At 33.4% G+C, this 144,179-nt stretch overlaps 6 protein-coding genes and 1 non-coding gene across 10 annotated transcripts; 2 read left to right on the forward strand and 5 right to left on the reverse strand.

The window, feature by feature from the left end:
• Window positions 1-4,946: 4,946 nt before the first annotated feature.
• On the reverse strand, window positions 4,947-7,522 carry LOC107915365 (glucan endo-1,3-beta-glucosidase 8-like). The gene is made up of 3 exons (XM_041078488.1): window positions 6,878-7,522; window positions 5,159-5,241; window positions 4,947-5,073 (listed from the first exon to the last, which is right to left on the reverse strand). Exons 1-3 carry the CDS (start codon window positions 7,520-7,522, stop codon window positions 4,947-4,949), a joined length of 855 nt encoding a protein of 284 aa, XP_040934422.1.
• Window positions 6,906-8,866, reverse strand: LOC121203244 (glucan endo-1,3-beta-glucosidase 5). Its single transcript, XM_041078773.1, has 2 exons — window positions 8,417-8,866; window positions 6,906-8,060 (listed from the first exon to the last, which is right to left on the reverse strand). The coding sequence occupies exons 1-2, from the start codon at window positions 8,752-8,754 to the stop codon at window positions 7,676-7,678; spliced, it is 723 nt and encodes a 240-aa protein (XP_040934707.1). The 5' UTR covers window positions 8,755-8,866; the 3' UTR covers window positions 6,906-7,675.
• Window positions 8,867-33,163: 24,297 nt separating this feature from the next.
• On the reverse strand, window positions 33,164-35,336 carry LOC107915364 (glucan endo-1,3-beta-glucosidase 8). The gene is made up of 2 exons (XM_016844527.2): window positions 34,864-35,336; window positions 33,164-34,425 (listed from the first exon to the last, which is right to left on the reverse strand). The coding sequence occupies exons 1-2, from the start codon at window positions 35,199-35,201 to the stop codon at window positions 33,213-33,215; spliced, it is 1,551 nt and encodes a 516-aa protein (XP_016700016.1). The 5' UTR covers window positions 35,202-35,336; the 3' UTR covers window positions 33,164-33,212.
• A 9,302-nt stretch (window positions 35,337-44,638) lies between these two features.
• LOC107914475 (crossover junction endonuclease EME1B-like) lies at window positions 44,639-53,350 on the reverse strand. The gene is given in 13 exon segments (XM_016843400.2): window positions 44,639-45,064; window positions 45,937-46,051; window positions 46,378-46,467; window positions 48,124-48,242; window positions 48,362-48,425; window positions 48,992-49,167; window positions 49,939-50,048; window positions 50,134-50,287; window positions 50,371-50,553; window positions 51,758-51,843; window positions 51,996-52,151; window positions 52,841-52,958; window positions 52,961-53,350. Coding segments are annotated over 13 exon segments (1,710 nt in total). The 5' UTR covers window positions 53,126-53,350; the 3' UTR covers window positions 44,639-44,890.
• A 9,423-nt stretch (window positions 53,351-62,773) lies between these two features.
• Window positions 62,774-71,668, forward strand: LOC107914474 (exosome complex component RRP4 homolog). 3 transcript variants are annotated; one of them, XM_016843398.2, is made up of 8 exons: window positions 62,774-63,108; window positions 63,206-63,307; window positions 63,390-63,435; window positions 63,575-63,664; window positions 64,654-64,719; window positions 64,845-64,913; window positions 65,564-66,035; window positions 71,393-71,668. In XM_016843398.2, exons 1-7 carry the CDS (start codon window positions 62,954-62,956, stop codon window positions 65,999-66,001), a joined length of 966 nt encoding a protein of 321 aa, XP_016698887.1. In that variant the 5' UTR covers window positions 62,774-62,953; the 3' UTR covers window positions 66,002-66,035; window positions 71,393-71,668. The 3 variants fall into 3 exon arrangements, with proteins under 3 accessions (XP_016698887.1, XP_016698886.1, XP_040934708.1); XM_016843397.2 differs by lacking the exon at window positions 71,393-71,668 and adding an exon at window positions 66,126-66,452; XM_041078774.1 differs by lacking the exon at window positions 71,393-71,668 and having other exon boundaries at window positions 65,564-66,452.
• Window positions 71,669-85,700: 14,032 nt separating this feature from the next.
• Window positions 85,701-89,091, reverse strand: LOC107914869 (ethylene-responsive transcription factor ABR1). 2 transcript variants are annotated; one of them, XR_005903189.1, is made up of 2 exons: window positions 86,674-87,686; window positions 85,701-86,320 (listed from the first exon to the last, which is right to left on the reverse strand). XR_005903189.1 is itself a non-coding variant. In XM_016843915.2 (2 exons), the coding sequence occupies exons 1-2, from the start codon at window positions 88,832-88,834 to the stop codon at window positions 85,944-85,946; spliced, it is 681 nt and encodes a 226-aa protein (XP_016699404.1). In that variant the 5' UTR covers window positions 88,835-89,091; the 3' UTR covers window positions 85,701-85,943. The 2 variants fall into 2 exon arrangements, 1 of the variants encoding a protein (XP_016699404.1); XM_016843915.2 differs by lacking the exon at window positions 86,674-87,686 and adding an exon at window positions 88,531-89,091.
• A 48,914-nt stretch (window positions 89,092-138,005) lies between these two features.
• Window positions 138,006-138,111, forward strand: LOC121209132 (small nucleolar RNA R71). Its single transcript, XR_005904249.1, has one exon. It is a non-coding gene; the product is annotated as a small nucleolar RNA R71 (small nucleolar RNA).
• Window positions 138,112-144,179: the final 6,068 nt, after the last annotated feature.

A 144,179-nucleotide genomic window follows, 5' to 3' on the forward strand; every position in this document is an offset into this window, starting at 1 on the left:
AAAAGCTTGCTAGGGTTCGGCTATGGTTTGGCTTGATTAAGGTATGTGTTTTGTTCGGTTTTTGATAATTTCTACGTTTTTGTGATTGTTGCTTAGTGTTCTATCAACCCCATGTCTAAATTTCTGAAATTTTTGATGATTTTGACTTGAGCCATTGATGAAACTATGAGTTTTATGAAGTTTTATGATAGTAAATGGAAGCTTGATGTTGGGATAACATGTTTTGTCTTTGAATTTTTTATAAATTTGAGTAATTTGGGCTAAATTGTAAAAATGAGAAATTGAGGGAGTAAAATGTGAAATAAATGAAATATGTAGGCTTATATGAACACTATGAAAACTCGGCTAAGCATGGGTATAGGAAATTTTGTATATTTTGTGATTTTTGTATTAGGGACTAAAGTGTTAAAATGTGAAAATGTGAAGACTAATTTGTAAAATTCCCTAAATGTGTATTTATGGATTGATTTGAATGAATTTGTGATTGAATAATTCAAATTTGAATGTGTTTATATCAAGAACCAAAGAAAACAGAATTAGACCGGGGAAAGTCAAAAGTTGTCGAGTAGTCGATTCTGTTCGTTCGAATCCATACGGGGTAAGTCAATATACAAATAAACGTGTTTGAGTTGATTTATTTATGTTTATATGACATTTAATTGTGATGAATAGGTATGTGAGAGCTCAATGTGTGATATCCGAGAAGGTTCTGATAATGTAACGACGTCCGAAAAGCCCCGTACAAACCATAGGAATAGTTAGGATACATATGTCATGACATAAGATCTGATATGTGTTTCCGTGTAAGACCATGTCTGGGACGTTGGCAACGACTTATGATTTATGTGTAAGACCATGTCTGGGACATCAGCATCGTATTTGATTTCGTGTAAGACCCTGTCTGGGATAATGGCATCGATATTTGATTGCATGTAAGACCATGTCTGGGACGTTGGCATTGTACGAGCTTTCCTAGCTATCCGAGTATCCTTATTGATTCTGAATGGTTCAATGGGCATTCTGAAAAATGAATGAATATGAGAATGTGTAACCAAATTCAAGTACATTTGAAATGTACATTATGATTAAGAATGAAAGGTAAGTATATGTTTTTGTGTAGACATATGAAATATGTTTGAATTATATGAGTATGAAATGTGTTATGTGTAAGTGACTTATGAACAATTGAGTTATATGAGAATTATGGATAGGTAGTTATGTTTTGCCATGAATTACATGAATAAAATGGTTTAGAAATGTGATATGTGATGAGTTTATTTTTATATGGCTTACTAAGCTTTTGAAAGCTTACTTTGTATGTGTTTGCATTGTTTTATAGATATCGAAGCTACTAGGAGCTTGAGGATCATCGAGGATCATCACCACACTATTGAACTTTATTTTGGCACCTTTTGAAAATGTATATATTGAAGTATGGCATGTATCGCTAGAAGTTTGTGAATATGTTTGGTAATGTGTATATCTAGTCATGTGATATGGTTTGGTTTTGGTTATAATTATGAATGTCTTTTGAGCATAAACTATGTGATGCAATAATGTTCATATGATGTGTTCATGAATGATCAATTTGGTAAGTTGGTAATGTAATTTAGTTGTGGAAATTTTATGATTTTGGCATTAGATTGGATGTGAAATATTGAGATAAGGATATGTTAGAATGAATGAGTTTGCTATGTGATTTTTAGTATGTTTTGAATTGGTTAAAAAAGATGAAATTTGTTGTTAACGAAATGGCATGAATGTTGTAAATTTGGTTATGAATTGGTTGAAAATTTAGTACAAAATATTTTGGTTTTGATGGTTGTAGGGAGGACCCTTAAAGGGTGGCATGTTGGCCTCGTAAATGGCCTATTTTTGCCCACACGGGCATGTGTCACTGCCATGTTGCTCAAAGGCCATCTTGAAATGAGCCTGGGCAGACCACACGGTCGCACACACGGGGGTTTGCCAAGCCGTGTGCCCAAGTCAGTTTCAAGCACGAGCTAGACACACGGGTGTGTGACTGGCAGTGTGACCCAAGTCAGTAGCCTCCCTAATTTTCACATGACCTGGCACACAGGAGTGTCTTATGACCGTGTGGACAAGTCAATATGTATGCCCTGTTTTGCCACGGCCAGACACACGGGTGTGTCTAATGTCTTGTAAGGCACACAGCCTATTCACACGGGCGTGTGACCTTTATAACTTTGAAAAATGTTTAAGTTTTGAAAAATTTTATATGAGCTCGGTTTAGTCCTGACCCCTTTCTAAAGCATGTTTAAGGTCTTGTTGACCTACGTAAGGGACTCTATAATGATGTGTGACTTTGATGCTATGTTGATTATGAAATGAATGCGAACTGTTTCGATATGTCCGGTAATACCTCTTAACCCTAGTCCGGCGACGGATACGGGTTAGGGGTGTTACAAATTCGAACCAAATAGTTGCGCCTAACACTATAAGTAAGTTGACACCCAGTGTCTTATCGGTTAAACCAAAGCAAATTGGGACCCACTGCCTCATTGACTCGTAGTCGAAGTAACCCTGAACTCTTCCTATCCTATGGCTTGCCAAGTATATCTAACTTTGCCCGAATAGTTAATAGCGTTTCCATTGCATGTTTCATTAACAACAAATATCTAATTTCACCTTTATTTTCATCATAAAAATCTACATTTCTATATGCCAACATTAAATCATCGCATTACATACTCAATTTCACATTTGAACAATATATATACACTTTTCATAAACATTCAATTTAGTCCTCAAATATATCAATCAATTCAATTCAACCCAATTTATTTCATTATCACAAATGACTCACCTCATATTCTTAACATACACAAAATGCTCAAAATGCAACAATTTACGAAGAGTTTGAATTATAGAAACACAAACCGTAAACTCCTAGCTATTCGTCGATGACTATGTCTTTTCCTTTCTTTATCGAGGAATCCGAGTCTATGTTAGCTATGAATTAGAAACAACACATAAAATTATCAATATACAACCATTTTCACACTCAATTTCTAATTTATGCAACTTTTTCATTTTATTCAATTTAGTCCCTAAAATCGGGACTAACATAAATTTTACAATTAACTTCGAATTTTAATACTAATTTCATTTTAGGCCTAATTTAACTCCCTATTTCTCTTTTGTATCCCAAAATTTTGAAATTGGTGCAATTTAGTCCTTATAGCACAAAATCATCAATTTACTTTACAATTTAGTCATTTTCAACTCTAAACTTAAAATCTATCAAACTAACCCCTAGAACTTTAACTATTCATCCATGGCAACTTTCTAAATCTTTAACAGTGTCGAAAAATACGACATGGGTCAGCTAGCCCAAGCTACCAGGATTCTAAAACCATAAAAATTACAAGAAAATGACTAAATTGAACTAACAAATTGAAGCTTGAAAAATTGAAGTCGTAGCCGTGAGTTCTTTTTCTTCCCCCTTAATATTTTGGCCAAATGAAAGAAAGATGAAAATGCATTTGGTTTTCCACTAACTTTAAGTTTTATAATATTTTATTGCATTTTCATTTTATAATTTCAATTACTTATATTTTATAATATAAAGACATACATATTAATATGCTCTAATCGGCCACCATGTTCATATTAAGGGTATATTTTCTTTATAAGTCCATTACTAAAATTCCAATTAAAATTACCCAAACAAGATTCAATTCACTTTTAATAAAACTCTATAAGTATTTAATAAAAATATTTACAAGTCCACTTTACAGAAATGGGGTTCCCAAATCACACTTTCCGACACCACTGAATTTTCGGTCATTATAAAAAATTTCATGCATTTTGTTATATTTTTAGTTAAGTCTTTATTTGTTCCTGGTTTGATTTAAGAGCTTTCATAAGCTCGATTGAGACTCATATTTATCTATAAATCATATTATATTTGGATTATGAAATGTTTTATTTTTTAATTGAATGTGCAAAGTCAAATTTGTATGTAAAATATTTAGTTAATTATTGTAGCATCCTATAGCTCGAGTTCGGAGACCAAATCGGGTGAGGGTGTTACATATTTTTTTCTCATAGTAATCATTACATCTTCTTTTATGAAAAGTCAATTATTATCAAATAGTAATCAAGTCATTCATCGAAAGGACGAACAACCCCTGGCCACGTTTACTTTTCATCAACCATGTAATGCCAATGAGAGGATATCATTTACTAATGTCTCAGGCTATGAATTCTACTATTACGCTACATACTGTAGAAGTCATACACCTAACACGCCAACTTTTAGTTCCATATCTATCCAACTCAAGCTTTTACTTACATCAAAGAGTATGAGCCACGCATACATCGTCTATCATCCACTCAGGACTTAGGTATGCTACACTATGAACATCATAAGTGATTAAATCCATACAAAATTCATGATTTATTTTTTTGGGTCTAGTCCGATGTATTGTCAGTCCAGTTATTCACATTTATGTCTTTATCTTCTAGGAGCCATCCGCTTCGATGCCTAAGACAAAACATATCCCTAGTTGGACTTGATTGATGACATATTAGTCTTTCAATTTGTTTGCACATTTTCAATTAAACTAAAGACATGTTTAGGTTCGTCTACTAATATAAGTTGTCTTTTCGTACTACTATCCAACACTGTAATACCGTTTAGTATTAGTTAAACATTAGACAACTAATAAGCCACATTTACTTCGATTTTGCTTTGTGTGCGAAACCCGTATCAAGATAATTATATAAAGTATATCAATGAATTTGTTTTATTAACCAATCTATTCAAAAATAATTACAAGTTTACAAATGAATGTACTACACTCAAGGCACCAAATCCAACATTATTGACATGACTCAGACTTGAACGGGTACACGGATTAATCAATCTGCATCTCAATCTGGAACCGTAGTGCATCATCAGATAAATCGAAGGATATATACTAGAACACATAGTGCATCTTCGAGAAATCAGAAGCAAATATACTGGCACCTAAGTGCATCATCGGATAAACCAAAGCAATCATACTGGCACAAAAGTGCATCATTGGATAAACCGAAGCAATCATACTAAAACATAAGTGCATTATCAGATAAACCAAAGCAATCATACTAGCACATAAGTGCCTTATCAGATAAACTGAAGCAATCATACTGGAACATAAGTGCATCATTGAATAAACCAAAGCAATTATACTGGCACATAAGTGCATCATCGGATAAACCGAAGCAATCATACTATAATGTAAGTGCATCATGGGATAAACCAAAGCAATCATACTGGCACATAACTGCATCATCGACTAAACCGAAGTATAAACTTGTACAGTTAATAAGGTAACCAATTTCCGATTCCATCATATAGTTCAATTCAATTTTCATAATTTTCAATTTATCATCAATTAACCATTAAAATACAACATATAACATGTTTTAACTCAATTTCATGCCAAGTACCACATATCAATTAAATCATGTTATTTTATATTTTATTCAATTTAGTCCTACATCTCGATATACCATATCAATCACCACAATTTAACTCATACAAGTATTATATACTCACCTCATTACTAAATCATGCAATTTAACATGAATATGCAATAATTAGATTGAACTTGGGTCATAGAAATACAAATCGAAAACTCTTGTCACTTGTAGTCAACTCTTTCCTTTCCTTTCCCTCTCGATAGTCCTGTGCCGTCTTTAGCTATGAATAAAAACTTAATAATAAAAAATATTAAATTTCATATTAAATCACATTGAAATTAAAAGTCATACATATTTTTCAATTTATTCAATTTAGTCCTTAAACCCGAGACAAGCATAATTTTATATTTATAGCTTCGGATTGAAATCCGATTCCTATCAAAATTTCATGAAAATTTTTCATTTCATTCAATTTTTCCCTAATGTATGAAATCAACAATTAATCTTTACAATTTAGTCCTTTACTCAAATTAAGCTTGATTTCTATCAATTTCACACATAATAAATCCAATTCTCAATAATGGAAGCTTATCAAACTTCAAAAGTTCAACAAATTGATACATGGCCTAGCTAAATCAAGATCCCATGATAAAAAATCTATAAAAATAAAAAAATAGCTTAGGGACTTACTTACAAATAATGGTCGAAAGCTAGCTATCAATGGCGATTCTTTATAAAAAATCTATAAAAATAAAATAAAAATAGCTTAGGGACTTACAAATAATAGTCGAAAGCTAGCTATCAATGGCGATTCTTTCTCTTTTTCTTCTTCAATGTACGGTATGTTTTTAGGGAAAATATGACATTTTTTCATCATCTACTAACTTTATAATTAGATTAAGTGATGTTTAGTTTAATCAATCACTGTTGTTCTTTAATTAATCTTATTTACTTATTTTAGTTATAGTTATTCTAACTTTAATGGGCAACATCACCACCATCCACTATCTACTATATAGAATTGGTTTATTAACCATTTTATTCCTTTGAATAGTTTCTATTTAAGTCCCTAAGCTTTATCCCAATTAAAAATTTATAGCAATGAAACTTTTACAACTTAGTCCCTAGTCCTTAATCAACCACGATTTTGACTAAATTACTTAGCAAGATTTCAGTTTATCTTTATCTTAACTCTATAAATATCCCTATTTAATATTTACAGACTCGGTTTACAGAAAAGAGGTCTCAAAACTGTAGTTTTTGACACCACTGACTTTTGGATTGTTACAACATTTGCTTGCATTCATTTGCATTATGTTTTTGCTACTTTCTGTTGTTAGTTACAATTGTATGAGTAACAACTCAACAACTTCAAAATTTTAAATTATTTTCATTATTTCAATAAAAGGTCAATCTACACAAACCAAATAGTGAAAATACCTACAAAAATTTGAAAGATAAGTAGGGGAGAATGAAAGGGAGAGGAAGAGGGAGAAGGAGAGTGAGTTTCAAAGGGAGAATGAGATGTTGAAGAGCTAAAGGTGGAAGACCTTGATGATTTAGGAGCAGACGCAGTAGAATTGGATGTAGTTTGTATAGTTTTAATCATAATTGGGAATCGACATGTCCCATTAGATGGATCTCGCTTGACAATTTTGGCTAAACCATCAAAATCACATGCACCTTTAGTTTGATTTGCCATTTGGTAGTACATGTTGAAGGCAACCGAGGCATTCATGTCAATACCCATACCGGAACATGAAGCTCCAGGTACCAAGGTTGTGCAATCAGTATTATTGCAAGCCCATGCAACCTTTACAAGCAAATCCTTTTGGTTAGACGCATCTTTGTTATACACACACCACTTCTTTTCCATGTATGTGACATTTTTTCCACCAACAAGTGGTTTGTTCTGTCCTTTCCCTGACAAGTCCATTGGAAACTTAGGTTGTCCGTCAAAGCTGAAAATTCCCCAATGCCTCTCAAACATTCCTGGATCAATACTCTTAAGATCTTCATCCAACAAAGAGAATATATACACATCGGGATATTGCTTCAGGCGAAGTGGAGTTCCTTCATTTTTTGCCATTCTCTTTAGCAACCCATTATAAATTTTTTTAGCATTTTTTGTTGTGGCGTAAATATTACCATCAGTTGGCCATCCAACTTCCCCCACGATGATTGGTATATTCGAGAAATTAGATGCTTTAAGTGCCGCGACAAGAGTGTCAATATTAGCATCTCAAACACTACAATATTTAACACCATGATCATCCATAGAGTTTGAGTCATCATTATCAAAGAAGGCATAAGGTTCTGGGAATCCAGGATTTTGGTAAAGATTTAGGAAAGGATAGATATTGACGATAAAAGCAGCATTATTTTTATGGAGAAATTCACATATTCCATTCATGATATCTGCCAAGTCATGTCGAAATATTCCATCCGATGGTTTGTAAGTAGGTGTGATGTAAACATCACCATTGAGCGGTGTTGATACTTTGATATCTTTTCCAACACCCGCTTCATTTAGAGCTTTCAATATGTTTTTCATAGCTGGGAGAGTAAGGTCATTGTACGTACCATTGTAAGCTGCCAAAAATGGTTCATTTCCTACGGCCACGTATCTGCAAAATAGTTGAAGACATTTTTATTGCTTTAACTAATTTCTCTTCGGTTCATTCATACTACTTTCACCATCCTAAAGGAATTAATATTTAATTCATAAACTTTCAATTAGGTTCTTCTTCATAATAATTTAGTTTATACTTTTAAAAAGTTCTACCCATTCATCTTATTTTATTCTATTAATTTAGTTCATACGAATATTTTAGTTAACTCTTCTACTTTAACTAAGTAAGAGGAAGATAAAATCATTTGAAAACTTGGAAACTATAAACATAATATTTTAATATCGTAAATGGACATAAAATATTGTAATAAGATCATGGTTTAAAATTTAGTTGTTACAACGAAAACTTACTTGAAGTTGACACCCTTTTTACCCATATATGCAGTGATATTTGCTTTCACCCAAGCTTGTGCTACACTATATTTCTCAGAAAGACTTTCCAAAGAATGATTGGGGATCCCCACCATGACCTCAATATCAGTTCCAGACAGGGCAGTTAGAATGTCATGCTCAGCATGGAAAAGCTTAACCTTTTTTATGCCATTATCTTTTAACATATTAACAACAATCTTAGGGTCTAAAGGATGCGATGCTATGACACCCCAGTTGACACCAAGGCCTTGCGCTACAATACTAGCAGGGAAAAATAACAATATATATGCCCATAAGAAGACCTGAGCTTGAAGCATTGTGGGAGTTGGTTCCAAGAAGGGTTCAACTAGTTAAGTTAGAAGAAGAAAAGCTATGGTTTTTCTTTGTTTATACAAGAAGTAAAACTATGGTTTTCTTTTCTCTTTTTCTTTTTTTTTTAATTTCTTTAAAATGTCTTTTAACTCATTGGGAAATGGAAAAAGTTGAGACTAATAAGGGTTATTACATAGGGGTAATTGGTGCAGAGTTCTTGGCTATACGAGAAATCAGAGAAGAGACTAGCATTTCTTGGTGATTTTTAGTTGGAAGTTGTCATACAAACAACTACGTTGAATGCTTTTCTATTTTTAGTTTTGTTTGATAATATGCACAAAAATAAAATGTTTTATATTAAAATGTTTCTCAATAAATCTATCAACTGTACAGTACAAAATTAATGATGGAAAACATATTTTATTTTTTTCCGTATACATTATTGAAAAAATATAGAAACCACATATAAAATATATAAGAGTAATTACATATTATTTACTATCATAAAATGTTAATCCAAATTACAAGTGATCTAATTTGGTTAAAGTTTATTGGGCTTTAGTTATTAAATAAAATATAGGCAAATATGTGTACATACTCTAATAACTAATTTCTAATTCATGATGAACTTATTAGAAATTAGGTTAATCTGCAAAAGTTATAGATTGAGGTTATGATCCCTAAATTACACATGTAACTTTTTTAATATACCATTTTTAAAAAAGAAAGAGTCACATTCTCTAAATTACTTGTTTGATAATTTGAAATATTAATAAAACCATAAAATTCAAAGATTTCAAGAAATCAATGAATTCGGGTATACTTTTGCCTTTAGTCTTGTTCTTGGTTTATTATTGATGATCTAACATGGCATATCTTCATTAATAAAGGTTTATATTAGATCTTGTGTTTACGGTTCTAATAAATTACATCTGAGCCTCGTCATATCGAATTATTGGGAATTAATTAAATTTCTATTCTTTTGGAATGATTGGTGCATGAAGTTTAATGGGTTTGATATTTTGATTTGATATTTCAATTATATATACTGATATTTGAAATTCATATTGAAATTTTTAGATTTGATTATTTATATTAAAATTTTGATTTTATGAATATCAATTGAAACTTATAAATTGATATCAAATATACGGCTTTAAATCTTGTTGAATAATAATAAACAGGTTAATTAAAGCACGTGTATAGTGCCATTATATATCAATTTAGTTTAATCTTTGGATCTTGAACTCCATGATCAATGGAAAAGCAATATTATGCGAATCTTATAATGTGGGATGTCGTAACCATTTTTTTGAAAAAACGGGAATCGATTTAGATTTTTGGAAATGAAAACGAATAGAGGAATCGCTACCAATCTTTTTTGATGAGGTGTGATCGGATCACCTTAAATTAATCATTTTAATAAAAGTTAAGATTTACTAAAATGATAATTTTTGGTCTACGAAAATCAGAAAATGAGTTCGGGAGTCGGTTACGCACGAGGAAAGATTAGCACCCTCGATACGCCCAAAATTGGTATCTAGTTGATTAGTTAGTGTCTTAGTGTCGAAAATTTGAAAACTTGAAAGAATTTAAAATACGATCCCTCTTTGTAAAGAAAATGCTTAAATGTTAAAGACCTTCTCGTCTCACAATATAAAATGTCACATCTAGTAAGTTAGGACACGACATCTTGAATTTTCGAGAGCGAGCTTGCCTTTTATATAAAAATTTGTGTATTTCAAAAGGTTATTCAGTTAGTTAAGGTGAACGAGGAAAATCGAAACCCAGTAAATTAGGGCACGTTTTCTCGAATTTCCGAACACCAAATATTGCCTTTACTTGCAAAAATCTTATTTTGAGGTAACAAAATGGCATACCCGGTAAGTTAGGGCACAACACCTTGTATCTCTGAGAATAAGCATTTTTCAAAACTCGTGTCGCGATTTAAAAAAGTATTCTGTTATTTAGGTTAAAGGAGAAAAATCGAAACCCAGTAAGTTAGGGCACGATTGTCTCGAATTACCAAATACGGAATATTACTTTTATGAAAGAATTATTATTGGGTTGGATATAATGATAATAATAATAATATTAAAGTAAAGTAAATAATAATACTATATATAAAAATATATATGTATATAATAGAAATACACACTACTATATAATAATAATAAATATAGAAATGCAGAAAGCAAATATAATAAAAATATTAAATTAAAGTAATAAAAAAACAATACTATATATAAATATATATACATAAAAATATACACTAATATATAATAATAATAGTAATAGCAAAAATAATGAAAATATGAGTAATATTAATAATATATTAGAATACAAAAGTAAAGTAATAATAATAGGGGTGATAATAATAATAATAATAATAATACAAACAATAATACATATATATATAATAATAGTAGTCAGAAATAAAAAATAATAGAAGTAACAATAATGATAGTAATAATATAAATAAATATGGAGAGGGTATATATAATATAATAATAATATAAATAATAATATATACATGAGAAATAATAATAATAATATAAATAATAGTAAAAATAATAAAAAAATAAATAAAACAAAGTTCTCAACTCTCTCCCTTTTTGCCCATTCCGGCCATGGTCCGGTCAGTACCCAGGTGCCGTCCGCCATCTTTGCCACCTTCGCACGGTGGCCGGAATTTAAAAAATGTATTATTTTTTGTTTTCTTTTTTATTTTTATATCTAAATATATGTATACTATTTTTGAAAGAAAAAATGTTTATATGTACAAAAAAAGTGAAAATAAAAAGGAAAAAAGAAATAAAAACCTTAACGCGTTTGAATCTTTTCTTCTTCAATACTCGCTTTTTTTTATTTCAAATTTGCTTGCAAACCTTTTGCTTTTACATTCTTCTCTTTTTTTTCGTATAAAAAAAAACCTTTCAAAAATACAATTCTTTCCTCCTCCCTCATTTACAATGATTTTAGTATGGCCTTTTTATAGCCATTTACAAACTTATTATCTATATATTTAGTATCTTTTTCTTCTTTTTGTATGGCAGGCAAACGGTGGTGGAGAAGTGCTATTTGCATTATCAATGCAACTAAGGTAGTGGGATTAGGTGATTTAGGGCTTCTTTTTCTTTTTTCTTTTTTTTTTGTTTTGGCTATTGGGCTAATTGGGCTAGGGTTAGGTATTAGGTTTGGGCTTAGTATTTATTTATTTAGTTTATTGGGTTTGGTTTTATTGGGCCCCGGGCAAAATTTGGGTCTTACAGCTGCCCCTCTTTGCTCATTGCTATGTTAATAGGAATAGAGCAAAGACTATAAAAAGACCAATTTTGCCCGGGCTCACCGAGTCTTGAGTTCTTGATCCTTGATCTTCTTTAAATGGCCTCTTGACGGCTTCAATCTGCTTCACTACAACTTCGGGGAGATAAGTCTTGCTATTTTAACCCGCTCTACTGCAACTTCCGGGAGATAAGGTTTGTTTTGATCTTTTTCCGCTGAAACTTCAAGGAGATCTGCTGTGGCTTTTAGCCGCTCCAACGCCATTTCAGGAAGGAGAAATCCACTGAAACTTCAAGGAGATCTGTCGTGGCTTTTAGCCGCTCTAACACCATTTCAGGAAGAAGAGGTTCGCTGAAACTTCAAGGAGATCTGCTGTGGCTTTTAACCGCTCCAATGCCATTTCAGGGAAAAGAGATCCGTTGAAACTTCAAGGAGATCTGTTGTGGCTTTTAGCCGCTCCAACGCCATTTCAGGGAAAAGAGATCTGCTGAAACTTCAAGGAGATCTGTTGTGGCTTCAAGAAGATAAGACATGTGACTCCAATCTACTCCGCTGAAACTTCGAGGAGATTTGCTGTGGCTTCGAATCGCTCCAACGCCATTTCAGAAATATAGAATCTATAATTTTCAGCCTATTACCCTATTGCTTAGGGGTTTAAGGCCCATCACCTTCAATCTATTTCCCTACTGCTTAGGGGGTTAAGATCTTGAAAATCCAGCCAGTTACCCTACTACTTAGGGGTTTAAGGTATATCGCCTTCGATCTGTTTCCCTACTACTTAGGGGGTTAAGATCTGTAAATTCCACCTGTTACCCTACTGTTTAGGGGTTTAAGGTCCATCACCTTTTATCTGTTTCCCTAGTACTTAGGGGGTTAAGATCTATAAATTTAACCTGTTACCCTATTGCTTAGGGGTTTAAGGTCCATCGCCTTCGATCTGTTTCCCTACTACTTAGGGGGTTAAGATCTGTAAATTCCACCTGTTACCCTACTGCTTAGGGGTTTAAGGTCCATCGCCTTCGATCTATTTCCCTACTACTTAGGGGGTTAAGATTTGTAAATTCCACCTGTTACCCTACTGCTTAGAGGTTTAAGGTCCATCGCCTTTGATCTGATTCCCTACTGCTTAGGGGGTTAAGATCTGTAAATTCCACATGTTACCCTACTGCTTAGGGGTTTAAGGTCCATCGTCTTTGATCTGTTTCCCTACTGCTTAGGGGGTTAAGATTTGTAAATCCAACCTGTTACCCTACTGCTTAGGGGTTTAAGGTTCATCGCCTTCGATATGTTTCCCTACTGCTTAAGGGTTTAAGATCTATAAATTTAGCCTGTTACCCTACTACTTAGGGAGTTAAGGCTTATCGCTTTCGATCTGTTTCCCTACTGCTTAGGGGGTTAAGATCTGTAAATTCAACCTATTACCCTACTGCTTAGAGGTTTAAGGTTCATCGCATTCGATCTGTTTACCTACTGCTTAGGGGGTTAAGATCTTTAAATTTAGCCTGTTACCCTACTACTTAGGGAGTTAAGGCCCGTCGCTTTCGATCTGTTTCCCTACTGCTTAGAGGGTCAAATCTGCTATCTTCAACTTGTTCCCTATAAACACAGGGATGCCATTCTGAAATCTTCAATCTGCTTCACTGTAAGCACAGTAATGTCAGATCTGCTATCTTCGATATGTTCCCTATAAACACAGGGATGCCAAATCTGTTATTTTCAACTTGTTCCCTATAAGCACAGGGATGCCATGCTGAAATCTTCGATCTGCTTTACTGTAAGCACAGGAATGTCAGATCTGTTATCTTCGATCTGTTCCCTATAAGCACAGGGATGCCAAATCTATTATTTTCAACTTGTTCCCTATAAGCACAGGGATGCCATGCTGAAATCTTTGATCTGCTTTACTGTAAGCACATGAATGTCAGATCTGTTATCTTCGATCTGTTCCCTATAAGCACAGGGATGCCAAATCTGCTATTTTCAACTTGTTCCCTATAAGCACAGGAATGCCATGCTGAAATCTTCGATCTGCTTCACTGTAAGTATAGGAATGTTAGATCTGCTATCTTCGATATGTTCCCTATAAACACAGGGATGCCAAATCTGTTATTTTCAACTTGTTCCCTATAAGCACAGGGATGCCATGCTGAAATCTTCGACCTGCTTCACTGTAAGCACAGGAATATCAAATCTGTTATCTTCGATCTATTCCCTATAAGCACAGGGATGCCAAATCTGCTATTTTCAACTTGTTCCCTATAAGCACAAGGATGCCATGCTGAAATCTTCGATCTACTTCACTGTAAGCACAGGAATGTCAGATCTGCTATCTTTGATCTGTTCCCTATAAGCACAGGGATGCCAAACCTGCTATTTTCAACTTGTTCCCTATAAGCACAAGAATGCCATGCTGAAATCTTCGATCTGCTTCACTGTAAGTACAGGAATGTTAGATCTGCTATCTTCGATATGTTCCCTATAAACACAGGGATGCCAAATTTGTTATTTTCAACTTGTTCCCTATAAGCACAGGGATGCCATGCTGAAATCTTCGATCTGCTTCGCTGTAAGCACAGGAATGTCAGATCTGTTATCTTCGATCTATTCCCTATAAGCACAGGGATGTCATGCTGAAATCTTCGATCTGCTTCACTGAAGCACGGGAATGTCAGATCTGCTATCTTTGATCTGTTCCCTATAAATATAGGGATGCCAAATCTGCAATCTTCGATCTGCTCTCCGCCGCTACAGAGACGCCAAATCATCTTGGATTTGCTTCAACGTAAACACGTGAAAGCCAAATCAGCTATGTCTTCGATCTGCTCCCCGCCTGATACAGAGATGCCAAATCATCTTGGATCTGCTTCAACGTAAACACGTGAAAGCCAAATTAGCTATGTTTTCGATCTGCTCCCCGCCTGATACAGAGATGCCAAATCATCTTGGATCTGCTTCAGCGAACGTCAGATCTGCTACGCTTTAGCCTGTTACCCTACTGCTTAGGAGATTAAGGCACATCAATCTTCATTGTCCCTTGAAGGACTTAACCTGTATAAAGTGTATGAGTTCATGCCTAATGATTAAGATGCCATGACTCGATTGAGCCAAATGCTCCTAGGTAGATGTGTCATGAATGATATATGAATGCAAAGAATGAAAATGGTCCATTTTTTTTAAAAGGCTTAAAGTGTCATTGCTCGTTGTTCATCAGAGCCTTATTATTGACATGCTATGCTGCTGTCTTGTTTAGCTGGCATTCTTGATAGAAAACTCAAAAAAAATAATCTGCTCGGCAAGCTTGCCCCACTTAAACTTTATGGAGTTTTTTACTTATCCAGCCCACTGCAACTCAGGGTGTAGGATTTGTTTCATCTTTAATCAATTTGTTCTATTACACCATTCCTTAGGTGTAATGAACAAATGTATATGCATGATATCTGTATGAATACAAAATACCATTTTCATTTTCTTGAGAATAATCCCATTACTTGTTCTTTGTCGGGATTATAACACTAATGTGATTTTTCTGCTCAACCAATATCTTTGACAGAAATCCCAATGAGATAATTTCAATTTAGGCTCAAATATTTCCAACCCTTAGGCTTGGTGAGTTCCGAACAATAATCCTGTTTCAGGTTTTTGTATTATTTAGAAACTTCCAAAGTAATATGCAGAACTTCTTTTGTGAAAGTATTATTGTTCATTAATCGTTATTTCAATGCAAAATGCTCGAAAAAGATCAAAACAATGGACAAGAAGGAAATTGATTGGGAGCACAGCTCGAAATGAATAAATTAATCAAAGATTGCAAATGTAATAAGAAGGAAATTAACTCAAAATGAATAAGTTAATCAAATATAGCAAATTTAAAATGGGTAAAATGAAAAACTAGGTGCCCTAGATATCACAGCTTGAGCTTCTCTGTACCAACTTCTTTAGGACTCTTCTGAGCTTAATATGTGTTTAGGGGATCCGGAGTACTTTGTCGATGCCCCAAGATGTAGCATGCCTTTTTATTATTAATTCAGGCATAGCAAGATTGCTGTATGCCCTACTTTAATCAAAATTTGAGCCGCCCTTTTCGGGTTTTCAACTCGAATCCCTTTGGTCTCAAGGTGCCCTTTGCAAGTTTTCACATTGGCCTCTCCCTTTTTTTTCGCTTTTTTTTTTATTTTTTTAAGGCTCCATTTGCGAGTTTTCACCTTGGCTTCTCCCTTTTTAGGTAAAATACTCATTGACTAGATTTGAATTCACTGATTTGGGCAAATCTTTGCCATCCATTTCGGTCAATATCAATGCCCCTCTAGAACAGGCCTTCTTTATTACATAAGGTCCTTCTTAGTTCGGCAATCACTTTTCTTTGAAGTCCTTTTGCATAGGAATGATCTTCTTCAATATCAAGTTCCCCTCGTGGAATTCTCTAGGATAAACCTCTTTATTGTAAGCTCACCTCAGTCATTTTCGGTACATTAGACCTCGACAGATAGCTTTCGACCCTCTCTCTTCAAATTCAATTGATCCTATCAGGATTGGATCCATTCTGTCTTATCCAACTTCAGCTCTGACAAGACTCAGAGAAAAGGAATCTCATCTTCAAAACCGATTCTATCCTTATAAACCAATGAGCAATGTGTTACCCCAGCTAAGGTCCTGGCCGACGTTCGATAAGGATAAAGGGTAAAAAGGTCACTTCCTTATGCCAATCTTTACAAGTCTCAGTTATCTTGCATGATTTTTTGCTACCTTTGCTGCACTGTGATATGGCATCTGATCTTCAAATAAACTATGAACTTTTGACATTGTGCAGTTAGATATAATCTTTTTGGCATTTTTTGTTTTTTTGTTTTTTTTGTTGTTTTGTTTTCTTCTTCTTCTTTTTTGTGTTTTTTTTTTATTTTTTTTATTTTTTAAATTTTGAATTTGATAACTATCGACCTTGTAATATCGACATATGAAGCTACCTTCACCCTCTTAGTGAAGTAACCGACAACTACAAGGATGAATTGGTGTTGACCTGAAACTTTTGATGAGATCAATCCGTTAACATCAATGCCCCACATATGTAAAAGCCTGTGAAAAAATGAGGCACATAAATCTTGTCTTCCTTAATCCAGTATTTATGGCATAACTGATGCAATCCCCTTCCATGGTGGACTAGCAGTACCCAATCCTCATGATTAGTCTGGCCATTGAAAAACCATTATTATGTGCCTTTCGAGCATCTTCACGTCTTAGTAGCTTAGGCATATCTTGATTCAATCATACTAAAACATCTTTGAATTAGGAATAACTCAATGATGTCTTGCTTTTATCTTTGTGGTTTAGCTTGGCTTTGATCTTCACTTCTTTCCAAGGCTTGCAATGCCAATGGCCCTTTGCATAGTTGGATCTATTTTTCATCTTGTTCTACCATCCTTAACACATTAAAAGATATGTTACAGTCTCTGTCATTTTCCAAGTCCTGAGATCCCTAAGACACATATCTCGCTCAAAAGGAGATTCTGGGTCAATAGCAACGTCGCTCATGTCGTTGATATCTGGGGACCTATTGAAGGTAGATGCCAAAGAGGAAATGATTCTAAGGATGATTATTTGTATGGTATGATCATGAATGGAGAATAAATGAATATTTGAAAGAAAGTCCAAAAACAAAAAGAATCTATGAACAATTATTTGTATAGTATAAGATAAAAGAATATTTACTCACAAAAAGATGCATTTTATTGAAATAAAGACTTAGGACACAAGCTTATTTCACAAAAGGATTTTTATTGCTTCTAGGCTTAAAGAAACAAGCGTGTTTTGAATATTACTTTAGATTAGCTCTAAAAATAAAGGGATCTCTTCCACAGTCCCATTGTTCAAAACACTCCCAAGTATGCAAAAGTTTGGAGACTTTTATTCCTTAGTTCCCTCTTCAGTTATAGTCATAGGGGCCTTTCCTTTATCTGTTGCCCTTTTCAGCACCTGAGCCATTTCAGCCATCATATTCCTTTGGGCCTCCAACATTTAATCTTTCATTTCTTGTTGGATTTTTGCCAATTTTTCCTGTAATTGCTCTTGCATTTCTTTCTGGATCTGCTCAAGTCTTTGATCCATATTTTTTGTCCTGGTGCGTGTACCGTAAGGATGTGTTGCTTCTAGATTTCCTCTTTTTCTCACTCTCTTTCTCCCTCTTTTTAACGTTAATTAGGGTCTTTTTGATAGATTTAAATGCATGTGATGTGATGCAATACAAATGCATGAATGCAAAAGAAAAGGAGATGTTGATCTTAAATTCAATTCCATTAGAATAACTTTTCTAGAAAACATATTTCTTTACATGAAAATAGATTACATATGCGGTCTTGCCCTTCATAGTCCAAGTAAACGCTGATCTTTTCTTCAAGGTCGAATCCTGTAAATTCTCTCCAAAAGATGCATTTGCTAGTTCCTTGCTGCTTAATCTGAGCCTCAATCTCTTGCTCGCTTATCTCCATAATACTCATCAAAAAGTGTCGGCTCTTGGATAATCTTCGTCGGCAATTAAATCAAGTCATGTATTCCTTCGTGGACTTCTGGCTTTCTCTCTTGATGCTCTTGGATAACCTTTGTTGGCTTGAATCTCCGGCAATTACATCATGTATTCCTCCGTGGACTATCAGCTTTCTCTCGTCGTGTTTATTTGGACTATATTCAGACGACCGCACTATAATCTACTTTATCAAGAAATTCGTTTCCTTATGACAAACTATTCTATTTAGGAATCGAATTTCGAATCAACACCTTCTTTTCTTTGATGTAATGTAATGCAAATGCATGAATGCAAAAGGTATCGATCTCGATTCAGTTTCATTTTAGAAAATGTTATTTAAGGAACAAAAATCTTTTCATAAAACGGATTACAAATACACTTTCGCTCGTAGGCCTAGAGTCTTAACCCTATCTAATAAAAAAGCTAACTCTCGACCTCTATCTGAACTGCCCCGCTTTATATTACTTTAGGACGAGTAACGGTGCATAGCCAACGACTCCCCAAATCTCAGGAAGTGGTACCCAATCAAAATTGTCGCAGCGATAAAGGACTTTATTAGGAGTCCTCCAAGGTGCTTTCCACAAAACCTCATCCTCTCGAAGATTCTAAAGAATATCCATCCACCTTTCTTCTGTAATATCGTCTCTCCTTGGTGTAGTTGCTGCTTCCTTTAAGGGGGAATAAACCACAAAAAACACTCGGCAAGGAACCTTCTCAAGCTTCCAAAAGTGACTATGGAACCATACTAACAACAACTGTGCGCATCCAATGAATCTACTTCACCGACTCTCCAACATGTACCTCAAGGATCTAAACGTCTTAGCTAGGATTGCTAGCACCGGTGTGTTCTGTTTACCAATACGATCAAACAAATCTGCGACTGCCTCATCTATGTACCCTATCGCCTTCGGGAAAATCACCAAGCCGTAAATACTTAAGGCCAAAACATTGAGCCTCTTCTTCACATCTGGGTGTGTTAATATTAGATCCCTCAAAATGGCCCACGGAATACACTTACTATCGCCCTTTTGTTGGACTCGAGCTGTGACCTACTATTCACTCATCCCTGTGATCATCATTAATTTCTTCACAAAAGTAGGGAGATTAGCAGCCCTAACATACACCTTGTTATCTTGAATTGTTGGACAGCGAAGCAAGGTCGTATACTCCTCTAAAGTAGGTACTAAGTCTACCTCTCCCAATGTAAAACAACTATAAACAGGGTTCCAAAACTATACCATAGCTCAAAACAGATACCTATCCACCTTGATGTCTAGCAAATAGAGAAGATCTCCATAATTCTGGTAGAACAGCTGCCCTATCTCGTCATCCCATTGGGCCTAAATGTCCTTCAACTCCTAAAACTCATTCTGTGTTGAATTGATATGAGTAAAGTCCCATGACTCTGACGTATACCCCTCAGTGACACTATCTCCCTTTTCTAACTGGGTTTTCTCTGACCAAGCACAAAAGAAAGAGTTGTCTTCCACTTTATTAAGATATTCGTTCCCCATTACAAAACTTTCTAACTCAGAAATCGAACCTCGAATCGACACCTTTTAATGATAAATGGCATGCAATGATAGCAAAATAAGAAAAATAAGTCAGTGTCACATATAAAAAATAATAATAAATGAGAACTTATAAAGGTAGGCATTAAAGGTCATCATCATACTACCTGGGGCGAGCACTTAAAGTTCACTATATGTAGTTCGGTTCTAAAGCAAGGGTACCTGAACCAACAGATTCCTTGATCCTCACCTATTATGGGCTCATACAGACCGAGTTCAGTTCAGGGGAATACATTTCCCTATGCCCATGCGGAGGTGAAAACCTCACGAAGACATAAGTACAGATGTATTCCGGAAGCGATCCCCTAGCCCATGCAGAGGTGAAAACCTCACGAAAGCATAGTTTCTCACTCCCACTTAAAAGGTGTGACCACAACGGTCATGCAATGCAATGTAAAACTATTTAAGGACTCAAACAACGCAGCAGGTATTATATCATAAACCACAAAAGCTGATGAAATGCAATGAAAGGATCGTATTTCAAAACCAAATTTTCAATTTTCGATAAAAAGACAAAAGTTAATCAACTTGTGGCTTGACTCTCTTATTTAATCCCCAATGGAGTCGCCAAGCTGTCGTAACTATTTTTTTGAAAAAATGGGAATCGACTTAGATTTTTGGAAATGAAAACGAATAGAGGAGTTGCCACCAATCTTTTTTGATGAGGTGTGATCGGATCACCTTAAATTAATCATTTTAATAAAAGTTAAAGATTTACTAAAATGATAATTTTTGGTCTACGAAAATCAGAAAATGAGTTCGGGAGTCGGTTACGCACGAGGAAGGATTAGCACCCTCGATACGCCTAAAATTGGTACCTAGTTGATTAATTAGTGTTTTAGTGTCGAAAATTTGAAAACTTGAAAGAATTTAAAATACGATCCCTCTTTGTAAAGAAAATGCTTAAATGTTAAAGACCTTCTCGTCTCACAATATAAAATGTCACATCCAGTAAGTTAGGACACGACATTTTGAATTTTCGAGAGCGAGCTTGCCTTTTATATAAAAATTCGTGTATTTCAAAAGGTTATTCAGTTAGTTAAGGTGAACGAGGAAAATCGAAACCCAGTAAGTTAGGGCACGTTTCCTCGAATTTCCGAACACCGAATATTGCCTTTACTTGCAAAAATCTTATTTCGAGGTAACAAAATGCCATACCCGGTAAGTTAGGGCACAACACCTCGTATCTCCGAGACTAAGCATTTTTCAAAACTCATGTCGCGATTTAAAAGAGTATTCCATTATTTAGGTTAAAGGAGAAAAATCGAAACCTAGTAAGTTAGGGCACGATTGTCTCGAATTACCAAATACGGAATATTACTTTTATGAAAGAATTATTATTAGGTTGGATATAATGATAATAATAATATTAAAGTAAAGTAAATAATAATACTATATATAAATATATATATATGTATATAATAGAAATACACACTACTATATAATAATAATCATAATAAATATAGAAATACAGAAAGCAAATATAATAAAAATATTAAATTAAAGTAATAAAAAAATAATACTATATATAAATATATATATATACATAAAAACATACACTAATATATAATAATAATAGTAATAGCAAAAATAATGAAAATATGAGTAATATTAATAATATATTAGAATACAAAAGTAAAGTAATAATAATAGGGGTGATAATAATAATAATAATAATAATAATAATAATAATACAAACAATAATACATATATATATATAATAATAGTAGTCAGAAATAAAAAATAATAGAAGTAACAATAATGATAGTAATAATATAAATAAATATGGAGAGGGTATATATAATATAATAATAATATAAATAATAATATATACATGAGAAATAATAATAATAATATAAATAATAGTAAAAATAATAAAATAAAAATAAAACAAGGATCTCAACTCTCTCTCTCTTTCCCCATTCCGGCCATGGTCTGGTCAGTACTCAAGCGTCGGACCGGCGCCGTCCGCCGTCTTTGCCGCCGTCACTGGCCACCGTACGCGGTGGCCGGAATTTAAAAAATATATTATTTTTTGTTTTCTTTTTTATTTTTATATCTAAATATATGTATACTATTTTTGAAAGAAAAAAAAAGAAAAAATGTTTATATGTACAAAAAAAGTGAAAATAAAAAGGAAAAAAGAAATAAAAACCTTAACGCGTTTGAATCTTTTCTTCTTCAATACTCGCTTTTTTTATTTCAGATTTGCTTGCAAACCTTTTGCTTTTACATTCTTCTCTTTTTTTTCGTATAAAAAAAACCTTTTAAAAATACAATTCTTTCCTCCTCCCTCATTTACAATGATTTTAGTATGGCCTTTTTATAGCTATTTACAAACTTATTATCTATATATTTAGTATCTTTTTCTTCTTTTTGTATGGCAGGCAAACGGTGGTGGAGAAGTGCTATTTGCACTATCAATGCAACTAAGATAGTGGGATTAGGTGATTTAGGACTTCTTTTTATTATTTTTTTTTGTTTTGGGTATTGGGCTAATTGGGCTAGGGTTAGGTATTAGGTTTGGGCTTAGTATTTATTTATTTGGTTTATTGGGTTTGATTATATTGGGCCCCGGGCAAAATTTGAGTCTTACATGGGATAAAGATAATAAAAGTAGTATTGCTGTAGCCTGCTAGGGTTTTGTTCTTTTATTTGCATTACTTGGATAACAGTTTTCTTTATATATTAATATTAGAATATATACATGTTTTCCTTTTTATTCTTTGCTTTAATATATTCTTATTATGAGAAAAGAGCATTTGTGAGATGCAAAGATATAAAGTTGCAATAGTTTTTGGCTTTAAGGTTTTAATTGTTTTTGGCTTTAGTTGTTTTAAGGTTTTAATTGGTTTCGGCTTGATCATGGAAACAACATTAATTCATTGATATTTATATAGGAGTTTGTATGCTTAAGAATAAAGGGTTTTTAAGTTAATCAGTTTAATCATTAATATTATATAGATTAATTGGTGAAATTAAATTTTGATTGATATTCATTAAAGTTGTTAATTTTTTTTGTTATAGTTATATATTCAATTTAATGGGTTTATATAATGGTCTAAAATAAATTTGGTTGCATATTTTTTTTATTAAGGATTTATCAATAAAAGATTAAGGTTTTTGGTTTTTTATTGAGCTTTAGACAATTTTATTTTGGTTCATTTCGGAAATTGTAATGTAATGACAAATTTTAATTCTGACTTTTGACTGTTTATATATATATATTAAAATAACTTAATTGAAATAATAAGTTGCCAAAGTGACATTCGTTATTGAAATTATTCTGTTTTAAAATATAAAATTTTGCGTGCATTTAACTTAAGCTATGTTAATATTGATTGGTCCAAAGGAAGGTTAATATTTAACACAATTACATGTACAACTGTGGTAATAAACATGTGACAATTATTTGCTTTTACATGTGAGTAATAAATCGGCCTAAAGGAAGATTTATTATTGGATATATTTTTATTGTCAATGTTTGACTACTGCAATAAGATATCACTTACAACTTAATATTTTTGTCAAAAAATAAAATATTAATGGAGTGTCTGATACCTTGAGATGAGATTTATCTTTATTCAAATTATTTTGGTTTAAATTTGAAATATTTTGAAACAAATAAATTCAGATTTTGAATTTGAGATTTAATTAAGGATGTCTAATATTTTAAATAGATTATTTGAAACAAAATATCACTAAAGTGACCTCTTTTGCATAGATTAGTTTATTTAATATATCAAGATAATTATATGTTTTTGTGATTCATGTGTTTAGTAATTGACCCAAAGGTAAGTTCATATTTAGCAGAACTCAACGACATTTGTGGTGATAAATGTGTGACAATTATAAGGTACTTTATGTGAGCAATAAGTTAGTTTAAAGATTGATTCATTGTTTGACATAATTTATTATCAATGTTTGATTGCTACAACAAGAGTATCATTTATTGTTAATATTACTATTGAATTATTTGATGTTCACAGCATTGATTTTCTAGGCTCGTTTCCTTCTTCTTATGGTAATATGTATATCTTAGTGCTTGTAGTCTATGTACCCAAGTGGGTGAAAGCCGAGGCATACCCAATAATTGATGCTAAGGTAGTCATGCGGTTCTTACATAAGCATGTGTTTACACGGTTTGGGACTCCGAGAGCTATAATTAGTGATGACGGATCTCACTTTGTAAATAAATGGCTAAAGTGGTTGATTTACAAGTATGATGTGAAACACAAAATTGTCACTGCCTATCATCCACAATCAAATGGGCAAGTTGAATGGGTAAATAGCGAGATCAAAGGAATCCTTGAGAAAGTGGTTCGACCTACTAGAAGAGATTGGTCCCGAAAGCTCGATGATGCTCTATAGGCCTATCGAATAGCTTTCAAGACACTGTTAGGAAAGACTCCTTATTGGACAGTCTTTGAAAAGGCATGTCATTTGCTGCTTGAGCTAGAAAATAAAGCTCACTGGGCCTTGAAACAATTAAATCTGGATCTAAAGCAAGCCAGTGAGAGAATAATGTTACAACTTGATGAGCTGGAGGAATTAAGGTTGTTTTCGTATGAGAGTGCCAAGATATATAAAGAAAAGATTAAGAGATGGCATGAAAAATTTATACAACCTCAGGAATTTAGAGATGGTCAAGAAGTCTTATTGTTCGATTGAAGGTTAAGATTATTTCCTAGAAAGCTCAAACCCCGAAGGAAAAGACCATACACCATTCACAAAGTCTATCCGTATGGAGTGGTGGAATTACAATATAAAAAGGGAAATACATTTAAAGTTAATGGTTACTGTCTAAGACACTTTTGGAATAATTATAACACCCTTAACCCATCTCCGTCGCTGAATTAGGGTTATAGAGTATTACTAAACAATCAGAAACATTTGAACATTATATCATTCGATATTATAATCACAACATATACTATTCATACGCATGCATATTGTCCATAAAACGAGCCCTCGAGGCCCTAAAAATAGCTTAGAAATAATTCGAGACCAATTTGAATCACTTTAGAAAATTTTGGTAAAAAGTAGCAAAATTTGAAAACATGGGACACACGGCCGTGTGGCTAGGCCTTGTGCCTCACAAAGCTGAGAAACACACCTTTGTCTCATGCCGTGTAACCTTCGAACTAGGGACACATGGTCATGTTACATGCCCATGTGCCAGGCCATGTAACTCTCGAAGTTGCCCCACACGCCCGTGTGTCAGGCCGTGTGTTGAAGCCATGTAACTCACTGGCTTGCATACAAAATTCCATCAGGTGACACACGTCCATTTTGCAAGGCCGTGTGAGCCCAAATTTACCTATTTCTTGCCCAATTCCACTCCCTTATGGCATAGGTACCTACACACTTTCAAACACACATGTGGGAGGTGCAATTCAACTTCAAACATAATCATATACCTATTCTCAGCTTGTAACCACAACACAATTATCTCTTTAAACATACATCCATTACATTACAAGCATTAAGGTAACCTATAGCATACCATTTCATACCATGATCCTTCAAACATATTTGAGTAACAAGTAGGAAATCACAAGTTGATGAAGTGCACAACATGTCACAACATTTTACTCAAAAGCTACGCATTTGACATAACAATACATAGGGTTCTAGTACATGCCATATATTAAAATCGAGAAATTAAGTCTACCTAGGTTCTCGAATAGTGTGATTCCTAGCGTTGACCCGATCTTCTTAGCCTTTAAAATGTGATTTACAAAACGAACAAATTTAAAGGTAAGCTTAAATGAATCTTAGTAAGTTCGTTTAGAAATTCACAACATTTTCATTCCAACATAGATTCAATCAACTTAAGCATAGAGATTTCCATTATACGCAGTTTATAATAGTAATCAAAACCAATTCAATAGTTCAATATAATCAGTGAGCATTGCTCGATTGAACTTTTCATCAGTATATCGTAGATTTCTACTCATTTGAGCTTCACTCAGTATAACAATATAATTTGATCAATTTAAACATTAGTCAGAAAATAGTAAGATTTACTCAGTTAAGCTCCATTCAATATAACGGTATGATTTGCTCGATTGAGCTTCATTCAGTATAACAATAAGATTTGACTCGATAGAGCGTACTTCTAGTATATAAAACAATGTTCATTAACAACATGTTAACAAGAATGTAAGCATTTAAGAGTATAATTAAGCATACGAACTTACCGAACTATTTTGCAAAAGATTCCAAAGTACAGGGACTACTTTACGATTTTCCCTTTTCGATGATTATCGGCACGTTCTCGATCTAAAAATAATAATTTCATTCCATTTACTAGAATAACACATAATTTGGTTCATTTCATGCAATTGAGTCCCTTTTGGTAAATTTACATATTTACCCCACAATCTTTCATTTTAATTCAATTAAATCCCTAAGCTCTAATTATGCAAATTATCCATTTTTTCCTTAACACCCATGTTAGCCGATTGTTCCCTACCTTCATATCAGCTCTTATTTTCAATAAGTTCACCTCAAGTACATGCAATTTATCATTTGAATCAATTTAGTCCCTAAACATCAAAATCACTAAAAATCACTTTACAAAATAGTCCACCCAAACAATAAGCTTTCATATTTCCATCATAAACTTCAAAGAATAGCTTAACTCATCAATGGAAATATTTATAAAATTTAACAGCTTCACAAATTGATCCTCGAGTTAGCTAGATCAAGCTAATACGAACTCAAAAACATAAAACTTACTAAAAACGAGCTAGAATTCACTTACAAATTGAAGCTTCAAAGCTTGGAAACTAAAAATCCTAAAGTTTTCACCCTTTCCATAAAGAAGATGAGATAATTCATCCAATTTCATCTTTTAATTTTCTAATTTTATTTTATATAGCTAGGTTTTTTTGTAATTATTACCACTTTCATAATGAATTTCCTAATTAACCATGCTTAAGCCTAATTAAACCAATTTTACTTAAGCCAATCATCATTCCAATCCATTAACTAATTTCCATGGTTTAATTATCCTTTTAACCCCTTTAATTTAACTTTTCGACCTTTTTAGTTTTTACATTTCAGTCATTTTTACTTATTAAACTATCCAAACAATTAAACTTTTCAACTAAAATTTAATATGACTCTAGAGACCTCATAATTATACTAATTAAAAATATATTCACGAAGTATTTTGTCGGAATTATGGTCTTGAAACCACTATTTCTGACACCACTGAAAATCGGGTTGTTACAATAATGATGTTAAGCGAGCTAAGACCGTGCTCGACTTAATGGACCTTTAATCTATTTTATTTTTAATAAACGACACAATTAGAAAAAATTTATTGTATTAGTACATTAAATTAATTAAGTCTAAGGAGATTGGGACTTAAGCGACCTTTCTTGGGAACTTAATTTAACATAATTTTCTTAGAAATTTTTTTTCTAAATAGCCTAAATGAATTTTTAATTCTTGTTTTCAATTTTATTTCTATTTTTATGTTCAATAAATGGGTCAAGTTGGCCCAAGTACTAATTAGTCTAGTTTTGGTTCAGTTTAAGAAATAATCGTAGTTTGGGCTCGAGGCCTAGAAGAGGAGGAAAACTACCCACTTTTGTCATCCATAAGACCCTCAAAACCGTAATGTACCGCCACATCTCCTTCCCTCCTTGCTTTGCCACCCAAGCATCCATTTTAGCTAAATTTTAGCTAAAAATTTGCCCTAGTTTACTATTATATAAACCCTTATCTTCCATTATATTTTTCACACCACTCAAGCAATTAGCCTTAACCTTAGCCACCAACTCCTTTTCTCCTTGTCTTCAACCTCAAGAAGTCTTCAAATTTCTTTTTCAAAATTTCCTAGTTGCCACCTCTTCCTTTCATCGGAGCATTCCCCTCCGCTGTGACATTCATTCGCCATAGCAATCATCTTCATCACCATTGCAAACTTCTTGTTGTCGCAACCTTTACCTTAGAAAGTAAAACTTCTTCTTGCTTTTCAAGAAAATTCATCATGTCTCGTAAAAGAACTAGACCTTCCAAATCTTCTACCGAAAATTCAATTGTGATTCAAGATGAAGGAGCAAGGGAAATATTTGATACCATCTTCAAAAATCAACCCATGATGCCAAAAAAATGTTTCAATTTGGATAGCAATGACAATATTATTGTGCCTTTTTCAATTCAAAATACAACTGATGCCTCAAACTAGAATCAATTAGGAATTAGTGCAACAGTTTTATGCCAATTTAACCATGCCAGATGCTACTGAGGTTCTTGTTCGTAAAAAGAAGGAACCCCTTACTTCTAAGTCCATTAATGATTTGTTTAACTTATGAGTACTCTGCCACGATGACAAATATCAATTAGGATTTTTCTTCAACAAGTACTTAATGTCATTACAAATCCGAGATCCCAATGGATTATAAGAAAATACAGTAGTCATTATTGGCGAAGGAAATACTTGTTTTTAATTTGGATTCAATTTGAGTCCAAGTTTTCGTTATTAAGTATTTTAGTATTCTTCTTTCACTTCTCTCTTGTCAACATCGATATTTCACTAGCTGTTAAAGGAATTTGCGAAACCGAGCACATCCAGCTCATCAAATGGATCAACTTCTATCTTCCTATAGCTTTAATTTAATTTGTGTGTTTTGCATGATTAAATTATTTCTAGGGAAAATGGTATTTAGATTCATGAGTATCTAATTACTTTAGGAAGATTAATGAGCGGATATGGGAGTAATTAATGGAAGAACAAGGGTTTATCTTACAATTAGTTAGCTTAAATTATGCATGTTTAAAACCTAGAATTGATGAAATTAGGAAGTAATCTAGGTAAATAGGCTGAAAGGATAAGTCTACTAAGCACCTCATAATTTATTCCGATTTTAAACTTTGAGGTTGAAAGATAAGTGGGTTTTTACCAATTAATTAATCAGTTAGGGGTCAAAAGTTAATAATTGGTTAGTTATTAGCTAATTCACTAGAACTCAAGTTTTGAAGTTAATTACAAACACTGAAGCGAGTTGAGGTTCTACCTATTGTTCGAGATTTCATGAATTATTAATTTCTTTTCAATCAATTTAATTTATTTTATGTTCTTAGATTTTACTGTTATTGTAGTGATATAAATTTCAATTATTATTGTTTAGACCTGTTATTGTAGAAGATAATATTAAGTTTAATCCATCCTCCCTTGGGTATGATCCTCGGTAGGGGTGAGCGTTCAATCGAACTGAATCAAATCGAATGAAAAAATTTCGAGTTAATCGAGTTGACGAATCATATTTTATCATTCTAATTTGATTTGAAATTTTCTTGAATTAGTCGAGTGAAATGGGATTCGAATTGAATCAAATCGAATATATTTGTCCGAGTTAAATTTTAAAAAAAAAATTGGGTCCTTGTAACCACTGTTACCCACCGTAATAAAATTTGCCCACCGTAATCAATTTTTTTGTTAACTTTCATTACCTCATAATTTATTTATTAATCTTTTATATACGAGTTAGCTTCTTTGCTTACTTAGTTGTTTCAATTATCTTCAAATTCTTGTCACTATGTATTTTAGAATTAAAAAATATATTAAATGTAAAAATGTGATTTTTTAATAAATGTTATTTTAGATATAAAATGAGAAATTGATACCAATATAAAATGTTAACACGAATATTTTATGGCATCATTAATAATTCAATTTTAATATAAATATTCAATATGTCTAAACAATTCAATAATATAAATAATATAAAATGTGAAATTTAATTTAATAATATAAATAGTAGAAATAAATAAAATTATTATTATTTATGTTTAGGGATTTTTTTTTGGATAATTTTGATTTTTTATTTGGGAGTAAAGGGTGAGAAGTAAATGTTTAGGGGGAAAATAAAAAGTTTTGGAGAGTAAAATTTTGAGGGAAAGTAAATAGGGGGAGTAAAATTTTGGAGGGAAAATATTAAAAAAAAATTGGGGGGATAGGTTTAGGATAGATGGGGGGTGGGATGGGAAGGGAGTAAAAGTTTTAGGGGAAAATAGAAGGGAGTAAAAATTTTGGGGGAAAATAAAAGGTTTTGAGGGTTTTTGAGAGTAAAATTTTGAGTAAAATTAAATGGGAGAGTAAAATTTTGGTAGGAAATAGATTTTGGGTAGATGGGGGGTTGGGATGGGAGGGGAGGGGAGTAAAAATTTTAGGGGGAAGTGGGAAGGAGTAAAAGTTTTGAGGGAAAAGTAAAAAGGTTTGGGAGTTTGGGGTAAAAATGAAAAATATTATAGTTTGATATTCGATTTATTCGAGTTAGTTGAATTATTTGAGTTATTCGAATTCAAAAACTCAACTCGATTCGAACTCGAAATTCAAAAACAAATCGAGTTGACTCGAATAACTCGATTTGTTTAACTCAAAATTCAAATTTTTTTTTATTTTTTTGAGTCAAATCGAGTTTTGCTCACCCCTAATCCTCGGAGTACTTCCTGTACCTCGTTGTACAATACTATATTACAATTTAACCCGTATACTTGTGAACACCGCTACTTTAATTTCATATCTTTTTGCTACAGCATTTCCAGTCCAAACGTTTGCACATTTGGTAACGATCACATACAATTTCAACTCAGTTATGCCATTCACAACACCACATTTCTAACATATATTACCATTCATGCATTTAGAATTCAAGGATACATGTTAAAATCTCACACTTATGATCATTTTTAGCCTTTCCCTCATTCACCTAGTCATTCTTATGTATAGATTATGAAATTAGCTACATTTGAGCAATTTCATTATGTCCCATTTCTTAATACAAGGATTCAACACATTTGATCATTTCAAGTTACCATTTAAACATCAAATATTCACAATATCACATTTTATACCAAAACTAACTCCACTTAGGTAAAAGTCGTATAACAAACAAAAAAGAGACTTTACATAAATTGATAAGTCGGGGATCTCAGGCTAGATGTTGGATGAGCAAACTAAACTTGCACACAGAAAACAAACGGTACGCTGAGTGATAAAGCTCACTGGTATTTCCATGATTCAAAACAATATAACTTAGGTTATAATCAAATGCATAAATTTATATGTTCTAATGTCAACCAATATGAGTACATCATGTATCAAATTTCATTCAACACATCTATATATGTTAATGCCATATTTATACCAATGCTTTAAATGAATCGCCTATACATTACTTGAATTAGTCAACTATATGAACATTTCATACCGACATTATATTGCCGATGATATTTACATATATACTTAATTTGCAACATTTGATTATACCTCATTTCATTACCAAATTAAACAATTTATATCTTATCATACCGTATCAGCCCTCAGGCTCATTAATGGATTCGCATGTCCTTTCACATGCTATCGAAAATCAAATATCGTATATAAGTACTTGTATTGAAACTTTGTAACATTTAATCATTTTCAAATACCAATCAACCAATTCACAAAATATATCCCCTATTAACATAACTCGAACTGAAATGGATACACAGATTAGTCAACCTGCATCTCAATCTGGCACAACAATTCATCATTGAGAAAGCTGAAGCAAATATACTAGCACCTAAGTGCATCATCGGTCAAATCGAAGCAATTATACTGGTACACATAGTGCATCATTAGATAAACCAAAGCAATCATACTGGCACATAAGTGCATCATCGGCTAAACCGAAGTATAAACTCGTACAGTTAATAAGGTAACCAATTTCCAATTTCATCAAATAGTGCAATTCACATTCCATCATTCTCAATACAGCATCAATTCACCATTAAAATACAACATATAACATGTTTTAACTCAATTTCATACCGGTATCACATATCAATTAAATCATGCTATTTTCTATTTTATTCAATTTAGTTCTCTATCTCGATATACCATATCAATCAACATAATTTAACTCATTCTAGTATTATATACTCACCTCATTACTAAATCATGCAATTTAACATGAATATGCAATAATTAGGTTGATCTTGGGTCAAAGAAATACAAATCGAAAGCTCGTGTCACTTGTCGTTAACTCTCGTTTTTCCTTTCCCTCTCGATGGCCTTGTGTCATCTTTAGCTACGAATAATAACTCAATAATAACACAATATCAAATTCCATATTAAATCACATTCAAATTCAAAGTCATACATATTTTTCAAATTATTCAATTTAGTCTTTAAAACCAAGACAAACATAATTTTCTATTTAGAGCTTCGGATTGATATCCGATTTCACATATATTTATTAAGGACCCTCTACATCTTATTCCTACCAAAATTTCATGACAATTTTTCATTTTATTCAATTTTGGTCCCTAATGTATGAAATCAAAAATTAAGCTTTACAATTTAGTCCTTTTTCTTAGACTAAGATTAATTTCTATCAATTTCACACCTAATACATCCAATTCTCAATACTGGCAGCTTATCAAAACTTGAACAATTAGAAAAATTGATACATGGGCTAGCTAAATCAAGCTCCCATGATAATATATATATAAAAATCAAAATAAAATGTCTTAGGAACTTACTTACAAATAATGGTCGAAAGCTAGCTATCAATGGTGATTCTTTCTATTTTTCTTCTTCAATGGATGGTATGTTTTTAGGGAGAAGATGACATTTTGCCATCATCCACTAAATTTGCTATTTATAATTGGATTAAGTGATGTTTAGTTTAATTAATCATGGTTATTCTTTAATTAATTTTATTTAATTATTTTAATTATAATTATTTTAACTTTAATGGCCAACATCACCATCATCCACTATCTACTATATAGTATAGGTTTATTAACCATTTATTCCTTTAGATAATTTCTATTTAAGTTCCTAAGTCTTATCCCAATTAAAAATTTATAGTTTATTATCCATATTTAATTTACGCGCTAAATTTATGAAAATAGGTTTTTAAACCATAATTTTCGACACCACTTACTTTCAGGTCACTACAATATTTGCTTGTGTTCATTTGCATTATGTTTTTGCTACTTGTTACATTGTTAGTTACAATTGTATGAGTAACAACCCAATAACTTCAAAATTTTAAATTATTTTCATTATTTCAATAAAAGGTCATATCTACACAAACCAAATAATGAAAATACCTACAAAAAATTGAAAGATAAGTTGGGGAGAATGAAAGGGAGAGGAAGAGGGAGAAGGAGATTGAGTTTGAAAGGGAGAGTGAGATGTTGAAGAGCTAGAGGTGGAAGACCTTGATGATTTAGGAGCAGACGCATCAGAATTTGATGTAGTTTGGATAGTTTTAATCATAATTGGGAACCGACATGTCCCATTAGATGGATCTTGCTTGACAATTTTGGCTAAACCTTCAAAATCACATGCACCTTTAGTTTGATTTGCCATTTGGTAGTACATGTTGAAGGCAACCGAGGCATTCATGTCAATACCCATACCAGAACATGAAGCTCCAGGTACCAAGGTTGTGCAATCAGTACTATTGCAAGCCCATGCAACCTTTACAGGCAAATCCTTTTGGTTAGAAGCATCTTTGTTATACACACACCACTGCTTTTCCATGTATTTGACATTTTTCCCACCGACAAGCAACTTGTTCTGTCCTTTCCCTGACAAGTCCATTGGAAACTTAGGTTGTCCGTCAAAGCTGAAAATCCCCCAATGCCTCTCAAACATTCCTGGATCAATACTCTTAAGATCTTCATCCAACAGAGAGAACATATACACATCAGGATACTGCTTCGGGCGAAGTGGAGTTCCTTCATTTTTTGCCATTCTCTTTAGCAACCCATTATAAAACTTTTTAGCATTTTTTGTTGTGGCGTAAATATTACCATCAGTTGGCCATCCAACTTCCCCCACGATGATTGGTATATTCGAGAAATTAGCTACTTTAAGTGCCGCGACAAGAGTGTCAATATTAGCATCTAAAACACTACGATATTTAACACCATGATCATCCATAGAGTTTGAGTCATCGTTATCAAAGAAGGCATAAGGTTCAGGGAATCCAGGATTTTGATAAAGATTTAGGAAAGGATAGATATTGACTATAAAGGCAGAATCATTTTTATGGAGAAATTCACATATTCCATTCATGATATCTGCCAAGTCATGTCGAAATATTCCATCTGATGGTTTGTAAGTAGGTGTGATGTAAACATCACCATTGAGCGGTGTTGATACTTTGATATCTTTTCCAACACCTGCTTCATTTAGTGCTTTCAGTATGTTTTTCATAGCTGGGAGTGTAAGGTTATTGTACGTACCATTGTAGGCTGCCAGAAATGGTTCATTTCCTACGGCCACGTACCTGTAAAATAGTTGAAGATATTCAATAAGTACATCAATAATTTATATAATTCATTTTCATTGCTTTAACTAAATTCTCTTTGGTTAATTAAAACTATTTTCACCATCCTAAAGGAATTAATGTTTAATTCATAAACTTTCAATTAGGTTCTTCTTGATAATAATTTAGTTTATACTTTTAAAAAAATTTACCCATTCATCTTATTTTATTCTATTAATTTATAAAATTTTGCATATAGTTAGCGTTTTAGAAAAAACTGAGTTAATACCAATATTTTAGTTAACTCTTCTACTTTAACTAAATAGAAAGTGGAAGATAAAATTATTTCAAAACTTGGAAATTATAAACATAATATTTTAATATCATAAAATGGACATAAAATATTGTAATAAGATCATAGTTTAAAATTGTTTTTAATTTGTAACAAGAGAAACTTACTTGAAGTTGACACGCTTTTTACCCATATATGCAGTGATATTTGCTTTCACCCAAGCTTGTGCTACACTATATTTCTCAGAAAGACTTTCCAAAGAATGATTGGGGATCCCCACCATGACCTCAATATCGGTTCCAGACAGGGCAGTTAGAATGTCATGTTGAGCATGGAAAAGCTTAACCTTTTTTATGCCATTATCTTTTAAAATATTGACGACAATCTTAGGGTCTAAAGGATGTGATGCTATGACACCCCAGTTAACACCAAGGCCTTGCGCTACAACACTAGCAGGGAAAAATATCAATATATATGCCCATAAGAAGACCTGAGCTCGAAGCATTGTGGGAGTTGGTTCAAAGAAGGGTTCAACTTGTTAAGTTAGAAGAAGGAAAACTATGGTTTTTCTTTGTTTAAGCAAGAAGTAAAACTATCGGTTTTGTTTTCTTCTTCTTTTTATTTCTTTAAAATGTCTTTAACTCATTGGGAAATGGAAAAAATTTGAGACTAATAAGGTTTATTACATAGGGGTAATTGGTGCAGAGTTCTTGGCTGTACGAGAAATCAGAGAAGAGACTAGCATTTCTTGGTGATTTTTAGTTGGAAGTTGTCATACAAACAACTACGTTGAATGCTTTTCTATTTTTAGTTTTGTTTGATAATATGCACAAAAATAGAATGTTTTATATTAAAATGTTTATCAATAAATCTATCAACCGTACAGTACAAAATTAATGATGGAAAGCATATTTTATGTATATTTTCTTATGTATACACTATTTGGACAAATTTTAAGAAATTTTTATCTGATATTTTCTTTTATTAACCATGAAATACTTTTACTCAAATTATTTTTATTTTGAAATAAAAATGTTGTAATTATAATTAAGGATAGTGAAAAAGTTGTCACTTATTATCCATTTTAATTAACTTTGGATATGAATTTTATCAAATTTGACAATTTAATTGATATTTTTTTTGTAGGAACAGTTATTGTTCAATGCGTAGAGAAACAAGCATATATGTGTGTTGCATGAGAGCTTGATTTCACATATAAGAGTTTGATCTAACTTTAGGTTGATTTTTGGAGCCATAAGATTCGAAATTGTATGTAAAAACATTATTCTAGTATTAGTTATTTTTCCAGTTTAGACACCGTAGTCTCATAAAGTTGTATTAGTATCAAGTCAAAAAGAACTCGTTGGTTCGATTTTGATAGGCATACACTTGGAAGATCGATATGATCATCCATCGTAATCATTCTTCCGAAGAACACATTGGCTTGTCCAATTAAGTGGTTGGTTGGATCCTTCAAGGGAAACAAAAATCATATTTAAACAACCCGCACGACTGAAGTCGTTGGTTCAAGTTGGGCCCTTCTAGTTCGCAAAGCTACCAATAAGTTAAATAGTAGATTCATATTTCATGGTTATTCATTCAATAAGTTGTTGGGTGTTACCGCAATTAATTTACACATGGAAGGGTTGGTGGTCTGAGGCATCCTTGATCACTATAATTGACTTATCAGTTTGGAGAAGAAAATTCATTGTCTAGGATCAGTTTGAAATTAGAGCATGAAGGTAGATCATCATCACATCACTTTATTTAGTTTTAATTTCTTTTTAGTTTATTTTACTGCAATTTTGATTTCTATTTCTTTTTGTTATCTTTATTTTTTTAATTGGATTTAAACCCCTTTTTATTTTTGCACAAATCACCACGTGTCGTGGGCACAATATTTGCCTAGCACGCAACTTGGTTAAATTGAACAATACTACTATTTATATATTATTTAGGTGTAGAAATTTATTTTTCATGGATTCGAGACCCATCATGTAACAATCCAATTTTCAGTAATAGTGAAAAATGCAATTTTGGAACTCATTTTCCATAAACCTAGTCCATAATAATGAAATATAAAGATTAATGAAGTTAGTATGAAAATATGTTGAAGTTCGGTTAAGTAAATCGTGAAATTAGTTAATTAAAGCTCAGGGACTCAATTGTAAAAGTTTAATTGCTATTGAGTTTTGAATGAGAAAAAGCTAGAGGACTTAGATAGCAATTATTTAAAGGGCCTAAATGATTAATTAGCCATTATTCAACATGAACTACAATTAACACAATTAAGCCCAAAACCAAACTAGCCAAATTTTTATTTATTCATCTACAGCCTAATATTATTAAAATTTCACAAGAATTTCACCTTAAGTTCATTATTTTATCATTTTAGTCCCTAAGCTTAAAACTATGCAAAATCACTTTACAAATTAGTCAAAACTCATCATCAAGCTTCAAACTAAACCATGAACAATTAAAAAGCTTCAATAATATTGATGGAAAATTTTCAAAACGATCTCAAAAACATAAAATTTATGAAAAACGGGTAAAAAAAAACTTACATGCAAGATTATAAGCAAGACCGAAGCTTGAAGGAGTTTCAGTGGGGAAACCTCAAATGGGGAAGATGACAACAATAGTTTATGTTTTTACTTTTATTATTATTATTTTAATATTTTAATATATAATATCATATAATTTAATTATTTTGTAAGTAGACACCTCCAATATGATCAATTATGGTTTATTTATAACATAAAATCTCTCACTTTTACTTTTTAAGCCATTTAATTAATAAACATCAATATCGATTAATTTTTACAATTTTTACAATTTAGTCATTTTTCCTTACTGAACTATCTAAACGTGAAAATTTCTGAATCAAATTTTAACACACCTATATAGTAACTCCATAAATATTTAATAAAAATATTTATGGGCTCGGTTTATAGAAACGAGGTCCCGAGGTCGTATTTTCCAAAACCACTTGACTTTAGAGACAAACCATTTATACTTAACTATTCATTCAATTAGCAAAAACTATCAGATCAAAATTCAATATAATACTATAATTGACTCATAAATATTAAATAATAATATTTATGGACTCACTCGTCAGATTTGTGGTCTTGAAACCACTGTTTCTGACACCACTGAAAAACAGGTTGTTACAGTTTGACTGTGTTAAAGCATACTACTTACGATGTTGAAACAATAATTATCTCCGTACTAAGAGAAATGTTGTGACTATTACATAATAATTCAAGAAGCATTCTCATTGTGGGTCAATCCAGTATACTGTTCTCTAACATATCCTTATGTGTTTACTTGATATCACATATCCATAACAATAATTGCAATCAATCAAGCACATATTTGTCTCAGTGTATTAGTGTTGTCCAAGCCTACAATAATATTTGACTAAGGACCTTTAAGAATGAAAATTCTTATGACTTTATCATCATACAACTTATTTAACATAGAAATAAAGATTGAAAACAATAATGACAATGCATTTATTAATAAACTAGGTAAATAAAAGTATGTTATTACAAGCACTATATGATTGGTTGTTGGGCATACTCCAACAATTGCTCTCTCCTAACCAGTTTTCAAAATGGAAAAATTGTTAAAATAGGCTTGGGATATTTACCAATAAGGACCTCTCCCATCCAAAATCATATTTTCTAGTATTCACACATTGACACCACTAGTCTTTCTAACTTATAATTTAGTCCATAGGTCTAAGTGTAGCGACGTAAAAATTTTTGCTTTTCGGTCGCTAATGGAGGTGACTTACTGGAAATTTGAAAATTTATTAAAAAGGGGGAGTCGCCACCAATCTTTTTCTAGGTGTGATCGGACACCTAATAAATCATCTTTTTTGAAAAGAAAATTTATTCTTGAACAAAATGAAGGCCAAATTTGGGTCTACGTGAAAAACAGAGTATGGTAAGGTTCGGGAGTCGGTTACGCGCGAGGAAAGTATTAGCACCCTCGTGACGCCCAAAATTGGTATCTTGTAAAACACGCGTTGTCTTAATTTTCAAAAATACGAGTTCAATTTAAATTTTAATTGTGATCTGACCAAAACACGAGAAATTTTTTTATAATTTCGATCTCTTTTGAGAAGGACGTTCCTTTTTTACACGAGCCGATGATATTCACCCAACATAGTGATGAAATCAACGACTTAATGTTAAATCGGCACGTTGCCTTATTTATTGAAATTAATTTAAAGACATGAATGAAAATATTTCTAGATAAAACAAATAAAAGAAAAAGAAAACTAAAATTGATGTTACACTATGGCATGAACTACTAATGCTAAACTCGGAACAGACAAATATTAATAAAAAGTTAAGAATATATGAAACAAATAATATATAGAACATTAACAATATACATGCAATAGTAATAGTATAAAACAATAATAATGCATATGGTATAAAACATGATAGTAATAGCATTAAACACGAAATAAAATCATGAATATATATAAACATATAATAATAATAAATGAAGTGACGTAAACATAATATTAAAAATACTAATAGTGCTATATATATATTAAAGTATGTGTAATGATAAGAGTGAAAAGTGTATACATAGTAATACTAAAATACATACGTAATATATACCTACATAATATATAAAATGAACATATGCAAGATATATTATAAATACTAATAACATAAAAATTATATACATTAACAATACTACACAAATATATACATATATTTTAAAATAAATACATAATAATATTAGAATAAAATAATAAGTATAATAATAAATATAAGGATATATGAAAATAATACTATTTATAAAAATATATATATACGTATAATAAAATACATATACTAATATTAATAATAAATATACTAGGAATAAAAATAAATAAAATAATAGTATATATATGATGTGGTATTAAAAAGATATATATATGTAATAGTATTCAAGAAGATATGAAAAATAAAAATATACAAATAATATGGTATTAGAGGTATATACATAACATATATAAAAATGCAATATTTAAAGATACATACACACAATATATATAAAAATCTTAAAATATTTACATAGTATATACATATTAAAAATAATGCTAAAAGACAACTCTTAATATTACTACATAACTACATACATATATATATTAAAGATATATACACAAAATAGAACACATACTAACATTGATAAGAACATATACAAGAAATTGTATAAAACGTATAACAAATAATACTAAAGATATATACATATAACAAAGTATTCACTATATTAACAATGATAATAATAATAATGGTAATAATATTAAAATACAAAAAAAGAATAATAAAATATAATAAAAATAATAAAGTAATTAAAAATCATACTATATATATACATAATAAAGATATTAAAATAAAGCAATAAAAAATAATACTATATATATACATGTACGTATATAATAAATATACTCTAATATATAATAATAACAATACGTTTTATAATAATAGAGTAGAATAATGATGATGATACATATTAGGTAATAACAGTGGAATAATATAATAACACTAAACCAATTAATTCAATTACAATATTGAATATAATAAACGGGATTGAAACGAACAAAAAATAAAAGTTCAGGGCCAATTTGAAAAATAATAAAGGACCAAATGCAAACACACAGGAGAGGGTAGGGATCAATAGGAAAAATATTCCCATTTTCAAAATGATGCAGTTCACATGGGGATTAAAATGAAACATAAATTAAATTCTGGAGAAAAATCGAAAAAAGGAAAAAAAACATAATGGGACCACATTGAGACTTCCTCAAAAGCGGAAGGACCAAGGGAGCAAATAGACCCTTGGTCCAAAAACATGCGGATCTTGGACTTCCTTGGGTCAGGTTTCGGGCCAGAGGCTAAAACAACGTCGTTTTGGCCTCTGAAACCCATCCTCAAAACGGCATCGTATGGGGCCATTATATAAGTCAAAATTTTGGCAAAAATTCTCATTTTCTCCTCTTCACTAAAAAAACGAATTCTTTCCCCCTTTTTCTCTTTGCCATTTAGAAATCCGGTGAAGAACTGGCCGGTCGTCGTCGCGTCGGACGCCGTCGCCGTCCATCGAAAAGGTACATTTTTTATTATTATTTTTTATGCTTTTTTTATATGTTTTTTTTATATATATGTATGTGTGGAAAAATAAACAAAACAAAAATAAATTTAAAATCACCTTCTATTTCCGATTGTTATTTTGGTGTTTTTTGATTGCCCGATTTGGTGTTATTCCTTGTTTTTTTTATTTCCCTCGGATCACTGCTCGTGTTTGTATTTAAATCACTTTTGTATTGATGCCAAGATAGCAAAAAAAAGATCCCTTTTTACAATGGTTTCCATTCGTCTTTATAGCCGATTTTGCTACACTGTTTAGACACTGTTTATTTCTTATTTTTGCTCTGCTGTTGCGTGTCCTTTGGTTTTGCAGGTGGAGCAGGTGGTGGATGTGGCAGACGGCATGGGGCGTTGCGGCGCTGAGGTGACCTTGGCGGTGGGGTAGGTGGCTAGGGTTTCAGCCCTAGTTTGACTTAATGGGCAAATGGGTTTCTGTTGGGTTTATTGTTTTTTCTGATTTAGGCTTAGGGTTTTAATGGGTATTAGGTTGTATTTGGGTTTTAGGGGATTTGGGTAATTGGGTTGTATTTGGGTTTTAGGGGGTTTGGATAATTGGGGCTGTATTTGGGTTTTAGGGGGTTAGTGGGTTGTTGGGTGGGTTTAGTTGGGTTTTGATGTAATTAGGGTTTGGGTAAGGGTTGACTGATGAGTTGTTTAAGGGCCCGGGCAATTTGGGCGTCTACACTAAGTATCTAAATTACCAATTCTAACCAGATAAATAATTTTAATTAAAAACTATTCCTAATTAACGAACCTCTAAACATCTACCATGTTCATTCCCAGAAACATCTTGGTTAGACTTCTTGGAATGGCTTGTTTAAGCAAATTGATCGAAAATTGAATATCTCAAAATTCAGGGTACTACAACTCTCCCCACTTTTTAAGAAATTTCGTCCCTGAAATGTTCCTAAAATGATATGTAAAAATTACAAGCACATGGACTCTTTCGATTCCCAAATCACCTCTTCAACACTATGGCTTCTTCATAACACTTTGACTAATGGAATTTGCTTGTTCCTCAACTCCTTCACCTCCCAAACCAAGATCTCCACTAGTTTTCCCTTATACAACAAACTTGGGCAAACTCTAATTTATCTCATTGAAATAACATGTAAATGATCTAATCTATATCTCTATAACATTGAAACATGAAACACATTATGTATATAATCCAGATTAGGTGACAAAGCCAAACAAAAAATAAAAACAAGAGACAACTATCTAAAATAGGCTCTTGTCCTCAAATATTGACGAAAATTTTGTTACACAAGCATTGAGATCTTCTCGTGTCCTAGTAATAATGGTAGAAAGTGCCCAAAGACCCATCGGGGACAAAAGCCTTGTGGATCCCAAATCAAAAATCGTTTCTTTAATCTCCTCTACCCATATTTCCTTACATAGCTCGGCATTAACCTAATCCATGACTACCATTTGAACTGAGTTAAGAAGTTCCTCGGCCATGTTAGTAAAGTATATGGCTTGGAATAGTCATTTATGATGTCCTTAACTTCCCCTTTATCTAAGTCCAAAAGTCATTCATATTGTGAATCTGAATAATAGCATTTCATCTTCTATGGTTTATAGTCATAACATGGAAAAATCAAGCATTTCATTTTATCCAATTGATTCTCAATCTTTAGTGCCAAAAAATCCCCTCCATTTGCCAAAATTCAGCCACCTTTTTTCATGACTATTCTTTTCCAATGCAAATCTTCTCTTAATGATTGGTTTTGGAAAAAAATTTTATCCTACCGAGTTTTTCATCAATCTTTGGGCTCGAAGTTAAGTTTTTCCTCACTTTCCAAGCCCTTCTGGTTGACTAAACTTCTTGGAGAATTCAAACACTAGGAACCCTAATGAAGTTGGCCTGCATGCAGACAAGTAACAGCAAAGCAGCCCGAGCCATGCAGTTGCAGCTGAAGTTCAAGCTGCTGTTTCATTTTGTTACTTCAACTATTGGTTTTGTTACTTAATTGAAAATGAACTTAGCTGGTGTTGTTTTTGATGTAATTAGGTGCTGATAGATTGATAAATCAGCTTACCTATGTGTGCAAGTCATGTTTTATAAGTTTCAAGGTTACTTATTAGTGGTAGTAGGTAATTGTTTAGGTGAAATTTGTTTGTTTTGACCAGCTTATTGACTGGTATATGTATTGGCATTATGCCTCAATTTCAAGTTAATGAAAAATACACATTTTCTTCTTCATTTTCTAGTTCATTACTCAAGCACTTCTTTTCTCAAATTCTTGCCCAATTCTGTATATTTGCTCAAAAGTTCTTAGCTGAATTTTCTTGGTTGTTCAGCAAGCATCGAGCCTTCAAGCTCAAGTTTCTGTCAAATTTCTTCATTCTGATTTCTAAGTTCCAACAAACCCTATGTTTCGATACTCTATGCCTCCTATATTGTCGGACCGCATTCCTCTATTAACCAACCACTTTAATTCAAATTTAAATCCTCTTAATTCTTTCAAAAAAACAACAAAATTCCTCTTCTAGGTTTAAGCTTCCTTCCCAAGGTTATATGGGATTATGATCTGAAGAAAGAGACACCTCGCATAAGCCTAAAGCCTTTGGAAAAATCATTCTCCATTCACAGGTAATCGAGATTTTATTCAATTTTTCAAAAAACGCATTGGACTCCTCGACAATTGTTGGACCACGAGAATCTTACCCCATCGAAGTCCACTTATATTAGATTTGCGCCATTAATGAAATCATTAAACAACGCCACTTGTCTAATGTCATTTAGTCTTCCCCTTCTATCCTCATGTTGGTAGCAAATGGCATTAAGATCCCCATACACTGCCATTTCATTTCCTAAGGATTATGTAATCTAGTGACGTGATCCCAAACTCCACTCATTGCATTCCCTCTCTTTTAACGTTCCCATGTACATCAGTACCAAACCGTTCATCACATAGTAATATCTTCATAACAGAAATAAATAAATAAAAGTAGGCTGACAACTTAAGCACTTTGGTATCCTAATCCTGTGCCCACTGCAGTGCGAGGCTGCTTGATTTCCCTAGGAGACCCTTATAGAAGCTTTGTTTAAACCTAGAATGTTTCTGAGTCTATCCAATCTGAGACTTCTTTAACTTAGTTTCCATAAGAAAAAAAAGCCTATCCAATATGGATTTCTTTTGCTTAGTTTCCATCAGAAAAACAGTAGATGGATTATGCACCGGAAGTAGTTCCTTGAGTGCGCCAACTGCTAATGGATTCCCTAACCCTCGGCAAGGAGAAATGGTCAACAACCAAAACAAGGAAAGAACTGTAGCAACCAACACCACTCACAAGGCAAGCAAAAGTACAATCTTTAATGACATGGAGACGGTACATTCAGCTATTGGGCGGGATCCCTTCGGAAGCTCCGTATACAAAAGTGGAGAAAACCCAATCCGCGTCAAGAACCCAGACAAAACCCAAAATTCCAAACGAAAAGACCCAAGCTCTTTTGTCAAACAGAAAAGAGCGCTAATAAAGACATTAGTGACGACCTGTAAGAAGAGCCCGATCTCAACAAAGGAAAACAGAGGTAGAGCACTTCCCCAATCCTAAACCAGCCCCTAGGTAATGAAAACCAGAGGAAAAAAAAGGCATTTCCCAAATCTAGGTGGAATCAAAAAGGGAAGCCCGAAACACTGTCCCGGAAGAAGAAAAGATTACTGATTGAGAGAATTTCAGAAACTTTGAGAATTTCGATGGGACGAAATCCCAAAGGGATATGCCGCCCATTGTTTTCTGTTGTACACAAACTATTATTTGGACCGACAAGTGAAGCTCATTTGAAAACTTTCGTTAATACTGTACGTCAATGATGTATTTTAAAGGTTGTAGACGATAAACATAATAGTTCTAAGATTACAATGAAAATAAAACATTAATATAAATTCAAGAATTATCAATGAATTTTACTCCTTATAATGGCTACCAATATACTTGATATTGACACCCATTTTATCCACATGATGCAATCATTTATCTTAAAAGCTAGACAGAAAAATAAGGAAAGCAAACAATAAAAGTTCGAGTATCAGTAATGTGTGAAGAAATCAGCACCATCCTCAATATCATCAGTTTTGACGCTTCCACTCTGAGCCATGAGTACTCTATAGACTCTCTTTGAACAAATCTCACCTAATCTTCTGTCATTACCTAATAACCCTTCTACCACCAAGTCCTTGAGCAGAAATTCCTTGTCATGCACCTGCCATTCCAATACAATACCAAAACCAAATGACTCAACTTAGTAATGCTCCCATTGGATAAATGAAATGTAATACTTCACTTGGTAGGAAGAAAGGAAATGAAGAGAATGGATCAAAGATGAGGAAATGGAACTTCGTCTTCCATTCTTTTAGTAAGTTGTTACAAAGGAAATAAGTAACATTTCAGACAAGGATTCATATGGAAGGTTGAAATTCCTTTTGTCTTTTTAATCATTCGGTCCAGAACCTTACATAGGTGAACAGCAATGACCTAACCATAAATGTACTGAAAAGTAAATAGAGTCAAACCCCTAGAAGAAATGCCTTAAAATATATTGTTCATTACATGATTTTGCAGGAAGAATCAAATCTGCTAAAAACCAATTTCTGTTTGGGATTAATTCTTGGTGGTAGAAGCATTAATTCTTCTATCACATTAGTCATGTCTTTGATATTAGCCCCCTCGCTGATTGAGCTTTAGCTCAGTTGGCACCGTTGTTATTGTAACAACTAGGAGGGGATGGGTTTGAGCGCACTTAAGCATATTTTTCTTCCGATTTAAGGGTTGAGAAGGGTTATGGGTAGAAGTAGACATTGTATCAATATATATTAGCCCTCTCTAAAAATATGCCACATATAGTAAATCTTAGGCCCTTAAAAACCATAAATGCTACCAAAGGTCCAAAAGTAAACTGAGAATCCTGAAATAGAGATAAACAAAAAGTTTGTCTATGGCAAAGTACAGTTGCACCTGTTTAGCTTCAAAAATCTAAGGCTGCTCAAAACTGAAGTTGGAAACATGGCCATTGGCCATTCATAATGTGACATCAGTGGAAACGCTTTATAATATAAAGAGGGCTGTTTGACTTACTGATTTAGTAGGGTCCATGTAAACGTGCAAAAGGGATTTCATGGTAGGGTACTTTCTCCCTATGGCAAGAGCATATCGTGGCTGGACCTTTGGGATGGCGAGCAAAGCTTTTAACCTGGATGTGAAAAGCTAAATCAGCAATAAAATGCAATGCACAAAAAGAAAGAAATAATTGCAGTCAATGCAGGTTTAAAAGTAGGTTATAATTGCAGAAAAATATATAGAATTATGGAGAACCATTTTCTCTTTTTCTTTTTGGCCACCAGTACCAATAACTACTTTAAATGCTATGTTCACAGTATCTGATGTTTCTCAACTAACAAATGGGAGTTAATTCATATTCTCTTTCTGAACAATTATGGCATCACATCACCAGAATGAACAAATTAAGGGCAAAAATAGAAACAAATCAAACACACAAGTGTTGGAGATTTTACTCACCACAAGTTCCCCTTTATTAAATTCTTGTCAATAGAATCCTTAGGAATAAGGGATCCATTAGCACTTACACAGAGTCGCGTTAACTTCTTTCTGCAAACAAATACATAAACTAATTTAGCAGACAGAGAAGTTTGCTCAGTGAAGGCATTGATAATATTTGAACAGACTACGACACTAAAATATATGCATCTATAATGCTTTCCAATTTTACAAAATAGGCCACTGAACTTTTCAATGCAAACAAAAACTGCATATTAGATTCAGAAAAGTGATAGGGTACGAGGAATGTAATTATTTAACCAATTTCTTGTTAGAATATTATTTAAAACTATTTCCAACCATCTAAGAAGCCTGAGGATTCTTTTCTCAGTGCCCACCATGAGCTCAAATTTACCACAAACAACACCAGTCCCAAGAGTTGCTAGCCTAGCAAGTAAAATACCGTACAAGTAACCAGTATCAAACATTCTCATGATTCTGAATGCATTACATGTTAATTTTAATCATTGGATAATGTAAACAGAAAAAAGAAAGTGATCACATAACTTTTGTAGCAATTTAAAAGTTATACACAGAATAACATTGATTCATCATTCATACCACTTATGTCCATATTCAGCACCAATAAAAATATAATTCTTGTGACACTGAAGAAGGGCCCCTTTGTTTTGTTTTTCTTTCTTTTCTTTTTTTCTTTTCATTTTCCTCAAATATTTCAATCAAATTTATGTCACCAACCTAGGGAGTAAAAGAAGCCAGTTGTGGAGCTTTGTCAACTAACCAATTGGGAAATATAACCCTGGCAAGTGGCAACTACTTGGGGTAACATTGCATTCAGTATTGCAATCAAAATCAAAGCAATCTGATACAGCAGCTCAAGGATAATGCAAATTTACCATTAATGAGTCATAAATTTTATGTCCCAGGTCCTCCTAAATGTGGATCAATCTATAGACTTTTCATAAATGACAACAGGTAAACATTTTTATCCTTCCATCTAACAAGATAGAGGTGTCATTGATGCAATCTGTCACCACATGATGTATCCTCCAATATATAAAACTAAAAAGAGCAGAAGTTCTTGTAATCTGTTCAGAATGTTGATTAGTCATGCCATGCCTATAAAAGTGAGGCATAAAGTTTGGTTATTGGATGGTGGATTAACATTCCACCATTGAATAATAACTGTACTGTAAGATTTATGGGCACCAAAGATGTAACTAATTGTATGGCCATTATGACTTGTAAGAACATTACATCTAATAAGTATGCCGATATAAACTTAAAACACTACACAAATTGAGATGGTATAAGAAGGCACAATGTAACAGTTATCCATGAAAATGGCATAGACCAGTCCACTACAACATTGATAACTTTGTCTATATAGCTTTAAGGGAATGAATGGCATATTGGCATAGTACATTCCCCTTTAAACTCAAAATTTTAAACATTTCTGTATGAGTAGTAAGTTGCCTGCTGAAAGTGATAGGAACAAGTGCAGGTAATTGATTTCTACATTTTAAGGGAGCGTGGTGCATTCAGTTACCAGGCAACCAGCACATCTTATGGACTTTAGGAATTACTTTATAAGAAGCAACATAATCAATATCTATTCCCATTATTTCACACAAGCAGGTTAAGGCAAAATAATGTAATGTGACCTCAAGACTAACAATTGTCTCTATGCTATAACTGAACTTGAGTTATTGACCTTAAAATTCATTTTGAAATCTAGAGTGGTACCTGAATTGGCACGAGGCTAGACTGCATGTCAAACCAACAACATGTTCGGCCAGTTCAGATTCATCTGCACATTGCCTAGAGTGTACCCTTGCATAATATGTAGTCAGCTTTGCCAACACCTATAAAACAAAATTCAAACAGAAAATGAGAGAAAAAAATGATATTAAAACAATATACAGAAGCTAAAACGACAATATCATTAGACATGATTCAATGCATATGCAGTTAGAAGTTTGACCTCCTCAACCAGCGGACGTCTCCAACCACTATCAATTGCAGGGTTCTTGTATTGTTCATTTTCCCTAAAACATTGCCAAGATCCATATTGAATTTCATCACATTATTTAAGCATCATGAAGTAGCCAACAAAAAACTACAAATCACTTCATTATCAATTATAAGCAGAAAAAGACAACAGAACCACTTATGAAAAAAATAACAAAACTATTTGATTGAAAATTTGTCTCTCAAGTTTATGAACATTTCTTAGGTCTAATACAGTTTCATCCAACCTGGAATTTTAACATGTTTTTCTCTATCAACAAATGTCTATCAAGACAGCATTAATGATATCATAAAATTTATTCACTATCTCATCTTAAAAGCCAAAAGAGGAAAAATAAAATACTATCTTCCTACAAAGATATGGTGCAACTTCACAAGTAATAATCACATAGGGAGAAGGGGGCCAGGAAAGAGAAAATAATACAAATGGAAATGGCAGATAACAAAACCACAACATAATACAATAGCATTACTAGCAAGAAAACTGCATCCAAAAGGCATGAATTTGAGAGAGGAATTACAAAATCATCAAAAACAACAAGGGTTGAACATCTATATAAAGGTAAAGTTCAGCAACTCTGACCTTTTATTAATGTATGCCAATAGTCTATTTGTAAGATAGCAAACTGTATACGATGGATGTTTACTTCTAACTCTAGAAATGTGATCCAAAAGTGTGTCACTAGTTACTAGATCACAAAACTCTGCAGCCTCAGATACAATTAATACATACTGAATCTCTAGTCCATCAGGAGAAAGCTGCAAAAAGAAAAGCAGATGATCTATGTCAAGAAACAGTTACTAAAGGTTTTCTTTTCTTTTTTGTTTACAAGCAAAGAATTGAAAAATACCCAACTGATAGATAGAAGAAGCAAAACTCCCAAATTAAAAAATATTTTGAAAGCCTGTTATTGAGAAATTATTTTTGCCAGAATTTATCAGTAACATACGATACAATGCGTCTTCACTATACTGAATATCATCTAAAAGCATATCTTTGCACCTTAGAAGCACTAAACCTAACCAACAATTGCAACATATTTGACAGTCAAGTTCAGCATGAAAAGTCTAGGAAAATATAATATGTCTAAATTTTTAAAGGTGAGCCCAGCCAACATGATTAGGTAATAAGGTATAAGCTACACAAAAACTAGAGTCCAATGGTACTAAGCAGTTAACACCACCATATCAAAAAAATTAACCAAAATTTTCAAGTAAATAAATAGAAGGAAAAGAGAAGAAAAGAAGCAGAATTAATTTAAAAGCTCACTGTGATCCTGAGGCCATGGATGGTTAGTACAATATAATATGTTATAGACGACATTTAAAAAAAATCAACTCAAACCCACCAGTGTAAAGATAAATTAAATTCTGACCATAGAATTAAGAAATTCATTAAATCCAAGCTGCTAGCATAAAATTACCAAGAGATTCGGATGAAGGGTATGAAAGGCATACATATAAGGGTAAACTACAACAAAAGGCTGTGCAGGATATCAGAATTTGCAAAACTTCAATCCAACTTATTACCTGTGAAATATGTTCGGGAACTGTCATGGTCCATACGATTGATTTTTCAATTGGATTTGATGTTATGCGATATGTAAGGCCTTTATCAGCCAACCTTGAAAGTAAATGACCTACATAAAAGCTAGGGAATTTCTCACGATATGCATAAGTCAAATTTTATCATGAATAATCTAAGAACAGCAACGAAGCCCTTACCTCCTATTGACCCTAGTTCAACCACCTTAGTATCAATTTCAGCTACAATAGATTTTAGAGCAAACTTTCCTTTTTCCCATTTCTGCCTTTCTTTCTGCAATTTTTTGAACTCAACAGCTTCAGCTTTCAAAGCAGCTTTTTGCAATTTCTCTTGCTGCATGTTAGGTTTTGATGAGTTATTTATGCAAGAGAAGTATAAAAAAGGTAACAATAATTTGTAATAAAAAAGGTACTAGCCTCTTTCTTTAGCTTCTTTTCTTCCAACATACGAGTCCGCTCCTCCTTCGTCATCTTTTTTTTTACCGTTGCTCCATTTGTGCTACTTTTCTTATCAGAATCAGCTTTCATTTCTCGATTCTGCTTTATTGTGTTCCCTATCTGCTCTAAGGTAAAATTTTCTTTGTCTGGATCATCATTTTCCTGATCCATTTCATCAAACTATATGTTTAATACAGCAGCCAACAATACCTAAAACCTAAGTTTCTCTCAAAGTTCTCCAAAATTTTATTAAACTTAGAGAATTCAAATAGATAAGCAAGTTAGGTCTGTGTGTAAGCAAGTGTATATGAGAGAGAGAGGAAGAGGGAGGGGAAGACGAGGACGGTGAAAACTTGCTAATAAGATGGAACAATAGCAAAATGGCTATGTTGCAAGCAACAATAAGAAAAATAAATTAAAAACAAAAGTTAAGTAAGAAGGAATTGAGGAAGCATCATGTAGGACCTGAAACTAAAAGTACCAACAAACTCAAAAATAACCAGATGTAAAACAAAATGCAGATGGTCCTTAAAGTCTTCAACCTTGCCAACCAAGTGCATGTTCAAACTTCTAAATCTTCCAATTGTCTATTATTCTCTTTCATCCTTGGAGTTCAAGAAGAGGAACACATAACTTCTTCAAGATTAAACTCCAAGCCTTACAATACTCCCTCTCAAATCCATCAATGGCTCAATTACACTGCTTGCTCCCATGACATTTATAATGCCAAACAAGGAGAAAAGCAACAATCATGCAACTGAGAAGAAAGAGAGAAATGAACTAAACAGATGACCAACAATTAACCATGCCACACACACAAGAAAAAAACAAAATGTTTTCATTGTCATTTCATTTTTATCAAAATATAGCATGAAAACGACCTACCTCACTCTTAGACCCTCCTACCCTCTACAACAAACTTTAAGTCAATGTTCCAAGTTTCTACCAGGCTCATAACATCACAACATTCACCGCTCCAAAAATCTGAACTAAAAGGGGAATACTCATAAGTGTTGCCGACTCAAAGTTCCAAGCAAATTTGCCTAAATGGGTCATAGGTTTTGATTTAAAGTCCAATTGATCAATTAAGAAAAGAAAATGAATTTAGATCACTATCATCCAATACAATAAGAACCAATAAATTTCCTAATGCTTAAGTTGGCATAACTGTCTAAGTGTATTTCTCGTGTGATCTTTTTTATGAAAATATATATTCAAATATATTAAGTTTTTGAAAATGTTATCAATATATTTGTTCAGCACTTCAAATACATGTTTGGCTATGCTTTGAAATTTGGAAACAACACGACAGCAACCCGTTTGGCTACTTCAGAAGGTGAGTAATGCATCATTTATGTAATCATACCTCAAGAAGTTGTGGATCACCATCATCCTCTTCATACAATGGCTGAGAAGAACTGTCCTCACAGATTTGGATTAGATTAGAACTCCCTGAAACATGATTCATTATCTTCCATTAATATACAAGAAAACAGATTCCAAACTACTGGATATGCTTCCTTTGGCAATTTTCAAAATTGTAGCAAGGTTTCAAGAACCAGACAACCACATATAGAACAATTCAACAGACAGCATCAACAAACCTAGATGAGATTCATAATCAAAAACTCTAGAACGCCATTCTAACTCTTCGGACTCATCAATGTAGGAGCACTTTGATCCATTCTCCTGATCATTGTCCCTTTTAGAACCAGTTTCAGAATCATTATCGGATTCCAAACATATCAATCTGCTTATTCCTGTTAGGTAAGGAAACAAAGGTAGAAAAATAAAAGTAAAAATTATGCAGAAGGATGGTAACCCATCAGAGTTTCTTTTCAACCAACAAAAAACTTTGAAAAAAAATTGAATGAAAGATGAATCACTCCGAAATGACTCCAGATAGAAAAGCAATTAAAAAAAATCAAAAAGAAACATAAAAGCATCACATGTTATTTTATCCAAAAACTGCTAATAGAATGAACCTCCTAAGTTTTAACTGCAATAAATATGTCAAAAAATTACACTTGTCATGATTTAGTAAAAGCTTTAATTTTATTTCGTTTTATCTTCGCTGCTTGCTTTTTGCTTCTACAAGAAAAAATGAAGTAAAAGAATGGCTCTGGATACAAAAGCATGTAACATTTTTGCATGATTAAAAGCTAAATATTTAACATTTCTTAACAACAAAATATACTAGTTTACTTTTATATAAAGCAAGCAAATATATGTTCAAATGCAGTTATATTTGAGCTATTTTACCCATTTTCATCATACACAGCTTTCATCGTTACCATTTGCTTTTGCATCAACATAAGACAAAATTACCAAAATTGAACCATCTCTATTTCAAATTAAAATGAAAACGAATAAATTCCAAACTGCAACCCTAAAATGAAGCCAAAATTCAACTAAAGAATGTGAGTATGTAAAAGAGAAAGGAATAAACCAGAGAGCTTGGCATCTCCAATTTGAGGATCCGAAGCCTCAATTGAAGGGTCAGCATTGGAGCACCTGACGACCGAAGGCTCTGACATCGGAGTCTCGGCCACAAAGGAAGGAGTGGAGCCGCAGGTGAAGGGGGGGCCAGTGACGGTTTTTGCGGGGTAGGGTCATCGTCGAGAATCAAAACCGGAGGTAAATGACTGTCCGGTACGGTTCTGGGCTTCTTGGAGATGGAAGGGCGGGGGGTCTTTGGGTCGTCTCCATCGGATAGGATGATTGGATCCGACATTGAAGCTACTGTGCGCTGCTAATTGGATTCTGAAAATCAAAAGATTTATCCTTTGGGAGTGTTTTGCTTTCGGCTTCGAATAAGCGCGGGATCAGTGAAGAGAACGTCGCGTTTGGTAACAAAGATTAAGGCTTCGTTTGGATGGGCGATTGACTGCGTTGCGGTGCGTTTAACTTACTTTTTGTCTCACGCTACAGTATCGTTACAATATCTAATCTCACCGCTACCGCTATTTTTACACTAACCGCAGCTAAACGCACCGCCCATCCAAACTCACCCTAAGTTATCTAACTTTAGTTAGCACTTAGGTTCCCGCGAAAAGCTCAGCCCAAGTTTCAACTGTAATCCAATCTTAATGTACCATATGTTGGCCCAGATATTTTTATTGGGTTGATTTCTTAGATATGTAGTGGTATATCTTTTGGTTTAAATATGCAGAAGGTGATTATCCTCTTTTAAATTTTAGTCCCTATAATTTAATTTTGAGTGATTTAGTCCCTTTTTTTATTTAAATTATTTTTTTCAGATGTGGATTTTATTAAAAAGATAAAATAATTTTTTTAACCTTCAACATTTATAGTTTTTTTTTATCAATTTGATCTTTACTCTTTAAAAGTATATAAAAATTAAATGTTTTAAAAAATATATGAAAAATATAACATTTTCTAAAAATTTCAATAAAAATGTATTACTTTTTTATTGAATGGTTAGTGGTGAGTATTCGATTAAATTGAGTGAAAATATTTTGAGTTAATTAAGTTGACGAATCATATTTTATCATCCTAACTCGATTTGAATTTTTTTCGAATTGAGTCGAGTGAAATGAAATTTGAGTCGAGTCGAATTGAATCGAGTGAAATTGTTTGAGTTAAATTGAAAAATTAAACATGCTAAATTAAAATTTTGTTACAGTATAACTAATTTCATGTTAAAGCACATAAATTTGAAACAATATATATTTGAAAAATGATTTAATATGATAAACTTGAATTATTAATTAACTTATTTAGATCCCAAAATTATAGTTTTAGAAAAATTTAAAATTTTAACTTTATTTGTATATTCTTTACAATTTTTTAAATTTTTATATTTTTTAAAATATAAATTTTAGAATTTTCATAAATATGTTGACTTGTAACAATTATTTTAAATTTTTTGGGTAATTTTTGTTGTAAGAGAGATCAAATTGCTTATTTTCAAAATTGATAGGGACCAAAAGGGTATTTACACAAATCTATTATTCGAATTATTTGAATTATAAAATTCAACTTAACTCGAACTTGAATTACTTATTCGGGTTGGCTCGAATAACTCAAATGGATTAACTCAAAATTTAAATTATTTTTCGATTTTTTTCGAATCGAATCGAGTTTTGCTCACGCATATAAATGATAATAATGTCTCACTAAACTTTAAGCTATTTTGTTCAGTCAATATTAAATCAAATTTAAACAATATTATTTTATTTTAAATAAAATTGATTGTATATTAAAAAGATTTCAATATAAATTTAACTATAAAATATTAATATAATTTTTTTAAAAAAAATAATGAAGCAACTCTAAATCCATTCAAACTATGATCATTTGAAGATAGGGAGGGAGATGAGGTTTAATGATACTGTACTTGTTCTTCCTTTTGGGGGCTTAATTTTGATTTTCTGCGAATTTTTGTACCGTGGTTTATTTTAGATTAGAACCAAGTTTTGTGTACATATATTATATATAAATTATAAGAATTATATGTATTAGAAATTTGATCATACGCTTATGCGATTATAAATCACCTATTTAGAATATAAAAGTATGTTTGAAAATAATATTTAATAAATAATGACATCACATATGTAATATATACAAAATTAAAATAAAAATTAGTTTTACTTGTAAGTAAAAAAAATTTGAAATAGGTAAATACATAATATTAAAAATATTAAATGCACTCCAATTATTTATCACGTATTGTCATTTTTTTATAGCACGTCAAAAAGTTATAAAGTTAGTGAAATTCAATATTAAAATTCTATTTTTTTTAAATTAAATATCGAGTTGACTTGTGACACCAATGCAATCAGTGACATTATTTATACCAGAAATTCTATCAAACGTGTACGCGGGTGAAAACCACATACTTAAAACATAGATGATTGTTTAAAAGTAACATACAATAAACAATTGAACGTATGGTTTAAAATTAATTGTTAAATTGATGAAGATAATAAATTGTGTATATATGAAAGCAAAATTGTATAAAATATTTTAAAAGTTTTGAATGAGTGATAAATTTAAGGTTTTAGTAATCCCATTGACACGGTTTCAAATCCTATTATATACATATTTTAATTAGTCTTTGTTAAAATTAAAATATTAAAATATCCTTAAATAATATAATTTTTTAATTACGAATGGATATTTTCATATTTTATTAATCGAGTTGGTGACCCAGTTAAAGGTAACACCAACTTAGTTAGGAGCTTAATAATAAATATAGATAGACAACTGATAAAGGTAATAAATTATGCATAATAAAATTAAAATATATATAAAAAAAATTGTTAAAATAAAGCTTTAGTTTAGTGGTAAATTAATTTTTTGCTAATATAATTGGTGTGGGCTTGAATCTCATTATGTGTATATTTTTATTGGTTATTTTTAAGTGAAAAGACTAAAATACCTAAAATAATATTACCTATTTTAATTATGAAAGAATTGAGGGTAAAATTAACTGAATCAAAAGTTTTATTAATAATATAGATAGTGCTGTGAAAATATTCCTCTTATTTTTAGTCCTAGACGTATTATTAATGAAACATTGAATCCAAACTTGCTATCTTATAGATTAGTTTAATTAAAATCATTTGAATCGATTTAGAATTTGTATCATTATTTACAAATTGTTTAATATTAATATTTTATAATTAAATTTATATAAAAATATTTTTCATATATAATTAATTTGATTTAAAATTAAAATAAGTCTGTTCAATTTTGAATTAATATAGATAAGATAAATAACTCAAAGTTTGAAGAGACATTATTACTATTTATGGAGTAAATAACAATTTTTTTAAAATATTTAGAATTTTTTATATTTTAATAATTTTTAAAAAATATATTTTTAAATTTTAAAGAGTTTTTAATTTTCACAATTTTTTATATTTTTATTGAAAATGTAAAAAACTTTTAATTTTTAAAACATTTTTTTTGTAATTGTTTATATACTTTTAAAGAGTAATGATTAAATTGATAAAAATTGTAAATATTAAAGGCTAAAAAAGTTATTTTACCTTTTTTAAACAACCACATCACCTAATAAAAAAATATAGGGACTTAATTTCACAAGATATAAGTATAGGAACTAAATTTTAAATTTCAGAAGAGTACAAGAACCTTAAACATATTTAAACCTATTTTTTGCTTCTATTTTTTTGGGTAAATTACATTTTTATCTGTAAATTATTAGCATGTTTTTGTTTTTGTCATCCAAGTATAAAAATTTTCAATTTTATCATGAAATTGATTTTTTGCCACTCCTTTATAAAATCAGTATCCAAATGAAAACATCACCTTTTTTATTTACACTTAATTTCCACTTAATAATCTTAATTTTATGTTTTATATTTTTTAACATGCATAAAATTAATTAATATTATAAAAGGAAAAATATAAAACCACGTTAACAAAAAGTAAAATGCAAAAGTTTGTATTAGATATTATAATGATTTTTTTATTTTGTTATATATAATTAACGTAAAGTTAATAGAGATAAATTAAATGCAATCTAGCAATTGAAGAGAGTTTCTAGCTATCGAGAATATTGATTTTTTGCATTTAATGCAATTTGTAAGGTCAAGTCTTGAGACCGATCTCAAGATTTAGAAGGGTGGTCTCAAGACTTGGTTAAAAAATAGACGCTAAAAAAGCTTGAGTCTCAAGGCTATGAAAGCAAGTCTTGAGACTTTGCTCCCCTGAAACAAATTTTGATTATTGACTTTGTTTGTCTCGAGATTTTTCTCTTCTAAAGAAAAATTTGGTTACTGACTTGTAAAGTCTCGAGACTTAGCTGAAAAATTGCATGAATAGGCTTAGAAACACTTTTGAAAGGATTTGAAAGTACTCAAAATCTTTTGATAATTTGTTCAAGGCATTTAAAAACTTGTAAATTTTGAACAGTTCAATGATCAAATTATAACTACTTTAGTTAAGTGGTCAAAACAAAAATTTACCTATAATTTAGTGAATAATGGTGTAATTTATCTAATAAATAATAATATTTAATTATTATTATGTATTTGCCACGTGGATGTTATTTAACACAATCCACTACAAAATATATATTAACAAGCACCAATTTTCTTATATATAATATATTATGAGTTTGTAAATCTATGCAATGGTATATAATAAAGGTTTATATATTTAGTTACCATAATCATTTAACTATCAATATAAATTTATCATTATTCAACATAATTAAAATTTTCTAAGCTGTTTGCTTCTTATATTTTGTTTTGCTTAGCGACGGTGTTAACCTCCAGGCTGGCTATTACCTGCCTTTTTTTTCTCCCATCAATCCTTTATTTCTTTCTTCTTCTCATTCACTACATATGTCTTCTCTCTTTTCAGTTTGCATATCTATTTTGTGGGTATCTTTGTTGTCTTTACAAGTTGTAATGGACAGATGATGGTGCCTGTTGTTTGCTAAAGCTCCATTGGCCACTAGTAGTTTTTCTTGGAAAGTTGGTGGCTCTTTGCCAACTTCTTAACTTGTTTCTGGTTTGAGAGTATTCCAGAATAATAAATGATTTCACGTGTCGATTTAGACCCGTGTTGTCTTAAGTTTTATATTTTTTTGTTTGTTTTTCCATTGTTTAATAAGCCTTTAGTTTTAGAAGTTTTTGTTTACTCTTGTAGAACGCTTTTTAGTCTTGCTTATGCATGTTCTTTTAGTTTTACAAGTGATGTTAAGGATGATTTTGTTATCGTCCTCTCTAGTTTGGTGAATGATCGGTTCTTTTGTCTATTTTTGCTCACCGCTTTGGACCATCCAGGACTGATTTTATTATCGTATTAAGTGCTTGCAATCATTTCAAATATGTCATGTTTAAGTTGTGACAAAACCAATTGTCAACGTGTCATAATGTTCTATTGATGTTGAGGCTAAAACCTTTGTTGAGTTGATGAAGCTTATCATTTATTATCTATGACGAGTGTTTGCTATTTTTTTCTCTCTTAAATTGTATGGTTCCATTCATGGAATGATTAATTAATTTACCTTTAAAAAAACCAATATAAATTTATAGAATAACGAATACATACCCTTAAAACAAGCTTATTAGATTTGTAAAACAAACAAAATTAAAACTTGTCATAATTTTCGGTGAACTTACATTTTCTTTTTGTTACTCACAAAATGATTATTTAATTTCTTTTATTATTAGTTTTTAAAATTGACATAATAATATTTTTAACCCTCAACACTTATATATTGTGTCAATTTAGTATTGATTCTAAAAAATTAATATTGATTCTAAAAAGTTGAACCCTCAACATTTACACATTATGCAATTTGATCCTTTTACAATTTTGCTTTTCTTTATGACACTTTCCAACATTGTCCATGCATTTGATTCAATAAAAAAATGAACAACAAGAAGAAATAAAATGACCTCAAATTTTGAGAAATAGCTAACTCAATTGATTGAAAAAAGATATTTGTTTCGTTAATTCAATCTAATTATAAGTCTAAAATTTAAATATATATATATATTTCCAAGCTTTGATTTACTTCATCAATGGTGATTAGTTCAAGCTAACAAAAAATTAATTAATTGTCATTGAGATGTATCAAGTTCTTAGGCATTTGATGTAACACCCCTAACCCCTCTCCGCAGTCGGATTAGGATCACGGGAATTATTAACACTTCAAACAATTAATCAATCATAATTACACATATATACTAGCCATTAACAATATAATATACAGGGGCATGTCACAAATAAATCAAATCATATCATACTAGAATATTATACAATCGAATAATGATTCATGCTATGTAATGATAAACTTGGTCTTTCATTGCCTACACTTTTATCACTATTTATACATTGATAAACTTAGTCTTCCACTGTTTACACTCTTATCACTATTTATCCCTTCTTGAATGTCAGAATTCAGATACATACAAGACTATTCCAATTATTAGCATCAGAGTATTGGTTCATACTCCGACTACAATTATCTTTTTAATTTATCTTCGATAATGTTAGTAGAATGCACCTAATATAGGTTTGCTAATCCATTCCAATTCAGAGCAAAAGTTACTCTTACAACCCATATTACGAGTCTATGGGACCCTAAAAGCAGTTTAAAAATAGGCAGTGACTAATTTAAAACAATTGTGGAAGTTTAGGAAATAATTACAAAAATTCTGATAAATGGGTCACACGGCCGTGTGTCTAAGCCGTGTGCCTCACACAGCTGAGACACACGCTCGTGTCTCAGGCCGTGTAACCTTCAAACTAGGGACACATGATCGTATCCCAGCCTGTGTCCTTACCCGTGTAACTCATTGACTTGGGTCACATGGCAGTGTCACATGTCCGTGTGCTAGGCAATGTAATTCTCGAAATGGCCCCACACGTCTGTGTATCAGGCCGTGTGCTAAATGACTTGCACCCTAAGCACTCAACAAACGACACACAGCTGTGTCACCAAGCCGTGTGTCTCACACGGCCAAGTCACACGCCCGTGTGGACCCAAAGTGTACCTTAAACAACAAGTTTACCATTTCCTACTTGCTTCGGCATTAAACAACTTAAAAACCAATCATTTAACCTATTCAAAATACGATCAAACATACTCAAAATATGCCAAAACAATCATCCTAGGTGCCTAACCAATATACCATCATTGGTACCACATTTTATATGTTCAAATACATCAACAACACATCAAACATTCAAGACCTCCATTTATATCACATTTACCATAATTGAACTAACTTTCAACTTCTAAAGTTACCAAATTTGAAGATAAACACCTACCAATCATTATTCTAAGCTACCAAACTTTAAACTATCACATACCAAAATATAACTAGGCTAACATACCAACATAGCCTCAACCACAAACCATATACATATTTAACCATCATTTCACTAGCAACTAAGATAACAACACCTTATAAACAATATCAACAAAAGACTTCCTAGGTACATGCCATTACAAAATGAAATATCACCACACTTGAGCTTAAGATTTGTGATTTGATGCTAGTCGGCAATAATTCAAACAGTACCTAGCCTACGCACGAAAAACAAAACCGTACCTTGAATAAAACTCAATGGATTCTATAATCCGAATAATATAAACTTAATATATGTATTTAAAATGCAAAATGCAATAAGCAAGCTATGTCCAAAAGTTTCAATTCAATAATATAATTTTTTGCTCATTCCTTTTTCACATCTACTAAGATTTCACATATTCAATTATATATATCAATGACATTTTATATAACATTTGAATATATCAACTCATGCAATGGCATGACTCATCTCTTTGATCACTACTTGAATTCATTTTAAGTTTCACATCTCATTTCATCATTTCATATTTCATTTCTCATTTCTCATTTCATATTCATTTCTCATCTTTGCCATTTCAATATTTTCTCATCTCATATTTATTTCCCATCTTTGCCATTTCAATAATAATCACATAAACTTATTATTTAATTTCCCCTATTAACACGACTCAGACTCAGACAAAAACCAACCAACAAACCAGTTTGGCACCCAGTGCCTCATTGGATAAATCTGAAGTAATAACTGTGTCCAGTGTTATATAAATTGACACCTAGTGTCTCATCGGTTAAACCAAAGCAAGTTGGCATCCAGTGCCTCATCGACTCGAGGTTGAAAAAAATCCCTAAACTCTTTCTATCCTATGGCATGTCATTTATATCCGACTCAGCCCGATACAATTAATAGTGTTTCATTTCATTTTTCAATGCAACCAATATCTCAATTTCATGAATGTATATCATCGCATATAAGCATATATTCAATTTGATAATAATCACATTTTTCTCAATACACATATATTCATAATTAATATATTTCATAATATACAAAATTAATCCATTTCATTATCAATTATGAATTTAATTCAATCCCAAAGTATCAAAGTACTCGCCTTAATGCTTACCATATGCAAACAACTAGATATGTAATAATCTACTATTTAATTCAGATTATAGAAATACAAATCGTGAATTTCGAGCTATTAGACGTCGATTTTATCCTTCCTTTTTTTATTCGAGGATTCCGGTATGACGTTAGCTATGGAATAAAACAATTAAATCACATTAATATTTTCACACTATATTTTGCTTATTCTTCAATTTAGTCCCTAAACCGAGACTAATTTTAACCTTCACAATTAACTTCATATTTTTATACTTTTATACTAATTTCACTCTAGACCACATTTAACTCCCTCTTTTCCAATTCAATCCCTTAATTTTGAATTATTCACAATTTAGTCCCTATTGTTCAAAATCAACAATTAATTCCACAATTTAATCCTTTTCTGTTTCTAACTTAAAAAATCTATCTATTTAATCCCTAATACTTAAACTATTTAACAATGTTAGCATCTAAAATCTTGAATAATACTAAAAATTACAATATGAATTAGGTAACCCTAAGTATCAAGATTCAAAAAATGTAAAAATTATAAAAAAAATAGACTAAATTTACACTAACCAATTTAAATTTGAATCTCAAACCCCCTTAGCCGTGCGTGACTCTTCTTCTTTTCTTCTTTCCTTTTTCTTTTTCCGTTTGCATGTAACAAAGAATCAAACATTCTCTTTCTTTTCTTTTGATATTATTTAACTATTTTTATTATTACTTAATATAAAACATACATTAGAGTTAACATATATAATATATATTCATGCATTTAACTTAGCCCATGATCGGCCCACCTATACACACATTAATTAAGTCACACAATTGCTACTTTAGCCCTTTTAATTTATTTCAATTAAAAATTTAATTTTTAACTTTAACGCGATTTAATTTTTGTACCTTAATAACTCCTAATTGCACAAAATTTACTAATCCAAAAATTTATTAGCTACTAAGCTAGCCTCATAAATATTTAATAAAAATATTTAGGAGTACGATTTACAGATACAAAGTCCCGGAAATACACTTTCCGACACTCTGACTATTGGGTCGTTACATTTAAAGTATAAGGAAAGCAATGTATTTAAGAACTATCTAGCTTAATAATAAATATATTTTAAAAAATTATTTTTGTTTTTATTTCTATGTAAATTATATTTTCATGTAAAAAATATGATAAAATTAAATAATATGTAGACATTGTAGTTAAATTATTAAAAAATATTAAAATGCCAAATATTAAAAGATAAAATTTTAGTATGAGAATGTTATAAGTTGCCATGTATAATAAAAAAGAAATTTATTGATAGTTATTTTATAATTTTTAATACAGCTGGTCCAAAGTAACTTAAGTCTAATTTAACAATACTTTTAAAAGATATTTTTGAAAAACACTTATCCATAACACTTTTCAAAATTAATTTTTTCAAAATCAATTTTCAAGAAAAAAACTAAACTAGCCCTAAACAAGCCCTTAACCCATCCATTAATAGCACATTGAAAGCCCAATTAGTGCAGAGCAAAATTTGGGGGAATAATTGATGCACAGGGTTTAGGGTTTTCTGTTTTACAGCCAGAGATCGAAATACTCACTCCAACATCAAGCTTTTGCTGATTTGCAAATAAAAAAATGAGAGGATTACAGCTGCCCTTGAGCCAAACGCAAAGAATAAGACTTCAAAGAGCATTGGAAAAGCTTCAGTCTCTTTCTTGTAAAGCGAATTCCGACGCTTCCGTTACCGTCGCCGATACCATTCCCGTCAACTATGAAGACGCTTTTCTCAAGTATCCCCATCCCCCAAAATTACTCAGTTAAGCTATATCTTTACCTGAATTTGTATATAAATTGATTAACTCTTTTTTCTTTTTGAAATTGTTTAAGAGGGCATGGGACAACGGACCTAAATGGCGATTTGGTGGCAACTGTGTGTGGCGTGGTGGAGCGCATCAACAAACTGGTCTATGTACGCGCCTTACGTGCTAGGTATTCTTGAAAATTTTACTGTTCAGTTCAAATGCCTTTTTTTTGTGGTAATTTGATTGATTTCAAATGTTAAATCATTTAGGTACAAGCCAGAGGTTGGGGATATCGTAGTGGGACGTGTAGTTGAGGTAATGTCTAAAAATGCGAGAAAAATACTTTCACCATTTCTAGATTGCAGGAAGTTTCTTTATATGTATTTTATGGAAACAAACTTAATTGATTCTGCATTTTTATACAGTTTTTGTAGCTTTCTTTTGGATTTTTTAGGTTTCTCAAAAGCGATGGAGATTGGAGATAAATTTCAGCCTAGACGCCATTTTAATGCTTTCCTCCATGAACATGCCTGATGGTATTCAGGTAACTAGTATATCAATTGTAACTTGTACTACCCTTTGACACAGAACCAAGAGTTTGATGGATCTCTTAAAATATTCGGTAGAAAGCATTGAGAATATTTGCTGAAATTGTATCAAGGTAGGATGCTGTATTAAGAGTTCAGCAGTCCTATATCCTAGATTAGTATAACTGTTTTATTTGGCCTTCCATTGTTTTTTATATTGCTTCATAGTGTTCTTAGAATTTGATCTTAATAATAGTTTTTAGTTTCTGATCGTTTGTTTATTTTAGTTTGTTCAAATTAGTTTAAAGATTAATAATATGTTCTCTGCATTAGTTATTGTTGGATAATTTAAATTAACTGGATAAATGAAAACCACACTCTTGATTTAACTTGATTCCCTACTTGTTATGTTCTTTTTTTTTTAAAAAAATAGTTGCAAATGACCCTAGGAGTTTCCCTTGACCTTTCATAAATTTCTGGCCCGATCATCTTGCAGTGGGAAGCTACATGGGCAGAATTCACAATAATCCCTAGTGCAAAAATCTCATACTTGACAATGGAAGCAGAAGGAGCTTTTCCCCTTTTCTAGTGAAAAAAGAGACCTTTTTCTTCTAGAGGGAAGAGGTTTCTTTCACTTGTTGCTCTTCTGTCTCTACTCTTTAATTATCTGATAGTTAGAGTGTCGGTTTGTATTTATTTATCTTAGTAAGGATTGGAGTTCTTTTATTGTCTCTTTAGATAATAATTGTGATTAGCTGAAGTTAAATTGCCAAGAGAAAAGAAAGTCTATATTTTTAAGTGACATGCTAGAAGATTGACTCTGATGGATGGCTTATCCCACTGAGTCCAACAGTTCTAATTAACCATATGTCCAGTTTGGGGGGGGGGGAATGCTTATACTGGCTGCTTATTCGATGTGATGTGTTGACTAACCATAATTGTCTTATTAGATTTTGCTCTGTTGCTTACAAATTTTCTTGTTTTAAATTTCACTATTGATTGTTAGAGGCGGCGTACTGCTTTGGATGAACTCAACATGCGTGGTATTTTTGAAGAGAACGATGTTGTCTGTGTAAGTGTAGTGGCAAACTTTTGTTTATTGTTTTATATAGTTCCCATGTAAACATGCTACGTGACAACAAATGCAATAAAAATGATAAACATCAATGTTATATAACATTCTTTTTCTTTTCTCAGGCGGAGGTTCGTAATTTCCAGCATGATGGCAGCTTGCAACTCCAAGCAAGAAGTCAAAAGTATGGGAAGGTATCTAATTAGAAGGCTTTTGTTTATTCCTCGTGCTTTTTTCTTGCTTGGTTTCTGTGTGTTTATCTCTTTATTAAGCAATATGTGACAAAAGAACAAAAGTATAAGCTTTTTTATGCAACAGGTCTTGAAAACAATTATGAATCAGAATCAAATGGAGAGAATAAAGCATTAGCTGTTGTCTGTTTGTTTGTTTTCTTTCCCGGTTTATGTTTAGAGAAAGTTGGAACTTTCTGAATTTATAGTGCTGCAAGCCAAATCTTAATGTTGCAACTTGCAATGTTGCTAGTTACTTTAACTTAGTTATGAAATTGGGCGGTAAACTTGGATATCACCCAAAAAAGAAGGGAAATAGGGTGCTCAACAAGTCCCCAAATCAATTTACTCCATGAAGCATTTCTGTGAATCAAAACCAGGAGAGAAGTATTTAGGTTATTAGCAACTTTATTTATTTTTTCTTTTTCTTTGCGACATGAAGACATAATCCAATTGTGTTTCTGTGAATCCTTTGTACTGATGCATCCTATGCATTTTGTAAGCCTTGCCATAAAGTTTTGTTGCTTCAATTAGATTTTTTTCATACAATACTCTATTTGCTTGCATTGTCTTTTTTGATTATGCTTTTGCTGATGGAGTTGACATGTACACAGCTTGAAAAGGGTCAATTGCTCATAGTTGATCCTTACCTAGTGAAGAAAAGCAAACAGCATTTCCATCACCTTGAACAGTTTGGAATTGACCTGGTACTTGGACGTAATGGATTCATATGGGTTGGTGAACATGTTGAAGCCAGAGACAGTATGGTAGTGGATCAAGCTAATAGTTCTGAACAATCCATGGTTCCTGAAGAAAAAAACAAAACTCATACCCCTCTAGAGATGAGGCAGAACATATGCAGAATTGCGAATGCCGTACGTGTGCTGTCAACTTTAGGTTTCAGTATCGATGCAGATTTGATCTTGGAGACAGTTGAGTTGAGCAGCACAGTGAAAATTGACATACATGACATGCTAGGCTCAGAGTTTCATGTTTTGGTTGCGGAAAGGGAAGCTGAGCGGAGAAGCTTGGTGGGAAAGCGGAAAAGATGATGTGATATTCAGCTGTCAGCAGTTATCTTTCAAGGTAACATCGCTAATTTGCTACAATGCGAGGAAAATGGTGAACCTAGTGCAAAATTGTTCCCGTTCATAACCATTATAATTTATTTTATAGAATTTTAATGGTTCCGGCAGAGATGGAAGAAACGCCATGGAATTTAGAGGTTTATATATGCAAGGAAAAACTACATTAAAATGTAGAGCTGAGACTGTTAATAGCATCTAGAATGAAGGTTCCAGTAGGCTGGGAAAGAAGAAACAAATATGAGCTTTACATTTTTAAATTATGAAAGAATTAGTGAATGTCCATGATGAATCCGAGGAACACAAGGCAAGACAATTTCTTTGTAATGGTAATTGAATAATGAGATTTAGGATGTAAATTAAACACTTGCCTTCATAATCTATCTATTTGAGTGTAGCTCGAAAAAGTTCAAAATCACTTCAGTCATTATTGATTCGAATCGAACAGCTTGAATGAGCCAAGTTTGCGCTATCTTTACTACCTAACTGGTAGTCTGCTGCTATACCTATCATTGCTATTCCTGATGCTGCTCATTTTACAGTTTTACTTGAACAAGTAACTCCTTCCTTATAGAATAAGAAAGTGAAACCATCAAAAAGGAGATAGTATTCCTGGGTTATCTAAGTATTCTTGGGTTATCTAAGTTCAAGTAATTTTTGAATTATTAAGATACAATTATCGTCCATTAATTGTCACGATTAAATAATATATAAGTTAAAATTTATCAATTATTAGGCATAAAGGGTTTTAAGTCTTACAAAAATGGAAAGGCCGAGTACTATGATGTAGATTTGTACAAGATACCAATGGATCGCATGGTACAAGTTGAAAGGCTAAATCCCGAGTGCACTTTGGAGTTAAGAAAACTCTTCACCTTTAGAAGTGTTTTTTTTCTATTTGAAGGGAAGGAACCCAAATGGTTGGCGGGCATCAAACCTTTATTTTGGCATGAGTTCCAAGATGGTTCAATCCGTTGAATAAGCGTGACTATTTGGGGTCAATAATAAGTTAGATTAGGCTTTAACTGGGAAATGGAGGGAGCCCACTGATTTCTTCTATACTGTCTACAATATTTCTTCTTGCCACTGGATTTCCTCAACTTTGAGATTGATGGGTGAGTCATCGGGTAGAGACTTAATTGAGAATGTTGCTGACCCCACTGTTCATACATTAGGTCTTATTTCTCTCTTGCCCTCATCACCTTTATTTTAGCCTAAAGTCATGGATGTAGAGGCATTGTTTAAGAGTGCACAATAGGTCATGAATGCGATTGATTCTAGAGCACGAGCTTGCAGTCGTAGTCACAAGAGGTTGAGACTCGAAAGAGGGTTCTCTAGCACGGGATAACAGCGACAACAGGTCCTGCCACAGGCCTGACAAGCAACCAATCCTTCTAGATAGTGAATCCCTGCTCCTCCTCTAGTGAGCATGACAAGATTCCCAACATCGACCTCGACAACATGCCCTCTGTTCCTTCCTTTAGTTATTCTTGAACCTCCTATTGAGTCCGCCAATGCAAAAGACCTTCCCACATCCACTTTGGCTTCTCCTTTTGCGGACTCAAATTTAAACATTCCCCATACTTCCCCAATTGGTGCCCTATACTATACTCCTCATTCGGGTGAGGTCCAAACCTTCTTCTCCTGGTGGAAACATATCGATGTAGGCGAATATTCTTTTTCTCCCTTTGTTGTTTTAAAAAGGTAGGATAATAAGCTATCTTTAGGAGTTAAAGGAGTTCTTTTATCCTTCTTCCCCTTCCTTTAGCATTTACAAACCCACTATTACCAAGTTGGCGGGTTTCTTTTCCATGTTGTCAGCAGAATACGGTCTCGCAAGTTGGGCCCTCCAAAAGGCTTGTGCTAAAACTGAGGCTAATTAGGCAGAATCTGAGAGGGCCCTTCTTTTTGGCGAGCACTTAACCAACTTTGCCAATCGTATGAAGCCTCTGTCCAACAAACTATCGAGCTTGCGAATTCTATCTCCGCTTGGAAGACCAAGTACCAGTCTTTGGAAACTCAAAAAAAGGAGTTGGAGGAAAGGGTTCGCCAGCTAGAGACCCTCGAAGAGCAGTAGAAATAACAATGATAATGCCTTATATCAACAACCAAGGTAAAATAAATATGTAATTACAATCATTTCATGATTAGTTATTGGGCATACTCTAACAAAGCCATGCTTAACAACGTTTCTAATAGTGAATCCATAGTTGATAGCCATGCTTACCTTCAGGAAAGGGAACTCGAAAGCAACCTTTTTGCAACTGAAAGAAAAATTCCATTGCAAGAATGTGGTTTCAAATCTATAAATACATTGAAGAGCGAAACACATGAGTTAATCTAATATCATCGATGTTAGAAGTTCTCTACAACTTTGACCAAGTCGGTGTACCTTTCGATAGTACTAGAATTCTACTCTGCATTGAAAGAGGTGGATACAAGTAGACCAATGGAGGTACTATGAATGAGGTTCTCCTCTTGAGGAAAAGAGATAACTATCTTGCCAGCCGAGATAGTGATGTATTATGACGTTCCACTATATATCTGTAATTCTGTTCAACAAACTAACCTTATATTTTTCATGAGAGAATATGAACGACATAATCAAACTCCTAATGGACAGGAAGAGTTAGTGGAAGTGCCACTTAGGCACAGACTATCCCATATCGTTTTGTCAAACGAAGTTAACTCCGAAGGCATGGATGTGGTTGAAATTCATTAGTATTTGAATCTACCCAACGATGGACATATCCAATATCGATACATTCCAAGCAACCTTGTTGTATGCAATTCTAACAAAGGAACTTATTTGTGTGGGAACATGGATATATCAGAGCATGCTACAATTTGTGTGAAAAAATGATGTAGAATTATTGTTCCCACACTTAGTAAGATCTATATGCTGACAAGCAAAGGTGCTGTTGGGACAGATAGGTCGTGTCCTTCAACTAAGCAAGTTTCCAATCTTGGAACTGAGTGTGGAATACTTTATAGGAAATCGAAAACGTAAGAAGGCGATAAAAACCAAACCACATCAAGGAAACAATCTATTACCCCGATTCAAAATGGATTGTGCGATGATGCAAAAAGTTGGACCAATCTTTGAAGACTATGCAAGAAAAAGTGGGCTAAAGCTGTCATTATTCCCAAATCGAGCAATGTGAAGAGAGAGAGGGAATTGGAGAAAGAGAAAGATCGTGAAGAAAATCTAGAGAAAGAACCGGAAGAAGAGTCAAAAGGAAAACAATGCAAAGCGGATGAAGCGTCGAATCTTGGCTCTGACTAATTTTAAACAATTTCATTTTAGTTTCTATTTGAATTTGGACTTAATATTTTTATTTGTAATGTTTTAAATTTAGTCTTTTAAGTATTTTAGACTTTAATATTATATACATATATAGTGTGTTTAGTTTTTCCTAGTAGGAACTCCTGACAACACAACAATATAGAGTCAAAATCGAGAAGAGGAGTAGTCCCACCAATTGTATTGCACAAATCAAGAAAATTTGGTAATCTCTTTCCCCTATATCTTTTATTGCACATTAAGGACAATGTGCCGCTGTAACATCCCTAAATTGGGCCTTGTCAGAACATTAGTTTCGAGACCACAAATTCGATATCAAAATGTTTATTTTATGATTATTATGGGGCCTAGAATATGAAAGTAAGCATATGTTAAAGTTTCATGAAGAAATTCTTAGTGTAAGGTGTCTAATTGGAAATTAGGGACCAAATCGAATAAATTGCAAAACTTAGATTCTAGAAGAAATTTTGCATGAAATTATTTTAGATTATTAATTAGAAGGTCTTAAATAGTAATTTTCTCAATTGCTAAGTTTTTGGACAAAAATGGGCATGCATGGAAAATTTTAGAAGTTTAGTAAAGAAGGACATTTTGGTCATTTGGTAATAAAATCATTAAAAAGGGAAAATGAAGGCAAAAATTAGCCATTCTTTTCCCACTTGCTGCCAAAATTTCAAGGACACCATAGCTAGGGTTTCTTCACTTTCCAAGCTTAATAGTAAGTGACTCTTAGTCCCGTTTTTAATGTTCTTTGTATTTTTGAGATCCTTGTAACATGTTCTCTCCATTTCTACCCATATTTTAAGCTAGGGTTCATGTATGCAAAATGAACCATTTGTGTGACATGTTTGTTCTTTGATGATTTATGAGGGAATATGAAAGTTAGATGTGTGTTAAACATATTTTCCTAAGTGATTTTCATGAAAAACCCCTGAAAGGACCTTTTTGCAAAAGGAACAAAATATGTGGTAGAAATGTGGAACAAGGGAAAATGTGGACTAGTATGAGTTTATAATACATTTGGCTAGGCTTGGGTAACCAAGTAATTTCATGCATTTCATTTTACGAGCCCAGGGACTAAGTTGTAAAATTTTAGAATGTTAGGGGCAAAATGGTCAATTTGTTCGAGGGTGAATTTTAGGTCGAAATAAATAGCATGAGGTATTAATAATTCATTTTTACTGATATAGACCCTGAGGAACTGATTTCGGAGATCGATCGTGGAAAACGAAAGGTTTCGGAATAACTGAAATACGAAACCTAAGCATTTACCAAGTAAGTTTGTGCAACTCGAATGTAAACTATTTTTAAAATACATTTAAGATGTATGTACATAGTTGAATTAAATAGTAATAATTATTGTATAATAATAATTATTGTATAATAACTCATGAATTATTAATGTTATGACGAAATCTCCCGGTTGAATAAAAATGAATGTCTGATGGATTACTCGAAAACAAAATAATGGTATAAAGGATTTAGCCTGGACAAGAAATCCTATAGTGATTTAGCATCCCGAAAAATATATGTGCTTTGACGGATTTAGCCCGTACGGGTAATCTGAATAGAATCTAAATTTATTCTGGACTGGTAATTCAGACTTGAACTCGTAGGAGTATATGTTATTGTAGGGGATTTAGCCTGGACTGGTAATCCCGGCATTACTCTGTGAGTTACGTTGTGGGGGATTTAGCCTGGACTGGTAATCTCGCCATAAAAGTGAGGTTCACGGGAGTGCGTATTTAAAGGATCACTTGCATGATTTGATGGTAAACTAGATATCCATCGAGATTCTAAGAAATTCGACGGGATTAAAATGTTAAATTGGAATAGACATGTTTGAATTGATGAGCTCATCTATGAAGGATGTTACATTGTACTGGCATGAAACTAACTTGATGGTTGAGTACATGTGATAGGAAATTTTACTATAAGTGTTGGCTTGAATGTCTTTGTGATTGCATGCTAAATAACCGGTAAGTTTACTTTCCCGTTATCCAAACTTACTAAGCATGTTAATGCTTACCCCCTTTCCTTTCCCTGTTTTACAGAGCTCGTGGACTCGTGAAGATTGAAAGACGGTTGGAGTATTGTCAACAATATCAACTTGTTTTGCTTTGGTATATAGATACTTTATTTTGTTTCAATGGCATGTTTAGGTTCTGGTTATTTTGTGATATGTGTCATTGGTTGGCCTATGTAAAGGCTTAAAATATTTAACTTATTCTTTTTGCATATGGCCATAAGACATGACTCATTTTGATGTAGGTTGTGACCTATTAATCATGCTTGGTTGTGGATAAATGTTCTTGTGATGATTAAATGTGGCCAAATCACTTGGGATGGTTAGGTAATAATTGGCAATGAGTTATGACAATGAGCCAAGTCTAAATGTGTTTTTCGAATGAGACAAAAAATCCTAAATACAAAGAGGATAAATTAGCGTGTACATAATCGATGAGATGAGGTTAACATGCGATAGACCGTTATGGTAGTACTCTGACATATTTAGTCCATGTTAAACATCTTTAAGGTTTGGGAATATGAGTGGTTATAAAGGGTGACCATTGGCTTGGATTTGTAGCCTCCAAAAAGGTCCACACGGATAGATATACGGGCATTTGTCTAGGCCGTGTGTGACACACGGTCAGCCCCATAGGCATGTGGTAAGACCGTGTGTTCCCTGCACCTAATATTTTTTAGGTCAGAATGCATGGCAGTAAATCCACTAGTAGAGACACGGTAGTGTGTCTCAACCGTGTGGAAGACACGGCCTAGCACACGGGCGTGTGTTCTAGCCATGTGTCCCTAAATGCGTGATGACGTCATAAATAGAATGCTCGAGTTTTTGGGCACGGACGATAACACCGGCGTGTCTAAGTTGTGTGAAGTACACGGGCCAGGGACTCGGGCATGTGCTCAACTGTGTGAAAACCCCTATAGGTTCGAATTGAGAAATAAATTCAATTAATTATACAGGGTAAAATACACGGGCGTGTCCTAAAGCACACGGGCGTGTGCATTGGCTCCACACGTGCGTGTGAGGCTCAACCTAGGAAATTTTCCAAAAACTTTTTTAAGTTTTTGGTTTAGTCTTGGACCATTCTCAATGTATGTTTTAGGCCTCGTAGGTCCATAATAGAGACATTATGAATATAATTGATTGGTTTTAATTTGGACGAAATTTTTATAGCCCAAAATTTTTCAGAAGTGTCATGTTCGTGCATAGTAATGCCTTGTACCCTGTCCCAGTCTTGAGTACGGGTAAGGGGTTTTATATTTAGTGGTATCAGAGCTACAGTTTAGTCGTTTTTAGTACTAACGTAGCATATGTCGAGTATATCTGTACATGCCATTATACAAGTTATGATAGTGTGACATCTCCTAACCATTCTTAATTGTATTTGAATATAGTGAATATCTTCCAATCAAGCTTAAGATGAGTCTGAGGGAGCCGAGCCATGCTCTAGCTTCTGTTCAACAAGCTACTGCTAGTAGTAGTAGAAGGCATGTGTCTGAAGGCCGAGAAGACGTAAGAGCTGCCTTCTTTGAGATGATGGATGAATGGTTTGGGATTATTCAAAAAATCGCCCCAATATACCACGATCTCTTCCACCTTTTGCTCGACCTGAAGAAGAAGTCCACAAGGTGTGGTACCCGTGAGAATTGGTAAGGCCCCTATGGACAAACTTAGGAAATATGGAGCCGAAGAGTTTAGGGCCACAATTGATAACGACCCGGAATGTGTCAAATTTTGGCTTGAGAATACCATGAGAGTTCTCGACGAACTATCATGTACTCTTGAGGAAAGTTTGAAATGTGTGGTGTCGCTATTGAAGGGCACTGCATACCATTGGTGGAAGACCGTATCCTCAGTAGCACCGAGACAGAGTATTACATAGGAATTCTTCTAAGCGGAATATAGAAAGTAGTATATCAGCCAAAGGTTCTTGGACCAGAAGCGGAAGGAGTTCCTGGAACTCAAACAAGGAACCAGAACCGTGTTAGAATACGAAAGAGAGTTTGTGAAACTAAGTTTGTGAAACTAAGTCAGTATGCAAGTGAATGGGTCCAATCGGAGGCGGAAATGTGTAAGCGCTTCGAAGAGGGTTAGAATGAAGAAATCAAACTATTAATCAGAATTCTTGAAATAAGGAAGTTGGCTACGTTAGCTGATCGAGCCAAGAAGGCTGAGGAACTGAATAATGAAAGAAAATGAGCAAAGAGAGAAGCTAGAGCTTCAAGTAAGAGATCTAGCGGTAGAACGCAGTCCTTTCCTATGAAGAAATCGAAGAGTCAACAAAAACACTCCACTGCATCGGTGGGATATTTGGGCAAAACAAGAAGCTCTAAATGACACAACCCAAAGTCTTCTTCCCCTAAAGTAACTAGTGTGGGGAGTGTAGATGATCAAAAGTTGAGATGTAAGAGCTGTAACAAGTTTCATTTCGGGGAATGTCGAATGAAGAGTGGGGCATATTTTAGATGTGGTTCCCTTGACCACTTCCTTAAAGACTACCCAGAACGAGTAAATAAAGAGGTGGATTTAGCCCCAAAGTCTAATGCTCCTATTTCTCGAGGTAGACCTCCGAGACATCTTGGAAGTGCAAGTGGCAGTCAAACTATTGCCAAGGATGGTACTACAAAATCAGAGGCTCGAGCCTCGACAAGAACTTATGCAATACGCGATTGAGAGGAAGTCTCTGCTCTCGATGTCATCATGGGTACATTTTTTATTTATAATACTCGTGTCATTGCCTTAATTGACCCAGGGTCAACCCATTCATACATTTGCATGAAATTGGTGTCTAGTATGGATATGTCTGTGGAACCTACAGAATTTTTGATTAAGGTGCCAAACCCTCTAGGCAAGTCAGTCCTAGTTGATAAAGTCAGTAAGAATTGTCCCTTGACGATTCAAGGTTATTGTTTTCCGGCTAACCTTATACTATTGCCGTTCGATGAGTTTGATGTAATGCTTGGCATGGGTTGGTTAGTTGTGCATGATGTGATTGTAAATTGTGGTAGCAAGTATATTGAATTGAAATGCTCAGATGGTGAGATTCTCCGGATTGATTGAAGCGAGTTAGATACTCTGTCGGTTGTGATTACCTTAATGATAGCTCAAAGGTATATAAGAAAATGATATGAAGCCTACCTTGCTTTTGTGTTGAATACTAAAGAATCTGAGTTGAAATTGGAATCGGTAATGATAGTATGCGAGTATCCGGATGTGTTTCCAAAAGAGCTACCTGGATTACCTCCGGTAGAGGAGTAGAGTTTAGTATTGTACTGGTGCCTGGGACAGCTCCTATTTCTATTGCTCCCTATAGAATGGCACCAACCAAGTTGAAAGAATTAAAAGCACAATTGCAAGAACTGATGGATAAAGGTTTTACAAGACCGAGTTTCTCGCCTTGGGGTGCTCCGGTATTATTTGTAAAGAAGAAAAATGGTTCAATGAGGCTATGTATAGACTACCGGTAATAGGGGTGAGCAAAATTCGATTCGACTCAAAAAAAATAAAAAAAATTGAATTTCGAGTTAAACGAATAGAGTTATTCTAGTCAACTTAAATTTTTCGAATTTCGAGTTCGAATCGAGTTGAGTTTTCGAATTCGAATAACTCGAATAATTCGAATAATTCGAATAATTCGAATATCAAACTATAATATTTTACATTTTTACCCCAAACTCCCAAACCTTTTTACTTTTTCCTTAAAACTTTTACTCCTTCTCACTTTCCCCCCAAAACTTTTACTTCCCTTCCATCCCAATCCTTCAATCTACCCAAAATCTATTTCCTACCAAAATTTTACTCTCCCATTTACTTTTTCTCAAAATTTTACTCTCAAAAACCCTCAAAACTTTTTATTTCCCCCAATAATTTTTACTCCTTCCTACTTTCCCCTTAAAATTTTTACTTCCTTCCAATCTCACCTCCCATCTACCCCAAATCCACCCCCCAAAATTTTTTTAATATTTTCCCTCCAAAATTTTACTCCCCCTATTTACTTTCCCTCAAACTTTTATTTCCCAAAACTTTTTATTTTCTCCTTAAATTTTTACTTCTCACCCTTTACTCTCAAATAAAAAACAATATTATCCAAAAAAAATCACTAAACATAAATAGTAAAAATTTTATTTATATCTACTATTTATATTATTAATTAAATTTCACATTTTATATTATTTATATTATTAAATTGTTTAGTCATATTGAATATTTATATTAAAATTAAATTATTAATTATGCCATTAAATATTCATGTTAAAATTTTATATTGGTATCAATTTCGCATTTTATCTTTAAAATAACTTTTATTAAAAAATCACATTTTTACATTTAATATATTTTTTAATTCTAAAATACATAGTGACAAGAATCTGAAGATAATTGAAACAATTAAGTAAGCAAAAAAGCTAACCCGTATATAAAAGATTAATAAATAAATTATGAGGTGATGAAAGTTAATAAAAATTTTGATTAAGGTGGACAAATTTTATTACGATGGGTGACAATGGTTACAAGGACTCAAAATTATTTTTAAAATTTAACTCGAACAAATATATTCGATTCGATTCGATTCAAATTCCATCTCACTCGACTCGATTCGAGAAAATTTCAAATCAAATTAGGATGATAAAATATGATCGTCAACTCGATTAACTTGAAAATTTTTCATTCGATTCGATAGAACGCTCACCCATAACCGGCAATTCAACAAGGTAACTATCAAGAACAAGTATCCGTTGCCGAGGATTGATGATCTGTTTGATCAATTGAGGGGAGCCACTGTATTTTCTAAGATAGACCTGAGATCTAGCTACTACCAGTTGCGAGTTAAAGAGTTTTTGGTCTAATGAACGCCCCAGCTGCGTTTATGGATTTAATGAATTGTGTTTTTCGACAATACTTAGACAAGTTTGTCGTTGTGTTTATTGATGATATCCTGATTTATTCCAAGGGCATGACTGAGCATGCGGAACATTAGAGAACTGTTTTATAGATCTTACGGGATAATAAATTACATGCTAAATTTAGTAAGAGTGAGTTTTGGCTCCGAGAGGTTGGATTCCTCGGTCACATTGTGTCGGGTGATGGCACCCGAGTTGACCCAAATAAGATATCTGCTATTGTTGAGTGGAAGCTGCTAAAGAATGTAATTGAGGTTAGAAGCTTTTTGGGCTTAGTCGGTTACTATAGATGATTTGTGAAAGGATTTTCGATGATTGCAACTTCTTTGATGAGGTTACTGCAAAAAGATGTTAAGTTTGAATGGTCAAAAAAATGTCAGCAGAGTTTCGATAAATTGAAGACATTACTGACGGAAGCTCTAGTTTTGGTACAACTTGAACCGAGAAAAAAATTTGAGATTTACAGTGTTGCGTCATTAAATGGACTGGGTTGTGTACTAATGCAAGAGGGTAAAGTGATAACTTATGCTTCGAGGCAACTGAAATTGCACGAGAAAAATTATCTGACTCATAACTTGGAGCTAGCTACTATTGTATTTGCCTTAAAAATTTGGAGACGCCATTTGTATGGTGAAACTTGCCGTGTATTCACCGATCACAAGAGTCTGAAGTACTTGATGACTCAAAAGGGATTGAATCTGAGACAACGAAGGTGGCTAGAGTTGATTAAAGATTATAAGCTTGTGATCAATTACCATCCTGGTGAGGCAAATGTAGTCGCCGACGCGTTGAGCAGAAAGTCCTTGTTTGCTCTGAGGGTTATGAACACGTTTTTGATGTTATTCGATGATGATTCGGTTTTAGCAGTGTTAAGAGCCAGACTGACATTTCTCAAAGAGGTTTGCGCAACTCAGATCAATGATAGTGACTTGCAAGTCAAAAGAGCACAATGTGAAACGAGAATTGAATCAGATTTTCGGGTTGATTCTAATGGATGTCTAATGTTTCGAGATAGGGTCTATGTACTCAAAGATAACGAGCTTATTCGAAAGATTTTGCAAGAGGCACATGATAGTCGTTTGTCAATTCACCCTGGAAGTACCAAGATGTACAATGATTTAAAGACCATGTGCTAATAGAATGGTATGAAAAGAGATATCTCTGAATTTGTGTCGAAATGCTTGATATGTCAGCAGGTCAAGGCTGAACACCAAGTGCCTTCAGGTTTATTACAACTTGTAATCGTTCCCAAATGGAAATAGGACAAGATCACCATAGACTTCGTGACTAGACTACCGTTAACCCCGAAAAAGAAAGATGCTGATTGGGTTGTAGTGGATAGGCTAACGAAGTCAGCTCACTTTATTCCTGTACGGACAGATTACTCTCTTGATAGATTGACCGATTTATACATATCCAAGATTGTGAGATTACATGAGGTACTGTTGTCGATCATATCAAATAGAGACTCGAGATTTACTTCGAGATTTTGGAAGAAACTACAAGAAGCCTTGGGTACAAAGTTGAGTTTTAGTACAACATTCCACCCACAGATCGATGGTCAGTCTGAAAGGACGATTCAAACCCTTGAAGATATGTTACGGTACTGTGTCCTTGAATTTCAGGGTAGTTGGGAAAAATATTTACCATTGGTGGAGTTCGCCTACAATAACAATTTCTAGACGAGTTTAAAGATGGCACGTTATGAGGCGTTATATGGCCAAAAGTGTCGGACTCCATTGTATTGGATGGAACTCAAGGAACACCAGATTCACGGGATTGATTTAATCAAGGAAGCTGAAGAAAAGGTTAAAGTGATCCGCAATTGTTTGAAAGCGGCATCGGATAGACAAAAGTCATATGCCGATTTAAAAAGGAAAGAGATTGAGTTTCAAGTCAGAGATAAAGTATTCTTGAAAGTGTCTCCCCAGAAGGTTTTGAGATTTGGCCGGGAAGGCAAATTGAGCTCGTGGTTTATTGGGCCATACGAGATTACTGAACGAGTAGGGCCTTTAGCCTACCGCTTAGCACTACCAACCGAATTAGAAAAGATTCACGATGTATTCCATGTGTCCATGTTACGGAGATATAGGTCAGACCCCTCACATGTGATTTCATAGACGAAAGTTGAGATTAGACCGGATATGACCTATGGTGAAGAATCGGTCAAAATTTTGGCTCGAGAAGTCAAATAATTAAGGAACAAGAATATAGCCTTGGTAAAAGTTCTATGGCATAGATACGCAGTGGAAGAAGCCACATGGGAACCTAAAGAAACCATAAGAAGTCAATATCCGAACCTGTTTACTGGTAAGACGTTCGAGGATGAAAGTCCCTGAGGGGGAGAAATGTAACATCCCCAAATTGGGCCTAGTTAGAACAGTGGTTTCGGAACCACAAATCCGATGTCAAAATATTTATTTTATGATTATTATGGGGCCCAGAATATAAAAGTAAGCATATGTTAAAGTTTCATGAAGATATTCTTAGTGTAATGTGTCCAATTGGAAATTAGGGATCAAATCGAATAAATTGCAAAACTCGAATTTTAGAAGAAAATTGCATGAAATTGTATTAGATTATTAATTATAAGGTCTTAAAGAGTAATTTGACCAATTTCTAAGTTTTTGGACAAAAATGGGCATGCATGGAAAATTTTAGAAGTTTAGTAAGAAAGGGTATTTTGGTCATTTGGTAATAAAATCAATAAAAAGGGAAAATGAAGGAAAAAATCAGCCATTCTTCTCCCTCTTGCTGCCGAAGTTTCAAGGGACACCATAGCTAGGGTTTCTTCACTTTTCAAGCTCAATAGTAAGTGGCTCCGAGCCCCGTTTTTAATGTTATTTGTATTTTTGAGATCCTTGTAACATGTTCTCTCCATTTCTACCCATATTTTAAGCTAGGGTTCATGTATGCAAAATGAACCATGTGTGACATGTTTGTTCTTTGATGATTTACGGGGGAATATGAAAGTTAAATGTGTGTTAAACATATTTTCCTAAGTGAATTTCATGAAAAACCCCAAAAAGGACCTTTTTGCAAAAGGAACAAAATATGCGGTAGAAATGTGGAACAAGGAAAATAGTGGACTAATATGAGTTTATAATACATTTGGCTAGGCTTGGGTAACCAAAGAATTTCATGCATTTCATTTTAAGAGCCTAGGGACTAAGTTGTAAAATTTTGGAATGCTAGGGGCAAAATGGTCAATTTGTCCGGGGGTGAATTTTAGGTCTGAAATAAATAGCATGAGGTATTAATAATTCATTTTTACTGATATAGACGCTGAGGAACTTATTTCGGAGATCGATCGTGGAAAACGAAAGGTTTCGGAATAACTGAAATATAAAACCTAAGCAGTTACCAAGTAAGTTCGTGTAACTGGAATGTAAACTATTTTTAAAATACATTTAAGATGTATGTACATAGTTGAATTACAATAGTAATAATTATTGTATGATAACTCATGAATTATTAATGTTATGACGAAATGTCCCAGTTGAATAAAAAGTAATGTCTGATGGATTACTCAAAAATGAAATAATGGTATAAAGGATCTAGCCCGGACGGGAGATCCTATAGTGATCTAGCATCTCGAAAAATATGTGTGCTTTGACGGATTTACCCAGACGGGTAATCGGAATAGGATCTGAATTTAGCCTGGACTGGTAATTCAGACCTAAACTCGTAGGAGTATATGTCGTTGTAGGGGATTTAGCCTGGACTGGTAATCCTGACATTACTTTGTGAGTTACGTAGTGGGGGATTTAGCCTGGACTGGTAATCCCGCCATAAAAGTGAGGTTCACGGGAGTGCGTATTTAAAGGATCACTTGCATGATTTGATGGTAAAGGAGATATCCATTGAGATTCTAAGAAATCCAATTAGATTAAAATGTTAAATTGGAATAGACATGTTTGAATTGATGAGCTCATCTATGAAGGATGTTACATTGTACTGGCATGAAACTAACTTGATGGTTGAGTACATGTGATAGGAAATTTTACTATGAATGTTGGCCTGAATGTCTTTGTGATTGCATGCTAAATAACCGATAAGTTTACTTTCTCGTTATCCAGACTTACTAAGATGTTAATGCTTACCCTCTTTCCTTTCCTTGTTTTACAGAGCTCGTGGACTCGTGAAGATTGGAAGACTGTTGGAGTATTGTCAACACTATTAACTTGTTTTGCTTTGGTATATAGATACTTTATTTTGTTTCAATGGCATGTATAGGTTCTGATTATTTTATGATATGTGTCTTTGGTTGGCCTATGTAAAGGCTTAAAATATTTAACTTATTCTTTTTGCATATGGCCATAAGACATGGCTCATTTTGATATAGGTTGTGACCTACTAATCATGCTTGGTTGTGGATAAATGTTCTTGTGATGATTAAATGTGGCCAAATCACTTGGGATGGTTAGGTAATAATTGGCAATGAGTTATGACAATGATCCAAGTCTAAATGTGTTTTTGGAATGAGATGGAAATCTTAAATACAAAGAGGATAAATTAACGTGTACATAATCGATGAAATGAGGTTAACATGCAATAGACCATTGTGGTAGTACTCTGACATATTTAGTCCATGTTAAACATCTTTAAGGTTTGGGAATATGAGTGGTTATAAAGGGTGACCATTGGCTTGGATTTGTAGCCTCCAAAAAGGTCCACATGGATAGACACATACGGGTGTGTCTAGGCCGTATGTGACACACAGTCAGCCCCATGGACGTGTGGTAAGACCGTGTGTCCCCTGCACCTAAAATTTTTAGGTTAGAATGCATGGTAGTAAACACACAGGTAGAGACACGGCCGTGTGTCTTAACTGTGTGGAAGACACGGCCTAGCACACGGGCGTGTGTTCTGGCTGTGTGTCCCTAAATGTATGATGACGTCATAAAAAGAATGCTCGAGTTTTTGGGCACGGACGACAATACAGGTGTGTGCTCGGCCGTGTGAAAACCCCTGTAGGTTTGAATTGAGAAATAAATTCAATTAACTATACACGGGTAAAGGACACGGGCGTGTCCCAAAGCACACGGGTGTGTGCATTGCCTCCACACTGGCGTGTGAGGCTCAACCCAGGAAATTTTCCAAAAACTTTCTTAAGTTTTCGGTTTAGTCCCGGACCATTCTCAATGTATGTTTTTGGCCTCGTAGGTCCATAATAGAGACATTATGAATATGATTGATTGGTTTTAATTTGGACGAAATTTTTATAGCCCAAAATTTTCAGGAAGTGTCATGTTCGTGCACAATAATGCCCTGTACCTTGTCCCAGTATCGAGTACGGGTAAGGGGTGTTATAGCCGCATAAAGTGTAGAGGATGACTTAGGAAAATTTAAAAACAAAAATTCTCTTCAGTTTTTGTATCTTCTTGGCTTTTAGTAGTTTTTAGTCTTTAATTGCATGTTGTGCTTGAGCTTATAGACAAGTGATTGGTTTGGAGCATACGCCTAGATCGTTTGTTTAAATTATAGATTTAGCTTGAAATTAAATAATTTAAGTTGTTTATATTCAGACTAATTAGTTCAATTTATTAGATTGTAAATATGAAAAAGAGATTAAATATACCAATTGATAACTGTAGATACAAATAGGTAATTATATTTGTAGAAATATAGGATGTTTGAAGTACATAGAAAATACTTAGTAAAATCCATGGTTATTGAAATGATGTAGTATGACTAGTATAACCCTTATAAAAAGTGCCTAAGAAAGATCTCTATAATATTGGCACAATTAAAAAAAATCATAAGGGTCATTAAGGAAGTATTATTGTATTAGAGTTGAAAGCATGGATAAAAATAAATCGAGTAGGAAAAAAATATGCGAACTAACTATACAAAAATAAATACTATATTCATATATACATTTTCATGAAGAAATATATTTAATTTTCTTTAACTTGTTTACTTTGTAGTTTATTTAATTAGCCTGTTTAAATGTAAATAATTGTAAATTTTTTAAATTTCTAGCTAGGGTTATATATTTAGGCAAATTGTTTTAGTGTCGATGGTTTGATCCAATCTCGTGTATCAAGCTGGCTCAAGTATATTTTCTTCTTCTTGCATGTTTATTTCTTGTTTGTAGTTTTAGTTTCGGTTTTAGTTTAAGTTTTTGTTTTTGGGTAGTTTGCTTGAGGACAAACAAAAAAAATAAGTGTGGGTATTTGACCTGCGGTCAAATGTAGTAGTCAATTCGGGTCAATTTCGCACTTAAAGAGCTTGTTTTCTAAGAAATTTATGATTTTAATTTATGTTTTCAGTAATTAGGCCTTAGGATTGCAAGTCAATAAAAATAAATGTTTTTAACACATTTTGTAGGTGTTGTGACTTAATAGGCCGATACGGGCCTTAGGTTGTGCTAATTAGTTTAATTAAGTGTATAAGATGGAGATATAAAGACCCAATTGACATGTAAGCAAAGGCCGATTGATGCACAAGCTTCCCGGGATGTCAAAACCCAGAACAAAAGAGATAAGCTAGTATTTGGGTGTCGTGTTGCACTACGTAAGGGGTGTGTCGTAACACAAGGCCGATGTCCTACCCAAGTATTTCAGGATTATTTTTGTCTACACAATCAAACTTATATGAAGACCTAGGACGTGCCGAAGGCCTAATTTGGGCTGCCAACACATTTATAAATAAGACATTAGGGGTTGAATGTAACTAAGTCGTCCCAGACGCCTTCAAAAACCCTTGTAGTTTAGAAGTAGTTGCAGTTTATTTTCTTTTCAGATTTCATAACTTTCTTGTTTTTCTTCTTGAATTAGTTTTGGTTCAAGAGTTTGTTTATCTAATTAAAGTATTCAATTTATATTTTCCTTTGCTTTTGTTTTATTTCTTTATTCTAAAAGAGCGACTTGCTACTCTATTTCCCATTCGATATTCAATCCACGATTATTCAAATATCTTTTCTTTTCCGAATCGATCGTGTTTTTTTACATGGTTTATTTAATTGAAGTTGAGATTATGAATAACATGAGTGGATAAATCTCTTAGGAAAGATTAACGAGTGGACGGGAATGTGATTAATGAAAGATTTGGGGTTTTCTGAGAGAGATTAGTTGGTATAAATTATGTGTTCTTAAATTGTTAGGCTTGAAAGTCCTAATAAGTTATCATAGGCTAGACGAGGTCGGAAGATAAGTCGAACCGAGTAAATCGTAATTTATCTAGGTTGAAAAAGTGAGGTCGAGAGATAAGCGAGTATCAACCAATCAATTAGTTAATTGGAGGCCGGGAGGTAATAATTAATTAATCGATTACTTATCCACTCTAAAATCCTAATTCAAAGTTAGTTACAAACCCTAAAGTGAATTAACCGTAACTAACCCTAAAGTGAATTAACCTTCATGATTGGTTTATTTCGTTCATTTGTTTTTCTTTATTTATTTCTTTTCATTGTTTATTTACTATTATCTCTCAACCTATTTTATGATTTATCGTAATATAGGAATTAATTATTACCACTTAGGCTTGTTATTGTAAAAGTATTTTCATTACTTATTCCATCTTCCTTTGGGTACGATCTATGGAATAGTTCCAGTATTTTGTTGTACAACTATATTACAATTTGATCCATGCACTTGCAGACACCGCCGTTCTTAATTTATTATATTTTTTGGTGCTATATTTAACTATAAATGATTACAAATTTATAGGAGATATGGTTCCTTGTGACAAAATCTTTCAAGATCAAGTGGTAAATATTGTTACAAACCCTCTAAAAATGGAAGGTTTTCAAATAACGGGTGCAAAGATTGGTGTAATCAAGAAAAGTTCAAAGTAAGGGGAAATGTTGGATATTAGAATTTGTAACATTCTAGAATATACTACTTGCTCATTACTTACATGTACTTGTATTTAATGAATGTGTTTAGAGTATATATATATCTAGTAGTCATGCATGTACTTAAATAGGATACATGAATGTGTTGAAACCAATAGTAACTTACAACTACTATATAAATAGTTGTTCGTGATGAAGCATGACAAGAAAGAATTAAAGAAGACAAAGTTTAATACAGAGTGAGTTCATTTCTTTCTTAAAGGCTATTTCTCTTTTACCTCCTTCCAACAATTATGCCACCCAATAACATGAACCAAGCTTAATTGCTGAGGCTTGAACTACTAAGATGGAGTTAATCCTTATTAGTAATGTGTTGGTTCCATTCAAGTTCTTGTCATCATGATCACGAACAACGGTCGCAATAACGGCTTCTCCTCTGGTGCCGTCAAAGGAAGTGTAACAGTTAATCTTAACCACCTCAACAGATGCATCTCTACCTAGGTGGATTAACTAGGTGAACCATGGCTTTCAAAGAAATTTCGGTAATCATCGAGACCATTGTTGTGGGATGATTCGTAGTAGAGTCCATAAAGACAAAGTCGTTCCTTGCCTTTCGTAAGTGCCAACAAACCCATGCTAACAAGCTTTCAAAGCCAAGGGAGCAGAAGTTGGCAACTAGCTTACAAGCCTTGGCGATGACGGGGATGCAGGTTACCAAAGGTGGTGAGAAAAAAAGTTCAATTCTATTTTATTACTTGTTTCGCCCCCCCAAAAAAAATTGTTTGGTTGAGAAAATAAATAAAAGAATAGGTATCTTAATTTATTTTGCTTTCACGTATAAATAAGGAATTTGAATATTCAAAGTTTGGAACCTGATTAGATTTTATTCAAATATATTTTTACTCGTTTACATAATTAAAAAATCCTATGTAATTAGCATATTTGGATAATATATAGAAAATAAACAATAATATCATTTTGAAATACAAATGCTTCCCAAATATTTTTAAGAAAAATTACATCAACAGTACTTAATTTTTTTAAAGTTACATAATAGTTACTAATGTTATCGAGATATTACATTTTGGTCTCTTGTTTGTTAATCTGTTAACCTTTGTTAAAGGGATAGCATGACATGTTAATTCAATGGTTAATAATTAACTAACCATCTGAACTATAACTAAAATATTATTTCAATATTTTAACATTTTTTGAACAATAAATCAAACTAATAAAATATCATAAAAATATTTAAAATTTATAAAAAAATAAATTTATAATTTATAAAAATAAAAAATATTCTAAAAAACCATAAATATTACCAACATTATAAATTATAAAAAAATTATAAATATTTGTAATATTTATTACAAATATTACAAAAATCAAAGTTACCTTAAGTCTCTATGAGTAGTAATCTCTACAAAGACTGGTAACAGAGAAACAATTAGACACACATGATCCTTATGTATTATCGTTACGAAAACTAATCGCTGGACAACGCAGATGTGAAATAGAAGATATTGAACGTTGGATGACTAAAATGTAATTTTAAACAAAACTTAGGACTGTTGATATAGTTTACTCATATTTTTGTTATCTTAAGAAAATGGAAGACTTGCAGCAGAGTGTCATGAAAATACTAATAAGCCAATAATTCCAAAAGGAAAAACAAAGAGTGTATCATAGAAAATGTCACTCCTCAGAAAACAACAATCTCCATCGTTGTAATTAACAAAGACGTTTTCTTAATCCGTAAGTGAAATTAAAAATCTCCAAAACTGCCACCTTGAATCGGGAAAACAGAAGTCGATGGTGAAGAACAAGACTGTGCGCGAGAGCCTATTGAAGTTGATGAAACTAGAGGGTTTTGGACCAAGCTATCATGACATTGGGAGTGAAGAATTGTCGGGATGGAAAAGGGTGTTGGGAGAATCAAAAATGGGCAACAAGGTTGTGGTTAGATTGGAAGGAGGTGATCGGAGTTTGACATTTTCAGGGAAGTTGAGCTTGGCTTTGCTGCCTCTGAAACCAAGGGCTGCTTCATCGTAGGCCATAGCAGCAGCCTCAGCTGTGTCGAAGGTGCCTAACCAAACCCTAACAGCTTTAAAAGGGTCCCTTATTTCGGCTGCCCATTTTCCCCATGGCCGCCTTCTCACTCCCCTATATCTTCTCCCTGCCTCTTCTTTGTACTTCTCATTGCTCTTGTATTCGTATGTTGGAGCCAATTGTGCTCTGGTGTTTGCCTCTGCCTCAGTATCTGGGTAGAACAATTATATTCATAAATTGGATTTGGATGATGGATGTAGAAAAAATTATGGTTTGAAGAAAAATATGGCTAAAAGTAATTGGAAACATTTAATGAGATGATATTATTTACTATATTGACACACATCAAAGGTTGAATTTATTACGAAATGAATAGTTTTATCCTTAATAAAGAAATGGTCTTTTTTGAAAAATGAACTGAATTTTTACTTTTACTTTTACTTTAATTCCAAGAAAAATTGCAAGAAGAGAAAGAAGAAGAAGAAAAAAGAGAAAACAAAGGCGGCAAGCAAAATAGAGGTAGCAACAATGGCAACATCCATGGCAGTGCCAAGGGTCAGGGACCTTAAAAATGCCATAGCTTTTGTTTGGCATCTCTATTTCTTCTCTTCTTCTTCTTCTTCTTCTTCTTCTTCTTCTTCTTCTTCTTCTTATTCTCCTCCTCCTCCTCCTCTTCTTCTTCTTCTTCTTTTTCTTCTTCTTCTTTTACTGTTAACTAGCCACGGTTGATAGCTCAAATTGTAAAGTATTTGTATCAGATGCTTTGGACATAGAATCTGCCATGGTTTAGGGATAAAACGATGTGGTTGTTTCTGTCGCAATCAAGTTCAAACCGATGGTTGTTACCGTTAGGAGGTTGGGTTGGTAATTGAAAAAGGTACTTCATTGTGACATTTCCACAAACAGTTGGGTTGCAATATTTGTATTTGGTTTTGGCGACACAAGGTTCCGAGAATTGAAGTAAAATAACAACAGCAGCCACAATGGCATAGATTGGAAGATATGATTTGGGTTTAGGCATGGCAGAATCTAGATGGGGAGAGATTGGAAGGTAGAGAAGGAGACAAAAGAGATTGATAGTAGATTGAAGCAAATCACCATCTTTGAAAACAGAGAAAGTAGAATGTTTGTGGCCACGTCAGCTAATTGGGTTTCCACTGTGACTAGTTAATTGGTCATGTCTGCTAGTTAATGAGCCACGTCACCTGTCTCATTACACTTGTAACAGAAAAATAAATCACTAATTTATATAAAAGGTACTACTCTTTATTAACTTACTAATCTAGCATAAATATTTGTGTAAAAAAGGAATAGGGAAAGCACAGATAAGTAAATTTCACTCCTTTCATCGCCCCTTCATTATCCGTCTATGAGTGAAACCAAGTTTCATATACAAGCTTTCATATGTTTTTATCTCCACGATGTCTTTTGCACTCCAATTAAATATTTGCCTATTTTAGTCCTTAAATTTATATTATTTATCAAAATACCTCAAAACAGATAAATATGTCAACCTTTGTTAATTTAACTGACATGTCACATGTATGCCACATCACCAATTAATTAATTTTTTACAATTAAATAATAATTTTTTTATAAATTTTATATTTTTTTAAAATCATTTTTAATATTTTTATAATTCATTTTAAATTTTAAAAATTTAAAGAATTAATTAGTTGTTGTTGTGGCATCCACGTGAGAATCCATATGTATGTCACGTTATCAAAGTTAACAAATGTCCAAATAAATTAAATAAAAATAAAGATTAAATAAAGAGCTAAAATAACCAATTTTATAAAATCAAAGGTCCAAATAAATTATTATGACTTATATAAATATGTCATGGCTCAGAAAATCACCAAAAAATTAATATCACATCAACAAATATTAAATTATATTTAAAAAAATTATTTAGTAGAGTTATAACTGAAAATATTAGCTAATTATTTTATTATTTTTAAATTAAAAATAAAATAAAATAACAAAAATATTTTGTTTAAAAATTAGTTAAATACTTAAAATTATCTTTTTTTTACATATAATTATAATTTTTATAAATACAAATTATTTAGTATAATTATAGCTGAAAAATATTAGTTAATTATTATATTATTTTTAAGGAAAAAATAAAGGTAAAATATAAATAAAAAGTTAAATACTAGCAAATTTTTTTTTTGTAAAAATGTAACTCTAATTTTTTTAAAAAAATAAAGATAATAATTTTCGACTAAAACCTATGAGTAAATTTTATTTAGTGAAAAAAATAGTGTCTTCCCTGGGATACAAGAACATAATCTTTTAATCTAAACTTGTTTGGAGTAATGGTAGATGGAAACGGTTTAAACCTTGTCATAAAAATTAAACATTTTTATATCTATATCACCCAGATTATATGAATTTTCCATTCTGCAAGTTGCTTACCCTGTACACCAGCAGAATATGAGTATCCTCCTCCTCGACGTCGGAAATTCCCTCCTCTGCTGCCACTGCTACTGCCTTCTTTTTCTTTTACTTCTAGTTGTTCCCTTCCTCTCTTTTGCCGACTACGTCTCCATGAGGAAGCAGCACCGTTATCACCAATACAAGAACCAAAACCATCTAAGTTTTCATTATCTGCTACAGGCTCCTCACCAGCTACCACATGAGTCAAAGCTGAAACCACAGCCCGCATCTCCCTTTCCCTTCTAACCGACGACGACGACCATGACCCTTCTTCTCTCTTCATTATATATATGCGCCTGATTCTTCAACAACTGTTGCTTGCTTGTCACCGGCTCTCTCTTCCTTTTTTGCTACCTTTTTTTTTTTTCCTTTTTAACAATCATCTAAAACTAATTATTACATGCAAAAATCTCTCTTAAACAACTTAACTAACTTTCTACCTCTTTAGTTCAGCAGCAAAGAAATAGAAGACGGTTAAATAGGCAATGTCTCAAAATTGGTCGTCTTTAATATCAGTAGACTCGACGTGCAAAACTTTAAAATAATGGGTAACGTGAGAATAAAAGAGTAGAAAAACATTCTTCTTTTAATAAGGAAAATTTCAATCCTTCGGTGATGAATGACGTGGCTTTTGTGATTAGAGTACAGAGTGGCCTTTTGTTAACCGCTGACCCAAAGTCGATGCAAACTATACCAAAAACGCGGTTAGCCAGGTAGAGAAGGTGAACAACATACTTAGGAAATTTGTAAAATGCGTATATACTTGTGAATTTCGAAAATTAATAAATTCAACTCTCTAAACGAAATTAAGTGTTTATACTCTTTTAAAGTGAGCAAATAAAACATGCTTTTATCCTTTGGTTTTTTATTTTATTTTAAAGTCTCTTTAAAATTATGAAATTATATTATATAACACAATTATAAAATTACACTTTATTCCTTTAAAATTTTTAATTTAACTTTAAAACCTAAGGAAAATTTCTGGTTTTGCACGTATTTGATGATATATTTTACTACCATACCTCGTTTCTTCATCATCTGTGATGGCAATAATGTTAGAACTATTTCTTGTTCATATTGCCTCATCTCTCAATTCTTTGTGAGCACAAACAAGCAAGAACTTAACGTTTTTCATGGGGATTTTGTTTCTTTTCATTTAAACTATTTACATCTGGTACATATTATTATCAACAAAGAACTTGTTGAGGGTGAGTCGGCTTCTTTGGGAGCAGTTTTCAAAGTGTCATCCATTGGGAAATTGACCGGACCCCCAACAACCAAAGCTATTGTCCTTGTGTCGAGGTTTTGTCCTTAGCTTTCGCAAAAAGCCATGTACGGTTCACAGAGAGGAAGCGCTTTGGTTGATGGTTACTACAAGACTCAAGAATGGTAATAGTATTGGGTGTGTGAATAATTATTAAGCAACCTGAGCGCGGGGTGACTCGAACCACCAACCTGAGGCTTATAGCTCACTCACTTGCAACCATGGTACCACTTGGTTTCGATAAGGACGACAAATTTTAGATTTTCTATAAGTGGTTGGGGTTTCTGATGGGATTTGCAACGAGGTTCACTAGCTATGGCTAAGGTTGAGTTTTTTTTTTGTTTAGGTGGAAAATTTCATTGCATGTTCCAAAAAACAATTGACACGTGTTTATCTTTTTAATTTTAATTTTTCTTGAAATAAATACTCAAGAAATTGATATCTTATAAAACTTAGCGCAAAATGTTTTAGAATTTTATGCTAACTTGTAGAAGTCTATAAAGGATTTATCTCATGAGCATCATATGAAGGTTTTTGTGTGTGGTCACTATTTTACCTTCAGTCATGGTAAAATTAATGTTTTCTTACATCATCAATGTATCAATAATATTGAGTTAAAGGAGACTCATAATGAACTTGTTGCCTACAACATCTTTGAAACATTTGTTTCTTTCATTCTTTGAAGAAGAAGGTGTACTCAGTTTGTTCATTAAGCCCCAATAGGATCAGATATACAATAACGCTCAAAAGAAGACAAAACAGTAAGCCCAAGGCTTAAATAAAATTATATGAAATATATTTATTATATAGTTTTTCACTTAAATCGTGTGTACTTTATAATTTTGTGTATGTTAATGCATCTGGTTTTTGTGTATTATTCATCTCATTTTACATTGTATTTTTCTATGTTGTTTTCATATAATATTTCAATTTATTTCATATTACTATTTTTCATGGTTTATAAACATAATTCAATTGGAGCAGACGAGGTCGCCCGTCTGGTCGTCGCGAATGGTCGAATGACTTCCGCACCTACACGACATTTCAGTTTGGTGATTTTCCTAATGGAATATTTGGATGTCCGGCAAAGAAGCAGAGCTGGGTGGATTTTAACGGCAGTTGGGTAGGCTAAATACCTTAAACTTTGAAAATAAAATTTGGATAATTCTCAAAATTATAGATGATCCTGTTTGGTTGAAGAGAAAAATTTCAAATTGGAGTGTGCAAAACAAAAGAAGATAATGACTCAGAAAGGACTAATTTCTAATAGAAACATTGAAGAAAAAGGCTTCAATAGCAATGGGGTTGATGTTTTCCTGGAAAAGAACTCGTTGCTATACCCTATTGGGTATATAAAACCTTATGTGAGAAATGTTGTTTTAGAATTTATGCTAACTTGCATAAGCCCATGAAGGGTTCATGTCACAAGCATTATATGAAGGTTTTTATGTGTAGTCACTATTTTACTTTCCGTCATGGTAAAGTTTTTCCTATATCATCAATGCATTGATAATGTTGAGTTGAAGGGGACTTACAATGAACTTGTTGTTGAAAAAATCCAGTTAAAAATGGTTTTACAATTATAACGGAAGATTAAAAAGTTTTAAAATCGAGTCTGTTTATGATATTTATAGTAGTAAACTTTAACCTAATATTACCTGTGCTTTGTGCGAGATGGAATCAAGTCAATCCAAACTTTTAATCGAACGACCTTTTTTGCTATCTTTGTACCAAAAATTGTGTTGAGTCTGGACTCAAGCAACATGAACCGTATCATAGAAAATAAAAAATATAATTACTTTCAGTAGGAAAGTAATCTCCCTCAATAGAAATAAAAAAAATCATAATTCCTAGAAAATATAATTAATTCTTAGATAATAAAATCTCACTACTTTTTGGAAAAACAATCATAACTCAATAATTATGAAATGTGTATTTTAGGTCAACTGGTGCCATCTATTTAAAAGGAGATGTCATACCCGGTTTCCACTAAGTCCAAAAATTAAGAAATCATTGAGGGGTTAAATTGAAAGAAGCCATAAGTTGGCAGCCTCCACTAAGTTCAGTGCCATTTATTTAGTGGACCAAAACTTGTTAAGCTTACCATAATTGCTATTGTTATGTTGTGACTTCCTAAATTGTGAGATAAGGAAGGTGAGAGAAGGAGATATAAGATGATGAATGAGAAATGGATGCTAAAAGGGGTGAATAAGGTATAACACGAGGTGGCAAACTAATTTCGTTCTTGAACCATTTTCAAGTGCTTTATTCTTAAAATTCATACCAATCTTAAGCTTCAGAACGTTACAAGCCAAAAAGTCTTATGCGACTTAGGTAAATCTATTCATGGATGGACGTTATATTAAGTGAACGTAATAATAGTTGTCTATATCCTGCTAGCATAATTGAAGCCTTTGTGTAATCCCCTCGATGAAGCAATACATTTGATAATCTTTTTGCTTATATGCTTTGTAATGTACTGAACTTAGGTTTTTGAAATTGATAGTGGTAAGTCATTTACATATCATATTAGAATTACGTGTAATTATGATTATACCTTTCTATTTTACTCCTGAACTAATTCTTGTATCCTGCTTTCTCGAGGGTCGTCAATTATGTTATGTTTTTCTTTTTATATGTTTGTCTTGCTTAAGGAAAAACAATGACTTAAGTGTGGGGGAAGTTTGATCTGCTATAATTCGTTGTAGTAGATTTGTTATGTAATTATAACTGAAATGACCCGACCCGAGATTCGACCCGGTATAATAAAAGACGATAGATGTCTTAAAGGGGGCTTCTTCTACTGCTTTTTCTTCTTCTTCTCTATATTTACCTGGACCAAAACACCATACTCTCTCATTCTTGACCTCCATCTTAATTTCTGTTGATACATTGTATCAACAATTTTTGCGGTAAGTGTGGATCAAACCTGACAAAGAGTTCAGCATTCTTTGTGATGCTGAGGTTCTTGTCATTGTTTTCTCCTTAAAAACTTTTTGGATTCTACAGTTTCGGTACAAAAACAGTAGATGAGAAGCAATAGTACTCAATGGCGATGAAGCATGTCGAGGAGGCGAGTGGCATCGGCAGAAGAAACATATATTATTTGCAATTTCTCGAGTTTATGGTTTTCCATTTCTAATCTCTTTTATGCTCTTACATCCCGAATCTCTTTATTTTCCTTTTTTTTCCAACTAGTTTTGAATGTAGAATTGTAGAGAAATTAAGCATGTTGATAAATGATTTTTTAAAGGAATTGATGGGTTTTTGATTTTCGCTTGTAGAATTTCGTCAATATTTGGACACATGCTGGATATGTGAATTTGGGAGATGGTTGGATTTTGGCATTATCTCATACCATAGTTTTCTTTCTTACACTTTTTTTTCTCTAGGAATTTTGTTTATTTCAATAGTTGCTACCACTTTGTGGTGTTAGTTGATATGGCTTTTATGTATGCCAGATTATTTAGTTTCTAGTGAAAGAAAATTAGTACCTGAACATGTTAGATTTATTGATGAGTTTTTTTAACCTATCCCTTTTTTGCTTATGAGCATAGTCATTATACATAAATGTATATGCATTTGAGTGATTTCTTGAAAAATGATTTTTTTATTTGAGTAGCATGTAATCATTTGTACTGCTTTTGTGTTGTGAGTTAGTGACTAATTTTTTTCTTTGAAAAGCATCAAATGCTTGGTTATGAATATTGTAGAATCGTAGCTTAACATTCTCAAATTGTTCCCATATTTACTCATATTTTTGTCTAGGAATTTTATTTTATTTGGGATTCAAACTTGAATTTATTTTGAAATAATCGAGACTCAATATGATTATTAGATATTTAGAAGAGAAATATTTTAAAAAAATTAAAACAACATTAAGTTGTGGACCCTTAATTGGTAGAAACCAAAGCCATTAGACTATTCATCACCATGAGTAAAAGGCTAACTTGTCAATACATATAGAAATTTATTTGAAGAAATAAAATGGCATTTTTCTTCAAATAAAAATCATTCTTATTTGTGGTATTTATAACCTGAAGGCCTTATTGTCACCCAGGTATTTATAAAAAAATGCTTTTTGGTTCATTGAATGTTGTAAATAACTCTGTTTTCGTCTACTTATCTGATAAGGATGCATTATTATCAAGCAACTTTCTTAGGGAAGGTATGAAGATCTATATTCTAAGTGCTATTGACTTCTCTTTCAACATTTGCATGAGAGGACCATTATAAGGTTGGTGTAACACCCGAAACTCGGCCTGGATGTTATGGACGAATTTGGCGATGTCACATGATAGTGCTTTTGAAATTGTATCGTTGCTATCACCTCATTTCCCATTTTAAAACACTATATTATCTTAACACTGGGTTTCAAACTGAGTCACCTATTTAGTTTATCATCATCAAAACGTTAACCTACGCGGAAGCTTTCGAAACTGTTGAGTGGTCATGAATATTTTGATAAAAAGTTTGTTTACTTTGAAAACCTGAGTCTTCCTCTTACTAGTAGTAAAACCATAAAATGTTGCAAAATCCAAATTTAAACAAAAACCCGTAATGACTATAATTACATCAAATTTCCCCAAATAAAACTTAAAACCATGATAAGCATAAAACCGTAAATTTATCGTGAGGCAGAAGCAGTGGTCACTGTCAAGTCCTCCGCTGCACTGATCCGTCTAATGCTGGGGATTACCTGAACATATTAAATAGAAAAAGGTGAGTTGCTGAAAATTCAGTGTGTAATCCCCACAGAAAAATGTACACACAGCACAATATCCGAAATCAGTTATATATTTACATATAGTTCGGGCTTAAGCCCTTTATAGAATCGGTGTGGACCTTAGCCCACTTAGATACAGAATCAGATACGAATTAGGGCCTTAACCCATCTTAGATATAACATGTAAAATAGTATAGAATAATAGAGTCTTACCCACCAGCCTCTACACATCAACTTCGTCCAACCCTGCACACCATGTGGGGATAAGATCGACCCACCCATCCCTACACACCATGCTGTACCGAATACGGCACATAATCAGATAATTGCAGCTGAGCTGCCAGATATCAGGCTTAAGAACCTTTCAGAATACTTCCTCCAAAACATCAGCCTAACTCCGATGCAATGCAACATACAAATATGACATGCTAATTTGCAATTTATCAAATCATACAATCAATTCAGATATCACAGTTCATACTCAGTACCGAGATCAGACAGTCAGAATACTCGTTTAGGGTCTAAGTAATACTTACCGACCCTACAGTAGGTCTATAGTCGACTTGGGCGACCCGTGCAACCTTATAGATCATTTCAGAAAAATGGGCTTACACGCCAATGTGGCCTGGGCGTGTGGGCCAACACGACCCAATTTGGCCTTGGCCGTGTGGATCACATGGCCTGGCCCAGAATCCCACACACCCGTGTGGTTCGCCCGTGTGGCCTCACCCTGCCATCACACGACCGTGTCCTTCGCGCACGGCCTGGCCTCATCGTTCACACAGCCTGGCCTCATCATTCACATGGCTTACCATACGGGCAACCACACACTCGTGTGGAGTCGACATAATCATTTTTTGACTTTCGCTGTTTCTCATTTTCTGTGTTCTCAGGTACACACCTGGTTTGTATTTGCACTTTTTGTAACCCCGAGACTGCCGATACCTATAATCAAGATATTCAACCTTTAGAAATTCTAAAACCAGTCTCCAACAATAAATCCCCAAAACAAAGGATCAACTTACCGCTTCAAAATGATCACCACTTCGAATTAACTCGACGAAACGTTGATTCCAGCCTCCTAAATGACTCCTAAACAGTAGTAAAACACCAATTAATCACTTAATTAGAGCAGCGTTCCATAACAATAAACAGACACTTACCAAAGATTACCACGTCTAAGAGTCGCCAAAGCTGGCTATTATGAAAATAAAACAGACAAGAGGAAAGCAAGGGAAATTTTGGCAGCAACAAAAATAGAAGAAGGGAAATCGATAGCAAAAGAGGGAAAAGGGAGGAGGCTAACTGAAATTTACCGAAAAAGAAAGCATAATGCCAGCAAAACTAATAACCCCTTAATCCACATCCCTTAATTCTCTCCACTAACCCTTCAACTTAGACTTCCGGTAAAACATAAACTCTTAGCCTAAATTCGCAGTAAAAAATAATCCCCTTGCCACTATAGAGATTCGAAAATAAGACCTCCAACTTAACAACACACACCTTAACCACCAGACCAGCAGGCCCATTCTAACATATATTACAAACAATAAAATATAAGCCTAATGGACCAAGTTCAGGATTTATTCATTAAAATACCAAAATTTACCCAAGTTATGGCTTGAACTTGGGACCTCACACACGCACCTAGAACACTTAACAACCACTGAAGTAGATACACAATTGTGTCAAATTAATACAGATACATATATAGGTATGTTGGGGTGTTACAGTTGGCTCCAGAAATCTGAGTATATCTTTAGAATCTCTCAGTAGTGATGTAATTTTGAAGTCGTGCATTTACAGAGTATTTCTATTTTATAATAGTGAGCTTGAAGAATTGTTAATTTTTCTATTAGGCAATAATTTGAGACTCAGCTGGATTATTGTTGGTGTAAGTATAATTGTGATATTTCTAAGTGATATTATGTTGTTAAAACTTTCATGTTAGTTGAAAAATCAGTTTGGCCTAGATTTCAGGTTTGGTTTCTATTTTAGGTGTCTTAAGCTTTATAGAGGAAACCTTTAGATTATTGGGTTTGAAGAATAATGGTGTCGATATAGATGTAGTGAAAGTGAACAAATATGCGGCTCACCATTTTTGTCCCACAATCTTGCTTTTTTAGAGCTTTGTTTGCAATAGCGAGCATTTGTCAACTCAACTTATATTAAGAAAGAATTTGCTCAGCCTTAGTGTTTGGGTAAACCTTTTGTATGTATATACATATATTCAAGCACACTATTCTTTGACATTCTTCTAAGGGGATATAATCTTCTTAATTTCTTTAAAGATTTCAGTAAAGTTAATTTCTTTTAGTCGTTTTAAGGTTGAAATGTGAGTGTTTTCTACAGTTTAGATCTTAAATTTATTTTAAAAAGTTTTGATTTCAAACTCTTTTTCATTTCGAAAAATTGAAAATAAACAATTTATTAAACTGAGTTTGTTGCTTTCTTCTATAAATGCTATATGAAATTGACAAATGATTATTATAATATATACCGTGTTTATTTTGTCCTTACTCCTTTTTCCAGAAGCAGTAGAATAATTGGACTTTGAGTTGCTTGTGGAATTGTAGTGAATTTCATCGAGTGATATAGGCTTTGTTAGTATTTTTTTAGGGTATTATAATTTGTGGTTATATTTAGTTTATTTTTTGCAGCACCTGAAGTGTTGAATAAATGTAGTTCCTGACCCGCCTTGTATAGGTGAAGCAAATAAATGATGTTATGTTCTAGACTGTTTTTAGTTACAAAATATTTATTTCTTTTTTATCTATCTTTTGAGCCACAACATCAGTAGAAAAATACGTTGGTCTTTGATTTTAAAGCTCACTTCGGATTATTGTACCTTCTTTAGATTAATTTGATCTCTAATGTTTGCTCCTTAATTTTTGAAATCATGTTACAGTTAGATGTCCTTGAACATCACAACTCATGGAACTTTTTAGAGATAGCTTTGCTTGGTTGCTTCTGTACAATACATAACCATGGGTTTGAGGTGATTTTTTCATTCTCAGTAATTATGCAACACACCCCTTGTCCTCCTGTTGGGTTCAGCATCTTGAAAGATAGTCTAAACAAATCTGCCCTCTTGTTAGTATATGTATCCCCGAACACATCCTTCTACTATGATAATCCTTCTTATAGATAATGATAACATCACTCCTTAGTGGAATTGGGCAGAAATTTTTATCAATATATCGATCATGTGGAACCTACATCTCTTTGCTGATTATTCTTCTACAGTTTTCATAGAGACACCCAACTATATATCATTTGGATACATCTTCCTTCTTCTTGTTTAGATTATCGGAAGACAACTTGGTGAAAGACCAAAAAGGCACTTAGGGTTTCATGTATAGACACTTTCAGTTAACAATTGGTGTCGCAACTCTAAAACAGCTCACAGACCTATGCTCCTGACTGATATTGTAAAGGCTCGCTGATTTAAGATTATAGCTTCAAAAATAGCTCGCGGACCTATGCTCTCAGCTGATATTGTAAAGGCTCGTTGATTTAAGATTGCAACCTCCAAAATAGCTCGTGGACCTACACTTCCAGTTGATATTGTAAAGGCTTGTTGATATAAGGTAACAGCCTCGAAAATAGCTCGCTAACCTACGCTCCTAGTTGATATTGTAAATGCTCATTGATTTAAGATCGTAGCCTCTGAAATAGCTCGCAGACCTACGTTCCTAGCTAATGATTAAACATTAGTTGAGTTGAGCTCGTAACCTCTAATTATTTGGGCTCACTGATTTAAGATCGCAACCTCCAATTATTTGAGTTAGCTGATTGAATATCGCAACTCCACACAGCTCACTGATTTAAGATTGCAAGTTGATATCGAACAGTTCTCTCTGAATCCACTGAGTCATAAAAATTTTTCTTTTGAGAAATATAGTTTGCAATATTCTGTAATAAAAATTCTTGACTCATGTGTCACACTATCAACCAATAAAACTTGCTCAATAAAGCTTCGAGTTAAAACCCATATAGTAAGCCTCAAATTACACACACTTCACAAATGTCAGATTGTTTGGAAAGATTCACTTTATAACTCTTCTTTGACCAGGTGGGAGACAAATTGTTATGTAATTATAATTAAAATGAACCGACTCGAGATTTGACTCAAGTTCGACCCGGTATAATAAAAAGTGACAAACGTCCTAAAGGGGGCTTCTTCTGCTACTACTATTACTTTTTCTTCTTCTTTTTCTTTTGTATATTCATCTAGACCAGAACACCATCCTCTCTCATTCTTGATCTCTATCTTGAATTTTGTTGATACCTTATATCAATAAGACTAAACCTCTTTTTGTACTTAAAGAGCTCGTTAGTAAGAAATTATGTTATGTTTTTATTTAGTTTTCATCTTTATCACTTATGTAATAAAATAAGAAATTTAGGCATTTTATATAACATTGTAGGCCGGCCAAAGTTGGCCTACAGGTAGACTAATATGTTTGGTGAGCATGCATGACATCACTTGAGGGTAGAAAGACAGTGAACTGCTCCTGATGTTTCAATACGGAGCTGGGATGTAGCAACATAGTAAGCAGAATACCCAAGGAGCAATCTCCCAAGATGTCGTGACATAGGCTAGAGCGTTTCATGACACATCCCTGAAGACATGCCCAAAAAAGTATATTGCCATCAGTGTCACGACACAGACCATAGGATGTCGCGACATCAAAGCGACGTCGCCACTTAATGAAGCAAAGGAGTTTTCGTCCGCACAACGTATGTTAAGGAAGATTAGTCTGTTGTTTTAGGTCAAGGATGAGCTGCTAACCCTAGGCCTATGAGTACGATTGCTCAGAACAATTTAAAAGACCTTTTGCCTCCCGTTTAATTTCACTTTCATTCTTAGTTTAGGTTTTTACTTGTAGTTTTTTTTATTTCTTTTATGGTTTTGTTCTTCGGGAGATTCGGATTGTAAATTCTTCATATTTGCTATGGATTGCTGTTACGCTTCAATATATATAAGAATCTTTCTCATCTTTACCTTTGATTTTGCAAATGTCTATATTTCAATTCAAATCTATTGTATGAGTTAGATCCACAACTAATTAGTTAGGGAGATTAACGAGTGGATATGAGAGTAGTTGATGCCTATGTAGGGTTTCTTAACGGATCATTTAGTTGGGAAAGGAAGAACTTAAACCTTAGGATTGACGACCCTAGGAAGCCATGTAGGTAGAAATTGACCCAAAATGAGTATGGTCTACCATGAAAACCTTACCCTAACCTGGTTTGACTTGTGACATCAAGAGATAAGTAGTGCTTGCCAACTTATTAGGTTAGTGTAGGGCTGAGAAGCCCTGCTAGGTTAATGACTAGTTAATTGGATAAAACTCAAAATAAGAGTTAACTATGAACACTGAAACGAGTTAGTCTTCTGCTTTTAGATCTAATAAATTTATAATTTTTTTTGTTGTTGTTTTATTTCTTCTTTAAAATTCCTTTTTCTTATCAAGTTATGGATTGCCGTAATATAATTTGGTTAGAGTACTAGTTAGACCTGTTAGCGTAGGAATTAGCTTTAGTTTAATTAGGCCTCCTTTGAGTATGATCCGCGAAATAATTTCAGTATTTCGTTGTACAAATTATATTACAACCTGATCTGTATACTTGTGGACACTATCTAAATTCCTTTATTTTATAGTATTATTCTCACTTCCAAACATTAATACATCGAGAAGTGGTCATGTCTATCTTTATTTCTTTTTTTTACACTTGCATTTTGTTTAATTACAACTTAACGTATATCTAAACAATATTTGTGAGACAAAATTCAATGAACTTTTAAATGTTACTACAAATATACATATAAAAGAAAAGTACAATTACTTCGGTCAAAGTAATATATTAAATGCAAAAAACTTTTATGAAATATATTAAATAGATATAACCATTAATTGTCTATAGAACTCAATTAAACTAATTTTAACTTTATTGATTTAGTTTCACCGAAAAAAATTATTTTTTGAAGTAAATATCTTTTATATTTATTTTAGTATTTATGAAAATTAATATTTTAGACTTTCAATAATATTACCTAGTTTATAGAGATAATTAAATTTTGTAATGAATTTATCATTTTAGGCATTTGTGGGCAAAAAGAAATTAAAAGCTTTGTTTTTCCATAGGTATGAAGCAAGCTAAAGAATCGTGAATTAAAAAGGCTACATGTGTTTGGTCAATGCTCAAAATCAACTTTTGACTTTTTTTTTATTAAAAATGTATATATATATAATCTTTATTGACCTTTACCGTTGTTTCACGCTCATGAATTTTTCACTTCTTAGTTCTTTTTCCCAATATACAAATATCTTTTTTTTCCTATCAGTTACTATAACCTTTAAAATGGGGTAAATCTATTACAAAATTTTTGGATAATCTCTACTATCATGCATGACTTAGTTTAGTGTAATTAGTGAAGTGATTGAGAAAATTACGAAAATATTTTTATATATTTTAAAATTATTATGAGAATATTTGTATTTTTTATTTTAATAAAATTAATAAAAAAATATAAATGTTAATATTTAAACCCATTTCATTAAAAAACAATAAAACCCCAACTTTTTCATTATAACCAAAGCTTTATTTGATTTGATTTGTACATTTTAATCTTAGTTAAGATTGCTTTAGCTTTGTTACCCGTTTTAGTTAAAAAGAAAAATACTTAAAAAAATCCATATCTATTTTACTCACTTTATTACCAACAAAATAATTCCTTTTAACCTATTTTTAATAATATTTATTAATTTTCACTTTTTTTTTGTAATAATTTTTATTACTTTTTATTCACATAGTGGGTGTATAAATTTCTCATTGATAATACTGTTGATTAAATTGACGTTACAAGTCAACTCGATACCAATTTAATATTGATGAGAGTTTATTTTTATTTTCTAAATTAAATTACCACTCTATCTATGATTCAATTGTTAAATAAATATTTTGTAACCATATTTCTAGTGTATAAATTTTCTTTCACCATCATGATAACATTTATGGAAAATTGACAATATGAACTAAACAGCAATTGGAATGAATTTAATACAGAAATCACATTTATTTACCTAATTAAATTTAGTTTTGCTCATACTTTAAATTAATTTGTTTTATTCTAATTTCATATATATTGTATATATGTTGTTATTATTATTAGTTTGAAATCATGCATTTCATTATTAATTGAATGTTATTTTTAAATGCACATTTATATTCTAAATATGTAATTTTCACACGTATACACGTGTAATAGAATTATTAATATTAATAATTTAATATATATTAAAAATTAAATTATTTCATTTACAAATACTACAAGTAATTAAATAATATTATATTAATATGCCTTAAAATACAAAATCTTGACATTTGGCAGTATCCCACATGCAAACGAAGTTAACAAATCATGAATTGATTAGAATTATATTATTCTAAGATGTCTTCTAATAGTTTCTAACTTTAAATGGGCTTCTACAACATATTTGGTCAAAAAGAGAGAGGGAAGTGAAAAATACTTAAAAATATGGTTTTATTTAAAATAAAACAATCTAGGTAAAAATTTAATATTTTTTCACTAATTAATTTATTATTAAATATTAAAAATAGATATTTAAAAAAAATCTCTAAGTACCAAAATACAAATCTTCTCATCAAATATCATCTTAAAATTCAATCCAAAATAATAATAATAATTCCTTGTATCCATTCTTGTTCCTATCCTTTGAAAAAGTGCCATAGTTAAATTGAAACAGTAAGGACGGTTGAATTGTGTTTTAAATTAAAGAGATGTATTATTTTTTGGCATCTGCTGCCTATATCTATCTCTAAATCTACACTACATTTAAAGTCTGGATTATGTTTGTGAGAAAATGTTAATATATTTTAGAGGTCCCTCTATTATTGGGATATGATCAAATTAGTCTCTCTACTATTCAAATAAGGCTAAATTTCATTTCCCCAACACAAAAAGAATAAGCCAACGCTATAAGAGTTTTCAAGTAGAGATGAGATGGTGCATTTGGCCGAAAATGACGAAGAAAAGCTCTTGACCGTTCTCATCACTGGAATTGTTCTTTGTAAAGCTTGCCCCCCCTCCCGCGCCATTTCCGTGATCTACAACCTCATGCTTCTGTTGAACCACTCTAGAATTTTTCTCCTCCTCCTCCTCCTTTTCTTCTTCTTCTTCTTTTTCTTTTATTGCCCAGCCTAGCTAGGGTTCTTAAATTGGGACCGTTTATACAATGGGATGACAGGTCAACTTTCCATTACATCTGTAATGGAAAATGGTTGTGGTGATTGATTTGTTATTAATCAAAAGTTTAGTGACTGAGTTGAAAGTTGAATGGTTGTTTTGTTATTGGAACCAAAGTTGAGTGACTGTGGGTGTAATTTACCCTTTAAAAAATATCATTCACTATTAACAGAGTCAATATTTTGAAAGTTTTTATGGTTTTGTAAATGAAAACTTTTATTTAGAATTGAACTGCAATTGGAAAAAAATAATATTCAAGACATTTTTTATATAGTGAATATTAACTCTGTTACAATTTAGACTTTTTATTGTATTTTTAATAGTATAGAGACTATATTGATCCATTTAATAATAGAGGAACTAATTTGATCCAGTCTCTATAATACAATGACCTCCTAAGTACTTTAGCAAAATAAAAAGTGCTAGTGTTATGAGTTGACTTTTTATATTTGTATCACGAGTTAATTAAACACCAATTTAATTCGAAAATTACTAAAAAGCTACTTTTATTATAAATTAAATTATATTATTGTGATGATACTTTAATCTTTATATATATAATCAATAAAAATCTACATAAATTTAAACTTAAGCAATATGCATTTTAAACTTTCTAACTTTACACTTCAACTAAAATTTTATTTTATTTTTTTCATAAATTTTTAATTAATATATTTTTATATAATTTATTATTTTTATAAAATAATAAATATTATCTTAAAAATGTTTTTTTATAAAAATATATAAAAATCAATTTAAGTCTAGAAACATATCCACACCTAAAGAGGTTTAAACTTAAAATACTGTACCTTTTAAAGCCTGAATATTAGCATATCAACTAAAGTTTGATTCGGTTTTTATATAAAAAAATTAGAAATATCATATGTTTGGACGATAATTCCCTCTCATGTTGGTTTTCCTTTTATGTTCTCTTTTTATCTTTTCACAAATTCTACCAATAAAATACGAACAATGTTATTTTATTTCAATTAATACGTGAAATTTAATAACTTTCTAGAAACCCACCTAAAGTTAAATAAAACTTTGCTCATTTTGACCAACAACATTCAGCATGCAATTAAATAAGATGGTCCCAAACTTTGAGCATGAATTTTTTTCCTTTTGTAGGTTTTATTTATTTATTTGAAAAGAAAAAGGGCAATGACAAAAGTTCTGTTTGTATGAATAGTTGAGTTGAATTTATTTGTACAAATATTATTAGAAAAAGTATATTCAACCTATTTAGATTTTGAAAGTTATATGGTAGTTGTCAAAGATAACCTCAGTTGTCAAAAAGTAGTCTAAATGTTAATTTGAGATTAAATCTTTGAGGCTCTCGAGATTAAAAAAACTGATTTATTAAGGACCAACAATTTTTAATATGTTCAAATAAAAACTTTTACAGGTCAAAGTGAAATAAAAAATCAAATTTTTACTTGCTTATTCAAAATTAGCCTAAAAGGTAAACATGAAACTTTGGATTGCAGCTATTCAAAATCCAACATTCTGACTCAAAATTATAGTTTGACTATGTTTTGTTTACAAATTTTACTTAGTCATGGGAATGTTTTCGTTGTCTTTGATGTTAGATGTTTATGGTCAATAATTTTGTAGCATATTTGACAAAACAATAATTTGGTTCGATTAAGATTTTAAAATGCTTCAATCGGTCCTTTTGATGAAGTCATAAGTTTATTGGATAAGAGTTGAGTTCTTTTCCATATCACCTTAGTTGAATGAAGAATTGATTAAGGGATTTTTATCAAAAGTTTTCAAGAGACTTTCCAAGAGAATTATTTGTTGTTTTAGAGGAGATTATCTTGTGATCTCAAGCCGATATTTGACAATATAAATAGGTGCCATTTTCCCTTGATGCTATACAACTTGAAGAGCCAAAAAATCTACAAAATCTCAAGTATCTTTCTTGGCTAGCCTTTGTTCTTTTCTAGTGTTGAGTTTTTTTAGTTTGTTTGGTTGATTGTTGTCAAAAACTCTTGAGTGGAGTTGAGAGTTGCATTTGATGTATGTTGAGTGAACTAGTACTCTTTATTGGGGTTACATGAACTTATCTTCTAAGAGGATTGTTAGACTTGTGTCTCAAATTCTTATTAAAATGAAATACAAGTGTTGTTTGATATTGATTTGAATAACGTGTTTCAACCTTACTGCATTACTTCTATTAGATGTTGATTAGAATAAGGTTTTCTAAACCTATAAATAGACGTAGTCTATACTCCTTATATTTATTCGAATTTGACATAGTAAATTTTCTTCTCTTCTACCCGTGGTTTTTACCCAAAAGGATTTCCACATAAAATTTGTGTGTTCTATTTTTCTTTCTTTTCTTCGCGATACATTGCCATTAGAGACAGATTGTTACGATTGTTTGATTTGGCAGTTGAGTAAGAATATATCTTGATCGAGGCACCGCAGATGTAGGACCGCTGTGTCTGAACTGTGTAAACAAAGACTGATTGTGTCGTTTCTTTTTTTCGTTTCTTATTTCCTCACATGTTCAATTTTCGTTCTATTTATTGTTGCAACGAACTTTAAATCTAGTTGAATTTATTATATTTGCAGTCTAATTTTGTTTCAACTAATAATAAATGCGGATTATGTCTTCCATTCTTCATATACGATTTTTGCTTATTAAGAATTCTCATCTTAACTTGGATGGAAGATATTAATTCTATGAGGATCTATAATTTTTCTATATGTATTATTTAGCACGTCATTTGTTATATATGTAACAACTCATTTTTCAGTGGTGTCGGAAATGGTGGTTTTAGAGTCCCGCTTTTCGATTACCGAGTCAGTAAATATTATTAATTAATATTTATGATTTTATTTTAGTATTATATTAAATTTTGATTTGATAAATTTATTAATTGAATAATAGTTAAGGTACAAGTGTTTTGACCTTGAAGTCAATGGTGTGAAAAATGAGATATCGGGACCTCGTTTATGTAAACCAAACTTGTAAATGTTTCTATTAAATATTTATGGAGTTATTATATAGATGAATTCAATTTTGGATAGGAAAATTTACCGAATTAGTGATTAATTATGGTACAAAGATTAAATCGTAAAAGTGATAAAAGTTAATCGATATAGATTTTTATTTGTTAGATGACTTATTTAGCAATTAATGTAACAACCGATTTTTTAGTGGTGTTAGAATTTATGGTTTCGGGACCACAAATTTGACAAGTGAGCTAATAAATATTATTATTTAATATTTATGGGTTAATTATAATAATATATTGAATTTTGGTTTAATAATTTTTGTAAATTGAACGAATAGTTAAGTACAAGTAGGTTTATAGTTTAGGTTGAGGCTAGACAACCAATTTTGGTGATGCAACAAGGCACCGTAAGGACAGGGATGCAACCGATGTGATTGTCGATACGTTTGTTATGCATTTTTACCTTACTTTACATTGATTGATTGTGATTCTACGCATTCTTACATATCTAGTATTATATCGGGTAATCTGAGGATTTTGGTTGAGTGACTAGTCCTTTAGGATAGTCTATTTGAATTAGTAAAATGTTTAGGAAGTGTCCACTTGAGGTTCAAGGGTTTGTATTCTCGGTTGATTTGATGGAGTTTCCATTTTGGGAGTTTGATTTTATAATGGGTATGGATTGGTTGGTGGAGCATTGGGTTGGATTAGATTGTCAATCTATGAGAGTGACATTTAAAGTTGGGGATGGTGAAGAGGTGGTGATGGTCAGTAAGCGTCGAGATTACCTTTCTAATGTGATCTTTGCTCTGGCAGCTGAAAAGTTGGTTCGTAAAGGATGTGATGTGTATTTGGTGCATGTGCATTATACGAGTATTGTAGGTTAGGTTATTGATGAGATTTGCACTGTTAAGGACTTTCCTGATGTCTTTATTGAGAAGTTTCCGAGTTTACCTCCGGATAGGGAGGTTGAGTTCAGAATTGAGGTTCTACCAAGGACAGTTCCGGTGTCTATCGCCCCATATCGAATGACATTGAAGGAGCTGAAGGAACTAAAATTGTAGCTTCAAGAACTTCTTGATAGGGGGTTCATTCAGCCTAGTGTATCCCCTCAGGGAGCACCAATTCTCTTTTTTAAAAATAAAAATGACTCTATCAGGATGTGTGTAGATTATCTTTAGTTAAACAATTTGACGGTAAAAAATAAGTACCAACTTTCGAGGATTGATGTCTTGTTTGATCAGTTTTGTGGGGTGTCTATGTTTTCGAAGATTGATCTTCATTCTGGATATTATCAATTGAAGGTTAAGGAGGCTGATGTACATAAGACTGCCTTCAGGACTTGTTATAGGCATTATGAATTCCTAGTCATGCCATTCAGTTTGACTAATGTTCCGGCTACGTTCATGGATCTTATGAATCAATTTTTTGAGCCATGTTTAAATCAGTTTATTGTCGTGTTTATCGAGGATATTTTGATATACTTTAAAATTGAGGATGAGCACAATGAGCATCTTAGAGTAGTTCTTCAGATTCTCCGTGAGTAGGAATTTTATTCCAAGTGAAGTAAATGTGAATTCTGGTTTAGTGAGGTTATGTTTCTGGGGTATGTGGTTTCTGTTAAGGGTATTCGCATGGACCATAAGAAGATAGAGGCTATTCTGGATTAAAAGTAGCCTAGAAATGTGACTGAGCTTCGGAGTTTCCTAAGTCTAGCAGGTTACTATCGGAGGTTTGTTGAAAGGTTCTCACTGATAGCAGCTCCTTTGACTAAGTTGCTACGTAAGAATAGTCCGTTGTTTGGGCTATTGAGCAATAATCAAGCTTTGAGAAGCTCAAATCAGTCTTGTCTCAGGAACCCATTTTGATTTAGCCCAAATTTGGGAATGAGTTTGTTGTGTATAGCAATGCATCTCATACCGATTTAGGCTGTGTCCTGATGTAAGAGGGTAAGGTGGTCGCGTATGCGTTTAGACAACTTAAGCAGCATAAGGGTAATTATTCGACGCATGACCTCGAGCTTGTTGTGGTTGTCTTTGCTCTTAAGATTTGGAGGCACTACCTATATGATGAGAGGTGCATTATCTACACTGATTATCAAAGCCTTAAGTACCTCTTCACCCAGAAAGAGTTAAATCTTAAGCAGTGTCATTGGGTCAAGCTGCTTAAGGATTATGATTGTTCGATAGAGTATCATCCTGATAAGGCTAATGTGGTGGTCGATGATCTTAGTCGAAGATCTATGTCAGAGTTGAGGGCAATATTTGCTTGTCTAAGTTTATTTGATGAGGTAGGATTCTAGTAGAGTTGCAAGTTAAGCCAAAATGGTTGGATGAGATTAATAGTAAGTAGCTTCTGGATGAGTTTCTAATTAGTCGAGTTTAGCAGATTGATGAGAGCAAGACTTCATATTTTGATTTTACTAGTGATGATATTTTGTGCTTCTGAGGACGGGTTTGTGTGCCTAATAATGTGGATTTTAGGCGAATTATCCTACGTGAAGAGTATAGTAGCTCTTATGCTATACATCCCGATGGTACTAAGTTGTATTGTGATTTCTGAGAATTTAACAAGTGGCCTAGGCTGAAACAAGAGATAATCTATTTTGTGTCCCATTGTCTCATATGCCAGCAAGTTAAGGCTGAGCACCAACTTCCTTCTGGATTACTTCAACCCGTTAATATCCCATTATGGAAATGGAAACGAGTAATTATAAATTTCGTTAGTGAGTTTCCTTTGGCACCTACTAAGAAGGATTCTATTTGGGTTATTGTGGATCGATTGACTAAGCCTGCTCACATCATTCCTGTTAGGACCGATTATTCCTTACAGAAGTTGGCAAAGCTCTATGTTTTTAAGATTGTTAGGCTTCAGGTAGTTCCAATATCGATTATTTTAGACTAAGATCCTTGGTTTACTTCTTGTTTTTGAAAGAAGTTATATGAGGCTTTGGGCATTCGATTGGATTTCAGTACGACATTTCATCCACAGACTGAGGGTCAGTTTGAGAGAGTAATTCAGACTTTGGAAATTATGATTCATAGCTGTGTTATGGATTTTTAAGGTAGTTGGAAGGAGATTCTGCTACTAGCTGAATTCACTTACGATAATTGTTTTTAATCTAGCATTCAGATGGCGACTTATGAACCTTTATATGGTCAAAAATGTCATACTCTACTTTGTTGGACTGAGTTGGGTAAGAGGAAGGTTACGGGTCCTGAGTTAGTGGTTGAGCCTAATGATAAGGTTCGTTTGATTTGGGATCAACTGAATACCGCTTCTGATAGACATAAGAAGTTTTATGCGGGCCTTAATAGGAGGGATATTGAGTTCAAGGTTTGGGACCATTTTTTTCTTAAAGTGTCTTAATGGAAGAAAGTTCTCAGATTTGGACGTAAGGGCAAATTAAGCCCTCGATTCATTGGGCTGTAATAGCCCGAATTAGGGCTTAGTCGGAACAGTGAAATTTGGGAAAATTATTTTTATTATTATCATGAAGTTATAGTATGATTATATTAGTGCATGAAAAATTTGGGGAGTTAATTTTAATGTTTGTGAGCCCGATTGCGAAAAAGGACTAAATCGCATAAAAGGAAAAAGTTACATTTTACTACCCAAATGTGTTAAATAGCTAGATGACTAAAATTGAGGGATTTTAAAGGGCAATTATACCCTTTTTAATTGTGTTGGCTGGCCATGAGATGAATTTTAAACAAATTGTCAAGGTTTAGGTAAGTGATGTCATGATTTGGTGAAAATAATGTCTAAAAGCCTAGCTATTATTTTTCTTTTTCTCCATACCTTCTCTCTACCGAAAACATCAGAAAATATGGAGGTTTGAAAGCTGAAAATTTGCAGCAACTTATTCCTCTCATAATGTAAGTGATATTGATGATTTTCTTGATGATTTTTAAATTTTTGGCATGCTTGTGTCATGGGCTTTCAAATGAGAGGACTATTTTGAAAAATGGTGATAAGTCTAGGGATTTAACATGAGAGATTTTATGTTTTTCTGAAATTTTATGGAAGAAAATGAATCTTAGAAGAGTTCTAAACAACTTTTGTGAAAGGTGTTAGCATAAAAACACCTAAATGGGCTATTTTGCATAAGTTGCAAAATAGGTGGCAAGTGTGTGAAATAGTGAGAATTTGGGGTTGCTATAAGAGTAAAAAGGGGTCAGCTAGGCCTAAGATAAGAGGAAATTCGATAAAAATCGAATTTCGTACATAAGGTAAAATAGTCAAATTGCCAAAGTCTAGGGGCAAAATAGTCATTTTACCAAAAATAATGAATTTATGATTGCCTAATTGTAATTAGTGATTAAATGAGTGCATTTTTGCTATTATAGATCAAGATTTACCAAATTCGAACCTAGACCGGGGGAAAGTGAAGCAAATCGACTAAACCGACTAGTCGAGTACATTTTGTAAACCGAGGTAAGTTGTATGTAAATAATAAAACTACATTGTTAATGTATGTATTCAAATTTTCATTGAATTGATATGATATGAATTGCTAGATTGTGAACTGAGAATGCATATTAATGATTGAGATAGTAGAAAGATCTAGTTGGGACCCTAGGAAATAAACCGAATATTCATGCCATAACATTCAGATTTCTTGTGTGCCAGTGTAAGACATGTCTGGGACATGCATCGGCCACATTATGAGTGCCAGTGTAAGACCATGTCTGGGACATGGCATCGGCATAGAGATGAGTGCCAGTGTAAGACATGTCTGGGACATGCATCTACCTCGACGATGATAGCCAGTGTAAGATATGTCTGGGACATGCATCGGCTAAGAGTTGTGCTAGTGTAAGACATGTTTGGGACATGCATCAGCACGTATATACGAGAGCTAGTATAAGACCATGTCTAGGACATGGCATCGGCCTCGACAGTGATAGCCAGTGTAAGACCATGTTTGGGACATGGCATCGACAACTTATCCCATGATTAAGGCTTATAGAATATCCGGTAGTATTCCGAAAGGCTCAACTTTAAAAGTTATGAAAGTGAGATAGTAAAGAAAGTATAATAATGCTGTATGTGGTATAGGTACCTATCTGGTATGCATGAGAATGAGCACAAAATAGAAAATGTGACTAGAGTAGACGGTAATGAGTAAGTCAAGCTTATACCTATCTTTGTGCTATGAGTATGATGACTAGAGGTGAAATTGTTGTTTTATATTTATTTATATGCAACTTATTAAGCTTTATGCTTACTCTATTTCCTTTCCATTTTCTTTCAGTGCGATTTATTTGCTTAAGGATCCCTTGGAGTCAGCGATATCGATCACACTATCAGCCGTAATACTTGGTATAGTTGGATTTATATTTTTGATTATGACATGTCTAGGGCTAGACCTTATTATTTTGTGTCTTTGAGAATTGAGCAAATGTGTTGGTCTAAAATAGATTCTACTCTTTACATTGAGCTTTGAATGAGGGCTTCTATTTTAAATCTATAAAAGATGCATCTTCATGGTTGAATGAATGTCTATTATACTTGTTTTGGTATTGGTTGATATTGACATGAAAATAGGTACACTAGGGTGGCAAAGAGGCTTGGTAGATAGCCTCATATTGTCCACACGGGTAGACACACAGGTGTGTGTCTAGGCCGTGTGTGATACACGGTCAGCGCCATGGGCGTGTGAGAAGGCCGTGCATCCCCTATACCTAGAAATTTCAACTCAGAATGCATGGTAAGGGTCACAAGGGCGTGTACCATGGTTGTGTGATGCTAACGTCAAAAATAGAATACCCATTTTTTGCACACGGGCTACGCCACAGGCGTGTTGTGGCTGTATGAAAGGACATGGGCAAAGGACATGTGCGTGTGTGTAACAGCCTAATTTTTAGTGGTGTCGGAACAGTGATTCGAGATCACTAAATCCGACAAATGAGTAGGAAATATTATTAATTTAGTGAGTATAAGTTAAATGTGAAGTTAGGAAAAATTTTGAAATAGTGAAATGTACAAAATATATATATTAAAATAATTAGAATTGAAAACGAGGTATCGAGACCTCGGGAATTTTAAATCGAGCCATAAATATTTTTATAAATATTTATGGAGTGTTAATAACTTAGAATTAAACTTTCGTCAAGAAATTTTAAAGCACTGATAGCTAATTGAACAAAAAGGACTAAATTGTATCAAATGCAAAATTGTAGGAAATGATTAAATAGCTTAAATGATAAAAGAAAGAGGGTTTAAAAGGCAAATAGACCCAAGGTCTATTTGGGCTGGACGACAAGAGCATTAAATCACCAAGAAAATAAGGGCAAAATTGGAAAATTGCAAAATTTACTTAATAAAGCTAGGATTAAAGTGGAATTATCTAGATTTCTCTTTATTTTTCTGCATTCTCATCAGCAAAAACACCATGGAAGAGTTCCCTTAAGCTGGTTTTTCATATTTTTACTGCAAGTAAGTTCAATTCTTGATTATCTCTTGAAATTTTTGTATTTTTGTGACTTTTACAACTAGGTCCATTTGTTGAATTCATTAATTCCTGATTCTATGAAAGAAATTGAAAGTTTCTATAAATATGTGCTGGAAGTATGTGATGATTTGATATAGAATTAGAGCTTTAAATTGTTTATATGCTGAGTTTATTGAAAGAATTGAATAGAAAGTGAATGTTTGGGACCTAAATTGTAAAAGAGTTTGAAGTTAGAGTTTTATGTGGAAATTCTGAATTTCAATAGTTATGAAATAACTTATAATGTCTAGGAAAAGTATTAATTGAGAAAATTAGTTTAATTGAGGGGTTAATTAAGTAAGGACTGAATTGTATGAACTGTGAAATTTGGGGCAAAATGAAAATCAACATTTTGCACTAAAACAGTTTTGGACAGCAGCAATAGTTTAACTTTGAAAAATCTCCAAAAATTGTATAAATCTAATTAGAGGATGAATAAATATGAAATTAAATATTATTGAGTCTAGTTTCTTCTAGAAGAAACGGTGTAAGCAATGGAATTGTAAATCATGAGATATAATAAGTTTTGTGAGACAATGTCAGAATGATTTCGGGTTCCCCTGTTCTGACTTTGGAAAATAATAAAAAATTGGAGAAAAATAATTAAGGGATTAAATTTATATGTTTAAAATCCTTAAAGAGTCCATTTTCAATAGAAATAAGCGGGAACATCATCCAAATCTCGTACGATGAGATAATTAATTCTTAGTGAAGAAAGGTCGGAACTGTCAGACAGCAGAATAGGGGAAATTTTAAAGAATAAACTGTACTTATTTTATAAACCAAAAATTCTAAAAATTTTATGGTAATAAGATAAGCAAGTCTAGTTTCAGGGAAAATTAGCGGATCTTAATTTCGTGTTCTGTAGCTTAAGATATAAATAATTTAGTAACTATGACACAAATGGACAGTTTTGAATATACATAAGTAAATAGTGAAATTATTGATAATGTTACTTGTTGCATGTTATATAAATTAAGGATGTGGAATGGAGAGGAGGAGGAGGAAAATATGTATGAATATTCAGCTAGCATGGCTAATTTGTATGTTTTAGGCTCATTGACTAAATTGAATAAAAGTAAAATTTTATGGACAATTTTGTAAAAAAAATGTTAGAAATGACCAATTTGCATGAAATGGATTATTTTATTATTTAAATTACAAAATTGAATGAAATTATTAATTTAGCTCAAGATCAGAGAAAAACATGTTTTAAGGATTAAATTGAAAAGGGTTGAAATTATGGAAAATTCTGACATTTTATAGAATTCATAGGTTGTTATCAATTTGTGTGAGAATAACGGCTGGAAATAAGGATTAAATTGCAATAATTTTATTTTATTTTAACCTAAGGATGAAATCGTCATTAATTAAAAGTTTAGGGGTAAAATGATAATTTTGTTTAGAGCATTAATTGAATGTATTATAACATGAAATAAATGAAAATGACGATCAAATTTCTTTATAAAGATCCGGATGACTTGAATACGAGACTTGAACATGGAAAAGAAAAGATATCGGATTAATGAAATATCTGATAAATGAATCGGTAACTCCGATAATGCTCTGTAACTCTATTCCGGTGACTGATTCGGGCTAGGGGCGTTACATTTATTGGTATCAGAGCTAAGGTTTAGCCGGTTCTCGGACCGAACGTAGTATATGTGAAGTCTAGAAATACATGCCATTATATAACTTGTGATAAGATAATTTAATATCTTCCAGCTCTGATGAGATTTATTTTACTTAAAGATAGAGATACTTTCCCAACCGAGCTAATTACGATAATGTTGAAAGCGATACTCAAATATGTGAGCAAAAGTAGATTATGATGAGTCGGAACTCATAAAGGTATGAATAAATGTTATATTTAAATTTATGTGTATAGTAAGTAAAATTTTAAGGTAAGTATCAATATTGAATTAAATTTGTATGGATATATGTGATTGATGTGGAAATAGAATTTTGGATATATGTTATATTTGAAAATTTTATTGATTGGGAATGTGATGAAATTGGTATGAATATGTGATTAATTGAAATGTGTATTGATTGGAAACTGGAAAGTGAATTGAATACCCTATTAACTGTACCGGACTGAGTCGGATATAGTTGGCATGCCATAGGATTTTGAGAAGGGATTTGGAGATGACATTTGGATATGCTGATGTTTATATCCTTCGGATTTATCCGAAGAGGCACTTTGTGCTATTCTAGTGTGTTTTGGATGGATTATATCATTCTGGTGTGTTTGGGAGGATTATATGATACTAGTGTGTTTTGGAGGATTATACTGGTGTGTTTTGGAGGATTATACTGGTGTGTTTTAGTTGGACATTTTGGTGTGTTTTGGATGGAATCCATGTATCCGCCAAAGTCAGAGTCTTGTTAATAGGGGTAAATATGAATACTAAGTGAAATTGAAATGAGAATTGAATTCCCTATTAACTTGTCGGACTAGTTGGATATAATTGGCATGCCATAGGAACTAGAAGTGTACGGGATTTTTCGGCTTTATTGATCAGGCACTTTATGTGTCGTATTTCAGGCACTTATGTGTCGTATTCTGATCAGGTACTATGTACCGTTTTAGGCACAATGTGCCTTACTGGTGTGTTTGGTTGGATCCATGTATCCGTCTGAGTCCGAGTTATGTTAATAGGGTTGAGTAAATGAAATGAGAAAATCAAATGAATTTGATCGATTAAACTATAGAAAGTGTGAAAAAGTGGAATTATGAAAAGAAATGCGAATTGTGAATTGAAATAGAGATATGAGATTGAAAGCTTGAACCAAAGGTTCATGAATTGATTAAAGATAATATAGATGATAAATGATGCCATTTGATGAAAGACTATTGCCGAGATATGAAATTAAAGCATAATTAACACATATGACTTATATTGTTACATGTTTGATGTCTATTATTTATTATAGTATTTATAATTTGAATTATGGTAATACCACTGAGTACAAACATACTCTGTAACACCCTTCGCCCGTATCCCTCACTGGAACAGGGTTCGAGGTGCTACCAGATTTAAACTCATCCATTTATATAAAACCAGACCGTAAAAATTTTTGATCAATTTTAAACTTTTCATACACACGTATATTATCCTTTAATCGGGCTTACAAGGCCCAAAATATTCATGAGGCATTATTAAATATTTACCAATATCTTAGTCTTGTATCATTTACTTACTCAACTTTACAACCCTATACATGCCATAGACTCGAAACACTAAGATTTACTTACGCCGATAGCGTAGACTTGACAATGTGATAATATCTCTGACGGCCTCCAACCCGAGCTAACCTGGCAACCCTAGGGAATATGGGAAAGAAAAGGGGAGTAAGCTTTACGCTTAGTAAGTTCATAAGAAAACAATAAGCAACTCATTAACAAGTTTTATCAATGTTTACAACATAATCACAAATTCACTACAAGTTGTCTTCCTGAGCAATAGTCACTAAATTATTCACTACGAATCAAATTTCTCATTGTACAGAATTCAAAATATGTTCTATTTGATTTCATTTGAAACTAGACTCATTAAGGAGTCTAAGCATATAAATTTTATCTTATAACCATTTTTGTACAAATTATAATGATTTTCTAAAAACAGAACAGGGGACCCCGAAGTCATTTGACTCTATCCCACGCCACGTCAAATATCTCATTATCAGCAATTCTTTTGCTTACACGGTTTCTTTTATAAGAAACTGGACTCATTAAGCTTTAATTACATAATTTATTCAGCTTCTAACTCAACTCCAACAATTTATGGTGATTTTCCAAAATCACATTACTGCTGTTGTCCCAAGCAGATTTATTACAAATTTACTCTTTCACACATTCTTTGCATTCACATTATTTAAACAACAATCAATTTCATCACATATCTATAATTTCACTCAAGCATAATCTCAATACAATACATCATGCTCAATGATTCGCACACAACCATTCAAATTAGCAATTATAAGATGATTCCGCACATAGTCCACCCTTATCGATAATTTACGATGGTTTTGCCCTTACTCACATATATGACATAGGCATTTTCACCTATGCTTCTTATTTCACATTCATGATTCAATTCCAATCGATCTAACATGCATAAGAATATATCACATACCTGGCCAACTTAATGCATTGAACAAATTCAATTGCCGATTTAACACAAGGTCTCATAGTCTTAGACTTTTATCAAATCACCGGCATTTAGCCTGCTAGGTTTTAAACCCGATAATATTATTCACTAGCTTAAAGCTTGCTAGGCTCAAAGCCCAAATATCACCATTATAAAGTCGTCTCATAAACAATTCATATAATATAGCATGTATACCTGTTCACTTTGCTCTATTTAATCATTCAATCACAATTTATAATTTCCCTTTGAATCATTCGATATTTTGCACACTAAGTGTCATTCTCAATATCTCACACACTAAGTGTCATTCTCAATATTTCGTACACTGAGTACCATATTTGATTGCCCCGCACACTAAGTGCCACATTTTGTCGATATGGCGTCAGACATTAAAATATTCACGTATATACAATTTATACAATATTAAAGCATTAGAAACATCAATTTAACAATGCTTATTGCATACGAACTTACCTGGCTAAATTGTAGAGATACCAAAGTTCAGGGGCACTTTGGTAATTTTCTTATTTTTCTCGATTTTCCACCCGATCTTGATCTAAATTAATAATTTCATTCAGTATATTAATTTAGACATTAAAACACCTCATGTCATACAATTTGGTCATTTTTGTCATTTTTACAAAATTACCCCTAAAGTTTTACTTTTATTCATTTTAGTCCCTGAGCTCAAAACATGCAAATTAACCATTTTTAACCATAATTAAGCTTAGCCAAATGTTCATGGTATCAAAAAAGTCCATAATTCACTTTATGGAAAAATTATAGTTTTGCCCTTAATATTTCAACTTCTTTACAATTTAGTCCCTATATCATAAAAATGCAAATTCATGAAATTGAGTAAAATTCTACTATAGACGAATATCACTAGTGTCTCTAGCAGCCCACACATTTCATTTATTTGACATTTCAACCACAAAGTTTTCACATTTATCAATTTAGCCCTTAATTGTCAATTTCACAAAAATTCACTTACAAAAAGTGTTTAATTATCAACAAGGACTCATATTCTTCCATTAAACTTCAAAGCCCTATTATACTCATCAATGGCAAATATCAAACTATTCAATGGTTTTGCAAAATAATCCCTTCATTAGATAGATTAAGCAACAACGATCCCGAAAATATAAAAATAATTAAAAACGGGACTAAAAATGCCTACCATGCATTAGCTGAAATTTGGAAGCTTCTTCCATGGCTTCTCAAGCCTTCATATTCGGCTGGTAAAAAGAGAATGAAAAAGATGACACCTTGATTCTTTTATTATATTCATTTTTTTATTATTTTAACCAATTTACAATATTAACCTTTATACACTTTATTTATTACACCAAATGCCAAGCCATCATATCCCACTATCTCTTTAATGGGCTAATTACCAAATAAGGACTTCTACTTTTAAGTTCTATATCTATTTAATACCTTTAGGTTATAGAACACAACTTTTGCACTTTACACAATTTAGTCCTTTTTGTTTAATTAACTATCGAAACGATAAAATTTTTCAACGAAACTTTAATACTATCTTATTGCCACTACTTAAATATTTATAAAAATATTTACGACTCGGTTTATAGAAACAAGGTCCCGATACCTTATTTTCTAAACCCAATTGACCTTAGGGTCATACCACTTGAACTTAATAAATCGCTTATAAAACAAAAATCACAATATCAAAAACATTTTTAAAATCACAATTAACTCATAAATAATAAATATAATATTTACCAATCTACTCGTTCGGATTTGGTGGCCCCGAAACCACTGTTCCGATCAACCCTAAAAAAAGGGGCTGTTACATACTCAACGTATGATTATATTACTATAATTCAAATTATTTATTATTAAATGTTAAATTTAAATTATGTATATGGTAAGAGAAGTATGAGTTAGTGATATTGAGATATTTGAAATGTGTTTATGATGAGAAGGAACTTAGAAATGTAAGAATAGAAGTTCATGATATGTATGTGACAATGTACGAAATGAGATAATCAAAAGTTGAGAAATGATGAAACGTGAATGAAATGAAAGTTTATATTGTGATAAACTTGTCTATGTTTGTGTGGCATTCATATGATATTATGTGTCTGACTTGTTTGGTTAAGTAAATGCTATGAGTAAATTTTCTCAAAATTCATGGAATGTATGTTTAAGTACACTAGTTTGAAATGGATAATTGAAAAGTTCGTGTAACATAATCATGTATGTTAAGTTGTTTGAAGTGAATTATGTAATTGTGATGATATGATGTTGATGATAAACGCTAAGTTATATGTGTGTATTTATGAGAACTCAGTTAGAGGCTTTACGACCTCACCCTCTTACCAATGTAGTATTTTATAATGAAAATTTACAAAAAAAGAAGTTGAATAAGTTCACAATTGTGAAACTAATGAGTACAGTAATGGAATAATTAATAATGCAGACGGAGTTGAAAATAGTTTGACAAGTGAATACAATTTAAAAAAAAAAGATATCAGATTATTCTAAAGATCATTCAGATTACGTAATGTCACGGTTAAAGAAAAAGTTAACCTCGGCTAGTCGACTTATTTAGATACAATGTCTGAAGTATGTGTTTGCTGAAATTTTTCCCGAATTGGTTTTCGTTAGTGAATGGAATGATGCGGGGTGCATGATGACAGAATTAGTAAAAAAAATGATAATTGAGTAGTAAAGATGTTTGTGTGTGATAGTTACAGTTGAAACGAATATGATCATATTTTCTGGGTATTCTATATATTCTTTTATCCTCAGAGATATGTGTGTGTGGTTGTTCAGTCTCTGGTGGAGTTCTGATGTTTTGAGAATGCTAGTTAATTAGGATGTTAGACGAAAGCCCTATTGGTCTGGTCGGTTTATGATCGTCATTTCTTCATCTTCTTGGAATTCTATTTTAATATGTTGGAAATGAAGTTAATGGTAAAAATTTATGTGAGACTATTCTTATGTTTCTACTAATTATGATTTTGTTTTATACATGCGGGAAATATATTATATCTGTTATGATGGAAGTCCAGATTCGGTAAGCAGTGTTTTTCTTCTGGCTTTCTTTGAGAAATTATCAAGATCTTTATTATCTTCTTGTGAGTTAGATGTACTAGTGATTGCACGAGCGTTACATAATATCTTTGAGTTCATGTTCAGATGTCTATTTGTTAGCAAGTAAGCCGAACATTAAGAACATTTAGGATTATTGCAGTCAATGATAATACTAATATGTTATGAGATAGAATGACTATAGATTTCGAATTGGGATTGTCATTAACATCGGAAAGGAAAATGTTATTTAGTTTATGGTTGTTCATTTGACAAAGAAAGATCTGTATGATCATTTCAGTAGGTACAGAGTTTTCATTTGACAGATCAGCTAAGTATATGTATCCCTGAGAGGGTAATTTAGAATTTTGACAGTATGTTCCAACATTGTGTTCTAGAGTTCAAAAGTGAATGGAAAAAGATATTTGAGGTTAAATCAAATTGTGATTCTGAGAAGTTAGTAAAGGTGTTTTATGAGTGTTGAAAGCAACTTCTGGTAAGATTTTCGGGGACGAAAATCCCTAAAGGGGGGGGGAGAGTTGTAACAGCCTAATTTTCAGTGGTGTCGGAACAGTGATTCGAGATCACTAAATCCGACAAATGAGTAGGAAATATTATTAATTTAGTGAGTATAAGTTAAATGTGAAGTTAGGAAAAATTTTGAAATAGTGAAATGTACAAAATATATATATTAAAATAATTAGAATTAAAAACGAGGTATCGAGACCTCGGGAATTTTAAATCGAGCCATAAATATTTTTATAAATATTTATGGAGTGTTAATAACTTAGAATTAAACTTTCGTCAAGAAATTTTAAAGCACTGATAGCTAATTGAACAAAAAGGACTAAATTGTATCAAATGCAAAATTGTAGGAAATGATTAAATAGCTTAAATGATAAAAGAAAGAGGGTTTAAAAGGCAAATAGACCCAAGGTCTATTTGGGCTGGACGACAAGAGCATTAAATCACCAAGAAAATAAGGGCAAAATTGGAAAATTGCAAAATTTACTTAATAAAGCTAGGATTAAAGTGGAATTATCTAGATTTCTCTTTATTTTTCTGCATTCTCATCAGCAAAAACACCATGGAAGAGTTCCCTTAAGCTGGTTTTTCATATTTTTACTGCAAGTAAGTTCAATTCTTGATTATCTCTTGAAATTTTTGTATTTTTGTGACTTTTACAACTAGGTCCATTTGTTGAATTCATTAGTTCTTGATTCTATGAAAGAAATTGAAAGTTTCTATAAATATGTGCTGGAAGTATGTGATGATTTGATATAGAATTAGAGCTTTAAATTGTTTATATGCTGAGTTTATTGAAAGAATTGAATAGAAAGTGAATGTTTGGGACCTAAATTGTAAAAGAGTTTGAAGTTAGAGTTTTATGTGGAAATTCTGAATTTCAATAGTTATGAAAGAACTTATAATGTCTAGAAAAAGTATTAATTGAGAAAATTAGTTTAATTGAGGGGTTAATTAAGTAAGGACTGAATTGTATGAACTGTGAAATTTGGGGCAAAATGAAAATCAACATTTTGCACTAAAATAGTTTTGGACAGCAGCAATAGTTTAACTTTGAAAAATCTCCAAAAATTGTATAAATCTAATTAGAGGATGAATAAATATGAAATTAAATATTATTGAGTCTAGTTTCTTCTAGAAGAAACAGTGTAAGCAATGGAATTGTAAATCATGAGATATAATAAGTTTTGTGAGACAATGTCAGAATGATTTCGGGTTCCCCTGTTCTGACTTTGGAAAATAATAAAAAATTAGAGAAAAATAATTAAGGGATTAAATTTATATGTTTAAAATCCTTAAAGAGTCCATTTTCAATAGAAATAAGCGGGAACATCATCCAAATCTCGTACGATGAGATAATTAATTCTTAGTGAAGAAAGGTCGGAACTGTTAGACAGCAGAACAGGGGAAACTTTAAAGAATAAACTGTACTTATTGGCTAAACAAAAAATTCTGAAAATTTTATGGTAATAAAATAAGTAAGTCTAGTGTCAGAAAAAATTAGCGGATCTTTATTTCGAGTTCTGTAGCTTAAGATATAAATAATTTAGTGACTATGACGCAAATGGACAGTTTTGAATATACATAAGTAAATAGTGAAATTATTGATAATGTTACTTGTTGCATGTTATATAAATTAAGGATGTGGAATGGAGAGGAGAAGGAGGAAAATATGTATGAATATTCAGCTAGCATGGCTAATTTGTATGTTTTAGGCTCATGGACTAAATTGAATAAAAGTAAAATTTTATGGGCAATTTTGTAAAAAAAATGTTAGAAATGACCAATTTGCATGAAATGGATTATTTTATTATTTAAATTATAAAATTAAATGAAATTATTAATTTAGCTCAAGATCAGGGAAAAACATGTTTTAAGGATTAAATTGAAAAGTGTTGAAATTATGGAAAATTCTTACATTTTATAGAATTCATAGGTTGTTATCGATTTGTGTGAGAATAACGGCTGGAAATAAGGATTAAATTGCAATAATTTTATTTTATTTTAACCTAAGGATGAAATCGTCATTAATTAAAAGTTTAGGGGTAAAATTATAATTTTGTTTAGAGCATTAATTGAATGTATTATAACATGAAATAAATGAAAATGACGATCAAATTTCTAAATAAAGATCCGGATGACTTGAATACGAGACTTGAACGTGGAAAAGAAAATTTATCGGATTAATGAAATATCTGATAAATGAATCGGTAACTCCGGTAATGCTCCGTAACTCTATTCCGGTGACGGATTCGGGTTAGGGGCATTATAGTGTGTCCAGGCCATGTAAAGTCTGCACTTGTTTTATTGAAAATCGTAAAAATTAAATTGGCCACACGGGTGCAGGACATGGGCGTGTCCCAAGCACATGGGCGTGTGCCCTATACCCACATGGGCGTGTGGAGCCTTAATGCACAAAATTTTCTAAGTTTTTCTTAAGCCCTGGTTTGGTCCCGAACTGCCTTGAATGTATGTTTTGGGCCTCGTAAGCCTAATTAAGGGACAAATTGCATATGAAATGAAAAGTTTTAAATTGATCAAAATTTTATGGCCTGATTTTTTAATATTGGTTGAGTTTAAGTCCGATAACACCTCAAACCCGTCCCGACATTGGATACGGACGAGTAGTGTTACATAGGCCGTATTAGGTTCTGAGGCATGTTGGACCATTGCTTATTAGATAGAGCTACCTCCTGAGTTGGATCACATTCATGATGTCTTTGACGTGTCTATTTTGATGTGCTATCAATTTGATCCTTCACATGTGGTTCCAGTGGAGGAAATTGAGTTAAGGCCAGACTTGTCTTTTGAGGTGGACTCGGTGCAAATTCTGGATTGCGAAGTTAAGGTCTTCAGGGGGAAGACTATTCCATTAGTTAAGGAACTGCAGCAGAATCATGGTTCCAAGGATGCCACTTAGAAGCCTAGGGGCTCGATATGTTAGCAGTATCCTCATCTCTTTAAGTTAAGTAAATTTTGAAGTCAAAATTTCTTTTAGGAGGGGAGAGTTGTAACGTTCCAAATTTCTTAGATTTTAATTGTACACGTTTGTTAAATAATTTGGTTTGATATTGTGGTTAAGTGCCTTGGATGTTTGCTTTAGGTCTTGAGTTTGATTCTCTTATTTTGGATTTTCGTTATTAATTCTGAATTATGCCCAACTTGGACCTTATGGTTCATCTTTTATTTTTGTTAAGTTATGCCATGGATGAGCCTACTGGTTCAGTGGTGTGGCTTCAACTTGCCACTTGGTCTTGTGTCCAAATCCTGAGCTGCGCGAGAACGTAGTATTTTTTTCCTTTACTATTGTTGGTTGTTAAGTTTAATAAATCTAATGGGTTAGTATTGGATTAAGATAAAGTTCTATTTATTTTTTTAAATTTTAATTTACCTGAATCCCTATTTTGACTCAGTTTTTAACCGCCCACATCATTCACTTTTTATTTATGTCAGTTTTTGTTTTCCTTTATTTGCTCTATTTTCCTTTCTTTCTTGGAAGCTTCTTTCTTTCTTTTGTTAATTCTTGTTGCTGGTAATTTGTTGTGGAAATTACGTTGTCTTTCTATTTTTTATCATAGGGCAATAATTGCGTAAGTTTCGTTGATGATTTTTCTTTTATTGTTTGCTTTAACTTGTTCATTATTTAAGGTTGAGCTTTAGTTTTAGTTTCCGTTCTATACCCTATTAAGTGTTTTATTGGTTTTCTTATTAGGTGAAAAGGTTGTGAATCAAGATCCTCCAGTGGTGTAATTGTTGTGTTGTTTTCTGTTTCGATGGAGTAAGTATTCGAACATTAATTTTGGGACTATTTCTTAAAGAAAAATGGGTATTTTTTAAATTAAATTGTGTTATAATCAGTCCGTTTAAATTTTATATGTATGATTCAAAGTGTGATAATTGTGTGGGTTATTAAGTTTGCCATCAAGTGTGTGAAACTAACTCGGAACCTCATTTGAAACTCGGAAAAATTGTAAAACATGGGCTGTTTTCGAAACTGACTAGTGTCACACGACCTCCCACACAGTTGTGTGGCTGGTCGTCTGATAGATTGTGTGCCACGTTGTGCGAAGCACATGGCCGTGTGTGATTACACAGCTTAGAAAGGTAGACCGTGTGGACCACACAAGCTGGCTTGTTAGGCCATATGGGTTACATAGCTGTGTGGGCCCTTTTGGCCCATTTTGAAGTCCCAATTAGGGGCCATTTATAAGGACTCAAAAATTGGATCAATGGGCATCTTAGTAAGACTGTAAAATAGGAAAATTCAGTATGTTACACGTAAGTAAGCTTAGGAAGCATGTTGTTTGTGTTCACTATGTATAAGTTATGTGTTATATTATGCTCTGTTGACATATGTTCAGTTATGTCTGCCATGCAACCTATATGGTATGTTTGTATATTAGTATGATCATGAATTTGCATTAGGGGTGGGCGTGATATGTTGGAGGAAGTGTATATGGCAGTTTTATTGCAATTATTACGGCTAGGCCGCAAATTTCTATCTAGTAGCTCAACTACATATTTATGAATGGCATACCGCTGCATATCAGTGTAATTGGACGGATGGACACATGTTGTTCTAATTAGTGAGATTGATTGGACGGAGATAATATGTAGCGAATGGGGTAGGATATGCTCTGATATTTTATATGATATGCTTCGATATGTTATACAATATGCTCCGATATATTATATGATATGCTCTGATATATTATGATACAAAATTTCAATATGATTATTTGTATATGCAAATCACATAAGTAAATTCTATTTGTGGGCCAAATCACACATTGGACTTTTAACTCACTCGTTTGTTTTGTTACATTTCAAGTGATCTCCAAGCTTAGGATTGGACGGTGACTCCAGAGCTCGATTTACACACTTTGGTTTAAGTATGTTTTGGACATATTTATGGACTCTACGGACTTTTTGGATTTTTAATTTTTATTTGGGACTTTAACATTGATTTTGGTATTTTGCAAAATTTCTAATTTCAATTGGTATTCAAATCATGATTAACGATAAACTAAGGTTATATAAGATCGGATTGCTATAATGTTTTTTCGTTGCAAAGTTTTTTTTGACTAAGTTGTTACGACATTTATCAAACAAACATTTTAAGTAGGATGGATCTGGTTTAAGTTGACTAATAAAACACTGTTTTCATCAAAGAATTCACAGGTTTTCAATATAGAAGTGCTTTCAATGTGTTAATCAATTTTGTTTTTCCTTTGAGTTTTTTGCAAAAGTTAAGTATTATTGTTTTGACGTATGATGTAACCCTCACAATCCGACCATAACGTCTAGGTCGGGTGTGGGGTATTATGAATCCTTTTTTAGAGTTAATAGTGAGATTTGTTTGTTTGATTGTTTGTGTTTTTGGGACTATTCACAATTATTCAAAACACTCAAAATCAAGTTGACGATGAGAATGAGGAGGATCGACCCATAATTACTTTGGAAAATATTTTGGGTCAATGTAATAAAATACTCACGATCTGAATGAACTGAGAGATGTGCTTGAAAAGAAGTTCCGTAATATTGATTCTAAGGTTGGCAATATTACACTTGAGATGCGTACTACGTAATGTATTATCAATGAAAATTTTTGTGCTCTTTCTGATTAGTTAAGCAATTCATCTCATTTGAATAAGACTGGTCAAACTACTGAATTTTCTCTTCGTAGTGATTGTAATAATTGTATTAATATTTTTGATGATGCAACCACTAATGATCATGTTGGATAGACTTCTTTAGTAAAACCGAAGTTTTCTATCCTTTTTTTAGATTAAACATGATTTGGATGTTTATTATGATTGGAAACAACGAAGACCCCAAAACTCACCCACAATATTTACTCCTCCTAAAACATTCAAATTTAGAGTTGGAGTGAATGAATGTCATTGGTCTGGTTTAAAAGATCAAAGAGGTTCCTAATGCTTGATACACTATCGTCCAAAAGAAGAAAGTAAGTGTGGTTTTATGGCTATCATTCAGTCTAGATCTAGCATTGCACCTTGCATTAAAGCTAATGTCGAGGAAGTGGATAATGGGTGATAATGATAGTGATAGTGAACTTTGTAACAGGAAAAAAGTTGATAGTGAGTGATAGTGATAGTGAACTTTGTAACAGGAAAAAGTTGATAGTGAGAATTATTTCTTAGAGTCCCTGAGTTTGGATGAGTTAGAACTTTCTTATCCTCCTAAAGAGTTGAATTTTTTATGAATTAAATGTTCAAAATTTTTGTGAGGGGATATGAGAAGTGAGAAAAATTCATGTCAAAAGATTGAGCGAAAAGAGAACTTTAACAATAAAAGTCTACTTGATAATCCAATTTTAGTGAGTGGAGAATCATATGAGGTAAAATTTGAAATTTCAATTTAGAATGAAAAAAAGATTGGAAAGAAACAAACATTCTCTACAAAGGAAATAAGTGATTATATTTTCACTAACCTTAACTTGAATTTATCAAGTGGACTTATTTTTTTCTTTCCGGAATTTGTTGATCCATTGAGAGGAGTTCAATTAAACTATTCCACCTATGACGAAGATTATTTCTTATTCGATCAAGGAAATGATTCGAGGACGAATCTTTCTGAGGAATGGGAAATGATATATGTACGGATGGGGTAAAATTTATTTAATTAAGTTAATCAAATTACCAATTGTCAGGATAAATGAAGGGTGTTACAAGAAGAATATAAATATTAAAAAAGATATTTATGAAATAATATTATATTAACTATAAACCCTTGCATCTTTAATGGTTAATCTTAAGCTTATAGTTTACATTATGAAGCGGATGATGTAGCACATTTTATTTTTTGATTAAATTAATAAACTTTATTAATATAATACACTTTATTGCATGTATTTGTGAGCTTTAAGCTTGATCTTCTAGTTTCACATGGAAGAGGAAAGACTAGTGCTTAATTGGTCGAATGGATGCCACCATCGGCTCTGTGTGTAAAGGAAAATTTTGATGCCGCATTCAATAGTAACAAGCACATATTTGGTACAATGGTTGTTATAAGGGATAATGGCTAAACTAGCCATATATGCCATTTTTTTAATTAAGCTTATAAGCCAATTTTCTAAAATTTAGGGAAATAAGTTATTTTTGGAGAAAAAAATGGAAAGCACGTTTGATTCACTTTCCTGCCAACTGTATAAAAAGTGTGCCTAGCTGGATACTCTTTCCGTTTCTCTCTCCCAGGGTTAAGGTTTTTTTAATGAGTTTAGGGTTTTTGACTGAAATTGTGAAATTTAATAGGTAGTTTTGAGGAGTCGGGGATGTAATAACCCACCTCATAACACATACATTCCATATGTCGTGGCAGAACAGGACTATAGCCTTAGAAACTCATTCTGGGGAAATTTGGTTTTAGGATGATTGTGCTTGATAAGATCAAGGGTCAAAGTCTAGGTGGAGGTTCCAGTCGGTGACCATGACACGATCATGGGTTCGAGTAAAACTAAGGGCTAATTGTCGGTCGTTAAGAGTTCAAGCTTTTTGGATACCTACATAAGATTTAGGTCGTAATGATAGAGAAAAACAGAGGGATTTCTGGTGTAATTAAGTAATTTTTTTCTCTATTTCAACACAGTCGATATCCTTAACCTCTCAATCTTATTTGAAGGCTAACACCAAGGTAGACACAAGAGGACTCCTAGGGGGAGCGGATGTTTCAGCGAAAGTAGAGGTCAAACTCGAGTCAACAGGGTGGTGGTTGTAGTTATTAATGTGTTATTTAATAATGATAATTGTTGTCAACTCGAAAGAAGCATCACCTTTACTCCTCCGAAACAGTCGCTCCCTGCTTAAGAGTCCTCCTGTGTCCACGACAGTGTCGAACTTTATATAAGAAGGAAGGTTAAAGGTACTAGTTTCCTAGAAATGAAGAAAAAAATTACGCTGATTATAGTAGAAAAGCCCACAATTTCTCACTATGATTGTGCCCTCAAACTTATGTCTGTTATTTAAAAGGCAACATTTTCAGGTATCCAAAAAGTTTGAGTTTGTTGCCGTGTAACGACAGTCAACTAGCTCCTCCGTTATACCTCAATCCATGATTAGATAACGACCATCAATTGAGACCTCCACGTATACTTCTACACGTGATCGTACAAAGCAAAATCACCCCGAAACTCGACTTCCTCAAGATAGGCTTCGAAGGTAATGGCCCCATCTCAACATGATATATGAAATGTGTGTGAATCGGAGTGATATTGCATCACTGACGACTCAATAATACTTTGAACATTAACCAAAATTTTTTAGCAACATAAATTTTTAACACTGAAATGTGTTCTTTAGAAGAGGGATAGAGAGGCTGTGGGAGAAGATTTTTGAGAGATGATGAAGCATGGAGTGGAAGACCCCTTTTTATAGGCGTGGGGGAGGGTTTGATTGCAAAGTAGAAATTTCCTGTGGTTGAAAATGTACTACAAGACTAGCATCTTCGAGGAACATATTCAAAACATGCTTAAAATCGACTGAAAAAAAGTACGGACAGGTACTTTTGAAGAAAAAGGTTAGAGAAAGCTGGCCCAACTAGGCGAGCTTTCTTTAACATTTTTTTCTACTGAAAGTTAAAAGGACCTACCCTAGAGAATAATTATGTATAATTCATGCAAGTTTTGAAGCGTTGAATACTTTGGGGAGCACTATTTTGATGAAATTATATAACTTCAAGAACGCATTTTTGAGTAATATTTTGCATTTCATCATCATTGTTCAATGAATGTGTGTATTCATAAACAAATTTTGAAGCAGGTATTCCCTCTTTCACTGTTTTATTTTCCAATTAAAGGTATTCATAAACTTAGACATGCAACAAATTAATATCAAACGTCAAACTGTTGAGTTGCGAGAGTCGTGTTTGCTTCTTTTGACAACCCTTTACTTATTTTTTTGGTTTTGTTAATCTGATTTGTGACCAATATTGAAATGAGTCGATGAATGAAATCCATATTTACTACGACAGTAAAATCTGTAATACAGAAGTCGGGTGGTATTTGTAGGATTACAGTCCATGGAATTGGCATTCAATCATACCATTAAATTACGTGAGCTACGAACTAGAATCAGGTGGAAAGTTAGGAGGATTGACCCCAGAAAGAATTTCAAGGTTACAATATAGATATCTTGCTTACATTAATCCCTATAGGTATGACCTATTTGATATGAATGGAAAGCTCCAGCTCGAGACGGTCATACCATCACATATCTTAAGAAAAATGTTGTAATGGAGTTATATGTCAAGTTTTCCGAGCTTGATGGATCAGACCCATCTTCAGCCACATTTGCGGCTAATGCTGGAACTGGAGCTGAAGCAAAAAGTCCTACGACACTGTTGTGTGGTGGGATTAATGGCTTGTTACAAAGCACCTACTACAATGTCCCTGAAACATCTATGGGTAGACACTCGTCGGTCTTCGGCGTGGATTTAAACTTCAGTGCAAAGTACCAATCGGGTGTGATCATAACAAGAATCTCGACATTCAGGGTCGATAGTCAATCAGTGTGTTCAATTTCAACTTCATTGTGGGCTTGATGTCATGGGGTCGAAAGCACTTATATTGGGGGTTCATTGACGTACACTGGACACCAAACACCAAACCGGTGCAGATTTTGGTAGGCACCTGAGTTACGGAAGAACCAATGACTTAATCTTTCGACGAGGACCAACGATGGTATATCGAACCCTTTGTTTGAAAAGGAAAATGAAGGCGTATGTGAGGAAGAAGATGCGGCTGAGGAAGAAGATGCAGGTAAGAAGTAAGATGCAGTCGTGGAAGAAGATGCAGATGAGGAACAAGGGACAGCGGATGTAGTTGATAGGGAGAAATCAGACCCTGAACCAATCTAACAGTACGATTTGAATAGTTTAAAGGTGGCACTATTTCCTAGACCAAAGTCAAATCCAATGGAACCAAAACCTTGTAGGTTTGACGATGACGACTCGGATACTCTAAATCCAGATTCGCTATATAAAGCATATGAACCTCTATCCAACATGACCAATATGACTTATCGGCCGAGGGTGGTTTAAAGTTTCCGTGTCTACCACATAGTACACCTGGCCATACAAGCACATTGCGCGATGTAGGAGTACTAGAAGTTTGAACGGAATAAAAAAAAAGATGTTTTATTTGCTACACTGAAGCAGTATACTTTAATAACGACATGAACTACCATGTCACGAAGTCTCGTTCTGAGAAATTCGAGGGAAAGTATGCAATTCACGACCCGAGATGCAAGTGAAAAATCATGACATCTTTACAGAAGAAGACTGATTTGTGGATTATAAAGAAGTATTCCGGTCTACATATTTGTGTTGCAGTAGGTACAAGTTATGATCATCCTAGGCATAACTCAGAAATGATTTCTAACTTTTTTTACCGATAGTGAAGGCGAGTCCTAAGATTCCTGTCCCGATGTTGATTGCGAACATCTGTAGCAGTACGTGATATGTGATATTCGTGACAGGTTTTTAAAAATTTATAATTAATCGTTCTTGAAACTAACTATTATCACGATGAAGGAAAGTGTACCTATCGAACAGTAGTATAGCTTTAGCAAGACCAGATTGTCGAACCCAAAGGAACCAAGGGTACTAGTAATTACTTTATTTTTATTATCTAGCCTAAAAATTAAGGAATATAAACTAATTAACTAAACTAAGAGTGCATAGAGAGAAATTGGGGAAAAGCTTTTGGGAAAACTCGATTGATTAAGACAAAACCCAAGGAAAAATCCACCTAGACTTCACTTGTTATTTGACTCTGAATCAGACGATTTATTCATTTGACTTGATCCGTAGAAATCCCTAAGTTATATTATTATCTCTCTCGAGACTAATAACGTCTAACCCTAGGTTAATTAATTTAAATCTCTTTCTAATTAACACCTAGTATTGCATTGACTCGATCTATGGACTCCCTTATTAGGTTTCACCCTAATCCGGCAAAATCTTGTCACCTTATCTCTAGGCGTGCAATCAACTTCGCTTAATTATGAAAAATTTATTCTTAGACATGGACTTTTTCTCCTCTGAATAAGCACATTAACTTGAATCAATATCCTGGAATATTAAGACAAGAATTAAGAACACATAATTAAGAACAAGTCAAATATTTATCATACAATTCAGATAATAATAACAAGATCTGTCTTAAGTTTCATTCCCCTTAGGTATTTGGGGGTTTAGTTCATAATTATAAAAGAAAACATCTTAGAAGAATAATGAATACAAAACATAAAGAAAACCCAAAACCCCTGAATGGAAATTGAAGGGAGATCTTCAGTCTTGACGATGAATCCAACTTCTGAGATGGATCAATCGGCTTCCCTTAAGTAATTCCTTGCCTCCTACTTCGTATGTCAATTCTAAGTGCCTCAGCAGGTGTTTAAATAGGCTTTAGAATGCTTAAGAGCCCTCAAAAGTGGTGTTTTCCGAATAGGACTATACTTGGGCTTGACAGAGACACGCCTGTGTGACACGCCCGCGTGCGATTGCTCTATCCCATGGTCAAGGCTATTAAATAGGCACGGGTGTGTAGTCTACTCGTGTAAGTCGTGCATCGATCCTTCAAATAGACACGGCCATGTGGCTTACCCGTGTGAGGAAGTCCAGGCCGTGTTGATTTCCTACGTGGGTCCATTTTCTCTGTTTTCGTCTTATTTCTCGTTCTTTTTACTCTTTTATACTCACCTAAGTATAAAACATGAAATTAAAGAATTAGGAGCATCGAATTCACCAAATCTAAGGAGAAACCATCCATAAATGTGCTAAGCATGGGATAAAAATATGTATAAATTACGGTTTATCAAGTACCCCCACACTTAAGCGTTTGCTTGTCCTCAAGCGAAATCCTCAACTCACAATCAAAATAAATTTTTCTCAATTTATAATCCCTATCAATAGTATCTCAAAATAATCTATAAGTATTCATACATTGAGAATTCAACTAAAAGTACATCAAAGTTTCAAACATTCCAAGTTGAGCATTTTATCACGAAAACATAGGTGTCCCCCCCATCTAAGTAATCACCTTTGATCAAAATATCATAGAGTTTAACATCCTCACTAAAGATTTACTCAAATCACTCGAGGTGTTTAAGGATATCAAATAAAGCACTCATTAGTCAATATGAAAAGTTATTACCATAGGGTCGCATGAAAATCAAATCTCCACCACTATATATTGAGATGATACATCAATCAAAAAGGTCTTTAGAGGGTTGTAACGTGGCTTTGGTTTAGGGGTGTGGTCACAAGCTGAAAGAAAAGGTTAGAATTGAGATTAAATTGAAAAAAAAATTACCTAACTGGAAAAAATAACTAATTATCAATTGAATACAAATGAGCTTCTTCTCAGAATATGAAATTAACACTCAAGCTCAAAAACGACGAATTACTACTAATTATTTTTTTTAAGAACAAGTCAAATAACACAGAACTTAATTATTGCAACGAATAATAAAACATAGCTAAGCAATTAACTCAAATCAAATCTCGACAAAAATAGGGATCAAATTAGGGGATTTCAACAATAATGGGTTATGGGTTAATATTGAGGGTAAACCAATTAATGGCTTGTTAGGCTCAAAGGGGTTCACTAAGGGTTAATTATGAAGGTAGGCTTTTGTGGAGTGAGTGGGTTAAACTTAAGTGCCTTTATCATCGCGGCATATCAAATCAAATAATGTGGTTTTGACATGTATAATCAAGCAAGTTCTAGAATAACAAATCAATACTGACGCACTCATAATAAAAGTGAGCATGAAAGAAATAAAATATGCTCTAAAGGCTCAAGATCTCACAAAAATTATGGCTTTTTGATGTTTAAACTTGTGAACATCAACTCAAGATAATACCTAAACTTAGGAAAACAACCTAAAATTTTTTAATTCTCAAAAATCAACTTATCATGCTTGATTCCCTAATGTCTTAAAGTTTAAACAATCAATGCATAAATGCCTATGTTTTAATTCAATACATATCAATAAAAATCATAAATTAATTAAAATTCATTCTAATAGTGATATGAGAAGATCACATGAGAACAAGAAAAAGTTTAGGGATTTCTGATAATGATATAAATAACCCCCCACACTTAAGATGTACATTGTCCTCAATGTACAAAGTTAGATTCTTGACGATATAGATATAAGATCATAAGATAGGGAGAGAAGTGAAACTTCCTGAATGATGAATGAACTCCTTGAATTGGAGTTCTGGAGAATAATCGACCAAGGCAATGATGAGAGTGGAGGAGGATACTCCAGTGGTGGTAGAGGTTCATTAGTCCATAAGTACTGCACCAAAAGAATATTATATCTGGTTGTAGCTATGGTCGTGGTCGAGCAGGACATGGCAGTCGTGGAGAACCTTTTCCATTGGAGTTTTTAGTTCCTAAGTGATGATGAGCTATGGAGCTCTTTATAACTGTGATAAAATTAAGAACTCTTTAGGAAATATAAGGAAGCATAATTACTCATAATGAAATAGCCGAAAGCATAAATTGTTCAATATAAATAATAAAACCTAAAAAATAAAAATAAGCTTAAAGAGGATTAAAAAGTAGTCTTAAAAAGATAAAAGTAAAAACATTAAAAATAATAATAAATAAAAGTTTTTAAACATCTTCATCGCTAGATGGTTCGCGAGGTGGGGTGACAATGAAATGTGGAAGTGTTGACAAATCTGATGTAGAGTCGCATCAATCTGGTCAAAGCGCTGAAAACATTGCTGCTCAAATCGTGTAAGGCGCTCAGAGATGTCAGACAGTGAAGCCGCCGCATGAATTGGACGATGATGGGTGGTGGCTGAGTCGGTGGGTCCTCGTGACGTGGAGGGACATCATCAGTAATGTCTTCTGGGTCCTCCTCCTCGGTGGACTGAACGAGGCGGTACTGAGGAGGGTAGGTTTTACGTCGCTTCTCGATCATCCTCTTATGTAGCATGCTCGAGATGCCCTTTGGGGACATCTGGCCGATGAGAGTGAGAAAGGATGATTGCACCACTATGTTTAAGAGCCCAAAGTGCTGAGCCAATCGACTCACATAGGGCCCGATCGAGATGACACCTTTCTCATGCCGCTCTGTCTGATGGCAGATGGCGAGGGCAATGAAATAGGCAAGGTCGAAGACGTGCCCATTTGCCATGCTCTACAAGAAATAGGCGTCGTGAGCATTGACCACGCCGGTGCTCTCTTGTTGTTCCGTCAGAGTGTGGGCCAAGATGGCGTGTAGGTATCGCAGGGATGGGGTGAGGGCTGATGCCTTAGAGCGGCTAGGATCATAGGTGGCCGAGGCAGGGACGAGGTCCTTCCAGCACTTTGAGGGAGAGTAGTGGATGTGGCGATGGATGGTGTCCAGTTCATTATCGTCCATGAACTCCTCCGTGTACAGCCCTATTGGAATTCCAAACTCCGGGACGCTCAACTGGCGCACTAGACCACCAAGGCAGAACTGGACCATTCCAGGATTGCGAAGTTTATCATGACGACTTGAAGATGGAAGGTCGAGAAGAGTTCCATTGTAAGCTCGAGGTAGGTCGGCTTAATGATATCAAAGAAGAGCTCCCACGGTTCAGTCTTTAGGAGGGCTTGGACCGCGTAAGCCATTTGAATTTGTTCAAGTGTGGCCCAGTCAATGTAACGGCCCACACCTAGGAGTCAGGCCTGTAATATCTGAAATAGTTCCTCTTGGGGTCCCAAGGGGAACTGGAGGAACGAGTGCCTAATCTCCGCGGTGGGACCTAAGGATGACACTGCTCCTTTCCTCTTTTTTGAGGCGGGGATAGCGGTCTTCTTACCACGTGAGGTTGACATTGTATACCTGCAACGAAAATTCAAAGTTAAGTATTCCCCACGAATGTATGCGTGTTAAAACTGAATAAGAATATTTCATTGAGCTCATGTACTAGATGAAAAGTATACTAAAAAGACCAAAGCAGATATATCACGTCATTATTATGAATAGGACTACGAGAGTAATGCTAACGGAAATATCTAGTGAATGAATGCATGGGGGTTTGATAAGTTTGAAATATGGTGTGGGTAAGCATGAAATCTATGGAAGCAAGAAGAATGGATGAATGTAGCAAAATGTATTGGCTAAGATGACAAATTTCATAACAAAGAGCATGAGTATTCTATCATTACAACTATGATTATTTACTCAAAATAAAACAAAATATCATGAAATAAGTAAAAGAATGAAAAGAATAGAGGGAAACAAATGAACAAACGCAAGAGGGAGGAGCTTTGGGTCGTCGGAAGTAGTGCTGTGGTCGGCACACGGGCGTGGCAGGTAGGGCGTGTGAAGTTGCAACGGCTAGGGTCAGGGATTTTGGGGAATGGGATGATGAATAGTGAGGGGATAATATAGATTTTGGGGCACATGGCCCTGGGGCACGCCCGTGTGCCCTAATTTTTGCCCGTGTGTTTTGTAATTTTTTAAATTTAAGCACGTTGAGATTCGGCACACGCCCGTGCTCTGTGGACGTGTTGGTGCACACGACCGTGTCGCACGGCCGTGTTCTACTTTGTTCACTTCTTCTACGCCCGTATATAGATGTCCACGCTCGTGTTATTTTATCAGTCTTGAGCACGATTGATGGGCACGGGAGTGTCACACGCCCATGCTAAATTCTTAATTTCAACAACGGTTTATAGACACGGGCATGTCGCACAACCGTGTTGGTTTGACAGACTCGACCACGGCCACGTCGCACGGCCGTGGCAACTTATCGTATCCCGTGTTGTTGAAAAATTTGCCCTATTTTCACTCGTCGTATCGTATGGCCGTGTCTCCTCTCGTGGTGTGAGCATGACCTAAGGTATGCCCGTGTGCCCGGCCGTGTGGATTAGAAAACCTGTGTTTCAATAACTCAGTTAGTGATTAGATGTTAAAAAATAAAATTTTAAGGAAGTTAACATCGTTAGTGCTCGGGTTACCTCCCGAGAAGCGCTTGTTTATAGTCTAAGCTCGACTTACCTTTCTGTTGCATGGTCATGGTGGTGCGAGAAGTTTACAATCCTCATCCTTGCTATCAATTTTATCATCATAAGGTTTAAGGCGAACACTGTTTACCTTAAAAGTACCAAATTTGGGATGAATTATCTCGACTGTACCATATGGGAAAATACTGAGTACCGTAAGAGGGATTGCTCCATTAGTTTTAGAAGTGGCAATATGAGGGTCTGTTGCATCTAGTAGTACTTTGTCTCCAACCTTAAGTTGATTTGGTGAGATATTGAGCTCATCATGGCATGGTTTTGGTTTATTGTGTGTCTTCAGTTTATGTGTCTTCCATTCACCTAATTCCTCGATTTGTAGCCTTCGTTCTTCATAGATAGGTCCTTTGATGTTGCTTGAACATGGCTCATATATGTTCTTTGAACCTGTTTCCTGCAAAGTAAGTTACACCACATGGTTAGTTTTAATAGTATGATTTATACAACCACTTTCAATTTTTAATGTGTTAATCGAATTACGAGCTTGAAGGGTGATTGTTTCGTCTCCCACTCGAAGTGTGAGTTCACCTGTACCAACATCAATTATAGTTTTGGCAGTTGCTAAAAAGCGTCTTCCTAAAATTAAAGGCACGTTACTATCCTCCTCTATGTCTAGAAGAACGAAATCAACTGGGAATATAAATTTATCAATTTTAACGAGTACGTCTTCAATTATACCCTTAGGAAATCTGATGGTTTTATCGGCCAATTGAATGCTCATCCTAGTTTGTTTGGGTTTCCCAAGACCTAGTTGTTTAAACATTTTATAAGGCATAACATTGATACTCTAAATCAGCCAAAGCATTATTAACATCTAAGCTATCAATTAAACAAGGAATCATAAAACTCCCTGGATCCTTCAATTTGTTGGCCAGCTTATTTTGTAGTAAGGCTGAGCAAACTGCATTTAATTTCATATGTGACGCCTCATTTAACTTCCTTTAATTTGCTAAAATCTCCTTTAAAAATTTGACAGCGTTCGGTATCTACGAAAAAGCTTCAATAAACGGTAAGTTGATATGTAATTTTTTTAAAAGTTTAAGGAATTTACCGAATTGTTCGTCTGAATGGTCTTTCCTTGTCGCATTTGGGTATGGTATACGTGGTTTGTACTCTTTACTTACCTATTTTTGGTCATTGTGGTCCACCTCACCTTTACCTTTACATACCACAGTCTCGGTTCTGGTTCAGGTGCAACTAACTCTTCCTCATCTTGAATGGTAATTGCATTAAGCTGCTCCCTTGGGTTAGATTCAGTGTTACTCAGTAGGCTACCTTGTGGTCGTTCAGATATCAATTTAGCGAGTTGGCCTATCTGAGTTTTGAGCCATTGGATCGACGCTTGTTGATTCTTAAGTGTTGTCTCGGTATTCTAAAAACGAGTTTCTGACACTGAGATGAATTTTGTTAGCATCTCTTTAAGGTTTGGCTTCTTTTCCTGCTGGTAGGGTGGTTATTGGAAGCCTGGAGGTGGTATCTGATTTCCTTGGCCTCCCCATGAAAAACTTGGGTGATTCCTCCAACCTGCATTGTAAGTGTTACTATAAGGATTATTTTGAGATCGAGGATTATTACCCATGTAATTTAACTACTCGTTCTCTATGTTGTGGCCATAGGGTGGGTATCCTGAATTGCTTTATCCACCTCCACTTGCTTCACACTGCATTATTGGGTAAACCTGTGAAGAACCAAGAAAACCGTTAATTTTTCTATTCAAAAGTTCTACCTAATTATAGAGCATGGTGACCGAATCGACATTAAAAACGCCAGCTGTTTTCGTTGGTTTTGTCCTCATGACTTGCCACTGATAATTATTCAGTGACATCGCTTCTATAAATTCATAAACATCCTCAGGTGTCTTATTATTGATAGTTCCTCCAGTAGCTGCATCAATCATCTGTCTAGTTGAAAGATTCAGGCCATTGTGAAACGTTTGAACCTGTAGCTAGAGTGGTAACCCATGGTGAGGGCACCTTTTCAAAAGGTTTTTGTATCTCTTCCATGCATCATAGAGTGTTTCTAAATCCATCTGCGCAAAAGAAGAAATATCATTATGTAATTTAGCTGTTTTAGCCGGCGAAAAGTATTTTAATAAAAAATTTTCGGTCATTTGTTCCCAAGTAGTGATTGACCCTCGTGGTAACGAGTTAAACCACTGTTTAGCTTTGTTCCTCAATGAAAAAGGGAATAACAGAAGGTGAATAGCATTATTAGAAATGCCATTTATTTTAAATGTATCGCAAAACTCTAGAAAATTTGCCAAGTGAGCATTTAGGTCCTCGTCTTGCAAATCATCAAACTGAACAAATTGCTGTATCATGTGAATTGTGTTATGTTTCAGTTCAAAATTATTTGCAGCAACAGCAGGCCTAACTATACTTGTCTCAGTTCCTATTAAAGTAGGTTTAGCATAATCATACATAGTGCGTGGAGCAGGATTCTGATTTACTGGATCAGCCGCAATCGCAGGAGGTAGCGGATTTTCCTAGTTTTCAACCATCTCCTCGGTTGTGGTTGAAGTATTGTCCTCTTGCTCTTCCTTTGTGTATCTTAAGCTTTGTGACAGCCCTAAATTGACCCTAGTTAGAAAGTGGTTTCGGGACCACAAGACCGAGTCATAAAAATAATTAACCATTATATTTGATGCTTATTATATGTATATAGGCATGTGTGAAAATTTCATGTTTGAATTTTGTTAATTGTAAGTGAATTTTGCTAAATAGGACTTGTGTGAGAAAATTTAGAAATGTGCTAGGCAAATGTTAAAGTGGCCTATTGATGCATGCTAGAAAATGTTGTCCTTGCATGTCAAAATACCCAAAACTTGGGATGGTGGCCGGCCATGCTATGGGTAAAAAGGTATTATAAACATGCTATGTTAGTGTTTCATGGGAGGAATGATAAAATAAGGAGCATGGTAATAAAATAATGAAAAGGAAAATGATGAAGAAAAAAAAGAAAAAGTTCTCATGTTGTTCAACTTGGCCGAATAGAAGAAAGAAAAAGAAGGGAAAGAGCTTGGACAAAATCGGCTATGGTGGTTCACTAGACTAAGGTATGTTGATGTTGTTCCATGAGATTCATGCATATTTTTAGTTTTTAGCTTGAGTTCTACCTAGCCCATGGTTTAAATCTTTGCTATGAGATGGAGATGATATTCGGCCATGGATGTTGTCTTCTTGGTTGGTGTTTGATGTTGTGGTGATGAGGCATGAAGATGAGATAAGTTTCGGCTAAGGTGGACTTGTGTTGATGTCATTTGCATGCTAAGTGTGAAGCTTTGTAATGATACATGTGACGGTGATTGAAGACTCTTGGATTTTCTTTTTAGCATTTTTCAGTTAGACATTAAGTTCTTTGTTTAACCCATGACCAAAATTGAAATGGTATGGTGTCTTGATGCATTCGGCCATGGTAGGAAGTAGATGAGAATTGGTAGTAAGGTGAAGTGCAAATGTTAGTATTTGATTACTAGTGTATATATGTGTATTAGCCGAGTTTTGAACTTGAAACAAAATGGTATGTAGTCAATACAAGTAACCATATTTGTAGGAAGTATTAAGCATATAATCGGCCTCAACATAGACATGCATATTCGGCCACATGAGGTAGATTGTTGTTGCATGTATTCGGTTAGAGGCAAGCATATTGATGCTTTTATCTTGGCTTAGATAATCAGCTAAAAGAGAGTGTGGGCTAATATGTTGAGTTGATTCATGATTTCATATATATGTGACTCTAATGTCTAATGTATATATGGGTTAAGTACCTTGAGTTTCTCTTTTTGATGTTTAAATGATTAAATCAATTTATTGTTAAATTAAGCTCAAGAGCAAAGGGGAACTAAATCCGATAAAGGGAAGGAAATAGTGATCGAATAGCCGTCGAAATCGTTCGACAACATCCGAGGTAAGTTTTTGAGTAATGAAACTTAGTTTACGATTTGATTAAGTCATGACGTATAATCATAACAAATATACGGTGATATAATGATTCTACTTGAATTATATGTTGAGTTAATTAGTCTATACGTATGATGGGTAGCCGTATGTGCATAGAGATCATGTCATAAAGCAAACCAAATCATGTTGTTTGTATGTGGCTATTGAGCCGAAAATGGGAATGCTTAATAGTTGACTTGTGTTTGAATTCTAGTTATGAAAATGAAATAAAGATGTGTCATGATTTACTGATATGTGTATGAATATTCGGATGATAACGGGGCTATGTCCCGAAGGCATTTGTGCTAGTGACTAATTCCGGGCTAAGTCCCAAAGGCATTTGTGCTAGTGACTAATTCCGGGCTAAGTCCCGAAGGAATTTGTGCGAGTTACTAATTCCGGGCTAAGTCCCGAAGGCATTTGTGCGAGTTACTATATCCGGGCTAAGTCCCGAAGGCATTTGTGCGAACTACTATATCTGGGCTAAGTCCCGAAGGCATTTGAGCGAGTAGCTATATCCGGTTAAATCCCGAAGGTACTTGGTTTGGGAATGAGCGATCTTGCTGTAATAATTTCAATTAATATGCTCGTAAAATCCCACGATGAGGTATGTTTCGTATATACATTGGATTAGTTGATTCCTTTTAAATAGTATTCGCTCAGTCGATTAATGAGCTTCCGGCTTTTGGTTAAGTTGATCTCTTATGTATGAGTATAAGGGTTGGTAATGTGAAGTAGGTATGATTTTGAGAATGTGTGTATATGAAATTATCCGTTTAGTCATATGAATGCTATACTTCAATTGTGCCTAATTTCATTGCTCAAAACTTACTAAGCATTAAATGCTTATTCCGTTTCTTTGATTCTCTATTTTATAGATTTTGGTTCGTCAGCTATCGGACTCGGGATTGTCAAAGTCGAAGTCGTCCACACTATCAAAGCCCTTGTGGTACTCTTTTAGTTGAACTCTGCTAATGGCATGTATAGGACTGCCCTTGTGTTATTAGTCAAGTACTTTGGTGTTGTATATATTTGGATAGCCATGCGAAAATGGCTTATATATTTTGAGCATAGTGTTATAATCATTTTGTATGTATATGGTTATTGAGAGGTGTGGATATGCTTGGAAAGGATTTTCCATTGGAATGGTTAATCATGATCATATTTTGTGCTATATATGCTAAAGGGCTAGTTGAATCATGGAAACTATGAAATAGGTAAAGTCTACCTTAAAGGAAGATGCTGACAGCAGCAGTGATGTAAAATTGAAAAATCACTAGAAATAGTAGAAATGGAATTAAATAGTGAATAAATTATGTAATCGAACCTTGATGAATATACTTTCATATGGAAGAAACGAAATGATCATATGAGTCGTATTTTAAGAGATATTTAAGTTTTCGTGGAACAGGGCCAGAGCAATTTCTGGATCCCCTGATCTGACTTTGGAAATTCACTATAAATTAACCAGAGATAATTAGAAGTAATGCCATATATGTATAGATTCCTTTTTGAGTCTATTTTCCTTAGAAACAAACGGCATAAGTATTGAAGCCCTGTACAGGGAGATATATAAGTCGTAATGCATGAAGGTCAGAGCAGTCAAACCCTAAAATAGGGGAGACTTTAACTAATAAAATGTACTAATTGGCCCGATTAAAAATTCTATAAAAAATTTGTAGATGTATATATGAGTCTAGTGTCAGGGAAAATTTACGGAATCAGTTTTCAAGCTTCGGAACTCGAGATATGATTTTTAAAGTGACTGTGATGCAGTTAGCCAGCTTGTCTGGAAAAAAAATAAACTGTGTAAGTTAATGAAACAAGTCCGTAAATACCTCGTGTTCGACTCCGGCAACGGTCTCGGGTACGGGGTGTTACAATTTTATTGGTATCAGAGCTACAGTTTAGTCGATTCTTGGACTACCGTAATACGTTTGGGTCTAGCTATACATGCCATTTGCGATTATTTGATAGTGTGGTGATTTCTGACAATTGAAAATGTGTTTATTTATAGTAATGGATCCCAATCCCAACCGAGCGGTGGCTGATGATCTTGAGAGTGTAGCGCCTGCTCCCACGCAAGGGACAGCGTCGGCGGACTCTCAACCTATTGCTAGTAATCCGAACGATGAAGCTAGATAAGCTTTTTATAGCGTGATGAATGATTGGTTCAACCAATACATTCGAACTAATACGGCTGTTCCACAACCCCCATTCCCGACTAATACAACCCCTGCACCTGCAATGCCTCCGGTCACTGACCAAATAAGGTCAAATAAGGCCCCAGTTGACAGAATTCGAAAACACGGGGCTACTGAATTTAAAGCTACGGACAGCGACGACGCCGAGCAAGCTGAATTTTGGTTGGACAACACTATTCGGGTACTTGATGAACTATCTTGCACACCCGATGAATGCTTAAAGTGTACTATCTCCTTGCTACGTGATTCTGCCTACTATGGTGGAATACGTTGATTTCTGTTGTGCCCAGAGAGCAAGTAACTTGGGAGTTTTTCCAAACCGAGTTTCAAAAGAAGTATATCAGTCAGAGATTCATTGACCAAAAACGGAAGGAATTTCTTAAACTTAAACAAGGTTCCATGTCGGTTACCCACTATGAACGAAAATTTGTGAAGCTTAGCCGGTACGCACGAGAATGCATTTCTTCAGAAGCTGTGATGTGTAAACGTTTCAAAGATGGTCTGAATGATGATATAAAGCTGTATGTTGGCATTTTAGAAATCCGAGAATTTGTGGTACTTGTCGAGCGAGCTTGCAAAGCCGAGGAGCTCAGTAAGGAGAAAAGGAAAGCTGATATGGGAGCAAAGGAGTTTCGTAAGAGATCTTCGGGAAAGCCCTTCCAACAGTCATCGAAGAAATTTAGAGATGACTTAGGCCGGTCTAGAGACACTTCAGGTTTTTCTAGACGAGATCGTGACCGACCCCCTGTGAGTACACGAGTCACTTCGGTCGCCAGTGTTGGAAACGATCGTCGAGACAGAACGGAGTGCCAGTATTGTGGTAAATGGCATTCGGGGAGTTGTAGATTCCATGACCGCTCCTGTTATAAATGCGGATCAGCTGACCATTTTATCAAGGATTGCCCGAGACTGTCTGAACAAAATGTAAATCAGAGTGGGAAACCAGGTGCTACTACTGCTCGGGGTAGACCGTCTAGAAACACGGGCAATGGTAGTGGCGGTCAGAGAGGATCTAGAGATGCTACAACCAGATCTGAGGCTCGTGCTCCTGCTAAAGCTTATGCTATACGTGCACGCGAGGATGCTTCTTCGCCTGATGTTATTACCGGTACTTTCACTCTCTTTGATACTAATGTGATTGGTTTGATTGACCCTGGTTCTACTCATTCTTATATATGTGAAACCTTAGCAACCAGTAAGACTTTACCTGTTGAGTCTACTGAGTTCGTAATTCGGGTGTCAAATCCCTTGGGTCGTTATGTGCTTGTCGACAAAGTGTGTAAGAAATGTCCCTTAGAAATCAGAGGTTCCTGCTTTCCGGCCAATTTAATGCTTTTACCGTTTGATGAATTTGATGTTATCCTCGGTATGGATTGGCTAACCGTTCACGATGCAGTTGTAAATTGCAAAAGAAAAACTATCGATTTGAGGTGTGCAAATAATGAGATGATTCGAGTTGAGTCTACTGACTTGAATGGGTCGCCAGCTGTAATATCATCGATGTTGGCTCAGAAATATGTAAGAAAGGGGTGCGAAGCATTCCTTGCGTATGTACTTGATGACAAAGAGTTAGAAAAGAAGTCTGAATCTGTGCCGGTGGTTTGTGAATATCTGGATGTTTTTCCCGAAGAATTACAGGGTTTACCACCTGTTCGGGAGGTAGAGTTTGGTATTGAGCTTGTACCAAGGACTACATCGATTTCGATAGCTCCGTATCGTATGGCACCAACAGAATTAAAGGAATTGAAAGCTCAGTTGCAAGAGTTGACGGATAGAGGTTTCGCTCGACCAAGTTTCTCACCTTGGGGTGCACCAGTATTGTTTGTGAAAAAGAAGGACGGAACCATGAGGTTGTGCATCGACTATCGTTAGCTGAATAAGGTGACAATAAAGAATAAATATCCGATACCGCGCATTGACGATTTGTTTGATCAACTAAAGGGAGCCTCAGTGTTTTCAAAGATAGATTTGAGATCGGGTTATT

The sequence above is a fragment of the Gossypium hirsutum genome, chromosome A10, assembly GCF_007990345.1.
Source record: "Gossypium hirsutum isolate 1008001.06 chromosome A10, Gossypium_hirsutum_v2.1, whole genome shotgun sequence".
NCBI lineage: Eukaryota > Viridiplantae > Streptophyta > Magnoliopsida > Malvales > Malvaceae > Gossypium > Gossypium hirsutum.

Coding starts and splice junctions, on each gene's coding strand:
- LOC107914869 (XM_016843915.2), bottom strand. CDS start 88,834: ATGAAGAGAGAAGAAGGGTCATGGTCGTCGTCGTCGGTTAGAAGGGAA. Junction 86,321..88,530: donor ATATTCTGCTGGTGTACAGG/GTAAGCAACTTG, acceptor TGTTCTACCCAG/ATACTGAGGCAGAGGCAAAC.
- LOC107915364 (XM_016844527.2), bottom strand. CDS start 35,201: ATGCTTCGAGCTCAGGTCTTCTTATGGGCATATATATTGATATTTTTC. Junction 34,426..34,863: donor AAAAAGCGTGTCAACTTCAA/GTAAGTTTCTCT, acceptor ACTATTTTACAG/GTACGTGGCCGTAGGAAATG.
- LOC121203244 (XM_041078773.1), bottom strand. CDS start 8,754: ATGCTTCAAGCTCAGGTCTTCTTATGGGCATATATATTGTTATTTTTC. Junction 8,061..8,416: donor AAAAAGGGTGTCAACTTCAA/GTAAGTTTTCGT, acceptor ACTATTTTGCAG/ATACGTGGCCGTAGGAAATG.
- LOC107914474 (XM_016843398.2), top strand. CDS start 62,954: ATGAGAGGATTACAGCTGCCCTTGAGCCAAACGCAAAGAATAAGACTT. Junction 63,436..63,574: donor TAGTGGGACGTGTAGTTGAG/GTAATGTCTAAA, acceptor TGGATTTTTTAG/GTTTCTCAAAAGCGATGGAG. Junction 63,665..64,653: donor ACATGCCTGATGGTATTCAG/GTAACTAGTATA, acceptor ATTGATTGTTAG/AGGCGGCGTACTGCTTTGGA.
- LOC107915365 (XM_041078488.1), bottom strand. CDS start 7,522: ATGGCAAAAAATGAAGGAACTCCACTTCGCCTGAAGCAATATCCCGAT. Junction 5,242..6,877: donor TACTTATCTTTCAAATTTTT/GTAGGTATTTTC, acceptor CTTACATTATAG/TATGATTGCTTCGGTTTATC. Junction 5,074..5,158: donor AATGATGCACTTATGTTCCA/GTATGATTGCTT, acceptor CTTATGTTTTAG/TATGATTGCTTCGGTTTATC.